Source organism: Lynx canadensis, chromosome X (genome assembly GCF_007474595.2).
Source record: "Lynx canadensis isolate LIC74 chromosome X, mLynCan4.pri.v2, whole genome shotgun sequence".
NCBI lineage: Eukaryota > Metazoa > Chordata > Mammalia > Carnivora > Felidae > Lynx > Lynx canadensis.
The window spans coordinates 104,185,251-104,297,922 of record NC_044321.2 but is presented as its reverse complement, the minus strand read 5'-3'; the positions used below and the strand labels follow the sequence as shown (position 1 = coordinate 104,297,922).

The 112,672-nt window shown below is 37.3% G+C and overlaps 1 protein-coding gene across 6 annotated transcripts; it reads left to right on the top strand.

Annotated features, from left to right (window-relative positions):
- The first annotated feature begins 15,234 nt into the window (after window positions 1–15,234).
- On the top strand, window positions 15,235–87,120 carry SMARCA1 (SWI/SNF related, matrix associated, actin dependent regulator of chromatin, subfamily a, member 1). Of its 6 annotated transcripts, none has more exons than XM_030306017.1 (25): window positions 15,235–15,551; window positions 20,256–20,342; window positions 22,625–22,791; window positions 23,118–23,218; window positions 23,324–23,424; window positions 26,052–26,231; window positions 30,321–30,476; window positions 31,744–31,875; window positions 32,843–32,911; window positions 38,502–38,611; window positions 39,947–40,173; window positions 41,136–41,257; window positions 43,814–43,849; window positions 44,762–44,914; window positions 47,212–47,344; window positions 48,111–48,259; window positions 49,023–49,142; window positions 56,011–56,121; window positions 56,384–56,497; window positions 66,303–66,425; window positions 68,735–68,867; window positions 72,435–72,553; window positions 72,666–72,878; window positions 85,193–85,303; window positions 86,335–86,468. In XM_030306017.1, exons 1-25 carry the CDS (start codon window positions 15,381–15,383, stop codon window positions 86,338–86,340), a joined length of 3,144 nt encoding a protein of 1,047 aa, XP_030161877.1. In that variant the 5' UTR covers window positions 15,235–15,380; the 3' UTR covers window positions 86,341–86,468. The 6 variants fall into 6 exon arrangements, with proteins under 6 accessions (XP_030161877.1, XP_030161875.1, XP_030161876.1 ...); XM_030306015.1 differs by having other exon boundaries at window positions 85,193–85,334; XM_030306016.1 differs by having other exon boundaries at window positions 85,193–85,334; window positions 86,404–86,458.
- The last annotated feature ends 25,552 nt before the right edge of the window (window positions 87,121–112,672 follow it).

The window sequence follows — 112,672 nt, the reverse complement described above, 5'->3', positions numbered from 1 at the left end:
TTGTTCAAGAATCTACACTGGACTAAATAGCAAGACTGATCTTAAATCTATAGTAATTAAAACAGTGTGGAGTGGAGCTGGTCAGACCCATAGAACAGAATACAGAGCCCCAAACAGACCCACACATATATGGAAAGTTGATATGCAACATATGTGGCATTTCAAATCAATGGGAGAAGAATAGATTATTCACTAAATGATGCTGGGACTCCTGATCATCACTATAGAAAATAATAAAACTAGATCTCTACCTCATACCATAGAGGAAAATTTCAATCCCATGTTGATTCAAGATCCAAATGTGAAAAAGCAAAATTTTACAGCTTTCCGAAGAAAATAGGAGAATATCTTTATGAACTGGGAATAGGGAATGAGAATGGCTCTTTAAGACACCAGATAGTGCAAACAATAAAGGAATCAATAGATACATTTAACTACATTAAATTTCAAAATGCAGGTGCTTCAAGACAACATAAACATGTTAAAAGACAAGCCACATACTGGGAGAAGATATTTTTGATGCATATAACTGACAAAGGATAACCTATGAAGTTCTACACTTCTACTTGTCATCATCTTACCTATTTCTCTCCCACCACACTCTGCAACTCACTCTGCTTAGTCACACTGCTCCTTGTTATTCCTAGAACTTTCTAGGCACACTATTGCTTCAGGGCCTTTGCACTTGCTGTTTACTCTGCCTGGCCTCTCACCTCCTTTGGGTCTTTGTTCAAATGACACATTCTCAATGAGGCCTTCCTAGACATCTTCATTTAACATTGCAATTCAACAATCTCCTTATCCATTTCTACTGAAACAGGCAGCTTCATTCATCTTCCACATTCATTTTTCCCCCCACAGGATTCATCACTATCCATTATCCTATATTTTACTTATTGATCTTGTTTATTGTTTACCTTCCTCCACTAGAATATAAGTTCCATGAGGGCAGAGATTTTGTCTGTTTTGTTCATAACTGCATTCCCAGCACCTACAACCATTCTTGGAACAAAGTATACACTAGAAAAATATTGATTAAAGTAATGAATGAATTAGTGTTCAGAATGTATAAGAACTGCTATAAATCAGTGAGAAAAAGAAAGAAACCTGGTAGAAAAACTGACAAAATATATGAATAAGCAATTCATAGTCAAAGAAACCCAAATGGCCAATAAAGACAAGAAAGGAAGTTTCACTTCATTACTATTCAGAGAAATTGAAAATTGAAGCAATGAGATAGCATTTCACAACCATTGGTTCGGCAGAATTTGAAAATTCACATCACACCAGGGCGCCAGGATGGCTCAGTTGGTTGAGCATCCGGCTCTTGATATCAGCTCATGTCATGATCCCAGGGTCATGGAGACTGCTTAGAATTCTCTCTCTCTCCCTCTGCCCTTCTCCCCTGCTCATTCTCTCTCTCTCTCTCTCTCTCTCTCTCTCTCTCTCTCCCTTTGCCCCTCTGCCCCACTTGCACTCACACGTTCTCTCTCTCCCTTTCTAAAATAAAACAAATAAGAGGTTGGGAAAAAATGGAAATATATTGAGGTGAGGTCACTAAAAACTGTGGTCTCTCACAGGGGAGACAATGACTTTCTCCAAAAAAAAAAAAAATAGTAAGTGGATGTTGTAATAGTAATACCAAAAATAATCCTGGTGGCTAGTGTTGAATGCTCATGTGACAATCTCCACATGGATTTACATACATACTTTCATTTAATCCTCACTAAATCCCTGTAAAGTGGTAATATTATTGTTTCCATTTTAAAGGTGAGAAAAATGAGACTCAGAGAAGTTTAGCAGCTTTCCCATTAACTAGTAAATGTCAGAATCAAGATTCAAAGTTAATGTTAGTCTGACTCTGCAGATGAAACTTTTTTTTTAAAGTGGGCCTAATGCCCAGTGCAGAGCCCAATAGGGGGCTTGAACTCACGACCTCAAGATCAAGACCTGAGCTGAGACCAAGAGTCACCTGCTCAACTGACTGAGCCACGCAGGCACCCCAGAGTTGGAACTTTTTAACCAAACACATTATGCTGTTCGTTCAATATTAACAGTATTAACAGTAAGTGTTTATTTAGAACCCTCTATGTGCCAGGCATTATGGTAACTTCCCTACCTGTATTATCACATTTAATTTGATGAAACTGAAGTTGAGAGAGAGGGTTTGAGAACTTGAATAAGGTGGAGAAGGAGGGAACAGCCACAGTTGGAGAGTGACAGTGAATCCAGAAAAATTAATAAAGTGTTTAGGGTCAACAGAGAAAGCCCAATTGGAGGAAGATGACATGAATTTCTATGGTGGTCCAAATCAGCATGGGTCTGTAACTTTCTGTAGCAATGCTTGGCAGATTTTGAAAAGCGGGAGTAGTAAAAATATACCAAGAAGGTGCATTAAGCTTGGGAATTAGTATAGCAGGCAAAGCAGTAGGGAGGGGTGAGGGAGTTTAAAGTGGTAGTTGGGATGCATTGAAATAGCTTATTCTGGAGTCAAAGTTAAGTAAAGGTATGTATCCCCTCAGCCTTAGACCAGCAGAGAGAATGAAGGCAAGCTTGACGAATGCAATCATTCCCCTGGGTCTGATCCTGTAGCAAATTATTGTATTTTTTTAGGATCACTTCAGGGACTATGCTTACTTAGATGCTTCTGTATATGTTAAGTAATTTTTGTAAGTTGGCTAAAATCATTATTTTAGCCACAACCACCTTCTGACTTAGCTACAGTTGTTAATGATATCATTGTTTAGTCACCCAAGTTTGAAACTTCAGATTTATTGGTGAACCGTGTTTCCCCTTCATCCATCATATCCAATAACTCAAGTTTTGTCAGTTGTATAGCAAATTCCTTAGTGTATATCTCTGATCATTCTCACCTATCATCATCAGATGGCATTGTGCCTAACTAAGTAAAGGTCTTACAGTCTATACTTGTATTTAGATGCAAGAGACATCCAATGCGAAGAGTTAAATGGCTGTGGAACAAAATTTAAATAAGTGAAACTCTAGTGGGGCACCTGGGTGGCTCAGTTGGTTAAGTATCCAACTTCGGCTCAGGTCATGATCTCACAGCTCATGGGTTCGAGCCCTGTGTCAGGCTCCGTGCTGACAGCTCAGAGCCTAGAGCCTGCTTCAGATTCTGTGTCTCCCTCTCTCTCTGCCCCTCCACTGCTCACACTCTCTCTGTCTCTCAAAAATAAGCATTAAAAAAATTAAATGAAACTCTAGCTTCAAGAAAACATGAGTCTCACCACCTTCACCACCACCACAAATATACACAGACAACACACATGCACACCATATATGTACAACATACACACACACACAATTAAATTGGTGCTCAGTGCCTATCTTTTATACATTAGACTACTGTAACTAAGAGCTTAGAACTTACAGGCTTTTTAGAGACAAAATTTAAAAAGTGAGATCTTAAGAAAAGAATATAAAATACTAAAAGAAAATGAGAAAACTTATAAATAATTATTTAATTAAATGGCTACAAAATATAACATATCAAGTTCATTATTACATTTTCTTTTTTATTTTTTTAAAGTTTACTTATGTATCTTGAGAGAGAGAAAGAGAGGCAAGCACGCAAGCATGAGTGTGAGTGGGGGAGGGGTGGAGAGAGGGAGAAAGAGAATCTGAAGCAGGGCTTCAGGGACTCTATCTCCTGAGCCATGAGATCCTGACCTGAGCCAAAATTGAGAGTCAGACATTTAACTAACTGAGCCACCGAGGCACCCCAATTTTCTATTTATTAAAAAATCCACTGTCTTTAAAAACAATTTCTGGGTTGGATCTTCTCACTTCTCAAGAATTTCCAATATGCATAATAATTATGGAGAAATCACAGCCATTATAAATTAAATTAGTTATGCACAGACAAATAATTCCAAAGCCGAATTACAAAAGCCCTTTCAAAAATTTATAACAAAAATATAAATATTTAATGCAAGATGTGGATGCATTTTAATATATTTAATATGATGCTGGCTGAAGCCTTCACAAGTGAGAGAGCTTAGGGCCTACAAAGGCAGAAACAGGCCTGCCTAACATAGATGAGGCTGGGGAGGATTTCACATAGGTGAGTCAGCAGCCAGAGGCTGAAAGGCAAGCTGAACAGAGGTATAAATGATTCACTGATTTTTAAATCACTGCTAGTTGAAAAGCTTCACTTTTCATATACACAAATCCAACATAGATCTGGCTTTCCATACAAAGTGGCATAAAGAAGAGCTCATTTTTATTTACAGATTTCCATTTATACTTTTCATTTCTTTTAGAATTTGGTACTTGCTGCTTTATTCCCACCCTAGCTAATTTCTTCATTTCCTTCTGCCTCCACCCCTATTTCTTTCTGCTAGGTCAGGCTCTCCTTTCTGTTTCAAGAATCCCATAGCCAGGTCTGGCATTGCCCAGGCCTACTTTCCTTCTGGAGATACTGAACTGAAAGAATACAGAGTTAGCCGGGCATTTAAGGCCCCAAGGATTCTGTGCTGAACATATCTTCCCAGTTACTTCCCAAGACCACTCTTTATCAACCTTATGCTCTACCCAGCGTTTCTCTTAAGAACTGAACATGTGCAGTGGTTAGTGGCAATCAGACTGGTGTGCTCACGATTCAGGTACTCCATTGATAATTCAGCTGAATACTGCTAACTTGTCATCTCGGTCTTAACCTTTATAGAGTGTTAATTTTTTTTAATGGTCACAAGCTGGTTAATATATACCTACAAAGAATTAGAGAGATGCTGATGTTGAAACACAGACTGTAAAAATGATAAAAATTCTACAAATTCTCGAGGTGATAATCATCAGACCCATAAGTTGCATTTATCTGATCAAAATTCTTACATGGCACGTAAAGATTTCTCTAGTACATACTTCAAAAACCTGAAAATAGGGTTATGACTAAATTCAACTTTTTTTTTGTCTATTTGTGATATTTAATCCACTGTGGGGGCGCCTGCTGGCTCAATTGGTAGAGCATGCAACTCTTAATCTCAGGGTCATGAGTTCAAGCCCCATGTTGGGCATGGAGCCTACTATGAAAAAAATCTACACTGTGATAGATCTAGTGGGATGATCTATGAGCATTACTTAAGCTCCCTTCTATCCTCAACCCTGTGACCCTTCTCGAGGCAGGCAGTGACACATAAGACTGGTCTCACCTCCAACACAGGTATCATGAAAGAAGGACAGAACATTCTCTTGGTTTTTAGGTTATTGTTTTATGCCTCAGTCCAGGGTGTAAGACAGATTTAGGAAGAATACTTGCTGGGGAAGATATGTTATGTTACTCACCCCATTACTCTACCCTAGTGGATAAAAGCCTCAGAACTGAGAAGAGGAAGGCAAGTAGGAAAAAGGAACTTAGAAGATGGGATCTTGTGGTCATGATGAGAGGAAGCAGCGTTTGGTAGCAGTAGGGACTGTGTCATTAGAGGCCTGACGGGGAGTTAGCTGCCTTAATGAATGGCAGTAGGGATGGATAAGAGGGTGACTGTATATCCCAGGGAAGGATGGTGCAGAATATATCAAGAGCCCTAGAAGTAGACACCTCCTCCCCACCACTGCTATTTCAGTCTTGCATAAACTCTAGAGTTCCAAATCAAGGTGAGAGTAAAGAAGGGAAGAGGTAACTCCTAAATCTGATTGAGTTTAACATGAAATGATACACACTCACACACACACACACGCACACACACACACAGCAATGAATTGACTGAGTTTACGGCGACAAGGCTAGATTGTTTTCTGCTCTCAGGAAGAATGGTGCCTCTAGAAAGAAATTAAGTCTAAATATAGGCAGTGTAAGCTCAAGAACCTTTTCTCTCTTGCTATGGCTGTGTACCTAGCACCTAGCACCTAGCACCTAGCACGGTAGCTATTTGATAGGTATCTGTGGAACATATAATTATCCCTTGCAGAAAATAATGCATGATTTAGAATTTTCCTAATGCTGTTAAGCATCAAAACAAGTTGTGAAATGCTGCTTTAATCAATTTGACTATTTAATTTCTTGATCACATGGTACGATTTCCATCTCATTAATGTTGTCTTTTCCCCAACCTCCTCTGCAACTATACCTGCTGGAATATTCTCTGTTCTTCAATGCTCACCTCAAATGGTCCTTCCTCTTGAAGCTCTTCTCCTGTCACCCCTCAGCTGGAAAAGAATGCTCCCTCTTCTGAACAACAGTGTCTCTGTGTACCTCTTATAGAACTTCTTGGAACTGTTCAAGGTCTATCTTGTATCATATTGTTACAGAACGAATAAGCACATGATGAGCTCTGATGTTTCTTATCTTTACTCTCCCACCACCTCCTCAGCATTTTATTGTTATACTTTTTCAAGTAAATCATTTACAAAACATTTATTTATATTTTTCCATAGTATGCCTATTTTTTCCTTCTTTTGATGAACATAAAATATATATGTACAGCTTAACAAATGATTATAAAGTGAATGCCCATGTAACCTCTAGCCAGGTCAAGAAATCAAACATCATTGGGGTGCCTCTTGATCTCGGGGCTGACGGTTCAAGTTCCAGGTTGAGTGTAGAAATTACTTAAAAATAAAGTCTTTAATAAAAAAATAAAAGAAAGCAAACATTGTTAGCATTTTGGAAGACACCCCTCAACCTGATACCTCTCTTTCTGACCACCTCTTCTTCTTCCACCCAGAATTAAACCAGGGCTGGTACTGAGCCAGGATAGTCTGATGAGGCATAAAAGCTTCTGTCTGTTTGGATTAGTCAAGGTTTGTGTCTTACCAGTTGTTTAAATTTTTGAGGATCATCCCTGTACATAGCCACTGTCTTGACTTCTATGATAATCATTTAGTTGCTTTTCTTTACAGTTTTACCCCTTACAGATGCAGCCATAAATATCTTTGCCTGTTTTTGAAATTTATATAAATGACATAACAGTATGCACTATTTCATGTCTTGCTCATTTCACTCAGTATTATGTCATGCATGTATCTGTATGTAGCTGTCATTTTCACTGATGTATAGTATTCCATTGTATGAATACAATTCATTCACTCTCCTGTTGATGGACATTTAAATGGTTGCAAGAATTTGGCTATTATAAATAAAACCTTCTATGAACATTCTTGTGTATGGCTTTTGGTGCACATATGATGATTATTTTCTAGGGTATATTATCCTGGTGGAATTACCAGGTCAAAGGTGTTGCATGTTGGGCTCTCCAGAAGTAAGGGCTGAGATGGAGTATTGAGTACAAGATGTTTATTAGGGACTAACATTTGTGAAAGAAAGGTGAAGGAAGTAGGATTAAGCAGAGAAAAAAGATGAACTGTGATACAAGTCTGACAAAGCTTGAGCTGATTTGGTATAGAGCTTTGGAACAAGTAGCGCTCATTCATGTGTTCTGCATTGCTCCTGCCTTGCTCATTCACCTTAGGAAGAGTGTGACCTTGGGCAAAGCAACTCTCTGAAGATAATGTAGACCCTCAAGGAGCTGGCAGCTGGAGGCTATCTGTTGGTGCATTACCCATACCTGTGCAGAATGTCCTTCCTTGAAGGGGAATCTGGGTGGCATTATATCTCTTTCTCTACCACAACCCGCAATAGGGTATATAAGTGTTCAGCTCTGGTTAATAATGCCAAACTGGTTTCCAAAGTGGTTGTACAATTTATACTCTCACCTGCACTATATGAGAGTTCCTATTGCTTCTCATCCTGATCAATTCTTGGTACTGTTAATCTTTAAAACATTTTAGCCTTTCTTTTTTTTTTTTTTTTCAACGTTTATTTATTTTTGGGACAGAGAGAGACAGAGCATGAACGGGGGAGGGGCAGAGAGAGAGGGAGACACAGAATCGGAAGCAGGCTCCAGGCTCTGAGCCATCAGCCCAGAGCCCGACGCGGGGCTCGAACTCACGGACTGCGAGATCGTGACCTGGCTGAAGTCGGACGCTTAACCGACTGCGCCACCCAGGCGCCCCCATTTTAGCCTTTCTAGTGGATGTGTAGCAAGATCTCATAGTGGCTTTAAAGTTTGTTATTTTTTTTTTTTGAGAGAGAGAGAGAGAGCAGGGGAGGGGCAGAGAGAGAGAGGGAAGGAGAGAATCCCAAGCAGGTTCTGCACTGTCAGTGCAGAGCCCAACACAGGGCTCGAACCCATGAACCATGCAATCGTGACCTGAGCTGAAACCAAGAGTCAGGCGCTTAACCAACTGAGCCCTCGTTGTGGCTTTAATTTGCATTTCTCTGATGACTATTGAGGTTAAACACCTTCCCATACATTTACTCCTTTGATATGTCTCATTTTTTCACTTGTATTTGTTTTGCCTTCATTAGATAATGAACCTTTTTCAGGCAGGGATCAGAAAACAGCCTGATGCCAATATTTGTATGCCCCTCAACCTAATACTGGTTTTTATATTTTTTAATTGTTCAAAAAATCAAAAGAGGAATAATATCTCATATGAAATTCAAATTTCAGTGTCCACAAATAAATAAAATTTTATTGGAAACCAGCTACACTCATGGGTTTACCTATTGCCTATGGCTGCTTTCATGCTACCACAATAGCGTCATGTGATAAAGACCTTAAGGGCCACAAAGTCTGAAATATTTATTATCTGGCCTTTTACAGAAAAAGTTTGTTATCTCTGTTCTTGGTCATTGGTTCTAAGGTGTGGTCCCTGGGCCAGAAGCATCATTATCACCTGGGAACTTGTTATAAAGGGAAATTCCTAGCCACACTGCAAACCTATTGATTCAGAAGCTTTGGGAATGGGGCAAGCCATCTGTGTTTTAACAAGCCCTCCAGGTGATGCTGACGTGTTAAAGTCGAGACCTCTGGTCTAGGTGCAGGACAAGGACCTCATCCATTCTCTTTGTGAGCCATCATAGTCCTTCCTATTTAATTCTATGGGTAGAAACCCATAGTGGATAAGCTGTAAAAGAGCCTTCAAACATGTCCTATAGATGTATTTTTATGCATATGAGATCTTGCCAAATAGATACCTAGGAGGAAAAGTGGGAGAAACCTCAGGGGCAAACATAAAATCTGAAGGGTATATGTGGAGGGTGGAAGACACAATGGAGCTGGGGAGCCAGTTTCTGGGTCCGCTTCCTTCCACCTCATTTCATGCAGGCTTTTAACAAAGATGAATCAGATATGGTCCCTGTCCTCAAGGAGGTCACGGTCTATGTAGGAAAGTGTCCTGACCCTCTTTTCCCTCATTTACTACTCTTCTTCAGAACTTACCTTTGAGAAAGTGTAATTGCTGACCCTAATAAATGATAATGGAGAGAGAAAATTAACTTGTCAAACAACAGTTTTGCTTTATTTCCACTTTAGTTCACGACTTACTTCCAGACTGACTTTTCTTGTGTCCCGGCTTTTTCCTTGGCTTAGTCTGAAGCTCAATGCATCACCTTCATGTTAACTACCATCCAATGAATGCACATTATGTACCAAGACAATGCGAAATGTTTTACATATACTTGTGCATTAAATTCTCTGTAAAGCAACTCTGAGTTAGGTTTTTGAAAAGTTGTTATTTTAATTGCAGTTGGTTTTGAGTTAGATATTATATCCATTTTGCAGATGAAAACCTGAGGGGTAGGGAGGTTAAATAATTTGGTAGCATTTGAACTCCAAGTCTTTCTAACTCTAGAGCCCAGGTTGGTAATAATTGTGCTATTCTCCTTCCGGTAATATTCACCATGTGTTTTTAGAAAACCCAGTTCAGACTACTTAGTATGTGTTACAGGTTTTAGGGCATGCTTTGCTGTATACAATTTCAGGGTGGGAAGTGTTTAAAAAACTGACAGTATCTTTTTTTTAGAACTAGGATTTGGGTGATAATTTTTAAAAGTTGAAAAATCCTTTTACATACAACTTAAAATGATAATGTCAAAAATAGTTCTTTAACCAGGTAACATTATTGCAAACGGCCCAGTAATTTATATTTCTTCTCTTACTTTACACATTAAATAACTGTGTTGTCTCTTTAGTATGAAAGTGTTCTTTTCCTTTTTTTGAATCATTCTGTCTACTAGCTCCTACTCCATCTGTTAGGGATTATTTCAACCTGTCTAGTTTTGAGCAATATTTTGCAATTAATCCTTTAAAATGTTATTTATTCATTATATAAGTATAAGCACCTTCACCAAGGAAAATTAGAATAGAGAAACAAAATAAGAAAAAAGTCACTCATAATCCCACCACCTTCTTGCAACTACTTTAACATTTGGTGTAGAACCCTCAAGACCTTTTCCTTTGTGGAAATCTATTTATGTAAATTAGTTACCTACTTAATTAATTCTTTCTTTCTTTCCTTCTTTCTTTTAAAAAATGGGATCTGGGGCGCCTGGGTGGCGCAGTCGGTTAAGCGTCCGACTTCAGCCAGGTCACGATCTCGCGGTCCGGGAGTTTGAGCCCCGCGTCAGGCTCTGGGCTGATGGCTCGGAGCCTGGAGCCTGTTTCCAATTCTGTGTCTCCCTCTCTCTCTGCCCCTCCCCCGTTCATGCTCTGTCTCTCTCTGTCCCAAAAATAAATAAACGTTGAAAAAAAATTTAAAAAAAAAATAAAAATAAAAAATGGGATCATTCTACTTCGTTGCTCGCCTTTTTTCACTCAACAATATATTAGGGGCCTCTGTGATCATGACTGTAAAGGAACCAGGAGCAAGAAGGCCACAGACTATCTCTTAAAAGATTGGCCTAGAAGTGAGATATCTATTCTACTCTTATCCTATTAGGTAGAATTTGTCATATTGACTCGCCCTGTTGAATATGACCTAGGAGGGGCGCCTGGGTGGCTCAGTCAGTTGGGCATCTGACTTCAGCTCAGGTCATGATCTCACTGTAAGTTCAAACCCTGCATCCAGCTCTGTGCTGACAGCTCAGAGCCTGAAGCCTGCTTTGGATTCTGTGTCTCCCTCTCTCTCTGCTCCTCCCCCACTTATGCTTTCTCCCTTTCTCTCTTCCAAAAATAAAAAAATAACAAAAAAATGACCTAGGAAATGAGGGGGGACACATGATTCTATAACGTGGAGTTATAAAAAGTCTGAGAAAGACTACCAATCTAATATGGAGTGATCTCTACTATATGTGGAGAATATCATATAGCCAGTTAGCTTTTTGGTGTAAAAATGGGAAAGAAAACTGAAAAAGAATACAAGTGGTTACTTGATGGGAACAGAAAAAAAGATAAGGCAGTGTTGTAGTAGAGATTCTAGGAACATATATTTTAATATAATTTTGACTGTTGAGAATCAAATATTTTATATACACATGATAAAATGAATAAAATGAAAAACTTGAAAAATGGAAAAAACAACCTATTAGGGTTATATTTCCATATCAACCAGATACATACTTCCATAACCGTTCATAATGATTGCATAGTATTCCCTTTATGAATGTTTTGTACAACATTTTGCCAAACACTTCCTCTTGCACATTTAAGTTGTTTCAGTTAGCTTTTCCCCCACTCTGCACTGTGTCCTGAGTCCCATTACTGTTATGAGAATTTACGTTGGGTACATGCTGTTCAAAAATCCCAAATTATTCTCTAATCTCCACCTTACAGCAACTTTTATGTACAGCCTAAGAAATTATCTGGCCGTGCATACTACCAGAGCCTTAAGAGTGATAATGTCTCCTCAGAAATCCAGAGGGAACACTTTGGAGATAGATGGCAAAAGTATTTTTCAGTAATTTTCTCAATATGATTTCTTTTTTTTTTTTTTATTTTTTTATTTTTTTTCAACGTTTATTTATTTTTGGGACAGAGAGAGAGAGACAGAGCATGAACGGGGGAGGGGCAGAGAGAGAGGGAGACACAGAATTGGAAACAGGCTCCAGGCTCTGAGCCATCAGCCCAGAGCCTGACGCGGGGCTCGAACTCACGGACCGCGAGATCGCGACCTGGCTGAAGTCGGACGCTTAACCGACTGCGCCACCCAGGCGCCCCTCAATATGATTTCAACTGTCAAAGAGGAAGCCCTAGGAAGAACAGAGAACTTAATAAAGGTAAAGTGGAAAGATGAAGTTTGGAGCCAGACGGCCTGGGATTTGAATCTGGCTTTTGTCACTCACGGGCTGTGAAACCTTAGATGAGTTATTACCCTAAGTCTCCATTTTCTGATCTGTAAAATAGGGATAATAACATTTATTTCATAGCATTACCAGGAGGATTAGCAACATCATATATCAGGAACCTAGTACAATAGTGAGTGCTCAAGAAATGGTTGATGTACACTAGCCACTATGATGACCTTTTCCTTAATATACAGAGTGCTGAGGAAATAACCATATTTTCAAAAATGACATATCATAAATGTCTTCAAGGAGAATGGTGAGAAAGCTTACTGCTAAGAACAGAGAGGTTACTATAGTTGGTAAGCAAGATACTGTGACCGGAATCCTTTGTACCAACTTCTAAAGAACGTTGATTAGTGGGATCACAATGTAGTTTTAAGTCACACTGTGGTTTCAATGATAAATATCAGATACAGGATAAGAGAATGAACACCAAGTCTTTGACCTTGCCTTCATGAACTTTATCAAAGTATTTAATACCACTACTGGACATGCATTCTGGCAGATACTGTTTGGCTATACAAAAATGACTATTGGATAATTTCTATGATACTTGCTATCTGCCAAGATGGGTGTATTGTCTAGTAGACTAGGATTGGTTTTGAGGCTCCCAAATATGACCCCAAGATCCTCTACAAAAGTTTGGTTTGTTCTCCTACCTCACTGGAGTACAGCAATTAAAGACCATTTCAAATGAAAAGACAAAATAGAAGGTAGTAGTAAGAGAGAGTTCAAACAGATAGAGCAAGGTGTTGGGTAGGCTCAGAAATGAGATGACTTTTGTTGAGCAAAGTCTACAGATCATGAATTTTAGGCAGATTTGCAAATAAGGATAGCACATGCTCTGTAAATAGCAGCTGTTGCCACAAGCCAAAGGGCAATATTTACATGAATCCTGAAGCAAGGTCTATGGACCAAGCATTGACCTTTCCAGCCAAACTCATTACTTGGTAGCACTTTCAGCCATGTCATCCTGAAAAGGAAGGATCACATTATACACATATGGAAAATTACCAACACACAAATATGTTCTGGCCCCCAAATGAATTTCTAACTTATTTTTTTTGGAACTTGAAACACATGTTTCGAAAGAAAAGGTATTACAAACGGATGTGAGTTTCCCAGATTTCCTCTAAGAGTGCATTTAGCCCAAGGTGTAACTGAAATACTATACATTGGAAATGAGAAATACAGTGGAATAAAGTATCTTTGTAAGCAGGAACACACCAATACATAATAAATATTTACTAACCCTTTTTTCTTTGAATCCCCAGGCAAGGAAAGGGGAATTATATCCTTCCATAGCTTCAGTTTCATGAAAAAGAAATCTTTCATCACACTTTCTAGAAGGATCCTTTTCAAGTCAAGTGGATATGTACATCCTTGTCTTTTAGTGCTTCCTGGACTTCCCTATGAAACAAGTCTTAATGACTGAGGAGACTGAAAAGGTGGTGGTGAAGGGGTAGGATATCTAACTGGAAGTCTCAAGCTTTTATGTGGAGAGAGTTCAAACTCTGCAGTTCATTCCTTAATACATCTGCATATTTTACAGAAAAAATAGTGTTTCAAATGATCAGTTAAGTGGTTTAATTCCATCCCACTTTTTGATTAAGGTTGATGTTCCAGAAATACAAACCATTGTTATATATGCTACACACACACACACACACACACACACACACACACACACACACCCATTGGATACTACACATGTGTACTTCAGGATGAGAAACAAGGGCAAATGATAAAAATAATGAAAGTAAAATCAGAGCAAAGCTATCACTACCAGTCTCAGTGACACACTCCTTCAATCACCACTGTCTTGCTCTTTGCCTCTAAAAACCTGTGTGCTTCTGTGCAAAAGCAGTCCCTGGACAGTATCTCACACCTCTTTACACTAAGGTTTAAATGACCAATAGTAGGTAAAATGTCACAAGGATTTTGCATATGAAGCAGTCACAACTTTAAAACAGAGAGGAATTTAGGCTATTATTCCCAGGAAAAAGGGATATATTTGGGGGGCAATTGTGTGCTTTCCTGCTATTCATAGAAATCACATTTGATTTTAGTTGGTAATTTAGGAAGGTGTGTTGAGGGAAATTAATCATGATTTGTTTACACTTTGAAAAGTATTTGCTTCATTTTGGAAATTGTAGATTTTGTGATTGTTGTTTGGTATACTATTTTCCACCTGTTTTGCTATCTTTCGTCTGTAATGATCAAAATCTAGAAAGATGTAAACCTTCCCATGATTGATCAAAATAAATGGTGAGGAGAAATAGAAACAATATTTAATAATCGACATTTGCCTACTGTCCCACCCTTTACAAAATGCTTTTATATCCATAATTATGCCTATTATTGGTGTTTAATTACTACTTAATAATGGGGATACAAAAAGAACACATACCAAAAAACTCACGGTAATTTAATCCAATTACTAATATTGGGTTTCTACCATGATTTGCCCCAGGTTGTCTGAGGCCCTTGACCTTGTCCCCCACGCAACGAGTTTTAAAATTCAGCGGTGATGGCAACAGAAGGGCTCCTGCACTTTGGCCATCTGAGAAGTATCAGAGTTGCAAATAGAGCAAATATACATAAAACCCAAGTGTCACGCTTTGCCTTGTAAGAGAATGTTTGCAGCTATAATCAAGAGATTCAAGGAATGCTTCTCCTTCTGCAGAATTTCCAAAGGTGGGAATAGCACCACCAATACCCTTTTTGGGACCTGGGAAAGGGCAGTCCCCAGAGGGGTTCTCTGCTTTGCAAATAGTGAGACCTTTTACAGTGCAGTTACAAGCAGAGTAAAAGTTCTTTGTGCAAGAAGGGGAGAGCGCCCCGAGGTACAAAGAGCAGATTTAAGGGAAAGAGGATTCCTTCTGCACACATATGCGTGGGGAGCTCAGGCTGACTGTTGGGGGCGTGTGGGAAGGGAGATTTTTAGGGAGCCGCGGGCTTGTGGGTTCCCGCCTCCACCCCAGTCCGCGCCCCACACTCAGGCAACAGTTGGTCGTGCGGGGCCGGCCCGGGCTCTTGGTGGGGAGGGGGAGTCTCGCGATCGTTGAGGGGGGGGGGTGGAGGAAGGGGGGAGGGTGACGGGGGGAGGCCATGACGTAGGGTGGGTGGACGGAAGTGGGGCAGGGTTGAGGGTTATTTAAAGAAGGGGGGGCTGAGCGAAGGGGTTGGAAGCGGAGTGATTCCCCACCCCTGCTCCATCTAGCTCTTTCCAGTGCAGCCACTGCCGCCGCCCAGGAGCTCTCGTCCCCTTCCTCGTTCCCGCTCCAACGCAATGGAGCCGGACACCGCTGCAGTGGCAGCCACCGTGGCAGCTGCTGATGCGACCGCCACAATCGTGGTCATAGAGGACGAGCAGCCGGGGCCATCCACCTCTAAGGAGGAGGGAGCGGCCGCCGCGGCCACCGAAGCCACCGTGGCCACGGAGAAGGGCGAGAAGAAGGAGGTAAATAGGAAGGGGGTGTGTGTGTAGTCAACAAATCCTGAGCCGGGCCCCTCCGAGGGGCCCAAGCCCTGACCTTTCGGCGCCGACAGGTACCGGCGGAGCTCAGCGGGGATGGGGGCCGCGGGCGCGCTGGGAGTGGGGGGCGGCGGAACAGTCTAGCATTCGCTCCCCTCCCCCTTTCCTCCATGCCGCCTGGAGGGCGGGGGCGGGGCTGGGCGCGGGCGCGGCGCGGGGCGGAGGGTGCCCGTTATCCCGGGGCTTGGGGGGCTTGGACGCCCCTCGACAGCCCCCGGCCCCATCCACATTCCCGGAACTGGGGTAACAGGGTGGGGGATGGGGTTGTGCAGGAAAAAGCCTCCGCCTCTCCCTCTCCTCTCGCTCGCTCCCTCTCCCCCCCTTCCCGTCGGCCTCTGCCTGGGAAATCTGGGCCCTTCAATCCCACATCCGCGCGAAAGGGGTTCTGCTGGGGCTTACAATTTTTTAATTTGAATTTCAAGGTGCTGGTGGTTGGGAGGCGGAGGACGATAGGAGAGACTTTTATTTTTTTTGAATGGCCATGTCGGCCTTTTAGGTGGCAGCAAAAAAATCATCCCTTGTTCGTTTGGTCCCCGCCTGCTGAAGCGGGGGTGTCACCCCGAGAAAATGAGCTCTCCGCGTGCTACCCGCTCCCCCGCAATCCAGACCCCAAACTGAGGAACCGTGGACGCTGGCTTAGGAAAATTTCCAACGTGTGCACCCTCACCCTCTCCTGCCCCGCCCCCGACGGTATAGTGTTTCACTCCAGGGCCACCCAAATGGTCCCCCAATCCGGCCCCAAGCCTTCCAGGCTTCCGCCTCCCTCTCCTAGTGGGCGCTGCTGGCTCCTGGACACATGCAGGGTTTTTCTTTTTCTTTCTCTTTTTTTCTTTTTCTTTTTCTTTTTCTTTTTCTTTTTCTTTTTCTTTAACCCAGCGTCGCTAGGATGAGCTCCTGCTAACATACATAAAGGGACCACTCAGACACCTATTAAAGCCAAATCCAGAAAATATGTATTATCTCCATAAGGCATATTTCATATGGACCAAGACATGCAAATGAAACTATGAAACACGTTCAGAATAAAAAATAAGATGGGGTATAAGGATTGTTGATATATAATTAAATTGTAGAATGGATCGTTTATGGGTAGATTTTTTTTTTCCTTTTACGAGTAGACATCTCGCAATTAAAACGACGGTAGGTAATTAAAATTATGCTTTAGAGACCTCAAGTGGCTTTGTCTGAATTATTATATGGTACGATGCGACCAAATGAAAAGCTTTTGAAGGCAATTAACACCTTTTGCCGTGAATTAGTAATTTTAAATCCAGCATTTGTTTAAAGTGATATATTTTACTGTTACAAGGTTGACTAAACAGAAAGACAATTGTAGTGGTAAGTGAAAACCGTACAAAACATACACATTTTAAGATCTATGTGGTACTTGAATCAGTAACATGGTATTGTAAAGATGGTTCAGATATGAAGTATCAATATAAAATCAAATGCTGGGGAATTCACCGATGAGTCTAGGTGCCTTTTATTCCCTAGACTGTGCAAATGTAAGGGATAAACTCTTTTGTATGGCAGTAAAGATTGTTGAACTTCCAGATTGTGTAAATTTTTTGAGTTGTGAAAAGATTGGGAATCAATAAAAAAAACCTATGTAACAAACGCTGAATTGATACATATATTAATGAATTCTATAGCCTCATCAGAAGTTGTCCTAATACTATCTCATTTGTCTGCTCAGCATCGGGAAGTGAAGTGTTGCATGGCAGGAACTTTCTGAATACCTTAAGTTGATTATTTTAGTCACCACATCTTTCATTTTTAATTTTTTCTGAAAAATCTAAAGAGTACCAAATATCTACTTAAGTTCTTTCATGTGTATCATTTCATTCCTTTAAATAAAGTAATTTGGCACTCCCCCCACTCCATCTAAATAGATTGCTCACTACCTTGACTGCCTAAGTGATGGACTGAAAATGTAGATTAAACTTTCCTTCATGTTCATCAGTTACTGTACTCTGAAAGTGATACATAGGCATTTGAGATGGAGGAGGCTGTTCCCCCTCAATTAAATAACCACTTCCCGGGCATTTCCAGTATTGTGTTGATTTTGTAAAAAATTTTTAACTGGGCTCCATGCCCAACACAGGGCTTGAATTTACAACCCTGAGATTAAGAGTCGCATGCTCTACGGACTGAGCCAGTGCCCCCAGTATTGTGTTGATTTCCTAAATGACTTTTCACTCTCCTCCTTCAATTGTCAGGTGTTAGCTATCATTTTTTAAACTTCATCTACTTTCATCAGAAAGAACATGATAAAATGACATAGATGTAACAAAACCACACAATCATTTAAAACAACTGTAAAAATACAAAATATAAAAATACAAGTGATGCAGCAGGGAGAGGGAAATAATTATGCCTGAATAGTAAGGAAAAGGGATGTTACTGCAGTGGAACTCCTCTTTTAGTCCTGGGCTTCTGCCATCCCTTCTTGCTGTTGACATTGTGCTTTCTTCTAAGTGATCTTTCCTGTGTCATTTGCTGTTGCTTTTATTCTCTGTAGTATGATAGGTCAGATGATCAAACTTGCTAGAATTGTATATCAAGTAAAAGAAAATAGGCTCTGAGTAAGAGCATTTTTGTGATGCATAAAGTAGATGAGGTTTGGTTGATTGACTTGTGACATTTAGCTACAGAAACGTATTTTTGTTTACGTTCTGGTTCTTGAGCTTAACTTGGTTTAAGTGACAGTGGATAACCTAACACTGGAAGTTGGAGTTGGTATTTTTGGTAATGAAAACATCAAGAAAAAGGTCATGGTCTCTAAGGGCATCTTGATGACCTTGTCCACATTCTCATGGCATCTAAACTACCAGATGATGAAATCCATAGGAAATTCATTAAAATATCCTTTTATGTTTTCTTGTACAAGAAGTGTATTTTTGAAAACATATGCAAAGGAGAAGGTTTAGAAGGTAGGTATTTTAAAATTTGTTGTGGAAGATAATGCCAATTAAGTAATTACCCACAGCTTTTAATAGCACTGCTTAAGATTAGGAATTTTAATTAGCATATAATTAAATTTTATGGTATTCTACCACAAGGTAGGCAAGAGTATTGAGTAAAGTTTTTTTTTTTCTAATTAAAGCCTTAATTTTTCTATAAGCGAAGTCTTTGTCCCACACTATTAGATATATACTTGTGTATATGATGTGAAGTAATTTTCACTGTTTTGAAACTTGAAAACTAGACTTCATATAGCTTTTCAAGGAATGATAAAGGTGTGAATTTTGTTACCCAGTATTCCATTACTTGTTGCTTTGAAAATAAAATCAGATTTATAGTACATGGGACAGTTTGAAAGAGTGGGATTGAGGGGATTTTATCAGTTTTCTATTCTTGTCCATCCAGGATTACATTCAAAACATCTCACATGGACGATATATATGTATGCAATGCTTAAATCAAGATGGCTAGTATTTGGGTTAAGAATAACTGAACAATATCTGATCAGTGCTTCAAAGTAGAACACTGACCAGGGTCAAATTCCATAATCCTAGTTTGAATTGTCTTAAACTAGGAATTTCAGTAAATGTTAGAAGACATATTCATTAACTATTGGAGCTATGTTTTTTTTTATGTTTAACATCACATTCTGTTTTTGATTTATGATCTAAGTTTTCAGGAACTGATTGACAAAAGCCATGATAAAATGGATGTAATTTCTGTAGTTTTCACAAACTGATTTGTGACTTGGGCAAAATCTGTGTTAAAACTGAAATACTCTCAGCTCTGATACTAAACGGTAGATTTGTGTTTTTATTATTTCTCTATTTATTATAGGGAAGGAGGTATATTCTATATACCTAATTATATTTGCAAGTACAAGCTTATCTTTACAAAGGATAGCGTGCATGAAATAACCCCCAGATAATTTCAATATTTTGAAGAAGCTGATTTATGTTAGTTTTCACTAAATCACAACTTTTTAAAAATCAAATGTTAATAGTTGATAGCCTTGAGAAACTGCTACAAAATATTTATGTAACAGGGTTTAAAATAGTTTTCTTTCCAGTTGGGAAAAATTAACATAAATCAAAAGTTTAAAACTGTATTGTGTTATTATTTAAATAGAAATTAACATGTATTACATTAAAAAGTTTAAATGTTCTTATTAGAATATGAAAACAATGAAAAAGTGTCTTTTCAGGAACAGAAACCATAGTCTCCTTCTGAAATTTTGGCTCGTTTCTATTACATAAAGATGTGTTTCTGAGAATTAATATTTACTTTCCTTGAATTCCTTGGTTTGTGGATGATAATATTACCATATTCTAGATTTTAAATCTATTCAATGGTTCTGTACTTTCTTATGCTCGAAATTAAAAAATAGATGAAATGGCTCAATGTTTCACCTTTTGGTGTTTATTTTAATTAATGTTCTTTCTCTAGCTTTTATAATACAGATTTTTTATTGGACCCCAGGTGCACAGAACTGGATTAATCATAAGCCCTGCTTCATGACATGCTCTCATCATTGGTCTATGTGTGGCCCATGTTGATTTATTTATTTAGTATTTAATTACTTTTTACTTTCTTCAAATGACAATGTCAACCATTTTTAAGATCTTGCTTTGCAATTTGATGGCTTATTTTTTTTTGAAATTCTAGAAAAATGTTTCTTCATTTCAACTCAAACTTGCTGCTAAAGCTTCTAAATCTGAAAAGGAAATGGACCCAGAATATGAAGAGAAAATGGTAAATATATTCCTGGGTTGATCATGAATAATGTAGTTGATTTTTTGTCATTGAACTGTAGTTGGCACCCAATATTAACATTAGTTTCACTGTACTTGATTTTTATTGAGGAGACGTGAAAGATTAAAACAATACATGTTCATATATAATGAATACAGGATCATGGATTTTAGAATTGGAAAGTAATTTAATAATAAATCCATCATAATAGATTTTGTTGAATAAATGAATCTCGTTTTCAGATGAGAAAATAAGGAGCAGAAAAACTATATGAAATAGTTGGGAACAGAAACCACATCTCTTCACTGTTGTTCAGCACTCTATCTCATAATAAGATGCTTTATGCTAGAAATATTGTATCCACTAAGTGAAAATATCAGTGGGAATATCAGTATGGCTGAAAGAAATCAGGTCACAGAGCTGGACTGATATTTTTTTTCTCCCTCTGTTCTTGCTTTGGATATTTGAATGAATGTTACATATTATGAGACATGTAATACAGTAACACTTTCTCTGGAGGAGAGGACATTTTCCCAGTACATGAAACTGTTACGTATTTAAACAGTATAATCTTAATTATGCCACCTACTGCTTTGCTGTGTATTTCAAATTATTTAGTTTTTATTTACTAAAATCCATATCTTAGCTTTCATTTTAACTAATCTTTTATGCCCTGGGATCTTTCAAAACCAGTGAATTTGGTTAATTCAAAAGAGAAATTTAACAAGTAGTTGGAACTGAATTTTTTTGTTGAGGGGTTGCTTTTGCAGTAATATAAAAATAAGTAGAAATGAAGTATTTTTTTGGTTGTTCATAGTGATTTTGCCATACTCCATGCCTTAATGTTTAAGGTCACATCTAACATAGACAGTTAATGTTTTAACAACTCTAAAAACAACATTCCAGTGAGGATAACATAAAATGGAAAAGTTTTGGCCTCCTTCCAGCTTCTGGTCTGAATGTTTGTCTAATTCTTGTGTTTATGTTAATGAACTCTTGTAAGTTTCTGGTATTATTAATTATGCATCCTTCATTAGCAATCAAATATTCTCTACCCTGTGGTCATAAAGTGACTGGGAAATAAAAAATCATTTTCATTTTTTCTTCATCTAGAATAATGTGTACATTTTTTGATCTTCTAAGATTTTTTAGTGAAGTTTTATTTCATTAATATGGTACAAGTTACATGACCTTTTATAATTTATTGAGAAATTATAGCACATATCAATTAAATTTTTTTAATGTTTATTTTTGAGACACACACACACACACACACACACACACATACACATACACACATACACACAGAGTGTGAGCAGGGAGGGGCAGAGAGAGAGGGAGACCCAGAATCCGAAGTAGGCTCCAGGCTCTGAGCTTTCAGCACAGAGCCCGACGCGGGGCTCGAGCTCACAGACAGGGAGATCATGACCTGAGCCGAAGTCGGACACTTAACCAACTAAGCCACCCAGGTGCCCCACATATAAATTTTTAATAGTTAATATATGTTAACTATTTTACTTATATGTGTATGTGTATTTTTCCCCCAAATCTTATAAATTCTTAAGAGATCAGTTTATGGTATATGTATATCAAAGCCAATAATTTATATTTCTGCATTTAGGATATATTACATATTATGATGCTTTATTTTGTTAACTAGGAAAAGAAAATTATTATGGTTTGGAAAGAGGATTTGCTTTCTGACCCTGACTCTTTAAGCAGGGTACTTCTTTTTTTTTAATGTTTGCTTACTTTTGAGAGAGAGAGACAGCATGTGTGTGCATGCTTGTGCATTGGGGAGGGGCAGAGAGAGACAGAGACACAGAATCCGAAGCAGGCTCCAGGCTCTGAGCTATCAGCATAGAGCCCAATGCGGGGCTTGAACTCACAGAGCCATGAGATCATGACCTGAGAAGTTGGATGCACAACCACTTAACAGACCGATCCACTCAGGTGCCCCAGCAGGATACTTCTTATTGGGGCATTTACTTCTGTTAGATCACTTGGCTTCTATTCAGAGTATCTGAAAATGCCATTTTTCAAATTTAGGTGCTTATTAGCTGTGGGAACTTGAGCAAGTTAGTTACCCTCTCGGTACTTTAGTTTTATCATCTGTAAAATGGACATAATATTAGTGCCTACCTCATAGGTTTATTAAGAGAATTAAATGAGTATGTTTAAAGTGCTTAGAACATAGTACAAAGTAAGGGCAATGTAAGTGTTTGTTAAATAACTTCGAGCAAATAAAAAAGAAAATCATTACTTTTTCTTTTGTGCATTAGAAAGCAGACCGAGCAAAGAGATTTGAATTTTTATTAAAGCAAACAGAACTTTTTGCACATTTCATTCAACCGTCAGCACAGAAATCTCCAACATCTCCTCTGAACATGAAATTGGGACGTCCTCGAATAAAGAAAGATGACAAGCAGAGCTTAATTTCTGCTGGAGAGTATGTTGGCATCTCTCTCTACTTTCTTCCCTCTTTCCCTCTCTTCCTCCTGTCCCCCCTTCTCCCTCCTTATACTCTCATTCCCTCTTCACTTATTCAGTATAATTCTATGTTCAAAAAATAAGGTTATTGTCAGTGTAAATAAGTTTTGGAGGCAACATGTTTTTCTCACTAGAAATCAGTAAAAATGTAGGCCGGTTCTACCAACTTCTAAGCAAGACCTTAAGTAACTCATTTTCTTTTCATGAAGATACTAGCGATGTATACTGACTTCATTGACACCTTAACATTTGTGTTGAACATAAAGGTATTTCTTTTCATTTCAGCTACCGCCACAGGCGCACGGAACAAGAAGAAGATGAAGAGCTACTCTCAGAGAGTCGGAAAACATCTAATGTGTGTGTTAGATTTGAGGTGTCACCTTCATGTAAGTACCTCATCATGTTTGTGTTTTTTTTTCCCAATTTGATTTTAGAAAAAATTTACTTGATTATATTAATAAAAGTATGAGGCATCTTGATTTCTTTTTTAGATGTGAAAGGAGGACCATTGAGGGATTATCAGATTCGAGGGCTGAACTGGTTGATCTCTTTGTATGAAAATGGAGTCAATGGTATCTTGGCAGATGAAATGGTAAGGAGATGATAGCTAAAAACAGGATCTCAGTTACCAATTTTTTTTTTGTAAATTTGAAGTGCCTGAGCTGTATTGCACCCCTGAGGTCTGGAGGCTAATTGCCTTATTTAGTTATAATGTAAAAGGCATTTGTAAAGTCTAGGATTGTTTACACTTTCACAGGCTATATAATTCTTAGTGTGATTTCCTCAAATGGTTTAAAAAAACCTCTTTGTACTTTTGTTTTTATTTATACTTTGGCTTCCAGGAAGCTCAGAGCCAAAATGAATGCCAAAATGGAGCACCTGTGTAATGTAATGGTTGGCCCATTGTGTCTTTTGTGTCTTTTCCTATTCAATACCTTCTAATCTTTCCCTGGCCCTTCTTTATATCTATTTTACCATTAATTTACGTTCCATGTTTTCACTGTAGGCCACCTGAAACATGTTTTCTTTGTAGGCTACCTGAAATCCTTTTGGTAATGAGGTGGGGTATATAAACCAAACACTAAATGAGTGAATGAATAGACCAGACAATAAATGATGAAAGCATGAATGAATAAATGTAAATGCCTCAATGTGTGAGCAGTGAGAAAGTGAATAGATGGAAAAAAAAAGTAAAGAGCAATGTTGAGTTCTGACCTAGCAGAATACCAGGTAGGGCCTGGGAAGTAAGCTAAGGAGTGATGGACATATAAATAAAATGACCAAAGAGAAAAAGTAAGTCCATTGAAGATGCTAATTCAGCAGATTGGGGGAGTATATGAAGACTTAGATTGGTATTTTAAGACAAAATAAATTAAATGTGATTTAAGAGAGGACTGGGGGGAGTTCTAGATCTATATGACCCAGTGATATTCCTATTTATGAAACTCTGGAGCCATTATTGCAATCACTCTTCTCCAGAAGAGCCACATGACTGTTTATGCTCTATAACATGTAGTGTAGTAATGATCCCATAGATGCTAAGCAACTGTTAGGTGTGTGGCAGGAGGTCCTTTAAAATCAAGGGTCTGTAGCTCCTTATATTTAGTATTCTGGGTTGGAGACTACAATTAGCTCAGGAGGGGAGGAGCTTGGTTAATTGGATAGCAGAAAGACCAGGATTATTTGCCCCAAGCTCTTCTTGACTGCAGCCTTTAAACATGAAGGATCTGAAGATCCTTCATATTGAATTTATGCTGACACCAGGTACTTTTTATTAAAAAAGGGAAAGATATTTTAAGGAGTATAGAAAATTTGGAAAAAAAACAAGAAAAAAACTGAAAGTAAATTATAATTATGCTACCCAGAAATAACCACAGTTGACATTTTGGCATCTTTTATTTTAGCATTTTAATTCTGGATGTATTTATTTTATATAGTTGAGATCCTATTGTACATATAATTTGGTATTCTGATTTCTTCACATTCATACATATTTTCTGCATAATTCAAATATTTGTAAAAATAATTGTTAATTACTGTATAATAATCCTGGAGAGTTACCGTAATTCTGTTAATATCCTCCCTTATTGCTGGTCATTTGGACTAATGTATATAGTGTATATTGGTTGATACACGTGTATATGGTACATAATAATGCTGTTGTGAGAACCCTTGTAATTTACTTTTTCTGTACCTTTCAAATTATTTCCATAGGATTCCTAAAAATGGAATTGCTTGATTAAGGAATTTTAAGTATTTTAAGGTTTTGATGCATCTCATTAAGTGAAATATTAGGATAAACCCTATAAAAATAGTTTTGAGCCTAGGTTTATAAAAGAAAATGTATACCTTGCACAGAGATAAAGCCAGAAACTGTTTTAAAAGGCTACACAGCATAGGACATCATTCCCTTCCTCATGGGTTAGGTGGTGGGTTCATGGTGTTCAGTATGTTTTTTATTTTTACTTATTTATTTTTAAATGTTTACTTATTTATTTATTTTGAGAGAGCGAGAGAGAGTGCATACACATGGGAGAGGCAGAGAGAGAAAGGGAGAGAGAGAATCCTAAGCAGGCTCCATGCTCTGCACAGAGCTGGATGCCGGTCTTGATCCCCTTATCATGAGATCACTACCTAAGCTGATATCAAGAGCTGGATGCTCAGCTAACTGAACCACCCAGGCTCCCCTGTTCAGTATGTTGTTTTTTAAAAAGTCTACTGGACTAGGTGATCTCTAAGGCCTTTTCTGGCTGCAGAGTTCTTTCATGTTTTGTTCTTTTATGGTTCCATAGGTCTTCAAAGGTGTGAGATGCAAGTACAGAACTACAAGCCCCTTGAGATGCATAGTCTGCATATTTCATGCCTGGGCTGTAATAATGTTGGGGACAATGGGAAAGAAAGACTGGTATCGAAGCAGGCTGGTATTTGAGTGTGAAACACATACACACAAAATTCCCTAATTTTGCCACTAGAAAAAATTATGAAGTATGCTACTTGCTCCTTTAAGAGGAGCAACAAAGCAACTTTCTGCCTGCAAGTTCCTGGTTTCTTTTTGTGCACACAGTAAGTACGAATTGGTATGGTTATTCACTTAAAAAAAACAAAGGTCTTTAAAATTTTTCCCCATGTGAGATAGTTGGCAAATGTCTTTGTTATTACTAACAAAATGTTTCATTAAATAAACCTTTATGGATTTTTTTCTTTGTAATGATAATGCAGGGTCTTGGTAAGACTTTACAAACGATTGCTTTGCTTGGTTACCTGAAACATTACCGAAACATTCCAGGACCTCACATGGTTTTAGTTCCAAAGTCTACTCTATACAACTGGATGAATGAATTTAAACGATGGGTCCCATCTCTCCGTGTTATTTGTTTCGTCGGAGACAAGGATGCAAGAGTAAGTGAGAAACTGATTTAAAGAGGCAATCAAGAATAACATCATTTCTGGGGTTAAGTTTTATACAAATACCATAAAAGACATTTAAGTTGACTGCTACTAGTAAATAACACATTGTGCTTACTCTATGTTAGGCTCTGTTGTAAATGCCTTTAATATATTAATTAATCCAACACTCCTGTGAAGTAGATGTGTTACCTATTAATAACACGCAATCACTTTTATTATGCTTATCTGCATTTACTTTTTTTTTTTTTTTAAATTTTTTTTTTTCCAACGTTTATTTATTTTTGGGACAGAGAGAGAAAGAGCATGAACGGGGGAGGGGCAGAGAGAGAGGGAGACACAGAATCGGAAACAGGCTCCAGGCTCTGAGCCATCAGCCCAGAGCCCGACGCGGGGCTCGAACTCCCGGACCGCGAGATCGTGACCTGGCTGAAGTCGGACGCCTAACCGACTGCGCCACCCAGGCGCCCCTATCTGCATTTACTTTTAACTGGCACATTAACGTCAGCTTTTTTGAGTTGCATTTTAAATCACTTTTTATTAAAAGAAATCATCATTGACAGTATATCTTATCAGTGACTCATCAGTTGTATTATTTTGACACCAAAAATATATACGTTTGTATGACTTAATTTTTTATGTTTAAATTTTTAATTTTTTAACTTTGATTTGGTATACATGCACACACTTGTGCATAGATGCACACATGAATGGGGCCTTTTCTATTCATACAGAGAGCCTGTGTTTTGTATTTCTGCAAAGGCACAGCTTTCAGTTTGGCTCTTTGAATAGAAAAATACATACCTGCATACATTCTTAGATATTGGAAATGCTGGGCTCTTGCTTAAATTAGCCATTTGTCAATTTAGTAGGCTACAATGATTTTAGGACTGTAGAATTAATCTAAAAGAAATAAATTATGCAAAAATATAAAAATGAATAATCAGCTTAGAAAGCATATTATTAAACTGCCTTTACTTCGCCTCCAGAGGACATAGTTTAGAGAAAAGATTTATTCTATTTTTCGTATTTAGATAGGTTATCAAAAGATATCCTCAAAAGAATGGTAGCATAATGAATTATGTAATTTTATTCTTATCATTTTGCTTGCAGAAAAATTACTTAAATTTATTTAAATTCAGCTTATAAATAATTTAAGTATTGAAATACTGAGCTCATAAATTTAGAATTACAGGCTTGATTCTTCCTTATGCTTAATATTTCTCAGTGGCAAATTAGTCACTTAGAAACCTTTTCTGATCACTGCTGTTACTTAATGTAATATCATTCCTTAAAAAACTTCGTATTTCTGAAGTATTGATTTTTGGTTGAAAGTATTTCTCTGAGATCATAAAGAAAAAGAAATATGTGCACTTGTGTTTTCATATGTCTCAATAAAACTGTGTCAGTGGTTTTCCCCTATATTATATGGAATCCAAGGATTTCATGAAATATTTCAGGGAGTTTTTTTTTTTTTCTCTCTCTGGGAGTTTTAAAGGAAGAATGCTTGTATTTAATTTGTGACTGCCCTATCTCTACCCCATGAGTGGCTGAGATTTTACTAGTGGCTTCAAAAATTTTTTAATCTTGAAAACCAGTCTTCAAAGTCAGTGCTTTTCATATTGCCAGTCATTAATATTGCAAATTCGTGTTGGTGTGGACAACAATAAAAAAAATGAGATAGAATAGAATAGAAAATAGAGTATTTTGCACATGGTAGGGATATGTATTGCTCATTTTTTAAGGATTGCAACCTGGGTGCCTGGGTAGCTCACTCTGTTACTCATCTGATTCTTGATTTTGGCTCAGGTCATGATCTCCCAGTTTGTGAGTTCGAGCCCTGCATCAGGCTCTGCACTGACGCCGAGGGGCCTACTTGGGATTCTCTCTCTCCCCGCTCTCTATCCCTACCCCACTTGCTCTCTCTCTCAAAATAAATAAATAAACTTAAAAACATTTTTAAAAAAGGATTGCAACCTAAAATATTATTTTATTGTGGGCCATGGGCAAAGAGTTTGTGGAATGGTAATTATTAATTACATAAATAATGTACTATATTCAGCACTTACAGATTGGTGTTAGAATGTATAGAGAAAATCCAGATAATTATTAAAAAAAATTTTTTAACATATATTTTTGAGTCAGAGAGAGACAAAGCACAAGTTGGGGAAGGGCAGAGAGAGAGGGAGACACAGAATCCGGAGCAGGCTCCAGGCTCTGAGCTGTCAGCACAGAGCCTGATGCAGGGCTTGAACCCACGAACCGTGAGATCATGACCTGAGTCGAAGTCAGATGCTCAACTGACTGAGCCACCTAGGCACCACCCAGATAATTATTTATAGACAAATTTGAATCTTGGTACCACATGGGATAGATACAATGTGTTTTTATAATTTCCTGGCCTTCTGTAAACATTTTATGAGGTCAGTGTTTTACTAATAAAAAATTTGATGTAGGTTACCACAGGTATTTGATTGAGTTGGGAAATTCTTAGTAATACTTGTGACCCAGTTTGACGCTAATGTAGTCCTGCAGTATATAGAGGTGTGAATCCCAAAAATGGTTTTTTAGTTGTTTTCTATTTTTTAAGTAGGCTTCACGCCCAATGTGGGGCTTGAACTCATGAGCCTGAGATCAAGAGTTGCATATTCTACCAATAGAGCCAGCCAGGCGCCCCACCAAACATGGTTTTTCCTTCCTTTTCCACTCCAGAGACATCAAAGATCTTGGACCTGGAAACAGGAGATCTGGTTTTAGTTCTGGCTTTGCTATTGACCGTGTGTGACATTGAGTGACAATTGAAGGGCCTTCATTTTGTCACCTATAAAAGAGCTTTTGGATTATGTGATGTTCAGTGTTATGTTACACAAATTTCAAGGCAGAGTTAATATAAATTAAAAATATGTGTGTTCCGTGAAACTGTAGGAGTTTCAAAACTGAGTGTTTCAAAAAAATCAAACAAAGATAAGGTGTTTGCAAGACCAAATGGAGTCTGGCATCCTGGTTCTCTTTATTTTGCCTCCAATTCTGTAATGTCTTAATTAACTTTTTAAATATGACCACTTCCCAGAGTGCAACTGGGATCTCTACAAAGGCCTTTTTTCTGTCCTCTACTTCAGTCCAGACAATCCTTTTAGATATCAGGGCACTCGGTAAATATTTGTTGAATGAGTCCACAGTGTGTTTGGTGCATAACTGTGAGTTTATGAAATAATGAGTTTGCAGTGAACAGTTAATTTTGTTTATGCACTGTAATTTCATATTTACAGTACTAATCAGAACCTTCTCAATATAGATTTGGCTGCTCCCTGCTAACTTCTATGGTTTTATTTTGACCCATACATAACATCTGAAATTCAGTTCATACAAGTTAAAAATGCTCTCAGTCAACTTGGCTACTATGTTGGCCACTGCCTATGAAGATTTAGAAGATTTAAAAATAGTTTTAAATAGTCTCACTGTCTTAAATAGCCCTCTGTACTAGATAGAGCAAGTCCTCTTTATAAGATCATATTTGTAGTCTTACAACAATATCAGGGAATTCACAAAAGCATTAATGGGCTTTCATGACCCCTTAACAAAATATATGACTCATTCCTGTTAGAAATGGAAGGAACATAAAAGAGATCAAAAGGTGGAAATCATTCATGTATATTGAGTTCTTTTCATTTGTTGAAACTGTGTTGGTAATAGTTGGTAGTGCTTTGACCTTAGTAAGAACATGCTTTTCAGAAAGCAGTTTACTTTGCTCCTGTCATTTTGGACCATTTGTTGTATGAAGAGAGCCTAATATCTGTCATCTGGTGATAAGAACTTTTCCAGTTCATTGAATATGTTGTACTCGGTTAAGGGAAGCCTTTGCTTCTCTTTTGTTGATATTAGTATGCCACCCAGATAATGTGTCTTTGGGATTTGGTTTTCCTGTCTTTAAAATGGATGACACCAAATGGTTTTCCTATCTTTAAGATGGATGAGACCAAATGATTCTGAGGGCTCTTAGAATTATTAGTATTTTCTTGATGCTTTAATTCTGTGATCATCATGTCAGTGTATTCTAATATAAAGAACTTTATTTTGCATTAGGCTGCTTTTATTCGTGATGAAATGATGCCAGGAGAATGGGATGTTTGTGTTACTTCTTATGAGATGGTAATTAAAGAAAAATCTGTATTTAAAAAGTTTCATTGGCGATACCTAGTCATTGATGAGGCTCACAGAATAAAGAATGAAAAATCTAAGGTAAGCCAGTTTTCAATATCATTGTTAAACTTTTCTTTTAACTAACCATGTCCATTTATTACTTCCGTGTATTCAAAAGAAAAAATGTGATGGAAGATTGTGATTTTATTCACAGACTATGAATGAAAATCCATTTTAAAAATGATTTGAAGTTTAAATTATTGAATATGAGACAAATGAAAATTGAACACAGTTTTTAATGTAAAGAAAATAAGGTGTTCATTTTCTTTACCTGTTGCAGTCTAACTCTGTTATGCTACAGTATTTTAATATTTTGGTAATATTTGTGTACCAGAGGCATTTGTATTGATTTTTATTGAGGAGCCTTCTACCTTATGTGTATTCATAAGGATTAGAAAAAATAATTTCCTGGAATTACCTGATTTGTGTGAATTAGAGCATGGTGTAAATTTTGAAAAATACCACTATTTCTTGCTATTCAACTCCATCAACAATAGGAAAAGCATCGATTATTATGATTACTGGGCTACTTTGGGAGAAACAGGAATAGAACTGGAGCAAAACCACCAGGCAGATCATATTAACTTCAAATTGAGACTAATACCTTATAAAAGGATGCATGTTAGAGAATAATTGTTTAAGAGCATTATAAAAATATGCATTTGTATTGATAAGATTACTGTTCTTTTATGCTTTGTGCTTTAATTTTTATAGTCTTATATTTAGAAAGTTAAGATATCAGGGAAAATGGGCTCAACTCTGGTGCTTAGAAATTGTCACCAGGCCTTTGAGGCACCTGGGTGGCTCAGTTGGTTGAGCATCTGACTCTTGATCTCAGCTCAGGTCTTGATCTCAGGGTTGTGAGTTCAAGCCCTGCACTGAGTTCTGCACTGGGTGCGAAGCCTACTTAAAAAAAAAATTGTCACCAGGCCAAGTTAGAACTTGGCTAGGTATGTGGATGAACATGATTGGCAGGGAGAAAGATGTTATTGTGTTAAGTGACTAGCCTGGATTCCATGGAGTTCTGACTGTTTCTGTGGACCCAAAATAGACCAAATAAGTTTTTTAAAGTGAGGGAGGGGTGTCAGGTAGGACTATGATTTGCGTTCTTATAAGTGTAGAAATGCCTAGAATATTTTGTTGAGTTGTGACTCATGGTGGCAGTGTCACCTGAACTAGGATATTTTTCTATAGAAAGATAATTTTCAAGATTTATTAAAAAAATACATTGGTTGGATAAAGAACTCCGGATGTTGAGCATTCTTACAAATGAAATAATGTTAACAGAACTATTATTTTTTTCTAGCTTTCAGAGATTGTTCGTGAGTTCAAGTCAACTAACCGCTTGCTCCTAACTGGAACACCTTTGCAGAATAACCTGCATGAACTCTGGGCATTACTCAACTTTTTATTGCCTGATGTCTTTAATTCTGCAGATGTAAGTTTAAGTCCTATGTTTAAGTACAGTCTTCTTATGTTCACAGATCTCTTTTCCAATCATAGAATATAGATTAAAATTTATAGTTCTTTTTTCATTTGTAACTGTTTATCTGTGTGTTTTGGTGTTCTCAGAAAAAAAGCTCTTAAGCACAAATTTTTCAAATGGGGATATTTAGAGAAATGATTTTCTTTTCTTTGAGATTATTCTGCCTTTTAAACTTTGCCTATATCTCCTTGTTACCACAACTTAAGATATGAGATAGGCTGAGTTCATAACAGCAAGCTCAAAATTTTCTTTGAAAGGGCTTTCTACATACTAGGTTGTCAGGTGGAGTCTTTAAAATGATCTTTGATTATTGTAGTCGTTAATATTTGTGAGTACTGAAGAGCTCATAATGTGTGATTCAAAAAACAACATATTTTGTAAATGTATGATTTACATTGTTTTTATCATTAACACAAGGTTATGCTAGTGCAGCAAACCGAATTGAACGATTTAAGGACTTTTGGAGCTTTCCTCATTACTGCTATTAATTGATAATAAAAAGTACCAAGTTCAGCTATCCATTGGTTTGTATACCTTATCTTGCTTTTGTTCATTTTTATTGTTTGTGTAAAAGTTTCATTATTATTATGTGCCTTCAATTTTATATTCTCACTCCTACTCTAACTCTTTAACTGGATATAATACTACTATGGTGTGGGGAAGCCTCATAAAAGTCTTATAAGGAAACCCTGCTGGCGGACTTCCTGTATCATGGAGTTCAAATTTTCTTAACTCCTCCAGTATTTTAGCTATTTTCATAAGTAAATAATATTGACCATCGTGGTTAATATATTTTTGAAAGTGCTTTTAAAATGAATTACTGCTGTATCACTGTATAAGAATTTATAGAATATTGAGTTTATTAAAACAAACAAACAAACACCTGTGTGCTTACTGCAGAATTTCCACCCCTCCACAGGACTTTGATTCTTGGTTTGACACTAAAAACTGTCTTGGTGATCAAAAACTTGTGGAAAGACTTCACGCAGTAAGTAATAGACAAGAAAATTTAGTAATTAAATGTATATAATCCAGCTAGAAAACAAACAGCCGTAGAATCTGTTTGAACTTTTGGGTTTACCTCTTGGCTCAGTCTCACTGCTTCTCCCAACCTTTCTGACAGCCTCTTTGGGAAATGAACTCCACTATATTCTCAGCCTGTCTCAAGATGGCATCAGTATTTTTCTAGTTCCCCAATGCCACTTCTTGTTAAAATAAAAAAAAAAATTTTTAACATTTATTCATTTTTGAAAGAGCATGAGTGTGGGAGGGGCAGAGAGAGAGGGAGACAGAATTTGAAGCAGGTTCCAGGCTCTGGGCTGTCAGCACAGAGCCCGACGCGGGGCTCGAACTCACAGACCGTGAGATCATGACCTGAGCCGAAGTTGGATGCTTAACCGACTGAGCCACTCAGGCGCCCCCTGCTTTTTTTTAATTAAAAAAATTTTTTTTAATTTTTTTTTTCAACGTTTATTTATTTTTTTTGGGACAGAGAGAGACAGAGCATGAACGGGGGAGGGGCAGAGAGAGAGGGAGACAGAATCGGAAACAGGCTTCAGGCTCTGAGCCATCAGCCCAGAGCCTGACACGGGGCTCGAACTCACGGACCGCGAGATCGTGACCTGGCTGAAGTCGGACGCTTAACCGACTGCGCCACCCAGGCGCCCCTAATTAAAAAAAAATTTTAATGTTTGTTCATTTTTTGAGAGAGACACAGAGCACGAGTGGGGGAGGGGCAGAGAGTGAGGGAAATAAAGAATCCAAAGCAGGCTCCAGGCTCTGAGCTGTCAGCACAGAGCCCAGCACAGGGCTCAAACTCACAAGCTGTGAGATCATGACCTAAGCTAAAGTCAGATGCCTAACAGACTGAGCCACCCAGATGCCCCCCCACCCATGCTACTTCTAAGCCACTGCTTTTCCACCATCATGTATAGAACTTCCTTTAAAGCTTAAGTTATGTTGCAGGTCCAACCTCTACCCATTCTCTTCTCTGTCATCTATTCATCCAGGTGACTCCCTCATATTTGTTAAAAACCAGTTTTCTGGGGCACCTGGGTAGCTCAGTCGGTTAAGCGTCTGAGTCTTGATTTCAGCTCAGGTCATGATCTCACGATTCGTGCGTTTGAGCCCTCATCAGGGCTCTCTCCCTCTCTCTCTGCCCCTCCTTTGCTCGCTCTCATTGTCTCTCTAAAATAAATAAATAAACTTAAGAAAAGACAACAATTTTCCATTCTTTGATAACAACTTCTTATGTCCTTTTAACTCCTTCATTCCTGTTATTCCTGCACTTTGTTACCATACAGAGACCTCTAGTCCTTGGACCCCTGTTTTTCTCCCCATCCATTACCTCTTTTCTGTTGTTACTTTTTTCTTAAAAGTTTTTTAAAATGTTTATTTTGAAGTGAGGGGAGGTGCAGAGAGAGGGGGACAGAGGATCTGAAATGGGCTCTGAGCTGACAGCAAAGAGCCCAGTGTGGGGCCCGAACCCACGAACTGCGAGATCATGACCTGAGCCAAAGTCAGACGCTTAACCGACTGAACCACCCAGGCACCCCAAAACCTTTATTTAAAAAAAGAAAAAAGTGAGGCACCTGGATGGCTCAGTTAAGTGTTCGACTTCGGTTTAGGTCATGATCTCGCGGTTCGTAGATTCGAGCTCTGCATCGGGCTCTGTGCTGATGGTGTGGTGTCTGCTTGAGATTTTGTGTCTCCTACTCTCTGACCCTCCCCTGCTTGTGCTGTCTGTCTCAAAAGTAAGTAAATTAATTAAAAACATTTTTTTAAAAAGATTTTATTTTTAAGTAATCTCTGTACCCAGCATGGGGCTCGAACTCACAACCTCAAGATCAAGAGTTGCATGCTCCACTGACTGAGCCAACCAGGCGCCCCTATGGTTACTTTTTTCTGTATCAGTGAACTGAGCCCATTTTCAATCTCTTGAATCACCCTTTTGCCAATACTCCCAAACTCTTTTTCTCTCTTGTCCATCTGTCATTTCTGCCCTGGAAACCCTAAACTAGAATACTATAACTGTCTCTGTCTTCTGGGTTTGAATTCTGCTTCTACCGTTTACTAGAAGAGTGACTTGCTCTATACTGGGGGCTTCTCAACACTGATAAAGAAGGTTATACAAGTGTATACGTTGGAACAACTCCAGATTTCATGTTCCGTAACATAAGCTGGGATTTGATGATGTCAGCAATCCTTCAACATGGCTGCCTATAACATTCTTTCCAATTTCCTATAACAACTATTTCAGACCTTCCCCAATCTCTCCAAGACTTCTATCATGGATACTCCCTCCCCTTCTCCTTTCTCAGCAGAGAAAATAGAAGTTATTAGGTAGGAACTCCTTCAAGGATATCCATCTTCCAAGGATATCTGCCTCTGTGTTTACCTTCTTTCTGAGTGGAAGAGGTGTTTTCTCTGGTCAGTGGCTAAGTCTTTCAGCATGAACCTTGGATCTCATTCATCTCTTCCTGTTTCCTTATGGACCTTTCCCCATTATTTATCATTCTTAATGACTGAATTTTCTGGCTCTCACTTTATATTGGCTCTTTTTTCTAACATGTAAACATGCTGAAGTATTTTAAAATCCAAACTCATACCCATACCCACCCACCCTCACAAATATACAAAATAGTACTCTCAACATTGTGTGTCTCTAGCTGAGATTCTGGTTTCTTCCCTTGATATCTCAGCTTCTTGAAAAATTAGTTTATATTCTCTGTGTCTACTACCTGATCTCCTGTTTACTCTTGAAACCGCTGACCACTGGCTTCTATCCATTCCACACAACTGAAACTTACCTTGCAAGGTCTTCAGTCATTTTCCAGTTGCTGAATTCAGGGTATACCTTTTGCTCAGTATTTTGTCTTTTCTGTACTGCTTAGCACTGCTAACCACTCCTGCATGAAACCATTTCCTACTTGGTTTCTGGGATACAGAGTGGATTTTCTCTTACCTTTTTGGCCATTCCTATCAGGCTCCTTTATGGGCTTTTCTTTCTCAGTCTGTCCCTGAAAGTTAAATGTTTTGTAGGGCTTTGTCTTTGACTTTCTTTTTCATATGTGCTCTCTCTGGGCATCCACTCCTGTGGTTTTAGTAACTACCTATCTATTTATAACTCCCAAGTTTCTCTCTCCATATTTCTTGCTGAGTTCCTACATATCCCACTGCCTTCTGAGTCTTTCTGACTAAATGTCTCACAGACAGTTTAAACTCTTAAGAACCTCTCTTAGACAAATGTAAGTGGCCCAAACCAGTAACCAGAAGTTGTCTTTTACTCTTTCCTTTTCTTTACCTCCCATAGATCTCTAATAATAATATCTGCTGTTTACTAACATCTACAGTTATTAAGGTCTACACAAGTACTACACAAATTTTCTCAGCAGCTTTTGAAATAGGTATCATTATCCTAATTTTAAAATGCTTGTCATATACATAGATCATAATTTTTTGATGAATGGATGAATAATAGTCTCGGAAAAGTTAAGGAACTTGTCTCAGCTCACAACAGCTAATCAGGGACTGAGCTGATGGTAGAATCAGCTTGATGTCGGTTTGAATTCGGCTTCTACCACTTACTGGCAAAATGACTTTGGTTAAGTTAATAAAATTGAAATAATCACATTCCCATTAAGGATGTATTGTAAGGATTTATTAGTCTTGTAAAGTTTATGGTGCAGTTTCTGGCACATTGCAGGTACTCTATAGATGGTAGTGCTATTATGTTCTTGTGATAGAATCTGTCTTGCAGGTATACACTGATTATTTCACCTTTTTTCTCTATTTATCTGTATCTTAACATTGAACCATTTTCTCTTCATGTATATATTTAACTATTTTGAAGAGGCCTACATCTTTATCTTACTTTTAGTGACTCTCTGATCCATACTCTGACTTCAGATTTCCTCTAAGATTTAAAAATCTTGCTGTTTCAGTTAGCATAATACCTTCTAGGTCCATTCATGTTGTCACAAATGTCAAGATTTCATCCTTTTTTATGGCTGAGTAACATTCCATCATGTGTGTATGTACACACACATATATGCACATATATACATATATCTTTATCTGTTCATCTATCGATGGACATCTGGGTGTTGCTTCTGTATCTTGGTTGTTGTAAATAATGTTGCAATAACTATAGGAGTGCATATATATTTTAAAATTAGTGTTTTCATTTTCTGTGGGTAAATACCCAGTAGTGGAATTATTGGATCATATGGTATTTCTATTTTTATTTTTTTGAGGAACCTCCATACTGTTTTCCACAGTGGCTACACCAATTTATATTCCCACCAATAGTGTATGAAGTTCCTTTTTCTCCACATTCTTGCCAGCACTTGATATTTCTTGTATTTTTGATATGAGCCATTCTGACAGGTGTAAAGTGATATCTCATTGCAGTTTTGGTTTGCATTTCCCTGATGATTAGTGTGTTGAGCATCTTTCATGTGTCTGTTAGCCATCTGTATGTCTTTTTTGGAAAAATGTATATTCCTTACCATCAAAATTATTCCTATACCAAATGAAAAAACAAATCTTGTATGACAACAGCTTTAAAACAAAAAAAAGATTCTTTTGGGGCACCTGAGTGGCTTAGTCAATTAAGCATCTGACTTATTTTTAATTAAAAAGTTTTTTTTAGAAAATTTATTCACTTTTGAGAGATGGAGAGAGACAGAGTGTGAGCAGGGGAGGGGCAGATAGAGAGGGAGACACAGAATCTGAAGCAGGCTCCACGCTCTGAGCTGTCAGTGCAGAGCCCAACGAAAGGCTTGAACCGATGGACCATAAGATCATGACCTGAGCCAAAGTTGGACACTTAATCGACTGAGCCACCCAGGCTCCCCAGTTAAACATCTGACTCTGGACCTCAGCTCAGGTCATAATCTCTTGGTATGTGAGACTGAGCCCCATGTCAGGCTCTGCGCTAACAGCACAGAGCCTGCTTGGGATTCTCTCTCTCTCTCTCTCTCTCTCTCTCTCTCTCTCTGCCCCTCCCCCACACTCACAGTTTCTGTCTCTCTCAAAATAAATAAATAAACTTTAAAAAGAGATTCTTTTATGACTATTCAGTAGTCAGTGATCTTGTTGTCTTTTTAATGTATTTTGGGCCATCAAATTAAGAATATCTAATTTAGGTTCCCTATTCCAATTTTATTTTTTTAAAATTTTTTAAATGTTTATTTTTGTGAGGGGGGAGGGGCAGGGAGAGGGGGAGGGGCAGAGAGAGAGGGAGACACAGAATCTGAAACAGGCTCTAGGCTCTGAGCTGTCAGCACAGAGCCTAACACTGGGCTTGAACCCAAGAACTGTGAGATCATGACCTGAGCTGAAGTCTGGCGCTCAACCAACTGAGCCACCTAGGCGACCCCCCCATTCTGATTTTCTAATGGGCCATTACTTGATTCTTTTTTACTGAGAATATTGGCATCTGGCATTGGTGGATGCCAGATTCTTTTCAGATTATGCATTGGGAAGTAAATTTCACACTAGGGTGTTGTCAATGAAAGATGTAGTTTATAATATTAGATATTTTATAAACTTTTATGAAAACTGTCACTTTTTAGGTTTTAAAACCATTTTTGTTACGTCGTATAAAAACTGATGTAGAGAAGAGCCTACCTCCTAAAAAGGAAATAAAGATTTACTTGGGACTGAGTAAGATGCAGCGAGAATGGTGAGCTATTTTGTTTCCATTAGCATTTATTTATGTATAAGGATTTATTAAAATTTAACTTTTTAGTGGTTCAGTTATACCTTTAGATCAAAACTTACATTTTATGTTTAAATGGCAAGTTAAGTAGTTCAAATATTTTAATAGAAAATTAGTGAATATTTTATTTAGCTTTTGGGAAAGCATGTCGGCCTTGAGTCTGTACACCTGTATTTGAATACAGTGCTTCGTCTCTTAGTAGCTATTTAGCTTGGGCAAATTCTATAACCTCAGTTTCTCTTCTGTAAAACAGGTATGATACTTAGCTTATGAGTTGATGTCAGGGTTAAAGAGGCTGATGTCACTTGCACGTTTGTTTGTTATTTTTGCTTTTTGCATCAGTGAAAATAGTAATAACCATAATAAGTAATAATAAGATGGATGAGAATAGTGATTGTGGGTATTACAAAAATAGAAGCTGAATCGGTTTGATAAGTACAAGCAAAGCAGGAAATTGACAAGAGAAGTCACAAGGAATCACAAATTAGATATGCTTATGTCATAATGCTGCTTAAAGAAGCAAAATGTTGCTTATATAAATAAAATCAGGTCACTTATAATATATAATGACTTCTCTACTACTGAGACCAGTATAGGGTAGTGGTGAAGAGTATATTTCTCTAGATTCAGACAAAAGACCAAACTCTGGCTTTGTCCCTTTTTGTGGTCCTGAGTAGGATGTTTCACTTCTCATAGCTGCCTGAATTTCCATTCGTAAAATGGGGGTGATTCTAGTACCTACCTCAGAGTTGTTGTGAAGATTTAACAAGATAATTTATAGAAAGCCCTTCCCATGATACCTGGCACTTTCACTCAGTGCAAGTTGGCTGTTACTATAATTAAATATTAATTACTGTTCAGGTGGATAAATAGGTCTGTTTTCATCTGGGTAAAGGTCAACAAAAGATAATGAAAAACATTTATAGATAAGAAAAAATGCCTTATGAATATAGATATAAGAAATTGTGATAGTTTTAAGCTCAAACAAGTAAAAGTTAGATGCCATCTTTCAGCAAATATTGTAGTTATTGAATAGTTAATTATCAGATACAGTTATCTGAATACTTATCAGCTAATGGCAATTTGTAGCAATGGATAAAGCAGGAGGAAACAGGTTTATGGGCAATGTGCACGTTAAAATGTTCAAAAGTTTCTTGATTTTAGCGATCAGATTTAGTCTCAAAGTCAGACCTGTTGTTTATATTTAAATAGGACTCAATGCTGATCACCAAAGGGATATTGCTTGATGCCATTAAACCTTTCTAATAATCAATGATTAATTATAGTTTAAAATTTTAGGTATACAAAAATCCTGATGAAAGATATTGATGTGTTAAACTCTGCTGGCAAGATGGACAAGATGCGACTCTTAAACATTCTGATGCAGCTTCGAAAGTGTTGTAATCATCCTTACCTGTTTGATGGTGCTGAACCTGGCCCACCTTATACCACTGATGAGCACATTGTCAGCAATAGTGGTAAAATGGTAGTTCTTGATAAACTCTTGGCCAAACTGAAAGAACAGGGTGAGTTACAAATCTATACATTCACTTGAAATGACTGTATTAGTGACTTGTGTATAAATAATATTTTGCGTATTTACTCATCATCCATTCATTCAGCAAACATTGTTGAGTACTTATTATTTGCTAGGAATTTTCCTATGGGCTGGGTGTACAAAGATGTGTAAGACAACAGTCTTTGCCTTGGAGAAACTCATAGTGTAGTGAAGAGGAATAGTTGCAATTTGTAAGTTGAGATGCTGGGAGTAATAAGTAAGTAATAAGTAAGTTGAGATACTGGGAGTTGGGGAAATCTTCACAAAGACAACATTTGAAGTTAAGCACTGGAGAATGTGTAGGAGTAACTCATGGGGAAAAGGAAGGGAAACATTATCTAGGGCAATGAAACAGCAGTGTGAAAATAGGGAATGCAGAGCTTATGGTATTTGGGTACAGTGGTAGTTGATGAATCTGGAAAGTTGGATGGGCCAGATTATAGAAGGCCTTTTAAGCATGCTTTAAGGACTTTGGACCACTTGGAAGGTGAGGAGGGGGTTTGTCCTAGAAGATTTTGCTGTGTCAGCTGGCACGATCAGACTTCTATGTTTGAAGGAGAACCTTGGAAGCAGTATGTGGGTTCCACTGAGGATGACAGATGAGAAACAGGAGACTAGTTGGGAGACTACTGCAGTAGTCTAGTGAAAGGTGGTGTGGACCATCACTCATCCTTGGGACAGAATAAAGGAAGACTTTAAATAATCTCAGTATGTGTGGAGGGTTTTGAAGTCCTTAAAAATGCATAACTCAGCAATGCATAATTCTGTATAGCATTCCTTGAAGGTTGTGTGTGTGTGCATGTGTGTGTTTTGTGGAGTGTTCAGGCACTATGCATTTTTATTACATGTGATGTTTACTTTTATTTTTGTAAGTTTCAAATTAGTTTTACACAAATTGAATAACTTGCTCTTTGGGGGGAAATGTTTTAGGTTCAAGGGTTCTCATTTTTAGCCAGATGACTCGCTTGCTGGACATTCTGGAGGATTATTGTATGTGGCGTGGTTATGAGTACTGTCGACTGGATGGACAAACCCCACATGAAGAAAGAGAGGTGAGGAAAAAAAAACTTCAAATTCAGAGTTCAGTTAATCCATATTTTTCATCATTCAGTAGTTTTGAACTTTGACTTTTTTTTTTAAGCTAGGTGCATTGAATTTCTCACTAACACCTCTCTCTCTCTGTCTGAGATCTTCAGTTTGGCTCCCATTACACTGACTCTTCACAAATCATCCTTTTCAAGATCGTCAAAGACATCTTTACTTATCTAAAGGACATTGTACCATTATACCCTTACCTCCTCTAACCACTGCTATCTCTAACCTTTTGATTACTGTTTCTCATCCTACTTTTTAACTTCTGATTCTGTATCTTATTTTTCTTGATTTCCTTCCTACAGTAGACCCTCGCCATTTTGGAGTTTAACAGTTGAGATTTTTCTAGTTTATTAGCAACCCTAAAGACTCATGAAACAGTAATTTGTAAAGGGAATAATCTCAGTGTTAGAGAGATTTTTTTAAAACTGAAATTGGGGGGCGCCTGGGTGGCGCAGTCGGTTAAGCGTCCGACTTCAGCCAGGTCACGATCTCGCAGTCTGTGAGTTCGAGCCCCGCGTCGGGCTCTGGGCTGATGGCTCAGAGCCTGGAGCCTGTTTCCGATTCTGTGTCTCCCTCTCTCTCTGCCCCTCCCCTGTTCATGCTCTGTCTCTCTCTGTCCCAAAAATAAATAAACGTTGAAAAAAAAATTTTTTTTAAAAAAACTGAAATTGGATAAGCATAGGTATAGGTGCTTATCATGCATTTGGATCTTGGAATACTAAAAGGTTGGTGTACAGGAATGAGTCACTTAGCTAGTGAGGAAGGCTAACTAGCACCCAGTATCTTTCTCAGCCTGTAAGAATTCCCAAAAGGAATTATTAACAGATCTTTAGATTATCCCTCCTGAATGTCATGGGTCTAATGTAAAGCACTTTCTTGGGGGGAGGAGGGCTTTGCTAATTTATCTTCTTTTTTCTGTGGTCCTTCAAGGCTATGTCTTTGACTTCTCTTTTAAGTCTATTCTCCTGCTCTGGGCAAAGATTGTGATTTCATGGTATAGTGGAAAATGCATTGAACTTGGTTTCAGAAGACCTAAATTTTAACACCAACTCCACCACTTTGTAGTATATGCAAGCTATTTAATTCTCTGAGCCTCAGTATTTTTAACTGTATTATTAGGGTAATGTTCATACCTAGGCTTCTTTTTTTCTGATAATGTTGTGAGGATCATTGGATATAATAGATGTGAGTATAGTTTTTAAACTGTGTCATGCAGGATACACTGTCAGGAAATTGCACACAGGCCTTTTACCTCAACTTTAGGGCCCCATCTCAGGCTACAAAGACTCTTAGTTCATGTCTCTTTCCTTCCATAGCTTCAGTGAACACTGTCCCTTGTGTGCTTACTTATGGAAGCTTGGTTCATAGCATAGGATAGGGCCTATAGCAGACACACAGGCTCTTTTAATATTCAGGGTTAACCTGCTACCCATTGATAACATTTGCAAATAATGGGTGTCTCAAAGTTTACACTGATCCCTGATCTATAATAGTTTACTTTAGTAGTTTACTAACTATAGTAGTTAGACTTTAGATACAGCAAAGCAGAGCTGTTTTTTTTTTTTTTTGGAAATGCCCCCCTTTCCCATTATACTGCTGTCCACATAATCATTTCATCTATTTCCCTAGTAAGGAGGAAATGACCATATTTGATTCATTACTTTCATTATTTGCCAGCTGTTAACAGTTCTTTTTCAGTAGTTCTCAGATTTGCCCTTCAGTGTTACAGGTAAATTCAGCTAGCTAAGACTCTGGTCATTGTCTGACTCATTTCCTATAACCTTTACTTAATTGGCCTCCTCACTGTTATAGGGAAAGGATATAACATTTGTCAAGCAGCTACTTGAAGCTAGGCAATGTATAGTTCCAACTGAATTCTTCTAGCATTCCAGTAAAGTATAATTTTCTGGTATAATTTTCTCCACTTGAAACTGTCTCAGAGAGGTTAAATGCTTGCTTAGAAACACATGTGTAATGAATGATAATGATTCACACCAGGTTTTTGCTATTTCCTCTACACCAAATTGCCTCTCACTACACCATGCTGCTTTCTACACTGCCCCCTCTACATGCTATATGGACTGCGGCAGTGAGTGTCACCTCTGCTGCAACTTTTGACCATGCCATTCCATTCATTAAAAATATAACTTCCTGTATTTTCTGATTATGAAAGTAATATATGATTGCTGAAGGAAATTTGCAAAATAAAAGTATTTCTGGCCAATCTCTTCTTGTATATATAACATATATAAGTAATTGCTGTTAAATTATATATACTATATATGAAGTTTGGTAACATTTTACTTAGCATTATGTTGTACTTTCCTATATCAGTAATAAAATTTATTGTAAATAATTTAAGTATAATATATATCCAGTGGACGTACTATAAATGATCTATTCCCCAATTGTTGATCATTTAGGTTGTTTCCAATTTTTCACTATTATAAATAATGCTAAAGTGAAAGTCCTTATACATAAATCTTTGTGCACATTTCTGATTATTTCCTTAGGATAAATTCCTAGAAGTGGAATTACTGGGTCAAAGGGTATGAACATTTTTAAGACTCTTGATGCATATTGCCAAATTGCTTTCCAGAAAGGTTGTACCAATTTACACTCCCTGCAGCAATGTATGAGAGTGCCCGTCTCACCGCCCCCTCGTCAACATTGAGTATTATCATTTTTTTAATCTTCAAAAAATGGTATTATGTTTTAATTTGCATTTATTTGTTTACTAGTGAGATTGAACATTATTTTTGTATTTATTAGCCATTTGTATTTGTTCTTCTGTGAGTTGTCTGTTTTTTCTTTTTGCTCATTTTTCTATTGGGGTCTTAGTGTTTTCTTTCTAATTAATTTGTATGAGATCTTTATATAGTTCAGATGTTAGCATCCCATTAATTGTTAAGACTCTTTACTAAATATCCCTGGATTACCTTCCTGAATTTCCTCATTACTTCCCTGTTTACCCCTTTTCATGATATGGAAATAAATCTACTTAGCCTCCCCTTTTATCCATTGCTCTCATTTGCATCCTGAACCTTTTTCTCTCTTGGCTGATCTTCTAAACTATACCTTCCTTATTAATCCTATATAAAGTAATGGGAATGAAGTTGAGATAGCTGACATTTTACTTCCTAGATATTTTTCAGTTCTCAATTAAAACATATTCACTATTATTACTTTAAATAAAATATTTATTACTTTGTGCAGTTGTTCTGAGTTTGTCTCTATTGATGTAAGCTTCTAAAGATTAGGAACTTTATGTAATATACTTTCTACAGTAATTCACAAAGTACAATATATAGGCATTTGCTTTAATATTTTTGAGATGGAAGAATATTATAAAGTGGGGTTTTGTAAATGCATGTTAAAAATGTTTCTTTCTTAAGGACTGTGGTAATAAAATGTTATTTTTTCTCTCTTTTTCTTTCATCTCCTATGTCAATTTAAAAAAGGAAGCAATAGAGGCCTTTAATGTTCCTAATAGTAGTAAATTCATCTTTATGCTGAGTACCAGAGCTGGGGGTCTCGGAATTAACTTGGCAAGTGCTGATGTGGTTATACTATATGATTCAGACTGGAATCCACAGGTTGATCTACAAGCTATGGTTAGTAATCTTCAATGACGCCAGACATTTATCTTAGCTCAGAATGTTATTGTTAATATATACAGCACAGACATAAATAATGATAAAAGGGTAACTATTTTTTGGGAGGTTTTCAAGATGTTGAAATAGATTATCCTGGGAAACAAAAGATACTGTGCCAGTTGCAAAACAAAAAAGGAAACAAAAACAAACACACATATACCCCAGACCCAATGATAGTATTTGTGTGTTTATTTTGACTTTTATCATGAAACAGTAATATTTTTCCCCACTCCTGAATATTGAAGGGGACATATACGTACGTCTTAATGAAAAGGGTTAAAAAGTCAATCTGTCAGTATTAATTCTGCTTAATATGTAAATATATTAAAATCCTTAGCACTGAAATTGGGAGAGATATGATTTTACCTTTTGTAATAAAACATTTGAGGTGAGGAGGTAAAAAGGTAACAAAACAATATATTCCAGGAAAATGTTTGCTACCTAAGGATAGCATTAGAAACGATCCTACCCTTTTGGGGCACCTGGGTGGCTCCTTTGGTTAAGCATCTGGCTCTGTGATGAGCTTGGAACCTGGTTAAGATTCTCTGCCCCTGTCTCCTTCTGCCTCTCTCCTGCTTGCATGTGTGCACACACACACTCTTTCTCTCTCAAACAAAACTAAACTATCCTACTCTTTAAAAAATTTTTCAAGGAGCTATTTCTCTTGCTTTTCATCATGGTGTCATTTACTAAATTAGAGCTACATCTGTCAGTGTGACTCACATTTTAAGATAAAGAAATTTAATTTCAGAAGTACAAAGATGCAAAACAGCTATGCACTCAAAATCCCAATAAATTATGGGATAATTTATTCTCTTTGGAAGCGATTAAAGTCATGTCAATGAGGCATAGCTTAGAAGTTCTTCCTTTTTTATTAAAATTTTTTTAACATTTATTTATTTTTGAGACAGAGAGAGATAGAGCATGAACGGGGTGGGTCAGAGAGAGAGGGAGACACAGAATCCGAAACAGGCTCCAGGCTCTGAGCTGTCAGCACAGAGCCCGATACGGGGCTCGAACTCACTGGCCGCGAGATCATGACCTGAGCTGAAGTCGGACACTTAGCCAACTGAGCCACCCAGGCGCCCCAAGTTCTTCCTTTTTTAAAAATGTATTTATATATTTGTATTTATATTTTTTGAGGCCAAAACTCAGGAGTGCACCCACCACCTTCTTTTTTTTTTTTTTTTATAATAGAGAATCGAAACATATTGACCATCAGGACATTTTTATTTTTATATTTTTAATGTTTACTTTTGAGAGAGAGAGAGAGAGAGAGAGAGAGAGAGAGAGAGAGAGCACGAGTGGGGGAGGGGCAGAGTGAGAGGGAGACACAGAATCTGAAGCAGACTCGAGGCTCTGAGCTATCAGCACGGATCCTGATGTGGAGCTCGAACCCATGAACCATGAGATCATGACGTGAGCCGAAGTCGGACGCTTAACCAACTGAACCACCCAGACACCCCTAGCAGCTTCTGTGTTTTAAAGACACTTCCCTAGCTATTTTTATATAATCAGTACTTGCCATCTGTCACCTTTACCAACTATAAATCATAGGACTAATTCTAGACCATTATATAGTAAGGATTTTAATATACCATTAATTTTTATGACCCTTTACATCCCTGAATTGCCTCCATAAACAGAAGGAACTGTGTGATGATGAGATAAAGCTAACTTTGCCACCACAGCAACCCTTGATAATTACTTTGCCCCTCACAAAATTTCTTGCTAGTGGGGAAGATGTTTGTATTTAGTGGCGTAAATTTATTTAATAAACTCCCTCTAGTCCTCATCTTACAGGGGCTTTGGCTGTTGTCTTTCTGGAAGTTTTCCATTAATGGTATAGTATAATATTTGCAGATTTTTTTGGTCACAGTGATCTGTAGATATTCTTAATATTCATCATCTTCCTTTTTTAAAGCTTATTTACTTTTGAGAGAGAGAGTGAACACAGAAAGGGCAGAGAGAGAGGGAGAGAGAGAGAGAATCCCAAGCAGGCTCCGTGCTATCAGTGTGGAGCCCAGTGTGGGGCTTGATCCCATGAACTGTGAGATCATGACTTGAGCCGAAATCAAGAGTCAGACACTCAACTGACTGAGTCACCACCACCTCTCATCATCCTTCTTTAAAAAGTGACAGGTCTAGAGAGCTCAGAAACTAATTTTATATCCAGCATTTTATAGCATATGATGGCTATACTATATATTTTATCCAGAATACCCAATATCTTACAGTAGGATTCTTTCTACTAGGATCGAGCACATCGTATTGGTCAGAAGAAGCCAGTACGTGTGTTCCGTCTCATCACTGACAACACTGTTGAAGAAAGGATTGTAGAAAGAGCAGAGATAAAACTGAGACTTGACTCAATTGTTATACAACAAGGTATTTAAACATATAAACTTAATTAGGTGTTTTTTTGCAAAAACACATGCAATTTTCTTTAAAGGAGATTACTTTTAAAGTTGACAAAAATATGCAAATTTAGAGGAAAAAAGTCAGTTTTTTTAATAAGTGCTAATTTAAATCTTTCTAATTTAAAGCCTTGCATTCAGTAATGTATGGAGTAGATAGTTGAACATCACTACCTTCTAGGTGAATGCCAATGGCATGTCTTCTGAAGATTCTGATATTAAGCAGCAGTTAAAATGTCTAGGTTAAAACATTTTAAGCAGGTATTAGGGAGTGCCTGTTGGTGGAAAGAAATTTTGATCTGAAAAATGAAGTTTGAACATGAAAAAATATTTCTGTTCTTCTGAGTTTTAGAGTCACATCTGTCAGTGTGACTCACATTTTAAGATAAAGAAATTTAATTTCAGAAGTACAAAGATGCAAAATAGCTTTGCACTCAAAATCCCAATAAATTATGGGATAATTTACTATTTTTGGAAGCAATTAAAATGTCAGTGAGGCATAGCTTAGAAGTTCTTCCTTTTTTAAAAATTAGAATTTTACAGAAAAACTTCTATTGAAATAGAAGGTATGGTAGAAGAAAAATTGGTAGGGCTGTCCATTAATATAACTTTAAAGTTCACTAATTGTTCTTTCTCATAAAGCTTGACTTATGGTTAAATGTGGTAGTGTCTGGTTAGAACTATGATGCTGTGCTTTCTCTGGAATATAATTGAAAATACACAACTTTTATTATTAGGAAGACTCATTGACCAACAGTCTAATAAGCTGGCAAAAGAGGAAATGTTGCAAATGATACGTCATGGAGCCACCCATGTTTTTGCTTCTAAAGAAAGTGAGCTGACAGATGAAGATATTACAACTCTCCTAGAAAGAGGGGAAAAGAAGGTTTGTTAAAATGGCATTTGTTTTCATGATGAATTGCTTTAACATCAACATACTTCGGCATGCTTCTTGTATTTTCATCATTTCAAATGCATGTTTAAAATAATTCCTGTTTTAAGGATTTGTAGATTGATATCCAGAGGTGGTTTAGGGTTTTTTAGTTTAGTTTTTGGCGATAAACACTAAGAAGTAGAGTTTAAAATTGAGTGACCTTATACCTTATTTTTATTGAAAATGATGTTGATATTTACTTAAAAGCCAAATAAATTTCATTTTTAATCACATCTATCAGGACCACATTTTTACAACTCCCATTTTTTTGCACTGTATTAGAAATTATCTACTGATAAATTGCATTGAATGAAAATCTCTTGTGAACATTTCATGAAATATTAAAGGATCATTTGTTAAAGTCTAATAAGCTGTTTCAGAATATTATAGTTTTGTGTTGAATTTATCTCTTTTATTTTAAAAATTATGGATAATTTCAAATATAAGTAAGAGTAGACTAAAATCAAAGTGTGACTACATCTTCAGTGATAAAAGATTTTAAAGAAAGCCTAATAGAGAATACTTGAATAACCATTTAAATATTTAAAATACTTGAAGTTAAATTTATATTCACTTAATGTTAGCATTGTATTCTTACCTTGTAAATTAACCGATTGGATATTTCATGTCGAAACCTGACTTCTAAAAAGAGAGTCCACAGATTTTTATAAGCAGTTCAGTGATAATTTTCTAATTTCAATGTATTGAACTTTAGACCGCAGAGATGAATGAACGCTTGCAGAAAATGGGAGAATCTTCTCTGAGAAATTTTAGAATGGACACTGAACAAAGTTTGTACAAGTTTGAAGGAGAAGATTATAGAGAAAAACAGAAGGTAACCTTTTACCTTAATCATTAGACTCTCAAATTAGCATTTCTCCCCATAACCATTATTAAAAAACACTGGCAGGGGAGCCTCGCTGGCTCAGTCAGAAGCGTATGCGACTCTTGGTCTTGGGGTTGTGAGTTCAAGCCTCATGTTGGGTGTAGAGATTACTTAAAAAAATAAATAAAATTAAAATGATAATAAAATAACCACTGGCACTTAACTCTTACAGTGCTCTGCTATGGAGTAAAATTTGCTGTAAATCAGAAGATCTCATGCAAGTGTTATCTTTTAATATATTCTGCTAGGTTATTAGTACCATAATCTTCATCATTGTATTTGCTGCTGTTGCTACTGCTACTCTTGTTTTTGAGAAGCAGTGTAGGATTGTGGTTGAGTTCCTGGATTCTGAAGCTGAAATCCCAACTGTGTCACTAATTGACTTTGGGTACTCATTTTTCTCCCCTGTCAAATTGAGGGTACAGTAATGCACTGTATGGACAACAAGAGTCCTTTTAGAAAGTGGAGTTTTACTTATTTTGTTTAAAATTATGGCTATAACTAAATTAAAAAAATTTTTTTAACGTTTATTTATCATTGAGAGACCGAGAGAGACAGAGCATGTGCATGGGAGGGGCAGAGAGAGGAGGACACACGGAATCTGAAACAGGCTGCAGGCTCTGAGCTGTTAGCACAGAGCCTGATGTGGGGCTCGAACTCACAAATCGGGAGACCATGACCTGAGCTGAAGTCAGACACTCAACAGACTGAGCCACCCAGGCGCCCCATAACTAAAATTTTTTAAATTTTTTTAACTTAAAAAATTTTTTTAAATATTTATTTATTTTTGAGAGAAAGAGTGTGAGCAGGGGAGGGGCAGAGAGAGGGAGACACAGAATCCAAAGCAGGCTCCAAGTTCTGAGCTATCAGCACAGAACCTGATGTGGGGCTCGAACCTAGGAACTGTGAGAGAGAGCATGACCTGAACTGAAGTTAAATGTTTGACTGAGTGAGCCACCCAGGTGCCCCTAAATTTTTTTAAATTTTAAATGACTTTAGACTTCATTACAAAAAATAATATGGAGTTCACATGTATCCTTCACTCAGCTTCCCCTAATGTTAACAATTTACATGATCATAGTACAATTATCAAGTCCAGGAAATAAACACATTTTCTCCCTAATGTTCTTTCTCTGTTCTAGGAAATACAATCCAGGGTCTCAACATTGCAATTTTTAAAAATGGAGCTTTATTTAAAAAAAATTTATTTTAATGTTTATTTATTTTTGAGAAAGGGAGACAGACAGAGACAGAGCATAAGCAGGGGAGGGGCAGTGAGAGAGAGGGAGACACAGAATCCAAAGGAGTCTCCAAGAGCCCAATGTGGGGCTTGAACCCATGAACCATGAGATCATGACCTGAGCCGAAGTTGGACGCTTACCTGACTGAGCCACCCAGCCACCCCTGAAGCCTTAAAGAGCAGTTTAGATTCACAGCAAAATCAAGCAGAAAATGCAAAGAGTTCCCATATTCTCCTTGCCCCAAACAAACATAGCCTACTGCACTACCAGTTTCCCATATCAGAGTGGTATATTTGTTAAAATTGAACTGACACTGATACATCATTATCATTCAAAGTCCATCTTTTATGTTAGAGTTCACTATTGGTGTTATACATTCTGTGGGTATGGATAAATGTATGATGACATGTATCCACCATTAGAGTATCATGCAGAATAGTTTCACTGCCCTAAAAGTCCTTGGTACACTACCTATTCATTTCTCTGTCTCTACAGCCTCTGGCAACCACTGATCTTTGTACTGTCATCATAATTTTGCATTTTCCAGAATATTATATAGTTGGAATCCTAGAGTATGTAGCCTTTTCAGATTGGCTTCTTTGACTTAGTAGTATGCATTTAAGGTGGCTTCTGTTTTTTTCATGGCTTGATAGCTCTTTTCTTTTTAGTGCTGAGTAATACTCCATTGTCTGGATGTATTACAATTTATTTATTCATTCACCTACTGAAGGACACCCTGGTTGCTTCCAAGTTTTCGCAGTTATGAATAAAGCTCTCATAAAAACCCATGTGCAGGTTTTTGGATGGACAGAGAGTTTAACTCCTTTGGGTAGTTACCAAGGAGCATGGTTGCTAGAGTACATGGTAAGTTTATGTTTAGTATTGTAAGAAGCTGCCAACTCTTCTTGCATTCCTATGAGCAGTGAATGAGAGTTCCTGTTGCTCCACATTCTCACTAGCATTTGGTGTTGTCAATGTTCTGGATTTTGGCCATTCTAACAGGTGTGTAGTAGTATCTCATTGTTCTCATTTGTATTTCACTGACAGAAGATGTTCAGCCTATTTGCATTTGCTTATTTCCATCTATATGTCTTCTTTGGCAAGGCATCTTTTCAGATCCTTTGCCCATTTTTATTTTTATTTATTTATTTTTAAATTTTTAATGTTTATTTATTTTTGAGAGAGACAGAGAAAATGTATGAGCAGGGGAGGAGCAGAGAGAGAGGAGACACAGACTCAGAAGCAGGCTCCAGGCTCTGAGCTGTCAGCACAGAGCCAGATGTGGGGCTCGAACTCACGGAAGGTGAAATCATGACCCAAGCTGAAGTCAGACGCCCAACCGACTGAGCTACCCAGATGCCCCCTTTGCCCATTTTTAAAATCAAGTTGTTTGTGGGGCACCTCACTGTCTCTGTCAGTAGAGCATGTGACTCTGGTTCTTGGGGTTTGTGAGTTCAAGCCCCATCTTCGATGTGGAGCCTACTTAAAAAAAAACACCTAAAATCAGGTTGTTTGTTTTCTTATTGTTGAATTTTAGGAGTTTTTTGTATATTTTGGATAATAGTCATTTATAAGCTATGTTTTGCAAATATTTTCTGTCATTCTGAGCCTGTCTTCTCATTCTGTTGACCCAGATTGCATTTTTTTGCTGATATTTTTAGGCTCTTTTAATCTGTGTTCTCAGTATTTCTTTGTCTTTCCCAGTTTTTACCATTTTGAAGAGTATTGGTCAGTTATTTTGTAGTTTGTCTCTCATTTTGGATTTGTCTGACATTATCTCATGATTGGATTATGTATTTTTTGGCAAGAATGCCATGGAAGAGATGTTATGTCCTCAGTACATCTTACCAGGGAATATAAGATGTTGCTGTGTTGTATTGTAGGGACTGTTAACCTTGATCACTTAGTTGAGGTGGTGTCTTCTGGGTTTCTTCACTGTAGAGTTACCATTTTCCCTTTGTACTTGATAAATATCTTGGGGAATATACTCCTCAAACATACCCATTGATTTAAGCATGTATTGGAGTTTGCCTGCAATAGTTATTATTGTGGTGTTTGCCTAATAGTAATTTTGTTTTCCTTTCATTCCTCCTACACTTATTAGTGGAGAGTTTTCTGTAAGGAAGACCTGTCCCTTCCCATTTATTTATATACTCAGTTATTTATATCAGCATGGACTCATGGATATTTATTTCACTTTCTGAGTTATAATATAATTTTATCATTTTGTTTGCTGAAATTGTTCCATAAGGCTGTTATATATATTTTTTTTAATTTTTTTTCAACGTTTATTTATTTTTGGGAGAGAGAGAGACAGAGTATGAACGGGGGAGGGGCAGAGAGAGAGGGAGACACAGAATCAGAAACAGGCTCCGAGCCATCAGCCCAGAGCCCGACGGGGCTCGAACTCACGGACTGCGAGATCGTGACCTGGCTGAAGTCGGACGCTTAACCGACTGCGCCACCCAGGCGCCCCAAGGCTGTTATATTTTTAACTCACAGAAATGAATTTTGTTAAAATAAGAAAGCTTATTTTGGATATTGATTTTACTGAAGAATGAGAGGTGAGCCATTTTAGTTTGCATTGCAACTAGTATGCTGATAATGCTCTGTTGCTATCATTATTTCTGGTAGTTTTTAGTGTCTTCACTTACAACTATTTGGTGGTTCTATCTGTAATCTTAGTTTAGACTGTTTACGTTTTATTCTGATGAGATGAACGTGATGGCTTGCATGCATAAGGTAGAAATTGTTTTCCAGATCTCATTGTGTGGTATGAATTTTGTAAACTTTACAGTTATTTCTATGGGCTTATTGGTAATAAGAGTGTTTTATAAAGTGGAAAAATATTAAACAGCGAAAAGTCTAAATATCAGTGGATCTTCATATCTACATTCTTAGAGTAAAATTAGACTTAGTAAAATATTTGTCTTTCTAATATATCAGGTTTTCCTGTGCTTCCATTTCTAGCAAAGTAATGTACACATATAGAGAAATTTTAGTAATAATTATGATGACTTGTGTTTTTATAATTGAATGGCCAAATAAGATTTTTAAAAATATTCTGACTTGAGATTACCTTTTATTTCTGGCTTTTCATATTTTCTAGATAGGTTCAAAAAATAGGTTAATATTATCCTTTGAAGAGAATTGAAAACATAGAAGAATGTTGTTTGTACATAAATCATGGGAATTATATAATGACGTAGATGTTCATATATGATTTGTTGAACCAGTTGCATTACTTTACAGCCATGTCTGCCCGGTAAATTAAATCATGACGACTGACATTGATCCTGAAGAAATCAACTTGAATTAGTTTGTATTAATGTACTCTTATCTAAAACTAATTCAGCACCATTTGGTGTTTTTCAAAGTTTGGGAATTGACCCTTAATGCTTATTCCAAGTTTGAATACCTAGACTTGCATATAAGTTTGGGTTAAATGGCCAGTACATTACTTTTGATTAAGTTAATTTAAATTATTATTGATTTATTTTCATCCCAGTTGAAACAAATAACATATTGGTTATTAATAAAACATCTTTTCTGTTACTATTCTCTAACATTAATTCAGTTGAGGGGAAAAAACAAAACTCATTTCACTGGGTATTTTTATTTTATGTAAACTTACATTATACTATCTGTATTTCATAAGCTTTTAGAGTTAAAAGATAATTTAAAGGTCATTTAGTCTGACCTTTTTTGTAATTAAGAAATCCCATCTAGAGCATGTAGGACAGTTATCCAGCCTCTATTTGCATGTGGTCATGTTGGGAATCATACTCCTCTTGGGAGAGTTCATTTCACTGTTTTATGTTTTTTGCTTCTCATAACACTTCTTATTTGACTTACAAGCTCCTTGATGGAAGACATTATTTTATTCATCTTTGTATCCATGACACTGACTTGTAAATAATAAAATAGGTACTTACGACATATTTGTTAAATTATATCAAGTAGCAGTTTACTTTCCCCATTGGTTTTCACCTTATGGCTCAAAAGAGAACTGTGTTCTCTTCTATTTGATAGACTTTTACATATGTGAATGCCACCATCATGTCTGTCTTTAGTCTTCCCTTCTCTGGACACTGAGAGTTTGTAGATCTCTGACCATCTTAGTCATCTTGGTTTATCATCCATTCTTAAAATAGGATACCAAGGTTGGAACTCAACCCTCAGATAGAATCAAATAGAGTGGTATTAATTATAGATTAATGGCCTCTTTTGTGTACAGGCACTAGGATAGACACTCTGAAACCAAAAAAAAAAATATCTGAACTGGAAAACCATCTCTTGAGACTCCAGAATTTTGGATTGTCAGTTTTGCCTATTGGCTTTTAAATTGTATTTTCTAGTTAATATTGGGGTAAAGTCTTTTAATGCGACCTAACCATTGTTCACCCAACTTTGGATATTTAATAATAATTTACATTTACCTCCTGGCAGTTTATTTAATACCTTCACTTACATGGTCACATTTAATCCTAAAGTTAGGTATTACTATTCCCACTTCATAGAGGGAGAAATTAATCTTCCCCAAGTTCTACAACTGGTAAAGTGGCAGAACCTGGTTTCAAATTCAGGTCTTTCTGATTCCACTGACTTTTCCCACAGCTGTCTTACTAAGACCTTACTTCATTTTACATCTTTTTAAAAAATTTGTTTATTTACATTTGAGAGAGAGAGAGACAGAGACAGAGACAGAGACAGAGTGTGCGAGTGGGGAAGGGGCAGAGAGAGAGAGAGGTAGAGACAGAATCTGAAGCAGGCTCCAGGCTCTGAGCTGTCAGCACTGAGCCCAATGTGGGGCTCGAACTCATGAGCTGGTGAGATCATGACCTGAGCTGAAGTTGGATGCTCAACTGACTGAGCCACCCACGTGCCCCAAGACCTTACTTAACTCTTGATTCGAAGGGACACATGCCTGTTGTGTTGATATTCATCATACTCCATTCAGCTATTTCTAATTCATACACTTGACACAGTCACCAGAATCAATGTTAGTCTTCCATCTGTATTAGATACTGTGTATTCATTTTAACATAAAATACTAATCTGATTGTGCAAATTCTTCCCAATTGCTAAGGAAGAACTAGGTTTTTTTAAAAATAAGAATTAGGGGCGCCTGGGTGGCGCAGTCGGTTAAGTGTCCGACTTCAGCCAGGTCACGATCTCGCGGTCCGTGAGTTCGAGCCCCGCGTCAGGCTCTGGGCTGATGGCTCAGAGCCTGGAGCCTGTTTCCCATTCTGTGTCTCCCTCTCTCTCTGCCCCTCCCCCATTCATGCTCTGTTTCTCTCTGTCCCAAAAATAAATAAACGTTGAAAAAAAAATTTAAAAAAAAAAATAAGAATTAAACTTATTTACAAAAAAAAGGAAAAAGATAAGCATCCTTGAACCTGAACTTGGCCTGTATGGTACAAGGTTTTGGAACTTGGGATACATAATTGTGACATCTAAAGCAAGTTTGATTCTTCCTAATAGCTTTAGTTTTCTCATGCTTGTGCAACTTTGCTGTATTTGATTTTTTATAAACATTTTGGAATAACTAAATTCCTTGTTCTTACTGTGTATAGCTTGGGATGGTGGAATGGATCGAACCTCCTAAACGAGAACGCAAAGCAAACTACGCAGTGGATGCCTACTTTAGAGAGGCTTTACGTGTCAGTGAGCCAAAGGTTCCAAAGGTAAAAAAGAATGAGCTCTGTTGTTTTGCTCTACAGCAGAATTCTCCTGTAACATGGTCTGTGATTTAGATTGGTTTATATTAGTGTGAAATTATAGTCTTTAAAATATAACAACAATGTAGAAAAGTAGCTGGTATGCCCAGCCTTATATAAAGGGACTTATTATATTTATTTTTCTATATATTAAAGAAATAGTTAAAGATAAGTATGTTCACTTCATGTACTGAAAACAAACATGTGTATAATGCATTTCTCCCCATAGGCTCCCCGACCTCCAAAGCAGCCAAATATTCAGGATTTTCAGTTTTTCCCACCACGTTTGTTTGAGCTCCTGGAAAAGGAAATTCTTTATTACAGGAAGACAATAGGCTATAAGGTAATTTTTCAAGTATTTATTATTTTTAAAAGTTTTCAGATTAGTATAATTTTTTTGAGGAGAGAGTGTATGCATGCAGGTGGGGGAAGGGTAGAGGAAGAGGGAGAGAGGAAATCTTAAGCAGGCTCCAGTAAGCGTGAAGCCTGATGTGGGGCTTGATCCCACAAACTGTGAGATCATGACCTGTGCTAAAATTAAGACTCAGATGCTTAACTAAGCCACCCAGGAAGCCCTATAATCTAATCTTCTAAACTAATATAATCTGTTAAAGTAGACTGGAAAGAATTCCATTTTAATGTGAGAGAACATCAGAATAATTCAAAATAGTGGTGTTTTTAAAACCAAAGAGGAGGTTTAACTAGAAGTAAAGCATCAAACTATCAAGTCACCAATAGGATGAATTTGAAATGGGATTAATGGAGAATTATCCAATATTTCAAAAATAGTGATAATAACATTATTTTAATAATGCTAGTGTTTGGTCAGAGACTATGTAGAAAGAACAATCGAACAATTAACTTTAATTAGAAGTGAATATATGATAGATGACAGGAGGTTTTTTTTTTAATCATTTTCCTTAATAAGATCAAGAAATAATACTTTTGTATTTATTGTTCTTGGGTTAATGAAAGTACTGTTGGTGGTTATTTGATTGTTGCCACGTAGGTGTTAAAGCTAATAATAAACATTATAATGAATTTTAACATTTTAAAATGATCTTTTAGATGAGTGCCTGTGTGGCTCAGTTGGTTAAGTGTCTATTTTGGTTCAGGTCTTGATCTCAAGGTCATGAGATGGAGCTCCACTTCTGGCTCTGTGCTGACAGCGTGGAGCCTGCTTGGGATTCTTTCTCTCCCACTCTCTCTGCTCCTCTCCCCACTCACACACTCTCTCTCTCAAAATAAATGAATAAACATTTAAAAAAACTTTAAAAAATGATAGTTTGGAAATCAAAACTCTTAATTTTTAAGTAGATAGGAACCCATTTTTAGTGAGTGAAATGTTTGTCACCCTAAAGCTTTCACACTGAGAGATTAAGCATACCTGGTTATTTCTATATGCTGAAACTCACTTTCTGGTGAATGGAAAGGGATGACCAAGGTATAAAATTCAGTAGTATAAACAAAATTATAAAAAATATTAACACTAGGGACTGGGTGGCTCAGTCGGTTAAGTGTCCAATTCTGGATTTTGGCTAAGATCATGATCTCATGGTTCGTGAGTTCCAGTCCCATGTTGGTCTCTATGCTGTCGGTGTAGAGCCTGCTTGGGATTCTCTCTGTCCCTTCCTTTCTCTTTCTATTTCTTAAAAATAAATAAATAAACTTAAAAAATATTAACACTATTGTAGTTTTATGAGCTTTTCTGTTTCATGCATTGGAAGCTATGCTTTAATTTATTTTGTGAACCTTTATCACAAGTGGAACTATACCCAATTATTTTGATTAGTAGTTGTAATGTGTCTAGAACAGCTTCATGTATGTAAGATGCTTAGTTCATTTGTATTTTGAAAGTAGAGTGAATTTCTGGAGTATTTCTACTGTTTGTCCAGAGTGAGAGCAGTACCATTTGAAATGGAGCAAAAAAGGTTTGCTTGCTATTTATGTACTAAATTTCAATATATATAAACAGGAACAAGAAACTTAAGGTGAATATAAGTAGTTAATTATAATCTGGTTAGGAAATGTGATTAAATTTGAATGTATTGAATCAACATGACTGGATAAAATCTGTCTTAGGAAGTTGTAAAAGAGTAAAAGTACCATGGTTGAACATTCAGACCAGGAGTAAAATCAGTTTCAAAGAAAGTGAAAATGGCAATATGCCAGAAGAAACTGTAAAATTAATGGAGAATTATCCAATATTTCAAAAATAGTGATAATAACATGTTATTTTAATAATGATTCAAAATAAAAATGAAAATAGTAAATTAATAAAGTGATTAGTAATATTTCATGAGGTGAACAAATATACAAATATATATTATCCCACTAAAGTTATAAACATGTTAATCATTATATTGTTACTTTTATGGACTGTTATCAGTGAGACTTGAAAATTAATTGAAATGTTAGACCCAGTTATTAATCAAATATCTGTATAGAGCCTTTTATAATTTATGAAATCCTTTATCACACACTTCATCTGATTTCTAACAGTCCTGTGACATTGGTGTTATCTCCTCCATATAAGACATGAGGAGACCGAAGTTCAGAGAGGTTAAAAGACTTGTTCAAGTTCACATAGCTAACAGAGTTGCCAAGGGTGCTGGTCTCAAACCTGAGTTCTCACTGTTCAAATGCTATGCTCTTTCCCTCAGGCATTCTGGGCTATTTCTGCATGTGACATAACCCTGCTTCTCTTTGCAGTCCTAAATAAGGACTGTGTTTATAGTGGTGTGACATGTTGTTTGGGAGGTAAGCCAAGTGGTAGTCAAACAGCAGCAATGAAAAAAATCATCTCTGCGGATATAACTATTTGTGCTCCTTTGGAGATACTGAAATTCTTTTCCCTGTCATAGTACAGTGCCCACCACATTCTCGCCACAACTCTGGTTTTAATGTAAGCAGTGCCTTTCATTACGGGCAGTTTGTGGTTAGGGGTGAGGTCTTACAATCATATTTGGGTAGTAGCCAACTGGAAGGAGATGGAGGAGAGAGAAACCTTAGTAGAGAGAGGAATGAAGGGACAGCTGCAGAGGGTGACAAGAAGCAGGCAGGTGGAAGGAGGGAGGACAGGGATGAATGAGGAAAGGGAAGATGGCATGGAATCCATGCTATGGCACCTTGCTGTTTTCTCTTCCTCACCTCCCAGAGAGAAGTAACAGGAGAAGGGAGTATGAGTGAAAGGAGGGCTGTTTTTCATTTAATTCATATTTACTGAGGACTCCTCTGTGCCAGGTCCTATGCCGTGCACTGATGATAAAGTAGTGAATAAGACAGACAAGGTCCCTCAGTGCACGGAACTTGTGTTTCATTGGAGGAGATGGATATTAAGTTGATACAACAGAGTAATGGCATTAGTTGTTTTCTGTGCTTACAGAGGGTGCTGCAAGGGAACATGATATGGGTATCAAATGTGGATTGGGAGATCAGGGAGTTGGTCCCTAAGGCAGTGTCATTAAGTTGAGATCAGAGAGATGCACAGGAATTAGCCAAAGTATGAAGTGTGGGAGAGAAGAGCTCATCAGGGAAACCATAGGTACAAAGGTGTTACAGTAGGAAGGAGGATTGCCCCTTCAGAAACTGAAGGCAGACCAGGGTTGGTAAGGAGTGATGAGGGAGAGGGGTGAGATGAAGTTGTGGAGTGGGTCATTAACTGAACATTAATTGTAGGTCCCATTAATTAAGTTGAACTTTAGCTTTAGAGCAAAGGAAAACCATTGAGACGTTCTTAAGGTGGAGGGGTGAGTGGGTCGTGAAATACTAATAGCAGTTACCTATTTGGTCCTTACTTGTGTTGCTTTCTGTTCTAAGTTATTTAAAAAGATTAGCTCGGGATGCCTGGGTGGATCAGTCGATTAAGCGTCTGACTTCAGCTCAGGTCGCAATGTCACGGTTCGTGGGTTCGGCCCCGCGGCGGGCTCTGTGCTGACAGCTCAGAGCCTGGAGCCTGCTTCGGATTCTGTGTCTCCCGCTATCTCTGCCCCTCCCCCGCTCGTGCTATGTTTCTCTCTGTCTCTCAAAAATGAATAAACGTTAAAAAAAGTTTAAAAATAAAAAGATTGGCTCATTATCCTCCTAACAGCCCTGAGACTGTATTTCTGTTTTACAGATGGGGAAACTGAGGCACATAGAGGTTGAGTAATTTGCCCTAGGTTAAACAACTTTTAAGATGTGGAGTATGATCAGATTTACATTTTTTAAAAGATCACCCTGGCTTCATACAGAGAATGATGACTTTACCCAGGGACACCAGCCAGGCGGCTGTTGAAGGGTGAAAAGATGAGAGAAGATGATGGCAGCTTGGAGCATGGTGGCGATGGTGGAGGAGAATTTATCTCCTACCACTCTACTAGCTGTGTGTTCTCTTCAGCCTCATCGTGGATTGTGTTTGTGTGATCTTAAGACTTGCCTTGATCCTCCATATGCATATTTATTTAGTTGAGGATTTATAACACAAATAAGAGTACATTCTGGATGTTGGCTCTTTCTGAAGCTTGTCTCTTCCATTCTTTACCAGGGGATGCAGATCTGAGCTAAGGTGTATGCTTCAATTGGGTGGGTGTCGTGTTGGAGTTGAGACTATAGGCAGAGGAGCATGGCATGCTAGTCCTCTGCAAAAGCTTTTTTTTCCCAGGACCATGTGATATTAATAACTGTTATACATATCTTCTCAGAGGTATCTAACATTTTTTCCCCTATAGTTACAGAAAACTCACTAGAGCCACAAAGTGAATGGAGCAATGGTTTATTCTCAGTTGAACACAACTGCTACAGTGAAACTACCTGGTATTCTCGAAGCATAGTTAGGTTCTTAAAAAGGACTCTTGCCCCCTTTCTGCTTAAAGGATTGTTGGGGAGAGAGGTGTTGTCTTATAGCTGGGGGTATCGTGGTGCACGGTACTGTTTTGTCCATTTTGAGCCCCCATAGTCTTATTCTGTAGTGATTTTGGGTGGGTCTAGTTGGGGGCTCTGTACTTTTGAAGCACTTAGTAAAGAACATTTTTTCTCCAGAGCCTGCCTATTTGCATTTTTAATTTTATTTTGTTTTTCCTCCTGATACTCAGCACAACAAGGTCACAACAATATTGCTCATGATAACATCTGGAATTAAAACGTTTTATTTTATTTGAACCTGAGAAGTTTCGTTTGTTTTGCCCTAACCACTTGTTGGATAGCAGTGCATCATGTGCCAATTCTCCCTGCTGTCTTAGCTTTGACCTTATTGCAAGTTAGACACATTCAGAAGCTTTACTGCCCTTGCAACTTAAATGAGTTACTCAGTGTGTTTAATCACTTGTTCCCTGAAATCTTTCTATTGGAAGAGGATGACTTCATTGAAATTTCGATTGCAGAATTAAAAAAAAAACAGAGGATCTGTAAGTCCCATTGAGTCTAAGATCTGGCGTGAAAGACCTGTGCCATATTTGAAGCTGGAGGAAGCTGTAGAACATTCTAACATTTATCTTCAATAAAATATTCTTTAGGGACAGATACAGACACTTGACAAATGGAGAAAGTTCTATAATCTCTGTGAGTTTTGGTAATGTGCCATCGTGAGTCAGCTGTTTGCAGTGGCAGGACAGTACCATATGCTGATTTCAGGTCACTACATGACTTTGTGTGCCACTGCATTTAATTCATTGTTCCATATTTCTATGAAAGGCTTCCTAAAACTCATTCTGACCATGACCAAATTTTTTTTTCACTTTTCAATGGAACACAGCTCTTAGTTGCACATTCCTTAATGTCTGACTAGAAATCCAAGTAATAATGGAGATGTTTCCTCTTGAAAGATAACTTTTAGTATATTGTGGCTGTATTAAGTGTTACTGGGGGGAGGGGCATCAGTAAGACATACAGTATGAACATTTCAGGTAGTGTGTAGGTATCTCTATGATTTATTTACTTAATTCTTATAAAGCACTTTGAAATCACTCCAGGAAGTTTAATGCTGATAAGAATATATTTATAAAATATGTACAAAACTCATGGAGATTATAGAACTTTCTCCATTTGTCAAATGTCTGTATCTGTCCGTAACGAATTTTTTATTGAAGATAAATGTTAGAATGTTCTACAGCTTTCTCCAGCTTCAAATATGACAAATGAAAAAATAAATACCTTTTAAAAATGAATATTATAGGAAGAGATATGGGAATGTAGGCATTTTGAGTAATTTCTAATTCTAGAAATTTTAGTGGTTAGGTATTTTAATTAAAATAGTAAACATAACACAGATGAAGTCCTTCTAAAGTTTTGCTGCACTGAAAATATTAGCAGTAGATGTGGAAAAAGTAGTCTGCCAAGGAACCTAAAATCTAATGGTGTAATATAGTATTATGATTTTGCTTTTGTTAAAGTTCAAGGGGGAAATTTTTAGTATTGGGTATATCTACATAGGAATGAGCAGTTTATTTTGTGCAGGTATGTTTCCAGGTGTATTTCCATTTTCTGGCATAAAATTAGATGTTTATAAAATATGTACTTTGTTAAAATGGTTTCTTGGACATGGAGATTTTGAAGCTATTTCATAGAGAAATATCTTACGATTAAATAAGTTTTTCTCAGTTAAAATTAAAACTTAAAGTCACAGTAATTTCTGTATCACCAAGGGTCTGTTAAACTTTTTTTAAAAAAATGTTTTTAATGTTTATTCATTTTTGAGAGAGAGAGTGCAAGCAGGGGAGGAGCTTTGAACTCATGAACCGTGAGATCATGACCTGAGCCAAAGTTGGATGTTTAACCGACTGAGCCACCAGGCACCCCAGGTCTATTAAACTTTTTAAAGCTCTGTCTGTAATTTTTTCCAAACATTTTGTTATGTAAAAATTTTAACCATATAAAAATATTGAAATGATTGTATAGTGAACATCTACATACACACCACATATATTCTTCAATTTATATCTTACTATATTGGCTTTATCACCTATTTGTCCGTTTCTCCAGCCTTCTAGCAAATGGATATCCAGCTTATTTTTTCTGCATTTCAGAGTTGCAGACCTAAGTATATTTCACTCAGAAACACTTCAGTGTGCATATTATTAGCCAGTGTTCAATATTTATTTGATACTTTTTTCAAGGTAAAATTAGCATACAATGAAATGTATAAATCTTAAGTGTTTCATTCATTGTATTTTGACAAATGTATATTTGCAGAACTAAACCCCTATGGAGATATAGCATATTACCGTCACCCCAGAAAGTGCCTCTTCCCAGTCAATCTCTATACTCACTCCCCAGAGACAACCACCATTCTGATAGTATTTTCCTCCATAGATTAGTTATTTACTCTAGAATTTCACATTAATGTAATCATGTGTTATGTGTAAGGTGTTTTTCTCTTAACATAATGTTTTTGAGATTCATTCATGTCCCATTCTTGGTGGCTCATTCCTTTTTACTGCTAAGTACTATCCCATTGTAAGGATATACCAGTTTGCTTATCTGTTCTCATGTTGATGGACATCTGGGCTGTTTTCTCGCTTTTGGCTGTTGGGAGTAAAGCTGTGAACATTTTTGGAAAAGTATTTTTTTTAAGTTTATTTATTTTGAGAGAGTGCAGAATGGGTAGAGAGAGAGGGAAAGAGAGAGAATCCCAAGCAGGCTCTGCTGTGGAGCCTGATGTGGCTCAAAACCACGAACCATGAGATCATGACTTGAGCCAAAATCAAGAGTCAGACACTCAACTGACTGAGCCACCCAGGCACCCCTTTGTAAAAGCCTTTGTATAGACAGATATGTTAGGAATGGAATTGGTGGTGCGCCTGTAATTTAAAAATTGAATTTAGCTATTGAAAAATTATTTTATATATATATTTTTTGATAAAAGTTATTTTAGTCATGCTTGTCACTGGCCTGCATTTCATTTTTAATTTATACGTTTTCCATTTACATTTGTAAACATCTTAGGCCAGGTGATCATACCTCATTTCTGGATTATTTTCTGGTAATGTTTACATTTGTAAACATCTTAGGCCAGGTGATCATACCTCATTTCTGGCTGGTTTTCTTGCCGTTTCCACACTTCAGTGCATCCAGCACAAAGCTTCCAAGTGAAAACACGTTTTGACACTTTAGTCTCCTATTGAAAAATCTCCAGTGGCTTGCTGTTGTGTACTGTGTAGTTTAAAAGGCTTGTAAATCTCTCTCCACCTGGCCTTGTTTCTTACCCCTTTTCAACATAAACCCTGTATGATCCTTCCTGGCATTGCTTTTACTGGTTTTGCTCCTAGTGTTCCAGCCTCGAATATTGTTTGCCTCTTCTTCAGCTCCCCAAATCCTTAGAGTTCAAAATTCCACAACTGGGTTGTGAGGCTTCCTGTAGGCAAGGACCATGTCCACTGATTTTATATTCCAGTGAATACCTGTCATGGTGCTACAGACATAATAGACATTTAGTCTGTACTTACTAATTTGATTGTCTGGTACTGATGATTGCAAATGAACCTGTTTTTTCAGTAATTCTTTTAAAATTAGTAGGGTTTACATTTAAAAAACTACTGGATGCAATAATTTAAAAATTATTATGAAAATATTAAAAATTATTGTTGAGTGTCTGACTTTGGCTCAAGTCATGATCTCATGGTTTGTGAATTTGAGCCCTGCATCAGGTTCACTGTTGTCAACGCAGAACCTGCTTCTGATCCTCTGTCTCCCCCCCACCACTCTCTGCCCCTCCCTGGCTCACGCTTACTGGCTCACTCACTCTCAAAAAATAAATTAAAAAATATTTATTTTCAAGTTACACTATGGTTTCAAACTCTATGAAATATGTACAACAATTAGAAAAATGTACTCTGATGTGTATCATAATTACATTGTACTAAAACCATAGGGAATGAGTTGTTTATGATAGGTGTGCATATCAAATGGTGGAAGGCTTAGTGTCAACCTGTTTTTTTTTTTAATTAAAAACATTTTTTTGTATTTATTTTTAAGAGAGAGAGCATGAGTGGGGGAGGGACAGAGAGAGAAGGACAGAGAATCTGAAATGGGCTGTGTGCTGACAGCAGAGAGCCCGATGTGGGGCTCGAACTCCAGGACCTCAAGATCATGACCCGAGCCAGAGTTGGACGTTTAACTGACTGAGCCACCCAGGTGCCCCAACCCTTTTCTTTTCATGTTTAATGGAATACTATAAAATGCAGTACACATGTTAGGTACTTGCCCTCTTATGTTACTTACGTTACTGCAGATGCACATAGAAATGGTGTGAGGCTTTGGGCTGAGTGACTTAGTTTGTCAATCCATACAGTGAATGCTGCCGCAAACTGCTGAGCTGTACTGGTTGTGTTCACTGTGACACACTGGACATAGGGGCTGCGGTTTTGAGATACAGGTGCCTGGCTGATTGCTTGCTTCCTTGGAGAGCTGAGCTTCTGTCCCCACTCTTTTGGACTTGAACTCTCTAATTAGTTGTCAGTGTATCTGTAACTCTGTATCCTAAACAGTAGAATTTCTGTTGGTCACTGCTACTTTATCTTTTTCTCTTGACTGCTGATTGCATCACAGCTGTTTGCATACTCGGCCACCCTTTCCCTCTTACATATATTCTTTATATATGTAGAGTGTAGAGTTTGGGTTCTTCATTATCCTGTCACTTCTTCCAGTCTTGGCATTTTATGTGAAGTTGCTCTCCCTTTCCATGCCCTGGCAGGCAGTAAAATCATTCCTTTCTTTTTGCATTTTGAAGTGATCAGAGCATTGAGTGCATTGCACTTCTCTACCCTGGTCTATATTGCCAGGTGTGTATGAGTTCTTTTTGTACTGCCAAACTTTTTGTTTCTTCTGGGCTTGAAATTTTATTGTATAATGTTAGTGTTGGCATAATGGTATTATTGTTACCACCATATATTACAATATTACAAGGATGTATTTTGTTCCACAGTTATGAATAAATCTAGAATATAATGTGGCATTTAGCTGTGGGCTTAACTCTAAAATACCACATGGCACATTTAAAAATGGTTTTTATTTTGGTAATAGCATTGTAGTAAGGACGTGGAGAGGATCCCGTATCATTCTGGTATGGCTTTATATTGTTTACTGTTGAAATAACTCTAAGATTGATACGTGTATATATACCCTTAATTAATTTTTCTCAACAGTTTAATTAAAATTCATCTCTTGATTTATAGGTCCCAAGGAATCCTGATATCCCCAATCCAGCTGTGGCTCAAAGAGAGGAGCAAAAAAAGATTGATGGAGCTGAACCTCTTACACCAGAAGAGACTGAAGAAAAAGAAAAACTTCTCACACAAGTAAAATATTTTAAGTGGCTGAAGTGCTTCTTCATTAACCAGTAGAAAAAGAAAAAAAAACAGATTACATTTATCTTTTATTGTATGGGCTGATTAGACACATCAGCAACACTCAGGGCTATTTTGTAAACATACATTTAGATCAGATATTCCTCTTTTTTTTTTATCCCATTTGTAGAATACATGCATTTGGAAATGCTAGAGAATACATAAATGCAAAATATAAGTGTCAGTTATTACTAAGAAGACATATTTTAGCAATTATACTAAACTCAGTTAATACACATACGAAGCTTGGTAGACAGTAATTATGAGCATATTCTTCAAAGTTTAAATTTATTTCATTTTTGTGAACGGTCCTCTGAAATTGTACTCTACTAATATTTTATTAGAATAATTTTGTAATTCTCAAAATGCTTTTTATCCTTTCTTGGAAAGGACTTTCATATAACAATGAGAGATTTCTGAACCTGTAATGTGATTATTGTATAATTAAAAGCTAATAGTTATTAAATAGGGAACATTTTCATTTGAACAAAATATTAATGCTTTCTGGTCACTGTTGGTTTAATGAGTTTTATGAGTGTAGAAGTAATACACAAATAATCTGTAGAAGATAAAAAAAGTTACAGTGTAAAAGACCCTTGCAAGATAATAAACAAATGTACTGGATGGTACCACCTTAGTATATAGAAAGTTGCTAGCAAGATTTATTTATTCAACAAGTTCTTTTGAAAAATATGCAAAGCACAGTGCTAGGAAAGTTGGCCACATTAATTATTGAAAGATAGTTTTGTATTTTTATCTTATTATATAGATCTTTGTTATGATGTGTAACTTTACTGAATGAATTTTTGCGAAGTATAATGATAAGTTTTGCAGCCAAATGCCTGGAAGTCATAAAGTTTAGTTTGACAATGTAATTGCTTTGGCTGAATATTAGGACTTACCACAGAATAAAATAAAACATTTAAATATTCATGTTGTATTTTCACAATTTATTTCCTGAACACAAAAGTAAAGTTCTGGTCTTAGAATACTACTTGGCTTGTAGTATATGGTGAATGTACAGTATATTGTGAATACACATTATCAACTGAGAAATTGCTTTAGTTTGTAACTAGAAGTAAAGTCAATTTTTTTTTGTTCCTCCTAGTAGTTGAATTCATCTTTAAACATCTTTCTCTGGTGCCTTAAATAATTAATCTTAATAAAAAATCATGGCAAAGAAACAAAATGTGGGATCACCTGAAATCTTCATCAACTAAAAGCTAGGGATAGAGTTTTGAACTGCCAGGGATATCACATTTTTTTGGTTTGGGAAATAAGAAGTAGAAAACAAATTCTTGGTTTTGTGATTTCACAGACATGCTAATAATACCAGAGATTTAAAACAGTGATTAAACTGTTCAATCTTTTAATAAGGAAATTGAGTGGGACCAGTCATATTCTGTTTATACAGATTCTATTTTATGAATACAATTTTGAATAGAAATTATTTATTCACAGTACAGTTGACCCTTGAACAATGTGGGAGTTAGGGATGCTGACCCCCCATGAAGCTGAAAAATTTCCTGTAATTTTGACTCCCCCAAAGCTTATCTACTAATAGCCTACTGTTTACTGGAAGCCTTACTGCTAACATAAATAGCAGATTAACACATACTTTTCATGTTACATGTATTACATACTGTATTCTTACAATAAAGTAAGCTAGAGAAGAGAAAATGTTATTAAGTAGATCATAAGGAAGAGAAGATACACTTATAGTGCTGCACTGTATTCATCAAAAAAACAAAAAAACAAAAAAACAAACCCAAGGGTCACCTGTAATTTGGAATGCTATAAAGAGTATGAAATATTTTCTGCATTCTTATTTTTCCCTCTAAGTTTTTTGGATTTAATGCAACCACATTCCCTTCTTAATTTACATGGGAACAGATCTGAAAAAAACTGTTGAAGCACTGAAATATAAAGGACTTCGTTTTTATATTAGCATTTTTATATCAGTGCATTTGTATTTTAATGTAGGCATCTATAAAGTATGGAATTAAAACTACACAATATCTTGGAACTATAAATCCTTTTGTAGTACTTAGAAGTATATCTCTTCATGATAGAAAATCAGTTATTTTTATAACACTCAACTTCTGATTCCAAAAATACCCTGGGATTTTATAAGGAGGAACATTTTAAGTCTTTCAAACTGTTTTTAATGTATCATTGTAAAAAAACATGTAGAATAATAAATGGATAAATGGATTTGCTAATTTAATCTCTGTTGATGATGCTTAATATTTTGTTCACAGGGATTCACAAACTGGACAAAGCGAGATTTTAACCAGTTTATTAAAGCTAATGAGAAGTATGGAAGAGATGACATTGATAATATAGCTCGAGAGGTGGAGGGCAAATCACCTGAAGAGGTCATGGAGTATTCAGGTTTGTGTATAACTTTAAACATAGTGTTTAATTGTAACCTATTCATTTCTTTAGTATCAATTTAATTGTATCATTGTTCAGAGATCTTTTAAACTATTAAGCATAAAGTGTAGGTAACAGTATAAAATGTAATTGTATTTCCACGATAAGATTATAAGATTTACCTAAACAGGCTGCCATTTTCCTCAGCAGTTAGCTTATCAAGCCAAGTAAAGTCCTAACGAAACAAGGGTAGCTGTTGAATGAGCATTGACAAAATGAGTTTCCCACTTACCCATCTCTGGAATTTGATCCTCTTATGGGCAATTCAGATCTGAGACTTGAGGTTCAGAAGATTGAATTTGTGTCTTTCTAGGACATCTTTGAAGTAGAAGATTCTTCTCAGGGAATTTAGGTCCTCAAACACCCTTAGAGTTCTAATCAGCTCCAGACAGGTCATGTGGATTCCATTAACTTGAGGCAAGCTGGAATAGATCTAAAAAGACTGCTAGAATTCTTTTCATTTTTAAATTTTTTTAATTAAAAGAAAATTTTTTAATGTTTATTCATTTTTGAGAGAGAGAGAGAGAGGTAGAGAGAGAGAGAGAGAGAGAGAGAGAATGAGAGAGAATGCAAAGCAGGCTCCAGGCTCTGAGCTGTCAGCACAGAGCCCAACATGCGGCTCGAACCCACAAACTACAAGATCAAGACCTGAGTCGAAGTCAATGCTCAACCTACTGAGCCACCCAGATACCCCCCTACAATAAATCTTTTGATTGATTCTGGAATCCTCTCCCTTACTTAGCTGTGTCTTTGGTCTTGAAGCATATAGAGTTAATATGAATGCCCATGTCGCAGCACATGGAACCTCAGGCTTCTGAAAGAAATCTTAGTAAAAATAGGTAATTATCTCTAGCAAGTTTCCTATATGTAGAACAGGAATTTTCTTACTTACAAATAGGTTGAACTTTCAAATTTAGTCTGAGTATCAGCTATTTAGAATCTAGAGCATTTTTTTTCCCTTATAGAAACAATATTACAAAGTAGGTTTAGGTTTCTGTGCTAACCCCTCAAAGCCTATGTGGCTTTAACAGTTGAAATTCTGTGTTTTTGCCATGAAAAACAGCTGGGAGAGGATACTAATAAATATACCAAAAATTAATATAAGCTAGGAACAGCTTTTAATTTATCTGTACTGTTAGTGCTTGAAGAAATCCAGGTTTAATAAGAGAAAAAACACTTTTTCTTTTGGAAATCAGAGAGGGTTTCTGGTGATTAACAAGGAATTTAGAGGCTGATTATATTGAGCTTTTACTTCATATAATACCAAATTTATGAACTTCCTTTTCCTTGATTCCAGTATAGCACTACTATTACTTGTAAGCTTTATCACGTAAGTTTACAGCAGTTGGGGGCTTAGAAAGGGTAAAAATAGATGAGAAATTCTAACAGCATTTTCATTCTAATGAAAAGAATATAAGAGATTTTGTGCGGAGAGATTTTCCAAAGTAGAATTTTCTTCAAAATAGCATCAATGTTTATGAAATTGCAAGAAAAGAAGTGATTCAGAAAGATACCATATCAGATGTTCTCTCACATTTGACACCAAGCCCCGTGGCAGGACTGGCTCAGCACGGTTAAATTGGGGCCATGTCACAGGATGGGGAGATCGAAATGGTTTCATGTAGTTGGTTGCAATAAAAGAAGTGTATATAATTGGCTGTTCGTATCTTCTACATAGCAGGCATTTGTATGCTGAATGAATAAGAGAGAATGGATAAATGAACAAAGGTGCTTATAAAAACCAGAGAGTGACAGTTTCTTTTGTGATGCTGAGATGGGTGGTTAACGTCCAGCACAAAGAATGGCCCACTAATGTTCAGATTGTGTGCTATAGGTTGAATGTTTCCCCCTCAAATTTAGATGTTGAGATCCTAACCCTCAGTGTGATGGTATTAGCAGGTAGGGTTGGGAGGTGATTAGGTCATAAGGGTGGAGTACTCACGAATGGGATTAGTGCCCTTATAAAAGAGACCCCAGAGAGCTCCCTTGCCCTTTCCAGCATGTGAGGACACATTGGGAAGACCGTCATCTATGAACCAGGGTGTGGGCTCTCACTGGACTTGGAATCTTCCAGCACCTTGATCTTGGGACTTCTCAGCCTCCATAACTGTGAGAAATAAATGTTTGTTATTGAAGCCCCCCCCCCTCCGCAAATAAAAATCAGAGAGCACTAACATTCCTTTTGTGATAGGCTCTAAAAATGAAAAATTTGAGAATGTAGAGTATGCCATTAAAAGGCCTTTCACTGGGGCACCTGGGTGGCTCAGTCGGTTGAGCATCCAACTCTTGATTTTGGCTCAGGTCATGATCTCATGGTCATGGGATTTAACCCTGCATCGGGCTTTGCACTGACAGCACATGGCCTGGTTGGGATTCTCTCTCTCTCTCTCTCTCTCTCTCTCTCTCTCTCTCAATAACATAAACAAACAAACAAACATTAAAATACCCTCCACTGAAGTCATAAGATGTGACCTAATGCAGCCAGATCATTTAGATCATATATAAAATTTGGGTGACTTTGTGTTTTTTTGATTTGTTTTTAAGAGAAAAGACTATTTCAGGTAAGTTTAGAAAACAGGGTACAGGTTGTTGGAAATATTGTAAGTTTAGTGAGTGGTTCCAAAAGTGAAATAAGAGTTTTGGTAAGAGTGGCGCTTAGGTGGCTCTCAAGAGTTCGACTCTTGGTTTCAGCTCAGGTCATGATCTCTGGGTTCATGAGATCGAGCCCTACATTGGGCTCTGTGCTGACAGCATGGAACCTGCTCGGGAATCTCTCTCTCCCTCTCTCTCTCACATGCACTCTCTTTTGCTCTCTCTCAAGATAAATTTAACAAAAAGTTTCAGTAATAAATTGCTGCTTCATAAGAAGTTTGAGTTGATAATGGGTTTTGTTTTTGTTTTTTCTTGCTAGGAAGCTGTGTTCTCTAAGTTTATATGGCTACCTCTCTCCTGTTTCACTTTATGTGTTTGGTCCCTTTTATATCATGTTTGAATGAAAGCATAGCTTAAATTAGTGTCTGTAGTATCCTTAAAAATTCTAGTCATTTGAGATTGATAATTAAAAATTCTATAATATTTCATGAAAAGAAATTCACTAACCTAAAACCTTCTTGTTGAGGTGTTTTAAATTTTTTAATGTTTATTTTTGAGAGAGAGACACAGAGCGTGAGCCAGTGAGGGGCAGAGTGAGAGGGAGATAAGCCAAAGCAGGCTCCAGGCTCTGAGCTGTCAGCCTAGAGCCCGACGCGGGGCTTGAACTCATGGACTGGTTTGCAAGATCATGACCTGAGCCGAAATCGGAAGCTTTAACTGAGCTACGCAGGTGCCCCAAGGTCTTACTTTTAAATAAAAAGGGGTATTTAATAATTGAACATATACACATATACAGATGAATCTGAATCTTAAGTTTTAAACAGTTTAAGTTTACTACATCATACCCTGTTAATTCTTTATTCTATAGTTCCTTGGATTCATTTGTTTAAGATGGGAGTACATTTATTGAAAAGTAGTAATTGTGTTTTTCAGCTGTCTTTTGGGAACGTTGCAATGAATTACAGGACATTGAGAAAATTATGGCTCAGATTGAACGTGGAGAAGCAAGAATTCAACGAAGGATCAGTATCAAGAAAGCCCTGGATGCCAAAGTACTTTATTTCATAATTTAAAAATTATTATTAGATTGTTTTAATTGATACAGTGATTAGTTTTGACTTATTACACATTTAGTTAAAATCACTATTTTGTTTAAATTTATAGATTGCAAGATACAAGGCTCCATTTCATCAGTTACGTATTCAGTATGGAACCAGCAAAGGAAAGAACTATACTGAGGAAGAAGATAGATTCTTGATTTGTATGTTACACAAAATGGGCTTTGACAGAGAAAACGTGTATGAAGAATTAAGACAGTGTGTACGGAATGCTCCTCAGTTTAGATTTGACTGGTTTATCAAGTCTAGAACTGCCATGGTATGTATTCTTTTCTTATTTCCTTCAACTTTTTATCTTGAAAAATTTCAAATGTCATATATTCCTCATTTAGATTCTTTAATGGTTAACATTTTGCCACATTGGCTTTCTCCCCCTACCCACATACACATTTGTACATATATACATAGAATCTGTATGTACACATAGAGCCTATATTTTGTATTCAGAAATACAGGAACATACCTATATTTGGAAATAAGTATCTATATCTGATATTCATAAATATACATTCTATATTTCTGAGCCATTTGGAAGTAAGTTGAAAAAATCATGAGTGTCCACCTCTAAATACTTAAACATTTATCTCCTAGAAATAAGAACTTTTCCTTATATAACCATAATACCTTTATCCTACCTGAAAATGTGAACAGTGATTCAGTAATGTCATCTGGTATACAGTCCCATGTACAGAATTTTCCAGTTTCTCTCAAAGTGTCTTTCATAGCTGTTTTCTTAAATTGATGATCTAGGCAAGGTTCACATATTGCATTTTGTTGCTGATCCTCTTTAGTCTTTTTCAATCTACAACTTTTTGTTTTTCATGACAAATGGCTTTTTAAGGTACCTGAACTTACTGTTTTCTAGAATGTCCCACATTTTTTTTGTTAAAAAATTTTAATGTTTATTTTTGAGACAGAGTGTGAGGAGGGGAGGGGCAGAGAGAGAGAGAGACATACAGAATCTGAAGCAGGCTCTCCAGGCTCTGAGATGTCAGCACAGAGCCCAATGCGGTGCTCAGCCCACAAACTGTGAGATCATGACCTGAGCCAAAGTCGGACGCTTAACCCACAGAGCCACCCAGGCACCCCATAGAATGTTCCACATTTATCTTGCTCATTTTTAGATTTAGGTTAAGCATTTTTGGCAAGAATGTGACATAAGTGATGTGTACTTATTGCATCACGTCAGGGGGCACGATGACATAGGTTGTCCCCCTCTTGGTGATGCTAAGTTTGATCACTTGGTTAAAATGGTGACCACCAGAGCTGTCCACTTTAAAGGTATACTTCCCCATTTGTAATTAGGCAGGTGGTGCTTCACACTGTGTGAGCAACTTAAGGATTTATTTTCAATGAGAAGGAATTGTTGCCTAAGTGAGTCTTTAAAAGAATATTATGAGACAGAGAATAATTAAGTAGAAAAATATTTTAGCTTCATGCAATTTACTTTGTTACTTCCTAATGTAAATTGTGTGCCTGTTAAATTTTAATGCTGCTTAACAGAGTTCAAATTGATATTGAATGGTTTTTAAAATGCAACACATTTTTAATGTTAGCATTGTCAGTCTTTTGTCAGCTGAGGTAATTAAGACAAAAGTAGCTTTATATAGCCTAAAAATTAAAAGCACCAGAAACTAACAGTTCAAATAATGGACATTTTTAAGTAGCTCCTATCTTTCATAAATGTTTTCTTGGCCAAAAGTGGAAATAAGGGTGCAAAGCAATGCTTAATGTTTTGTTTGATTCATTTATGTATGTATGTATGTATGTATGTATGTTTATTTATTTATTTTTAGAAAGAGAGCGATCAGGGAAGGGGCAGAGAGAGGGAGAGACCGAATCCCAGGCAGAATCCTGCACTGACTGTGCAGAGCCTGATGTGGGGCTCGAACCCACGAACCGTGGGATCATGACCCAAGTCGAAGTCAGATACTCAACCGACTGGGCCACCCAGGTGCCCCGTATTTTTTTTAAGGGTTATTTATTTATTTTGAGATTGAGAGAGAGCCTGGGAAGGCCAGAGAGAGAGGGGGAGACAGAATTCCGAGCAGGCTCTACACCGCTGGCGCAGAGCCCAACGTGGGGCTCGAACCCACAAACCACGAGATCATGACTTCAGCCGAAATCAAGTCCGATGCTTAACTGACTGAGCCACCCAGGTGCCTCTGATTCATTTTTTATTTTAAGTTCAAGCTGAACTGAAAAAAAAAGAAAAATCTGGGCTGCTGCACTGAAGACGCTAATTCTGGCAGATAAGATCAAGTATTTCTTAAAACTGTAACATCAATTTAGAGTGTTCTTGGACTATTAGAATATATCTATCAAGTTTATGAAATACATAATGCTGGAGAGCTAGCAAATACTTTGGATCAAGCCAGGATTCAAAAGGAACTAGAGAAATTGGAATGATGGATAGGTTGAGTCTCACAACATAACATTCAATAGGCATAAATTTAAAGCGCTCTGCTTACACAAAAGAATATGAAGAGGTTTATGTTAATAAGGTATAGTAGGAAGCATTGAATTAAAAAATAAGAATAAAAAAGGTAAGAATTAATTTGTAGCATGAAAGCCAGAAGTTTGATGTAGGAAAGAGTTGTTTGACAGGGTTCTTTGGATCATTGAAATAGATTATTGAAGAACGGTATAGAATAGCTTTTCTGTTAGCTTTGAAAGAGATTCTGCTTTGACTGTCTGAAGGCTTTGGCAGTGAGCTAGTTGGCCTTTTAAGGTGTCTTCTAACTCAGTGCATCTATGACCATGTTTAGCAGAGAACTCCTTTCAAAGGCCATGAGTTTAAAAATTTTAGCCATTTGGAGTTTTATGTGTGTAATGATCTAATGTAGAGAAGTACCAACAGCTTGTAAAAGACAAATGCCTACCTGCATTTGTCAGTGAATCATGTTTTAGATCATAAATGCTCTTTTATGTGATAGATCATTTGCTGGATTTTGAGTATTATTTCAGTAATATGCTACTAATTTTTTAAAATGTTGAGAGTTTGATGCTGTTTTCAGTCTCTAGAATCATTAAACTAAAGCAGAGGATGAAACATTCACAAGTGCAAGAAAAACCTTATGTTATTTGAAATACATGAACATGGCTATGGAACTACATATCCTTATTTCATTTTCTAAATAAAAAAAAAAACAACAGTATATTATTAACAACCACTAGATGGCTCTGAACTCCCTTGTAAAGATCCTCATTTTCCTCCATCTTCTTTCTACAAAGCATTTACTTCTTTCTTTACTAAGAGATTTAAATCTCCTATGTATATTTTCCAAGGGGCAAATATTAATTCATTAGGTGAATATGAAGTGAAACCTTTATTTTATTTGTTAATAATGAAGATACCTTTGTCATTCTGGAAGGTGGAGTTTATGATTTCTAAACAATCTTTGAGAACATATAATAGTTTATTTTATATTTAAATATTTTAATCCAGAGTTTTTTGTTTAACTTTTCTATCATATTGCTTTTTATTTCCCTCCTAGTTAATGGATAATTTTTACTTATGCTTCTGGATTTAGAGTATAAGTAATATATTTTAGAACATGCATATATTCATAAGGTGTTTTTGGAATATTTCATGACAACATCAATCATTAGGGAGTTAAAGGAATGGAGTATTAATAGATGATCCATTTTCCCTCCTTATTTTAAATAATTGCTCTCATACAGTGAATCTCATGTACAATCTAGGAAGAGAACTTTCCTCTTGGAAAGAGGCAGTTTTCATTTCCGATATTAATTTGTTTCATTGAAAAATCCTATCTTAGAAACACGGAGGATGTAGTTTGATTATGTGAGTGTGTCACTGTGTTCAAATTAAAATCTTATTAATGATTAAACTTTAAACTTAGGTTACCAAAGAAGCTATCTTTAAAAACAGAGTTTTGCTTAAAAGTGACTCTTCTTTCCCAGGGATGCCAATAAATAGTGTGAAATACTTAGGAAAAAAGTGGGAACCTTGGTAGTTATATTTTATTCAGACATCTCAAAGTACTGAATTCATGGCTCCTGACTTAGCTAACAGTCTTAAAGTGCTTAAAGGCATGAACCTCCACTTCTAAATATGCTTCACTTTTAAAGCCTTCAGCTAAAGTATGAAGATTTCTTTGAGGCTTTTCTCCATTTAAAAATGCTGGCTATACAAAAGAGAAAATGAGTTTTAGTTCTATTTCTGTGTGCTAAAAAGATAGTGATTTCTTTCTCTGAGAACTTGTGTGGTCGTTAAGTAAGCAATCAGTCTCTATTGAACTACATAAACAAGTAGGAAGGATATGATCAATTTAGTTTTTTAAGCTCAGAGCATGTGAATTGCCCTACCATTTCCTTCAAAGAAAAATATCTTATAATGGGGTCTTAGTTGTAGGACATTCACAGATGATCAAAGTTAAAAGGACCTTTACCAAGTGATTATAAGAGGAAATGATAATACTCTGTGTTTATATAATACCTTTTATGTAATGCTTGCCAATCTGTTTACTAACATGAGCTTATTAATTTTTTTGCCATTCCTTTTAGGGAATGAGTTTCAGGATATTATCTCCATTCATTTAGTGACAGACTAACATGACTGGGAGATTGGAGAGGAACCTGAGAGGTCCAAAAGATCTCCCACGTTAGTCAGTTTACTGGAAAGGACATGTGGAAAATACCCAAAGTTCAACCAGTAATTCCTTAGACCTGCTTAGGTCCTTTTAAGGACTTCAAGAAGAAAAGGCAGAATTTAACTCTCTGAGCTAAAGAACATTTCTTGATATAACTATTTATTGCATCCTTTACAGAGTTGCTTTGACTCTTAATATGAGTCAAAAAACATTCTTACCTTTTAGCCTCTGAGGGGCTGTTTTCTTTCCTCTCACAGCCACCTCAGGAAGCTGTGTGTGCATTGCCTGTGGCCATGTACCTTGGAACTGAATCAAAGTATTAGTAATGAGTTGTTTACAATTACCGTGCCTTAGGTAGTTAAATGAATTTTTCTGATAGCATCTGAGGAAAAGAATCATACACTGTTGCATACAGTGTAATAAAAACTTCACGTTATTACTGTTTGTTTTCAGATCACAACTTTGTTATTAATGGAAGTGTTCCTTATTTAAAATTAAGACACTGACATCTCTCATTAGAATTGCAGGAGAAAAAATACTTTCTAGAAAATATTGCTATAGCTTTTTATTAGCTTGCTTCCCTTTTTATAAGTTTATCAGTGATAGTAAATGATAATTGGGTTACTAGTTCAGCACAGGATATTTTATAAATTATCTGTCCAGTTAGAGAAGGATTTTCTTTATAGATACTTTAGAAAAATGAAAGTCAAATTAAAACATTTCCCACTTAATTCAGTAGTCGCAATAACATTTTGGTTTGTTGCGTATGCAGCATAGTCTAGGAAATTTCTTACAGAGTGCTGCTTGTTTTTTTTTAAATTTTGTGTATTAGCACTTAATTGTGTGATAATAGCTAATACTGATATTTTGGAGCATTACAAAGAAATGTGAAAATATCAATTACACTGTTTGTAAAGTTGGTGAACTGTAATATCTACTGATGGATGCTTCTTGACTGTAGAATTACTAAAATATTAAAAAAATATATTTATGCTCATAGGAATATAATTCCTCATGCATTTAAAAGACTGAATTGTCCCTTTTCAGCCTTAAGTTTGAAAAAGGGTCTATACAGAGACATGTACAAGAGAGGTAGTGCTTAACTTTGCCTTGGGGTTAGGTTAGAGGAATGGCTTCACAGAAGAGGTCCTTCTTGGATCCAAGTCTAGGAAAACTAGGAAATGGCCATGGGGCTACATTCTGGGTTGTGGAAACAGCATATGAAGAAATTGCAAGGAGGTTAGTATAAGTAGGGAGGTACTCAGAGAAGAAGAGATAGCTGGCAGCCAAATTGTGAAGGGCCTTATCTGCTGCACAGAAGTCTTCTTCGTGTCTATAGGAAATGGGAAGAATCATTGAAAGATTTTAATAGGGCAGTGACAGTGATCAGATTTACATTTTAGAAATACTGTTCTGTGCAAGTGGGCAAATGTCTGCCTCAATTACCATATAGGCTGATTATCACCAAATTTCTATCTCTGTCTTTTCTCTGTTCCTCCTTTTTTCCCCCTTCCCTTGGCTAATGTATCACCATCTGCCCTAGATTCCTTTTTTTTTTTATACTGCTGCTCTCTTAACCCTCAAGTGCATTGGTTTATATCTAAAGGGACCAGCATAACACCTTGCACAAAGTAGGCATTCAGTGAATAAATGGGCATGGAACATTTGTACTTTAGTTGGCTTCTGTCTCATAGTCTCCTTATAGTTGGATCAGATTTGGATAGAAAGTAAAGAAATGTAGAATGACTCTGAGTTCTTTTCTTTTTGTCTACCTTTTTCTAATGAGAGACTTTATTTGACTGTCATACCTGAATTTTTTATTATTTTGTAAGTTTGAAAAGCCTGGTATAAATATCATGTGCTTTATTAGCAAATACAGTGTTTGATTTAAGACTGAACTGTTCTAGCAATCTGAAATACAGTAAATGCACTAACAGGGGTCCATTTAATGTATTTATACTTCTGTGTTATCTTGTGAGGAAGTGACAAAACATTTTATAAATAATGATGTTTAAATGGCAGCAGTTATGTAAAAGTATCATAACTTTTGATACTTGTTTGAGACATATATGATATATTTATTAGAATATTAACTCCCATTTAACTGCCAATATGCTTGGACCCTGAGATTCTAATATAGAATGCTGTTGCATTATTTTTAAGTATGATAAATGTTCAAAAGTGACAGCCTGGAAAATATACCAGAGAATGTATAGTTAAAGGTATTGATTCTAGAAGGAAAGTATGGGGAGGTAATAAAAGAGCAAAGGAGAAAAATACCAATTTTGTTTTACTAAGAATTGTAGAAGAAAATTCTGACTTTTTAGAACTACCTACAAATTTAGAGGTGCAAATGTGAAGTGCAATTTATTTTTTTTCCCTTGTTCATTCACCTGCTTTTGACTTTGAACTATAACAAGCACAGACCTTCTGTCATTCAGACTTAGGCAGGCTTAGTGTCTAGGATTTTAGTACATAGGAAGTGTAACATGGAGCCTCTTTAATCTCTTTCAATAAGTCACTTCAAGTCTATTGATGCTTTCTGTGCCTTTTGAATTGATGCTTTGAAGCTGAGTATTGGGGCAAAGGATATTTGAACTTGGTGCCTGGTGTGATTGATATTCACCACACAGTAAAGGGCAGCACTGCTTATTGCAAATATTTCATCATTTATTAAATAAAAGTAGAGATACATATCCTAGTATTCAAAAGTTGAATAGTACTTTTGAAAAGTATTTCAAAAGTTGAAACGTGGGTGACTTTGCATTGAATAGAATCACAAACCATTAAGAAGGTATGGAAAAACCAAGGCACCACAATTTGTTTAAAGTAAATCTAAAGACTATAGTTTAAAACGGGTTGGCAGACTACAGCCTGCCCCCCACCAACCTGTTTTTGTATTGGCCTGCAAGCCAAGAATTATTTTTAGATTTTCAAATGGTTGGAAGAAAATTAAAAAGCTATTTTGTGAAATGTGAAAATTTTACAAAATTCAAATTTTAGTATCTGTAAATAAGGTTTTATTGGAACACAGCCATACTCATTCATTTATGTATTGTCTACAGCTGCTTTCATGCTACAGTGGTAGAGCTGAGTAGTTGTGACAGAGACTGTGTGGTCTGCAAAGCTGAAACTATTTATTGTTTGGCTCTTCACAGAGAAGATGTGCTGAGCTCTGGTTAAAAGAATGTGGGTAAATGAAGGTTAAGTGAATCAGGTTAAATGAAGGATAGGTAAAGGGAGAGGCTATTTAGCTCAAAAGAGAGGTCTTTGGGAGGTGTTTGTGATGGAGGCATGGGAACTGCCTGTAATATTTGAAGGATTGTCATCCAGAAGAGGGAGTCAGCTTGTTCTCTGTGAGTATAAGAATTAGACCTAGAACCAGTTGTTGGAAATATAAGGTAGCATTGCATTATGGAACATTTTTAATTTGTCTAAAGGTGGAATAGAAAACCTTGGGAGGTAGTCTATTGGTATTCCCATCATTGGAAGAATTCAGACGGGTCAGACAACTAACTAGCAAGGACCTAGTAGAAAGGATTCAGCATCATCTTGAATGATTTTTAAAGTTTTCTAATCTTGAGAGTCTGTAATTTTATGAACTCACACAACCGAGAATCTGTATCAAGGGAAGATTTCCCAGTACAAAATACACCTTTGAGTACATCCCTGCTTCTGCATAGAAATCCATTAATGAAATCTTTTTGTCAGCTAAATTAAGTAAAATTCTTCAGTTCTCCACTGGTAGTGTCTAGGTTCTTTGTACTTTGATCCAAACTTAACTTTGGTTTAACTTTTTAAAACTATAGCATCTCCCACACATGTATGAACACAATACTTTTTTTCCTTTCGCCACCACTATTCACACTGCAGACCAGTTTTCCATTTGTCATTTTTGTATTCTTTTTTGTTTTTTGTTGTTTTTGCATTCTCTCTCTTCCTCTTATGTGCTGTTTTTCTCCCTCCAACTTCATTCCTAATCCTGCATTTGGAAATGGTGAAAAAGATAATTAGACTGCAGAGTTTGTGGAAACCTTTTGAGACCACACAAAACACTCCCTGTAACCCCAGGAAAATAGGAATATAAAGAGGTGCAAGAATTTAGGAGAATTTGAATGTGAAAGGAGAAATTATGTAAGATGAAGGTGCTTTAGATGTCATGAAATTTTTCATAGTCATTTAGTTATTCAAAAAGTGAATCACTGTTTTATTGGTAATCTGGCCTTTTGCCTTGTAATTTCTGGTTTCAGCTAGTGTTCTGTTTATGATACCATCTGTTTAGTTAGGCAGTGTTTAAGCATGTGAATAAAAAATGGGGTTGATATCTATAGAGGAAGTGACATTACCTATGCTAGGAAGGTAATATCCATACTCTCCCACTCCTTGGTGCTGTTCTCTAGAGAGGGTATTTTTCTGTGTCTGGAGTAGTGACAGGTTAAAAGGAATAAAGGTGAGAACTTATTATACAGTCTATTTATAATCATTTGGAGATGTTCTCCTTCCCAGCATATGACACAGTCTCAAAAGTATTAGTTCCCCTGAATCACCCATATGAACCATGAACATGTATCTTACAGATATCTTCAGTCACTGGCTGCTATTACTTATTGAGAATAATAACAGCCAGAGGGTATAGCTTAATGATTCAAGAATCAGCTTCACATAAAGACTCTATCTAGTCTCCCTAGAAACCAACAATCAAATCTCATCAGGGTCAACTTAGCCCTTTTTATAATAGATAAATTGAATAACATGCTGTTTAGTTTGTATGTGTGTTACTGAATGAAGGTATGGAGAATATTTGGTCTGCATATTAAAAACATCAGTATTGTTTTGGTAAGTAAGGATGTTATTTTTCCTAAATTATTTAACCTTGTATAATTGAGGATGCAGAAGAAACGTGAATGTACCAGTGTTCTGTAAGGTTATTTTTAATAAATAGTAATATACATATTTTTTTAAATAGTAATATTTTAAAAACAATAAGAGGATTTGTTTTTCTGGTTACACTGCCTTTGGCTTTCTGCCTCCTTTTGGGCTTGAATTTTTAGAGAGTAGAAAATGCTTGGATAGTCAATAATATTTCTGTATGTATCATTTCCTATGTTGTATGTCATTTTCTGGCTTTTATTTGGAAAAGTAAAAGTGTATTAAAAAGTCACTTGCCATTTCTTAAAAATGTTATAGATTGCCCAAGAGTTACACATTCATTGCAGAAAATTTGGAAAATACAGACTAGTATAAACATGAAAATAAAAGTTAGCATTAGTCCTACTTTTAGAGATAGTTGCTGCTAACTGGTAATGCTGTAGTTAGTAATCTCTCCGCTATAATTCTGTAGATATGTATATAGTAAGATGTGTCTGTGTATTCCATTTTTAAATGATGACAAATTTCGTTCTCAGTATTTCCATGCTAAAAAAATAATAACTTCTCCAAATATTCTTTTGTAAGTTTTTGTATACATGTCTTATTTTCTTACATTAAGTTTCTAGGAATGGAATTGTTAGCTCAAAAGGTAGGAGATTTTTAAGATGCTTCATTGATACTCCCAAATTGCCTTCTAGGAAGGTGTAGTATATATTATTTTAAAGACTTTATTTTTAAGTAATCTCTATACCCAGTGGAGCTCAAACCCACAACCCCGAGATCAAGAGTCATGTGCTCCACTGACTGAGCCACCCAGGCTCCATGAACGTAGTATATGAGTATTAGTCTGCTTGGGATGCCATAACAGAATACCGCAAATGGGGTGGCTTAAACAGAAGTTTAAGTTCACAGTTTTGGAGACTGGAAGTCCAAGATCAAAGTGTCAGCAGGGTTTGCTTCTGGTGAAGTATTTCTGCCTGGCTTATAGATAGTGTCTTCTTGCTGTGTTCTCACATGGCCATTTGTCTGTAAGAGTGTAGAGAGAGGTATCTCTGGGTGTTTCTTCCTCTTCTTATAAGATGACCAGTCCTGTCAGATTAGGGCCCCGCTCCTTACGATCTCATTTAACTTAATTAACTCCTTAAAGGCTTTATCTTCAAACAGTAGTCACATTGTGGGGGTGTTAAGTTTCAATGTATGAATTTGGGGGGAATACAATTCAGTCCATAACAGGTATTAACATTGGCATGCCATCATCGGTGAATGAAAGTTCGCATATCCCCATCTTATTGCCAATACTGGATATGTACACCACATACACATGCATGCACATATCATTGGTAATTTGATAAAGATGGCTTTGTTTCACTTTGCATTTCTTTGATCATTAGTTTATTTAGTTTATTTATTTAATTTTCTTTAACTCCAAGTTAACATATAGTGTAATAATGGTTTTGATCATTAGTTTCAGTGAAAATTTTGTAAATATGTGGACATTTTAATTTTTTATGAGTTTTCTATTCTTGTACTTTGACCATATTTTTGTTGGGGGTTCTTTTTCAAAATTTTTTAATGTTTATTTATTTTTGAGAGAGAGAGAGAGCGAGTGAGCGAGCAGGGGAGGGGCAGAGAGAGAGGGAGACACAGAATCCAAAGCAGGCTCCAGGCTCCAAGCTGTCAGCACAGAGTCTGATGCGGGGCTTGAACTCATGAGCCATGAGATCATGACCTGAACCAAAGTCAGACACTTAACTGACTGAGCCACCTAGGCGCCCCTGTTGGGGGTTCTTAATTGCCAGTAAACCTACATTTTCATTTGTGTGTAGCTATGTTGTATGTATCATACCCTGTTGCTAATACAGAAAAGGAATTGTACCTTAAAATGTTATTTATCTATGATTTACCTTTAAATACAGCTGTGTATGCAGGGTTAATATATGTGAGTATCCATATTAATGAATCATATGTTTAATGCTCACCATACATTTATAAGCACTATTTATAGTTTGGATGCATTGATTTGCTGGCAGTGAAATATAGGTAGTGGCAAGGTTAAGGCAAAATCTTTTCAGCTATTGTTTTCTCTGCATTAACAAATACAGCAGTGTTTCCTGAGATGTGCTCCTCAGGACTCTGATCCTACAAGATGTCCTGTGAGAAGAGATTTCTGTTGGTTGAATAGCTTTGAGAACTGCTTGCATCCTACATCTCCCACCTAGTGCTTGAGAGTGCTCATCAGGAACTGAGAAGCCCTGTATGTAGAAAGAAATCTGTTGTACATCTGTAGCCTGAATACTTCCAAAACTTATTTTGGCAATAGGACTTCCCCCCTTTTTTGTTTCTGTGATTTTTGTTGACTTTTTATTTTGAAACGATTCACAGGAAGTTATAAAGAAATGTACAGGAAGGTCCCATTCACCCTTCACCAAGTTTTCCCCAATGGTAACATCTTGCATAGCTATACTACAGTGTCAAATCAGAAAATCCATAGTAGCATAATCCATAGAGCTTATTCGGATTTCATTGGTTATACATGCACTTGTGTGTGTGTGTGTGTGTGTGTGTGTGTGTGGTTCAATGCAGTTTCATCACTTGTAGGTGTGTATAATCAGCACCACAAGACTCCCTTATGCTAGCTTTTTATAGTCACACACATTCTCCCCCCCTTTCCTACCTCCTGGCCACCACTGATAAGTTCTCCATTTCTAAACTTTTGTTATTTCAAGAATGTACTGTAAGTAGAATATGGTAAATAATTGTTTGCGATTGGCTGTTTTCACTCTGTGTAATTCACTTTTGGTTCATCCAGGTTGTTGTGTACCAATAGTTCTTTCCTTCCTATAGCTGAATAGTATTTCATTGAATGGATGCACCACAGTTGGTTTACCCATTCACCCCACTGGATGACATTTACCCCCTCCATATATTTTTGGTGGAATCCATTAATATCCTGTATGAATATTGTTCTGAAGTAAATCAACTTTAGAAATCCTGTACCACAGAAATGATACAATAAATAATTACAACTTTTTAAAGATTATGCCGGAGTTGCAGAAATTAAAAGTCTGTTACTATTTATTTGGTTTAGGAATTCCAGAGACGCTGTAATACTCTGATTTCATTGATTGAGAAAGAAAATATGGAAATTGAGGAAAGAGAGAGAGCAGAAAAGAAGAAACGGGCAACTAAAACTCCAATGGTAAAATTTTCAGCATTTTCCTAACTTTTAGGTAGATCTCACTTTTTTTACATAATTAAAATGCCTATATTATGTTTAATGCCACGTGATACCTATTATAAAAACTGTTTTTATGAAGTGCTAATTTGTTTTTGACAGAAAAAGAATACACTACAACCGCATTCCTTATTTGTTTGTAGAACATATGGTTAGGAACTCCCTAGTAAGAGGGCTCAATATTTTAAAAAATTCCTCATGACTTTAAGCAGAAGTATAATGCAAGTAAAATCCTTTGAATGGAGAGTCAAGTTGTCGTGGGGGAGTAGGAGAGGGGTGGGGTGGGATGGGATGGGGCTGAGGTTGAAACTTGGAGTTCTGATTTGATCAAATAAGTTTTCTGATCTTTGTGGAACTATGAGTACAAATGAGACTTGGAGCAGACAGCAAAGCTTTACTTGGTCTACTTGGTAACAAATAAATTGCTGAATAATAAGATGACTTGGTTTTAATCCAGTCAGGTCGCCTTGTATAGCTACAATTTGAAATATTCTTTAATAGATGATAGTATTTGAGTGTGGTTAAGTAAACTACCATATTTCATCAAGTCTAAGATGCTTCCTATTGTAAGAAACAGCATCATTTTCTGTATTGCTAAGTGAAACTGCTGCCAGCTAACTCATTTGTCATCAATTGTAAGATGCATCCTGATTTCAGAGATGCTAAAGTGAAAAAGAAATGCGCATCATAGAATATATGAAATATGGTGCTTTAACATCTATCATAAGGTTTTAAAAATAAATAGCATTTGCCTAGAAAACTTTTAAGTATTAAGTAGTTCTTTAACATGAGAGTACATTTATGGTACCCTGTGTAAGTAGACATTTGCTGACTATTTTTGATGGGTATTTTATGTCTTTTTAAAAAAAAAGTCTTTGAAGGTTATTTTACATTGGGTTATATATTTTGTTGAGCTATATAGAACATTAACTGTGAGTATAACATTTAAGTGAATATTCATGTTAAAATTTTTTTTTGATGCATTTACATCCTAGATTTAACATTGTTGGGCCATTTAAAAATGTGCATATTGGAGCAGAACATTAAATCTGTTTCCATTTTAGTCACAGAAAAGAAAAGCAGAGTCAGCTACTGAGAGCTCTGGAAAGAAGGATGTCAAGAAGGTGAAATCCTAAAGCCTAGAAATAAAGTTTTAAATGGGAAACTGCTATTTTCTTGTTCCCATCTTCAAATGCTAATTGCCAGTTCCAGTGTATTCATGGTACTCTAAGAAAAATCTCTTTGGTTTGATTTCTTGCATATTTTATATATTTTACAATGCTTTCTACCTGAAATGTGTAGCTTTATATTTTATGCATTCTAGTATTTTTGTGTACTGTATTTTGTGCATTTCATGTCTTCATCAAAATCCTCTCAGTCCTTGTTCTTTTGAAGCTTGTGCTGAGGTTTTAGCTTTTCTATGTTTTATATGCCGCTGCTTTGAAAGAGAACCTAGATTCTATAGCTGTATTATTGTTGTTTCATACTTTAAATTTATATGGCTGTGGAAAAATGAATTAAAATGATTTGAGGAGAAAGACTTTTTCACTTCTTTGTTGCTTTCTTTTCTATTGAGTATGGGCTTGTATGTGTTACTGCATACTGTGATTAGCATAATAATTGTTTCTTTTGAGGTCATCTAAATATTTTTTTCCTAAAGGAATAAAGGGTGAGAACAGAAAAATATTAAAAAAAAACTAATATTTGATACTGTGCTTGCTGTCAGTATGCATTACATTTAAATTATTCTCTAAATATTCAAGTGGGAAAATATAATAAAGAAATGTCTATAAGAAATTTAATTATTTCCTGTTTTTTGTGCAGTAGAAAAATAGTTGTGTTTATTGAATTGTTTTGCTCACTCTACTATGTATTTGGTTGAAAGTTAAAGCTTTGTTTGCTGACTTGTTGCATGATCTTCTGTCCCATAGAGCCAGTTCAGAGGAGTCTGGGTATAACATGTAGAGTTATTAACAACTAAGTTAAGGTTACGAAATAAGTGCTATGCATGTAGAAGAATGGGGGCTGGCATCCATAGGACTACAGTTAGGCTCAGAAAACAAACAATCTCAAAGTATCAGAGTTTTTATACACCAAGAGTTTATTTCTTGCTCACACTACAGATTCCATGCAGGTCAGAAGGATATGAGAATGGGAGGGGATCTGTTTTACACAGTCACTTAAGGTTCCAGACTGACTGAGGCTCCAGTGTTTAGTATTGTGGCAGTACAATCTGGGACATGTGGCCTTTTCAGCTACTACTGTAGGAGAAAGAGAAGCTGAAGAGTCTCATGTAGGTTCGTCATTACGTAGGCTCAGAGGTGACACATGTCACACCCACTTATATTTTATTGTCCCAAAGTAGTCACATGGTCCTGTGTATCTGAAAGAGGGCTGGCAAATGTAGGGGAACAAATGGAGTGTTTAACATTACTGCCTCTGCCACGGGGCCTGTTGGCTCAGGAAACAACCTGTGTCTTTCACATGAAACTGTTGTTTGTGATTAATCAGGATGGAGGTCAGGTTGTCAGGGGAACAGGGAAAATGAATTGGGATCTAGTGTGAAACACATAGCAAATAAGCAAAGTTGGGGAATGCAGGACAGTGATTTTCATTACCAAACAAGGCTTGGATCACTAAAGAGTTGTTCCCCACCCTCCCACCCCCCACCAAGATCTTTTGCATTTCCTATCAGACTCTATTTAGTGTATCACCAGCAAAACTTGGGTAGCCGTGCATGCAAGTCAGCATCTTTTACACCCTCAGTCTTCTCGTAGGCATTCTGAAACATAGGAATAGATCTAGAAGGACAAACCAGTATCTGCTGGACTCTTCCAAGTCTTCATTCATTGTCTAGATTTCATATTTCTTCCTGCCATGCTCCTGATTGGGTTCCTTTTACTGTTTCTATTGTTAGGACTTAGAGTCTTGTACTCTGTTAGAGATTGGGGTGAAATGAAGGTGCTATTATGAGGTTAGGGTGATATTAGGTCAAGGGACCGAGAGATCCCCAAATCTGTCCCACTTAACTACCCTTTCTGTAAGATTCACAAAGGAGGCAAAGGTAAGCAAGGTAATTCTTCAATAGCTGGTGCTTTTGCTTCAAACTTCAATCCAGAGCTCTTAAGCCCAAAATAAAATCTTGGAATTTTGTACACCAGTGAGATTAAATGCTGTATTACCTGAGCTAGAGAAAATGATACCCGAGAGGGTTTTTTTGAAACCCCCAAGTTTTGTGCACTGAAAAACAGTGAGGGTCCTGGACTCTGATCAATCAGTTCAGGATTTCTTAGGAATTAAGAGGCAGGGTGCGTGCAAGTACAATTAGGATCTTTAAACTTCTTTCATGGAAATTTAACAATCTCTGCTTGTTCTTTCTCTGTTAACCCAGAGGGGTTAATAGTTAAGCTGTATGTGACTATCTGCTTTAGGGGAGAAAATCTGCAGGTAAGTTCCTGGAACCTTTTCATGGGGCCATTTTCCTGATCCATATCATGGCTCTTAAGAAACTTTTTTGGACCAAAGAGAAGTGAAATTCAGCTCTCCAAGATGTTCACTGAATACCTCTGATGTCATCCTCAGAAACTTGTGAAATGGTTTTATTCAGGACTTTAACTTAAAGGCCACACTATATATTCAGTGAAAAAATCACCACCTACTATATTCATCTTATTTTATGTACAGCATTGTTGCACATAGCCTACCAAGGAGGTCCATGCAGTGAACCCCAGATGATAGCATAGTCCAAATAATACAATGTTGGAGATACAAAATGCCCAAGTCTCTATTTGAAACCTCTCTTATTGTCAGTTTTACACAGAGAAATTAAGGTATGATAGAAAATTCAAAAGTTCTAAGAAAGAAATCCCATTTCTAACAAGGGGCTGAGACTGATGGGGTAGTAGCCCTAGGCTTGGCTGCCCTGTTGGAGAGATAAAGCAGGACAATCAGTTTACCAGCTACTTGGAGGCCAGAGGAAGCAGAAGAGCATGCTGTATTCTTGAATACAATTGTATAAATGCACAATGATCCAGCTCACCAGCAAAAATGGTCCAATCGGTTGTATGGGAATCTGACCCAACCTGATTCCTTGTTTGCAGAATGTGCAAGGAGGGAAGTGGATAGAAGAACAGGGACCCTGAGTGGTTTTCTTCACTCAAGACCTCTGTAGAAGACAAGAGGTGAATGGGTTTACCAATAATCCTTGGGCTCCCAAAGAGGCACTTGGAAAGCATCTGTCTTGATCCACTGGATACTCAGGCACTAATTTCCTTAGAATCAAAAGAAGGCAGTGAGCTCAGTAATCTCTCATTGTAATAATAGCCATTTGTATCTCATTCTTTATTGCACAGCTCCTTTTTCCCTGGCCTATGAGTGGTTATGCTATATGGAAAACCTGGATACTTGTCGCATTACACAATTCTCCCATGAAACCTGTGCCCACATTTGGTGTATTGTCTGAGACCTTGCAGTTAAGAGAAGTTATTGCAGCTATCTTAGTTGCAGGGTGTTTGGTTTGAAAAGCCTCTGCTTAACTGGTGGAGCTGTCTACTGTCACCAAAATAAAATGCTATTATTTCCCAATTACTGGCCAAGGTCCCCACTGTAGGTTATTGTTCCTCCTCTGTGGTGCAGTAGCCAATGCAGCTATTTCAGATTCCCCTGCCAGTTTCAAGTCCCATGATGGTGCTGGTGTCCACGTTGTTTTCTCTCTAGCTATTCTTAACTAACTCTTGAAATCCTCTAGTTGTCATCAAATTTCAAACTTCTATCAGAATTCTGTTCCATGTCTCCTTCATTTGGTCTGTCCAAGCTACCCTCCCCAATTGACAAGGGGTAAGATTTTCCTGTGGTTCAAATATATATAGCTAATGCCATCTGTTCTGTCCCCTATCCCTCAGCCTTATTTCTGTGTGCTCCAGCTGATTTCTAACTGCCGCTCTTTGTCTAAGGGCTTTGTCTGAGGACTTTATCAGAAGCTTTGGAAGGCTTTTCTACCCTTTGCATGATAGGCTGGAAGAACTAGAAAGTTAACACCTCTGAGTGCCTCTTAACCAAAAACTAATTGGGGTTGGTGTATAAGTACCCAAACTCTCTCACCCCTTGAGTGAGGTCTTTCTCAGGGTCCCTTTTCTTCTATCCACTTCCTTCTTTGCACATTCTGCAAACAAGGAATCAGGTTGGGTCTTTTCTATATGGTTCCCTGGAGTTTACTCAAAGAATTAAGCTCCAGTCATTCAAAGTAGTAGTTGTGTTGATGACGCACTTTTTATTGACTTTGTTTCTTTCCCTGTATCACTTGTTCCTCTCTGGGTATTTTCTGGAGTCAACTTGTCGGTAATACTACTTGCCTGAGAATCATCCCAGGGTCTGCTTCTGAGGAAACCCCAATTAAGACACTCCCCTTGTATACATAGTTCTTCTTAGCCCTTAGTTATTTCATTAAAAGGTGTAGAGTGTTCAAGGAGAATATTGATTGGATAGTATATCATTGACCTGTTCTTAGGTCTACTCTTCTATGGACACTTAGCAGATGATGTGCTTGGATCAGGATATTCTGCACTGGTACAAAGTGCTAGGTTCTGATTTCTCTCCATAAACAAATGAAACTTTCTCATATAACCAGTAGCTGTGGTGTTGGGATTTCTTATTCGGCAGAGGTTAAAAGGTTACCAAGTTTTTGTAAGGCCAAAGCTAGTGCCCAGGCTATTGTCTCTATAAGTGGTGTCCATGCTGGTTGGTGCCTCTTGCCTGTAGCAGTGGTTCACGAGATAACTGGACCAAGTGTAGGCCTTTATCACTGTGGCGTGGCATATAACTGTGCTGTGGTATCACCAGGCTTTTACATCTGTGACCTGATGATTGTCCATTTCCTGATATATTGCTTTCCCACTAGGGAAACTTTCATCTAGGCCACTGTAATCAGATTCAAGCTATGTATTTCCATTGAAGGCCGAGACATGCTTGGTTAATTTCTGATCTTTTCCCCATGAGATAGCTATTAGTATTTGTCCATATAGGACTACCAAATTTTGTGGTCTATTTTTGAGAGTCCCCATTTATCTATGGAAGGTTGATGGTGAGTACCATGTATGTGCAGTTGTCTACCTCCCATCGTGAATACAGCTTTGAACTAATATACCTCATTTGGTGGTAAAGACCAAAGCCCATTTGTTATATCTCAGACAGTAAAGATCTTTGCACCAGGTCTTATCTTTTCTAGAATATTTGGTGTGTGACCATTATCATCATCAGTTGGGATTGATAGATACCTTATTCAGTTCTCTCCCAGAATTGAGTATAAGTCTCCCAAATGCCATTTAGTTTTTGTACTGGCCATATGAGAGCATTGATGAAATATAATTTACCCATTTTCTTCTGATCGCCAAGAGTATTCCATCTATTGTTTCTCCATATGTGTTAGCTATTCTGCGTACAGGTAGGTAGACAGCCTCCCTTACCTTCATGAGGGAGGATTGCAGTTAGGTCTGGGTATATCTTTTTCTTTCATACATCTATCCTGGCTTCTAAGATGTCAAACTTTATTCTCTTTCTTTATTTCCTAATTCTTCTCTAACTTTTCTCCCATCACAACAAAAGCTCAGAGTATCTCCTGGACAAAAGTTTGAAAATATCCTGTAATCATTCTACCTGCTGACTAATAGCCTTCTACTATTTCCAGGTGAACCCAGTTCTCAAAGCCAAGCCATTCTGGGTATAGGCATTACTTAATGTCTTTTTGACTTTTGGATTTGCTTTTTCTTTATTAAATTTTCCTCTCCACCTCAAAGAGTCTACTTTCCCTGTGCAATAAAGCCCTCAATTCCTTTTTTATTAGTGAACTCTACATGCAGTGATTGCATCCATGCTCTGAAGCCTCTGAAGTTCACAACCATGATTAGACATTTGGTCAGTGCTCACTGAAGATACCTGATCAGGAAAGCCATTGCAAGGAATGTATTTTCTCCCAATTAGGCCTTGCCAATCACTAAGGGTTATTTCTGTTACTCTATCCCTTTATATTTTTTCCACAAATTCATAGATTAGGATTTAGATAATGCCCAAATCAGAGTCAACATGAGAACGTATGACAGACAAGGGACTCAGAAAACTTTAGAGAAGGCATATGACACCCCAGAATTTCATCCCACCATTGTTCTCTCTTTATCCCTGGATGTAGTTTAAAACAACATTAAGAGAATTAAGAGTTTGGGCCTACCAGCTACTTGGCCATGTGACTCTTTGGATCTAACAATCCAGTAGGCCAAATATGTCACACTGCTTATTTTAGGAAGACTTAGGTCATGTGCTGGACCTTTGCTGCTCCTGCAGTTTGAAGTCTGCCCTACCTCCTAAAATGAACATTTGCATCAATACTAGCACCTGCCTGTTATACGTGGGAGATTATATTCTGGGCATACAGAAGCACTGCTTCAAGTTGGAGGACTGAAACTCAATCTCTTTCTTGGGACTTTGCTCTCCAAATGTCAGTTCCCTGGGGCATATATTTGCTCTGTCTGCTGAGATCATGCCAGTGTTAGGGGTGAAGGTGAGATTATTATAAATCTATTATAAATCTATTAAGGGGTAGAATTATGATGGTAATAGGCCTGGGGACTCAGGAATACTTAATTCTGCCTTGGCCTTACCACCTCTGTGTTCCACAAGGGATACATGTGCATAAAAGAGTGGTAAAAGAAAGCTAAGTAGCATCTTATAAACTGGGACATTGGTTCCAAACTCCAGTTTAGCATGCTACTGAGTTGGGCTTGAGCATAAGGAGGTTTAAGGTAGAGGCTGCCTGGAACTCAGAACCAAAGCAAGATGAATGGTTTAGCATTTCCCTTAGGCCAAAATCAACTCAGAATTTGCTATTCCAATGAGAAAAAAACTCGAAACTACCAACTCCAGAGGGAATGAGTGAATCCAGAAAGAGGCTATCCATATGGGATTGTTTAGATTTCTACAGCTCTACCCACTTAGAAACTGTGGTTCAAGAAGTGTTTGGGAATCTTACCCATCAGTTCAGACTCCTCCACTACTTGTGTAGGAGGATAGGGGGAGGACCACAGAAGACCCTTGAACCCACCCCCGCCTCTAGGGGCCAGTATGGACACTATGCATACACTGCTTCAGTGTTCAGCTTCTGTAGCCAGGTCAGTTCCTACAGCTTGTGGTTGATTACATGATCATACATGGCAGGAACATTGACTAATAGAAAAGGTGTCACAAGAGGTACCATTATAGAATACAAACTTGGTAACTTCTAATGAGAATCGTATCATCTATGCGGGATTTTTTATTATCTATCATATTTTGTGATTATTGGTGAGACTAAGTTTATCAGTGAACAATGGTTTATTATACAACAGTGTTACAGCATTTTGAGTTTTCTCTTCTGCGATATGGCAATGGTTGCCTAGTAATGATAGTAGGAGAAAAAGTGATGCTTTTCATATGCTATTATAAATGCACATCTACTGCTAAAATTTGAATATGCATGCCCATGTTTTTAAAACATCTGTTTTTATTTTGTAGGGTTTTTTTTTTAAACAGCAATGTAAACTATGTGTGAATAATTTGCATGCCATAATTTTCCTTATGTGGAGATCTTCCAGAGTGCTAGGTCGGTGCTGGAGTTGCTACACTGCTCAAACCTCGTAGAACTGTAAAAGTGATTGTGTCTCCCAGGATGTAGAGTTTGGACTTAATATACTGAAGGAAACATTTGGAATTGTATTCAGAATTGTCAGCTTCAGGCTTTGAAGACAACTAAGCTTGGTTTGGTTTTGTTTTATTTAGGTTCTGCATCAGTTAGCTTTTATTGCATAACAAACCACTCTAACATTTGGTAGCTTAAAACAGCCATTTATTTTTTTATATGTTTTTTAAGTAATCTCCACATCTGATGTGGGGCTCAAACTTACAACCCTGAGGTCAAGAAGTCTCATGCTGTACCGACTGAGCCAGCCAGGCACCCCAACACAACCATTTGTTTAATTTGCAATTCTGTGGGTTGGCAATTTGGGTTGGGCTCAGATAGGCAGTTCTTTTGGTCTTGACTGGGCTCACTCACATGTCTTTGGTCAACTACTGGTCAGTTAGGTGACTCTGGTTGTGGTGGTTGACTGATTGTTGGCTTGGTCAGTGGGGGTACCTCAGCCATGTATCTGTTATCATCCAGTGGGTTAGCTTGGGCATGTTCACATGGTAACTTGGCAGGGTTCCAAAAGGAAGAGCAAAAGCTTGCAAGGTCTCTTGAGGCCCAGGCTTGGATTTCACACAACTTCAAGCAAATCACAAAGCCAGATCAGATTCAAGGGGTAGAGAAATTGACTCCAGTTCTAGATGGGAGATGCTGCAATGTTACATTGCAAAAGGACTGGATACAAGATGAGCGTGGAGGGGAATCTAGCACAGGCTCTTTCTGTTGAGGTGTCCCGATTTATAGTTAGTGTGTGAATAACAGCCCTCTAGCAGTATCCCAAATTATAACATTTGAGCTCCCATGGGCATAGCTCAGTGGAAAGTTCAGAGTCTATCACTTAGAGACTTCCTTCCTGATATATTTGTGAGGGGTACAAAATATTTTATTTTTGGCTACCATTTTGAACTAGTAGTATTTTTGATCTAGGAGTTTGGATCCCCCATCTATTTTGGCTCCAAGAATATTTGGACTCCCTGTTTCCAAGTATAAGCATGTATATCACAATTATGCTAACAGGGACAGACACTCCTAATTGCATCCCAGTACACATCTTCTACTTCTTGCTTAGTAAGAACATTTATTTTCAGTTTTCCACACTGCCACTTGGCTTAAAAGACTATTATTACCCAGCTTCCTTTGTAGCAAGGTATGGACCTGTACTAAGTTTTGGCCAGTGAGATGTAAACAGAAGTGACATTGCAACTTCTGGAAAGTGTCTTTAAAAGTTTTCTTCATCCTTTCTTCTTTCCTTCTGGTTGGAATGTGGACTTGATGGCTGGAGTTCAAGCAATCATCTTGAATTAAATGGATGCACATCAAGGATGATGTAGTAGCTGGATAGAAGAGCCTGGGTCTCTGATGACCATGGAACTGCCTTCTAGCCCTGAGGTGCCCCCACTTCTAGACTTATCTTGGGAGAGAAATGGTTTTTCATCTGTTTAAGCCCCTGTCTTAAATTTTGTTTTTATTGGTATATGGAACTGTATCCTAATACCCCAGTATTGATGATTTTTTATTGAGCAAATATTTGAAATAAATTCCCTTAAGCTAACTAAAATCCTTGATGAGTTTTCTAAATTGCAAGGTAGAACAATTCCATTTTTTTCCATTTGTATTTTTATTCTGAACATATTTTCATTGGGATTGATTAGTTTCATTTTAACTTATCAATAAATTATTTTTCATACTTGTGGATGTTATTTTCATCAAGGTATAGTTTCCCTGGGTCAAATTTTATGAATCTAAATTTTTCAAGAATGTGTGATTTTTAAAATTATAGTCAATAACAAATTTTATCATGTGCAGTTTCACCATGTTTCCAATGTTACAAATAACATGTATTTTTTGTTTTTTTGTTTCTAATAAATTTTACTATGTGCAGTTTTAGACATTGACCATTTTATTTGTGTTGACTAGTTCTACTTGCTATATTTTTATGACTTGGAAATTGATAGTAATTTCTTGGTGATTCCATAAGGAAATTATGAGCAACTCCCCTCAGTTGTTCCAGAATTTTCCCATTCTTCAGAATGAATCTGTGGTCTTGCACATCCATACTTATAATCTTTCCTCTTGTCATTTGTTTCTGGCAATCTCCTTTAGTGCAAATCCTCCTAAGTCAAAGTTGCAATTACCATTACTTTAAATGGGAGAAAATGTCACGCATCCCTAGCCCCCAAATTGACACCAATTTTGTTAAAACAGCACCAAATTTCCATTAAAATGCACTCAAGTGGTTTAATAATTAATGTTACTTACCATAATAGAACCTAACTAGGCAGTTTCTCCTAATATAATATAGCTATTTACCTGTTCTCCTTAACCTCTTTGCAGCTATTGTATGCTCAACATGTAAAACCCTATTACCACCCCCAGAAATCATCAATATGATACTGAAAGTTTATGTCCTCCAACATTTAATGAAACACACACACACACACACACACACACACACACAACAATAAAGACAAAATGAATCAATTAAAATAATCTATTTTAGGGGCATGCCAGTGATCTTCAGCTAAAGTCTACCAGGGACACACCTGTAGTTGGACAAGTTGGGCTTATTACTTGCTGTAGGGGGAGAGAACACAAACCATGGGGAACCATGGGGTCTCACATTGAGAGGATAGTAGAAAGAACCTTTTATAGGATTTGAGCTTTGGTTAGGTGATTGAGGGAGGGTCTAAGGAAATGAGGGTTCCTTCTAGACTGGATGCTGTCAGAAATCAGGGATGATTCTATAACTGGGTTTCTCAGTAAAATCTATAGAGAGGGCAGGTTAGAGATAGAAAAGCTATAATTGGTAAAGAAATAGCGATTACTCATTTTAGCTGAGAGGGAGCAGCAGTGTTTGGTAGTTTGTTGGGGGCACAGTGACCTTGACTTTGGGCTTAGGACAAAATTATGAAGTGGCTTTGTTTAGTCGCACACTCTCATGTTCTCAGAGTAACATTTTTTGGGGTTGATATGTGAAATTATTATTGTCCAGTAGGAGAATAACACGACCTAGCTGTGACCATCAGGCCAGCTTTTGGATTTCAGGAGATGCCTTTTTTTCCACCCCCAGGCACCACGCTTCAGGTTATCATTGTTATAAACTGGTAGAACAAGAGTACTCTGAGAAGAGGACTTAATACAACATATGCCAGCTATATAACTGGGGAGATCAGCATACAGTGTCTTTCCTCATGCGCTCAGTTGCTTTCAAGATGTCAAGTCCCTATTTATACATTCAAAGAAATTTCTTATAAGTTGAAGTAGAGGCATTAAACTCCTACCAAGGTTGAATTCTTCTAACCTGAGTGACTCCACTCTGTGTCGAGGAGAGAGCAAAACACAGAACAAAAATGTTTCTGGGGTTAAGATGGCAGGGTCAAAATAGGCAGTAAGAGCAAAATGTTCTGTGTGTCTGGGAATGCCCCCAAGGTCCTGTACGTTTATCCGGGTTCAGGGCTTGGTCCTGCTACTCTTCTCTTGGCACTGGGTCTGAACTCAGACAAGCCCTTTGAGGGTGGAGACTTCTACCTTGGCTTTTCTAACCTGTTTGCTTCAGGACAGGCTTTTATGTCACTTTCACTGCTACTGAAGTTGGCAAGGGTTTTGATCCTTTGATTTCCCCTGTTGCCATTGCTGTGTTGGACTGTGCGCTGTCACTCGTCATGACAGAGTTGATGTGTTTAGTGCAGAACACTCCCACTCGAGTCACTTCCCTGGCCCCTTAGTGAGATCCCACCCAGGCCACCCCTGGGCCAAGGTGCTCTCGCAAAAACTGGTCTGGAATTCAAACACCTGAACTCTTTAGAAACATAAACTTTTCTTAAGGACACCAGAAGAACCGAGGTGCAATTGGTTGCTGGGTTTGGCACCCCTCAGATTCAGTCCTGTTCCTCTTTGACTACCTGGCTGTGAGCAAGGGCTGGCTCACTAGTGCCATCTCTTTCTACTCTCATAGTGATTTGATCTCAGAAGCTCCCTTGCTCTATTCTGCCACAGGGCCTTGACCAGAGTCATCTCTGTCCATCCTGACAAATGTCATTAATTTCATGTGTTTAAAATGTATTTATTATTTATTAATTTGTGCATTCATTTATTCCTTTGTTCTTCATTTCACTGGACTTTAGGGTAAACTTCTGGGAGAAGGGGTTGTAGCCGTGACCACTTGTCTGACAGAATGCCCTTCAAGCTTTGCATCAGTAGGACTTTCTCTGTCTCCTTTGACCTGTATTTCTCTGTTGTTTTCTTTGTCTCTCTCATTACAGTGCATCTGTCTCTCTCAACTTGCTAATCACCCTCACCTGCTCTTACAGCAAAACAAATTTAAATGGCCCCCTTCTCAGGCATTCTAGTAACTCACTCTGATACCTAAATATGCAAAGGTGAGTATTGTAAGCCAGCAGGAATCCAGGCAGTTATACTTTCGGTCTCTCTTTAGGACCACATGATGTCTCTCAATGTCCTTGTCATTGTCATTCTATCTCAGTATCTCTGCTTCGCTATAGCCTTAATGGATGGCCTACTGATTTCATTTCTTGGAACCTCATGCTGTTCAATGCATTCTGCTTTTGTTGTTACTTTGCCTTGCCATGATCCTTCATAGATCCTTCTCTTCTCCAGGGCATTTTTGGTAAGCATTAGCTGTCATTTCTAACTGCTACAGTCCTCAGATTTTTTGAGTGGGAGAATCACAGGGACATAGATCATCTTCTGCATCAGGTCACATTGTAGGTAAATGGTTTGACTGACTTTGCTGCAACTGGGTCAGGCGTACACCCTGTGGCTACCGGGCAAGGTCATGTGATATGAAACTTGGCAGCATGAGCAGCAGAGGTTGTAAGCAGGTAGTGATTGATACCTCCCTGTAGTCTGGTTCTTGCCCAATGTATACTAATCTTTCTCCTGTATCCTGCACCAAAGTTGTTTTTGCCTGAAAGAATCTACCTATTAGGCTTCAGCCACAAACACCTGCTCCCTTCACTTGCAGGAGGAAGACAAGCCAGTTTTATCTAGATGTGGAAAGATCTCATTAAAAGCTGCTTATTGGACCCAGTGTTGATAATTTCTAGGTGGCATCTTCAAATCTTCAAGTCCTGGGCCTACCTATGGTTGTGTATTCAGAGTATATATTGCATCCTGCAGCTGCTTGGGTATGGTGAATTATATACTGGAATCAGTAGGCATACGTTATTGCACAGAAGTCAATTCCTTGGTCAGCAAATCTGACCAACTGGAGAATCTGCCTCTGGGAGGACTTACCCCTGACGTGTTCTAAGGGCAGTGGCAGTTCACTTCCAGGTAATACTGGCATGCTGGGCAAGGCAGCTTTGAGGGTTTACTTCTCAAACCTGAGCTTGGATTGGAATCACCTGGGGGGCTTATTAAACACGACTGCTGGGTGCCTGGGGGGCTTCAGTCAGTTGAGCTTCCGGCTCTTGATTTCAGCTCAGGTCATGATCTCATGGTTTGTGGAATAGAGCCCCACATCGGTTCTGTGCTGACAGCAAGGAGCCTGCTTGGGATTCCCTCTCTCCCTCTCTCTCTGCCTGTCTCCTGCTCATGCTCGCTCACTCATGCTCTCTCACATTCTCTCTCTCTCTCTCTCTCAAAAGAAAAAAAAAACAAAAACAAAACAGAGTGCTGAGATCCACCTCCAGAGTTTGGCCTTCAGTGGGAATTTCCATTCTAACAGGTTCCCTGGTGATGTAGATGCTGCTGGTCCAGGAATCACACTTTAAAAACCCCTGTTCTAGGGTGCTTGAATCAGGCCTTTGGTGGTCATGTAGAAGTGGGGTTTTGGGGCGCCTGGGTGGCTCAGTTGGTTAGGCACTGGACTCTTGATTTTGGCTCAGGTCATGATTTCATGGTTCGTGGGATGGAACCCTGTGTTGGGCTCCATGCTGACAGCGTGGAGCCTGCTTGGGATTCTCTCTCTCCCTGTCTCTCTGCCCCTCCCCCCACAAATAAATAAATAAATAAACATTAAAAAAAGAAGTGGGGTTTTGTTGGTAGTTTCAAGCCAGGAGAATTTCTCTAGTTTATCTGTCAGTTGTGTTACTGGGATCCCTAAAATTTTTTTTGGCTTTTTAAGTTTTTTTTTTTAGGTTTTTATTTTAATTCTAGTTATCATATACTGTTAAATTAGTTTCAGGTGTACAATATAGTGATTCAACACTTCATACCTCACCTGGTGCTCATCAGGACAAGTGCACCCCTTAATCCCCATCAGCTCCCTCACCCTACCGTCTGGTAAGCATCAGTTTGTTCTCTATAGTTAAGAGCCTTTCTCTTGGTTTCTCACTCTTTCTCTTTTTCCCTTTGCTCATTTGTTTTATTTCTTAAATTCCACATATGAATGAAATGAATTGGTATTTGTTTTTTCTCTGACTTATTTCGCTTAGCATAATACTCTCTAGCTCCATCGGTGTCATTGCAAATCCCAAGATTTCATTCTTTTTTTGTGGCTGAATAATCCATTGTGTGTGTGTGTGTGTGTGTGTGTGTGTGTATGTATCATACTCTTTTTTTATTTGAGAGAGAGAGCATGAATGGGGGAGAAGGGCAGAGGGAGAGAGAGGATCCCAAACAGGCTCCATGCTCAATGCTGAGCCTAATGTGGGGCTGGATCCTGCGACCCTGGGATCATGACCTAAGCCAAAATCAAAAGTCAGACACGCAACCAACTGAGCCACCCAGGTGCCCCTATACCACATATTCTTTATCCATTCATCAATCGATGGACACTTAGGCTGCTTCCATATCTTTGCTATTGTAAATAATGTTATAAACATGAGGGTGCATGTGTCCATTTGAATTAGTATTTTTGTATTCTTTGCATAAATACCCAATAGTGATATTGATGGACTGTAGGGTAGTTATATTTTTAACTTTTTGAGGAACCTCCATACTGTTTTCCAGAGTGGCTACACCAGTTTGCATTCCCACCAACAGTGTAGGAAGGTTCTCCTTTCTCTATAGCCTCACCAACACCTGTCATTTTTTGTATTGTTGATTTTAGCCCTTCTGACAGGTGTGAGGTGATAGCTCATTGTAGTTTTGACTTGCATTTCCCTGATGATGAGTGATGTTGAGCATCCTTTCATGTGTCTGTTGGCCATTTGGATGTCTTCTTTGGAGAAATGTCTGTTCGTGTCTTCTGCCCATTTAATTAGATTGTTTTTTGGCTGCTGAGTTTTAGAAGTTCTTTATATATTTTGGGTACTAACCTTTTATCAGATATGTCATTTGCAGATATCTTCTCCCATTCAGTTAGTTGCCTTTTAGTTTTGTTGATTATTCCCTTTGCTGTGCAGAAAGAAGCTTTTTACCTTGATGTAGTTCCAATAGTTTATTTTTGCTTTTGTTTCCCTTGCCTCAGGAGATCTATCTAGAAAAAAGTTGATATGACTGATGTCAAAGAAGGTATTGCCTGTGTTCTCTTCTAGGATTTTTATGGCTTCAGGTCTCACATTTAGGTCTTTTATCCATTTTGAACTTATTTTTGTGTATGATGTATGTAAGAAAGTGGTCCAGTTTCTTTCTTTTGCATGTTGTTGTCCGTTTTCCCAGTTGTGGGTTTATTTCTGGGTTTTCTATTCTGTGGGAACCCCTCAGGTCTCACTGTGTTTGTCCCTGTTGGCACCTGGATTGCCATCCTTCTTTATGTGCTGATTGTGATGTCCATACTCCCTTCTGTGATTAACTGCTGCCACTTGTGTTCAACCCTAGTTGACCCCTTCTTCTGTGTATTTAGTGATAACTTTGTTATCATCTTTTCCATTCTAATTTCCCCCCAGGAAAGGACTAACTGCCCCTTGCGTACTTTTTTGTGTTTCCTAACTCCAAATCCTAAGACTAGGAACCTGATTGGTTGGTCAGGTTATCTTTTTGTGTTAGGCCAGAAAGTGTTCCTAGCTGGCCTTTGGATTTCAGCCCTTGGCTTGTGAGCCCATACTGAGTCCCATTGGCTATGGCCAGTCCTGGTGGCTGTGGCCAGTGAATGTCTGAGTAATATAGTATATAACATGGCTGCCTGGACAGCAGGGGTTAAGGGTAGGGTGGTTAAACAAAGGGCTTGGGGTATGCCAGGCACTGATGGACATTTTAAGTATAGCATCTTGACTGGCAGGATTAGTTTTCAGATGGTACCTACCATACTTGTTATTTTGTAAATAATATAGTAATATTTAATAAAATATAATATTCATTATAATATACTAATGTTAATTATCTAATAGCCAGTACCACTGTACTTGTTATTAAAATATTGAAGGGGCACCTGTGTGACTCAGTTGGTTAAGTGTCCAGCTTCAGCTCAGGTCTTGATCTCATGCTTGTGAGTTTGAGCCCTGTGTCGGGCTCTGTGCTGACAGCTCAGAGCTTGGAGCCTGCTTCAGATTCTGTGTCTCCCTCTTTCTCTTCTTCTCCCCCGCTCATGCTCTCTCTCTCTCTCTCTCTCTCTCTCTCTCTCTCATAAATGAATAAACATTAATATATATATATATATATATATTTAAAATATTGAATACCTCTTAGTGATTGGTAAATAGTCCTTCCTGAGCCTCTTGAGTGCCTCCCTCACCCCAGCTGACTTGATCTCTCCCTGGAAACCCCAAGGTCTTCTTACTACCTAGCAACTAAAAGTGAATTTGTGGTATGAGGACTCAGGCTTCTGCTCCAGGGTTAAGGTTGGCTTCTATTTTGATTGGCTGATGTCTTTGCCATAGTGATTGTTAAATATTTTGAATACCACTCCTGTGGCTTATGTGGAAAGAGGATTCCAAGCCCATATTACAGAAGGCATATGTACAATATTTTCTATGTTTACTTGTGTAAGTATAGTTGTAAATAACATATTTTGTGGTTGGGTTGATTTCTTCTAAAGCAATTTCAATGTGTCTTTGTATAAATTTTGCATTTTTTAGACATTCACCAATTATTTCTGTAAAAAAGAAGAAATCAAGTCTTTAAAAAAGCATTTTTAAAGTGATAATCTTTCTTTAGGTTTATTCTTTTAATGCCAGGAAAATTCATTTTGGTCACAAATCAGAATGAGTTGATTGCCTGTAAGTTAGTATTATATTCTAGTAAAACTGACCTAAGGAGGGAAATCCCCTTTCCTTTACAGAGAAGAACTGATTTCATAGTAGCAACAAATTTATTAAAATCTCCTACAAGGCTGTAATGGAAAACAACCTGAAAGGAAACCAAACATTGTTGAATGTTTTCATTCTCAGTAGGGATTTGGCATGATGTATATAGTGTCTGGCCATAGTGCTATGCAATGGCTGATCCAAGGATTGAGTAAATAACAAGATCCATAAATGAACATATGTTCATAGAATATATGAGGTCTTAAAACAAGCTAGAATTCATCAATTGGTACTAAACTGTGTAATATACAAAAGTATTGCCCTGAACTGTCACAGAACAAAATTACATTTGGTATATTCTTCAGTAGTTGAAGTGTATTTACTGAAAGGAACTGCATTATGTAGTTCAAATTTAAAGAATACAGACTTTTAAAAATGCAAAGTGATCCAGGAGCATTATTCAAGAATTGTCTCCTTTTCCTAACCCCTTCAATATATAAAGTAATAAAAATGTCTCACTCAGATTTATTAAGATACGAAGCATGACTCTAAGGCAATGTGACTATTTGTTGTGTGTGACTTGTGGAATGAGGGTCATTACTTTAGAGTTGTAAACAATGGTTATTCCTTTTTGGAGAAGTAAATAGTCTAGTGAATAGACATTGTATTAAACATCAGGAAACTCAGACCCAACGTCCCACACTCCTGCTGGGCTTTAGAGACCAGGGAGAAGCATCATGGTATCATGGAAAGAGCACTGGTTTCGGGAATCAGACTCATCCAGGGTCTAGTCCTAGCTTGTCCACTTACTAGCTATGTGAGCTCGACACATTATCTAACCTCTCTGAGCATTAATTTGCCCATCTGTAATAGGATGATATGATCTACTCAGGACTGATACTTACCAGCATGAGTGGAGCAGCTGTTTGCAGCTGGGCTCTGTTCTGATTGGGTCATTGTCCACTCTGATGGATGGATGCCCATGTTGTACTGGGTGTTAAATATTTTGGCTATCACTCTGAATGAGACTTAATGGGTAGGGTTATTGGGAAAAGAAAATGAGATAATACATGTGAAGCTCCTGACATAGTTGCTACTCATGAAATTTTAGTTTTATATCCTTCCTTTTTTTTCTGTAGAACTTAAAAAAATTTTTTTTCAAGTTAAATAAAAGAAGAGAAAAATGCCTGACACTTATTTTCACTGTGATGTTAAGAGATTAAGGGAACTGTTTATATCTTATATTTATTCAGGATCCATTAAGCAAACATTAAATTACTACTTTATGCAGGGTCCTTGATGGGTACAATAGATGGGTAAACTTTGATTTCAACCTAATAATTGTAAGAGTCAATGTGAACCTATAAGGCACCTTTGTGCAAATTTAATAAAAAAGACTTCTTCTAGACAGGTACAGCCTGGCTTGGCAGCTGAACTCAAGATGAATTTCAACTCCCACTTACTCCGTCATCTGGGTACCTTTGTGCAGTGCACAAACTATACAATTATACACTGTGGCCCTGCAAACTGTTATAACAGTATATGCCAAGTGCTATAGGCTTGTAGTTGTAGGAAAGACTGAATTTTGCCAGGTGAATGGCATTTATCCAAATTATAGATGAAGGAGAAGGCATTAGGGTGTGTATAAAGGCACAGATGTATGAAAGAGCTGGGAGATTAGGGCAATAGTGGGTGTTCCTACCAGATAGTATATTTGGATTCCTTGTTTTGAAGAAAGGATGCCAATGTAAGTTATATTTACAACCTCTCTAAGTAGACAGTTTACCATCATACAATTAAATATTAGAACGGCTTTATGTATAAGTAATGTTTCTTCGTTGTTCTTGGATTAGATCTTTGCTTCCTGTTTTAAAATTTTCATTTGTATTCAAGAAATTGTTTTTAGTTGAGATGAGAACATACTGCCTTCTAAGGTTAATTGCTTGAGGTCATCTAGTGGTTTTTTAAACACTTTTTAAAAAAGCTTATTTTTTAGAGAGGGAGGGAGGGAGAGAGAGAAGGAGAAAGAGAGAGAGAGAGAGAGAGAGAAAGAGAGAATCCCAAGCAGGCTTTGTGCTGTCAGTGCAGAGCGCGATTCAGAGCTTGATCTCACGAACCATGAGATCATGACCTGAGCTGAAATCAAGAGTTGGATGCTTAACCGACTGAGCTACTCAGACACCCCTATCTAGTGTATTTCTAATAGGTCTTGGACCTAGACAAAGATCAGTTATCATAGGAGGCTAGAAGATAAAGTGAGGCATAATTTTTTTTAAAAATGTAGAGACTTTTATCATTGAATTATAGCTCTATATTTGCTTCATAAAATATTACATCATAGACTTATAGAGCTTAGAGATTTTTGGAGACCTTTGAATCCAATATCATTCCAAAATGACTTTATTGTTCTTCTAAAATTGATACATACTCATTATTAAAAAAAATTCAAGCCATTCAAAGTAAAATGTTGAGAGCTACAACCACCCCAATCCCCACCACCCTGATACAATCACCATTAATGTGAGGTTAACAGCATTCTAGATATCCCACTGCAGACAGATGATAGATGTACAGAATCATTTTTTTAAAAAAATTGAATCATATTACACATTTTTTTATCAAGATTACTCAACGTACTGTTACTAGAAATTAATGGAATAAAAAAATGAGGTCAAACTGGAGAAACTATACACTTTGGAAAAATATTTATTCACCACAAGGCATATCAGTTTCTAATAGATCCTGTAAGATTGAGGGAAAAATTGAGAAAAAAAATCAAGAGGTTGTTATTTATATCCTTATTGTTTCAATTTTAATGATATTGATTGACTCTCTACTATGAAAGGTGAGGAAATCACACTTATGTTTTTCCCTCTCCCCTTACAAGTTCTGTTTTATATAACAATAATCACAAAGTCAAGGTTTGTAACATTTATTTCATGTTCTAGTAATTGGTTAGAAATTGCGTTTGCCAGTTACTAGAGACCTGACTCTAGTGACTTAAACACGTATGGGTTTAGTCTCACACCTACAGGAAGACTGGAGGTAAGTCAGGACATGGTCAGGGCTCCATGAACTTATTAGGAACTCCCTAATATTCCTGTGTTCTGTTTTACCATGTTTAGTGTGTGATTTTCATTTTCAAGGTTATAATGTGGCTGCTGGTGTTCTAGTCCTTGTGTCTATACTCCAGGAAAGAATCAGGAAGAAGGGGGAAGAAGGTGAAAAAGACTTTAAAAATATATAGATATACTTTATTTCATAGTCTTAATTTTTTTTAAGTAACCCCAATGTGGGGCTCAAACTCATGACCCTGAGATCAAGAGTCGCATATTCTACTGAGTGAGCCAGCCAGGTGCCCCCAAAAAGACTCTTTTAGAAGGCTAAAGTGCCATTTTTATTTCATTACCTGCCCCAGCCATCTGCTATCTGTAGGGCAGGCTGAGGAATGTAGTTTTGCTACTTACCACATTGACAATGTGGGAAGTCCCTGTAACCTCAATGTCTTGCTTGATTTTAGTTCTATATTTACATTGATTTACTGCCTGGAACACTAGCCAATTTTACCAAAGAACACTAGCCAATAAATCTCTACTTATAAGATTTTATTTTGTTTATTTCTTGCCTGAATGTATTACATCCTTAAGTAGTTCTTTCCAGAAGAGTCTGTGGGCATTATATCACTTAAGTTACTGCTACCTCAGTTGCTCTCCTAATTCCCAGGTGTTTCCTGCTTTTATCATCTCCTTAGGTTGTTCCTGTTTTTACAGTATAACATCTCTATTTTCTTAAATGTTTATTTATTTATTTTGAGACAGGGAGAGAAAGAGCATGCAAACAGGGTAGAGGGGCAGAGAGAGATGTCCCAGGCAGACTCTGTGCTGTCAGTGCAGTCTGACATGGAGCTTGATCCCACGACCCTATGAGATCATACCTGAGCCAAAATTAAAAGTTGGACACTTAACCTACTGAGCCACCCAGGCACCTCTTAAGGATAGTATAAGATATCTTGATGCCTGTTGTCTTCTGTGGATACCTCGCTCCTGGAGCCCTCCACTTGGCTCCCTAGTTCTAAAGAAAAGCGGTCTCTTCACTTCAGTCCTTGAGTAGAGAGCCACTGGATCTTGGACCTCAATGTCTTTTTTCTTTTTCTTTTTGGCTTACTACTTTTTCTTGATGGAACAGCTTCTCAACTAACTTCTTAAGAAAGAATGTGTGAGAGATAAACTCTCTGAATTTTGAATGTGTGAACATGTTTTATTCTAATTCTTACACTTGATTGATAACTTTGTAGATGCAGAATTCTCATTTGAAAGTACTTTTCAGTCAGAATTTAGAGGCATGGCTCAGTTGTCTTCTAGCATCTGATGTTGCTGATGAAAAATATAATGTCAGTCTGGTTCTTGTACCTTTGTAGATGACTAGTTTTTTCTCTTTGGAAGCATTTAGCAACTTCTCTTGATTTTTGGCATTCTGGAATTTTGCAATGACGTGGCCTGCTGTGGAGTGTTTTTGATTCATTGCACTTGACACTGAAGAAGGCCCCTTTGATATGGAAACTGTTCTTCACAAAACTCATAAAATTACCTTGTATTATTTGTTCTGATCATTTCTTTCACTCTCCTCTCTCAATTCTCTTTTCTGAAATTCCTGTTAATCAAATTTAGAATTTTGTGTTGATCCTCTATGTCTCTTATCTTTTTGCTCAGATTTCCCACCTCTTTTTCTCTTCATTCTATTTTCTGGGAAATTTCCTCAGCTTTATGCTCAATCTTGTCACTAGGTTTTATTTTGGAAATAACATTTTAAGTTTATACAAACGTTTTCTCTAATTGGTCCCTTGTCATAGCACTTTGTCCTTGTTTTAGGGATTCAATATCTTAAGTCTCTTTGAGGTTGCTATTTAAAATTGTTTTTATTTCCCAAACTTCTTTTGGCTATTTGTGGTCTTTTGTGGTTCCATATGAATTTTGGGATTGTTTTTTCTGTTTCTGCAAAAAATGCCATTGGGATTTTGTTAGAAATTGCATTGAATCTGTCAATTCCTTTGGGTAGTTTGAACATTTAAATAGTCTGAAAAACTCTGGCAAAGGTGTCTGAATTCTCTGGACTCCTTGGTGTCAAAATTACTGAAATCATTGAATGAACTGAAAACAAGATTTTGCTCTGACAGCATTGACAAGGATTGAAGACAACACTCCCCTTCTACCAGATCCCTGTGGCTAATTTCATAACATGACTCTGGGTAGATTAGACTCCTTCTAGGAGCACCTAGAGTAGCGCCACTTGGGCTTTGCCATCAGGTTCTCACTAGCTGTACATAATTCAAGTTCTCAGCCTTGTTTTTTCTTCATCTAAAAAATGGTGCTAAATAACACTTTACTTCAAAGGATTATTGTGAAGATGGATAGATTTGGCACTTAGTAGGTCCTCAATAGATGTTAGCTGGTTAAACTCCAGAGCCTATACTTTTAATCACTGTGTTAAATTATTAGTGGGAAAAATGGACTATTATGCATGCTATGCTTATAGGTACTTATTGCCTCGAAATATTTTTTCAGACAGAACATCATATAAGTTATTATTATTATTTATTTAAGGAGAAAATACTCTTTTTTAATTACTGAAGTATAATTGACATACAATGTTATATTAGTTTTAGGTGTACAATATATTGATTCAATAGTTCTATACATTACTCAGTGCTCATCATGATAAGTATAGTCATCTGTTACCATACAAAGTTATTAAAATATTATTGATTATATTTCCTATGTTGTACTTCTCATCTCCATGACTTATTTATTTATTTTAAATGTTTATTTATTTATTTTTGAGAGACTGAGCGAGGGAGGGGCACAGAGAGAGGGATAGAGAGAATCCCAACAGGCTCTGCAGTGTCAGTGTGGAGCCAGACACAGGGCTTGAACTGATGAACCATGAGATCATGACCTGAGCCTAAATCAAGAGTCGGAGGCTTAACCTGCTGAGCCACTGACGCACCCCGACTTATTTATTTTATAACTAGAAATTTGTACCTCTTAGTACTATTTGTCTATTTTGCTCATTTCCCCACCAACTTCCCCTCTAGCAACCACCAGTTTGTTCTCTGTATTTAAGTCTTTTTTGGTTTTTTTGTTTGTTCATTTGTTTTATTTCTTTGTTTAGTGTTTATTTATTTTGTGAGAGAACAAAAGAGATCATGAGCAAGGAGAGGCAGAGAGAGAGAGAGAGAGGGAGAGAGAGAGGCAATCCCAAGCAGGTGCCATGCTGTCAGCACAGAGCCTGACGTAGGGGTCTATTTCACAGACCATGATATCACATTTGTTTTATTTCTTAAATTCCACAGTCTTTTATTGAAAAGACTGTCTTTTCACCATTGTGTATTTTTGCCTGCTTTGTTGTAGATTAATTGACCATATATGTGTGGGTTTATTTTTGGGCTCTCTATCCTGTCCATTGATGTATGTATATATTTTTGTGCCAGTACCATACTGTTTTAATTACTAACACTTTGTAGTATATCTTGAAATCTGGAATTGGGATACCACCAGATTTTTTTCTTCCTTCTCAAGATTGCTTTGGCTATTTGAAGTCTTCTGTGGTTCCATACAGATTTTAGGATTATTTGTTTTAGTTTTGTGAAAAATGCTATTGGTAATTTGATAAGGATTGCATTGAATTTATAGTGTGCTTTGGGTAGTATAGACATTTTAACAGTATTCTTCTAATCCATGAGCATGGTATAGCTTTCCATTTGTGTTGTCTTCAATTTCCTTCAACAATGTCTGATGCTTTTTGGAGTATAGATCTTTTGCCTCCTTGGTTAAATTTATTCCTAGGAATTTTATTATTTTTTGATGCAATTGTTTTTTTATTATTTTTAATATGAAATTTATTGTCAAATTGGTTTCCATACAACACCCAGTGCTCATGCCAAAAGGTGCCCTCCTCATTACCCATCACCCACCCTCCCCTCCCTCCCACCCCCCATCAACCCTCAGTTTTTTCTCAGTTTTTAAGAGTCTCTTATGCTTTGGCTCTCTCCCTCTCTAACCTCTTTTTTTCTCTTCCCCTCCCCCATGGACTTCTGTTAAGTTTCTCAGGATCCACAGATGAATGAAAACATATGGCATCTGTCTTTCTCTGTATGGCTTATTTCACTTAACATAACACTCTCCAGTTCCCTCCATGTTTCTACAAAGGGCCATATTTCATTCTTTCTCATTGCCACGTAGTATTCCATTGTGTATATAAATCACAATTTCTTTATCCATTCGTCAGTTGATGAACATTTCGGCTCTTTCCATAATTTGGCTATTGTTGAGAGTTCTGCTATAAACATTGGGCTACAAGTGCCCCTATGCATCAGCGCTCCTGGATTCCTTGGGTAAATTCCTAGCAGTGCTATTGCTCGGTCATAGGGTAGGTCTATTTTTAATTTTTTGAGGAACCTCCACACTGTTTTCCAGAGCAGCTGCACCAGTTTGCATTCCCACCAACAGTGCAAGAGGGTTCCCGTTTCTCCACATCCTCTCCAGCATCTATAGTCTCCTGATTTGTTCATTTTAGCCACTCTGACTGGCATGAGATGATATTTCAATGTGGTTTTGATTTGTATTTCCCTGATGAGGAGTGACGTTGAGCATCTTTTCATGTGCCTGTTGGTCATCTGGATGTCTTCTTCAGAGAAGTGTCTATTCATGTTTTCTGCCCATTTCTTCACCGTATTATTTGTTTTTTGGGTGTGGAGTTTGGTGAGCTCTTTATAGATTTTGGATACTAGCCCTTTGTCCGATATGTCATTTGCAAATATCTTTTCCCATTCCGTTGGTTGCCTTTTAGTTTTGTTGATTGTTTCCTTGGCAGTGCAGAAGTTTTTATCTTCATGAGGTCCCAATAGTTCATTTTTGCTTTTAATTCCCTTGCCCTTGGGGATGTGTCAAGTAAGAAATTGCTGTGGCTGAGGTCAGAGAGGTCTTTTCCTGCTTTCTCCTCTAGGGTTTTGATGGTTTCCTGTCTCACATTTAGGTCCTTTATCCATTTTGAGTTTATTTTTGTGAATGGTGTAAGAAACTGGTCTAGTTTCCACCTTCTGCATGTTGCTGTCCAGTTCTCCCAGCAACCATTTGTTAAAGAGACTTGTCTTTTTTCCATTGGATATTCTTTCCTGCTTTGTCAAAGATTAGTTGGCCATACTTTTGTGGGTCTAGTTCTGGGATTTCTATTCTACTCTATTGGTGTATGTGTCTGTTTTTGTGCCAATACCATGCTGTCTTGATGATTACAGCTTTGTAGTAGAGGCTAAAGTCTGGGATTGTGATGCCTCCTGCTTTGGTCTTCTTCTTCAAAATTACTTTGGCTATTCGGGGCCTTTTGTGGTTCCATATGAATTTTAGGATTGCTTGTTCTAGCTTCGAGGAGAATGCTGGTGCAATTTTGATTGGGATTGCATTGAATGTGTAGATAGCTTTGGATAGTATTGACATTTTGACAATATTTATTCTTCCAATCCATGAGCAGGGAATGTCTTTCCATTTCTTTATATCTTCTTCAATTTCCTTCATAAGCTTTCTATAGTTTTCAGCATACAGATCTTTTACATCTTTGGTTAGGTTTATTCCTAGGTATTTTATGCTTCTTGGTGCAATTGTGAATGGGATCAGTTTCTTTATTTGTCTTTCTGTTGCTTCATTGTTAGTGTATAAGAATGCAACTGATTTCTGTACATTGATTTTGTATCCTGCGACTTTGCTGAATTCATGTATCAGTTCTAGCAGACTTTTGGTGGAGTCTATCGGATTTTCCATGTATAATATCATGTCATCTGCAAAAAATGAAAGCTTAACTTCATCTTTGCCAATTTTGATGCCTTTGATTTCCTTTTGTTGTCTGATTGCTGATGCTAGAACTTCCAACACTATGTTAAACAACAGCAGTGAGAGTGGACATCCCTGTCGTGTTCCTGATCTCAGGGAGAAAGCTCTCGGTTTTTTCCCATTGAGGATGATATTAGCTCTGGGCTTTTCATAAATGTCTTTTATGATGTTTAAGTATGTTGCTTTTATCTCGACTTTCTCGAGGGTATTTATTAAGAAAGGATGCTGATTTTTGTCAAATGCTTTTTCTGCATCGATTGACAGGATCCTATGGTTCTTCTCTTTTTTTTTGTTAATGTGATGTATCACATTGATTGATTTGCGAATGTTGAACCAGCCCTGCATCCCAGGAATGAATCCCACTTGGTCATGGTGAATAATTCTTTTTATATGCCGTTGAATTCGATTTGCTAGTATCTTATTGAGAAGTTTTGCATCCATATTCATCAGGGATATTGGCCTGTAGTTCTCTTTTTTTACTGGGTCTCTGTCTGGTTTAGGAATCAAAGTAATACTGGCTTCATAGAATGAGTCTGGAAGTTTTCCTTCCCCTTCTATTTCTTGGAATAGCTTGAGAAGGATAGGTATTATCTCTGCTTTAAACGTCTGGTAGAACTCCCCTGGGAAGCCATCTGGTCCTGGACTCTTATTTGTTGGG

Bases quoted from the DNA above. Each gene is read 5' to 3' on its own strand.
- SMARCA1 (XM_030306013.1), top strand. From the start codon at position 15,381: ATGGAGCCGGACACCGCTGCAGTGGCAGCCACCGTGGCAGCTGCTGAT. The intron at 15,552-20,255 runs GTAAATAGGAAG...TTGAAATTCTAG, and splicing joins AGAAGGGCGAGAAGAAGGAG to AAAAATGTTTCTTCATTTCA. The intron at 41,258-43,813 runs GTGAGGAAAAAA...TTATTTCCTTAG, and splicing joins CCCCACATGAAGAAAGAGAG to GATAAATTCCTAGAAGTGGA.